The sequence below is a fragment of the Acanthopagrus latus genome, chromosome 6, assembly GCF_904848185.1.
Source record: "Acanthopagrus latus isolate v.2019 chromosome 6, fAcaLat1.1, whole genome shotgun sequence".
NCBI lineage: Eukaryota > Metazoa > Chordata > Actinopteri > Spariformes > Sparidae > Acanthopagrus > Acanthopagrus latus.
The window spans coordinates 31,187,643-31,312,336 of NC_051044.1; the positions used below are offsets into that span (position 1 = coordinate 31,187,643).

At 41.4% G+C, this 124,694-nt stretch overlaps 5 protein-coding genes, 1 non-coding gene and 1 gene segment (V, D, J or C); 5 read left to right on the forward strand and 2 right to left on the reverse strand.

Annotated features, from left to right (window-relative positions):
- Positions 1–16,199: 16,199 nt before the first annotated feature.
- LOC119020412 (transcription factor 15-like) lies at positions 16,200–21,989 on the forward strand. Its single transcript, XM_037099689.1, has 2 exons — positions 16,200–17,006; positions 18,170–21,989. The coding sequence occupies exons 1-2, from the start codon at positions 16,407–16,409 to the stop codon at positions 18,233–18,235; spliced, it is 666 nt and encodes a 221-aa protein (XP_036955584.1). The 5' UTR covers positions 16,200–16,406; the 3' UTR covers positions 18,236–21,989.
- Positions 21,990–29,256: 7,267 nt separating this feature from the next.
- Positions 29,257–50,801, forward strand: LOC119020872 (casein kinase II subunit alpha). The gene is made up of 13 exons (XM_037100583.1): positions 29,257–29,413; positions 35,510–35,835; positions 35,920–36,031; positions 36,148–36,249; positions 38,138–38,188; positions 38,462–38,521; positions 40,332–40,415; positions 43,224–43,334; positions 44,261–44,362; positions 44,738–44,838; positions 45,092–45,240; positions 45,326–45,415; positions 49,275–50,801. The coding sequence occupies exons 2-13, from the start codon at positions 35,735–35,737 to the stop codon at positions 49,391–49,393; spliced, it is 1,182 nt and encodes a 393-aa protein (XP_036956478.1). The 5' UTR covers positions 29,257–29,413; positions 35,510–35,734; the 3' UTR covers positions 49,394–50,801.
- LOC119021997 lies at positions 38,222–38,358 on the forward strand. Its single transcript, XR_005075822.1, has one exon. It is a non-coding gene; the product is annotated as a small nucleolar RNA SNORA57 (small nucleolar RNA).
- A 323-nt stretch (positions 50,802–51,124) lies between the features above and the next one.
- slc2a10 (solute carrier family 2 member 10) lies at positions 51,125–58,852 on the reverse strand. Of its 3 annotated transcripts, XM_037100582.1 has the most exons (7): positions 58,553–58,689; positions 56,941–57,000; positions 56,452–56,524; positions 53,725–54,987; positions 52,479–52,601; positions 51,474–51,609; positions 51,125–51,382 (listed from the first exon to the last, which is right to left on the reverse strand). In XM_037100582.1, exons 3-7 carry the CDS (start codon positions 56,453–56,455, stop codon positions 51,289–51,291), a joined length of 1,620 nt encoding a protein of 539 aa, XP_036956477.1. In that variant the 5' UTR covers positions 56,456–56,524; positions 56,941–57,000; positions 58,553–58,689; the 3' UTR covers positions 51,125–51,288. The 3 variants fall into 3 exon arrangements, with proteins under 3 accessions (XP_036956477.1, XP_036956475.1, XP_036956476.1); XM_037100580.1 differs by lacking the exon at positions 56,941–57,000 and having other exon boundaries at positions 58,641–58,852; XM_037100581.1 differs by lacking the exon at positions 56,941–57,000 and having other exon boundaries at positions 58,553–58,691.
- A 12,355-nt stretch (positions 58,853–71,207) lies between these two features.
- tp53rk (TP53 regulating kinase) lies at positions 71,208–72,575 on the forward strand. The gene is made up of 2 exons (XM_037099611.1): positions 71,208–71,478; positions 71,942–72,575. Exons 1-2 carry the CDS (start codon positions 71,256–71,258, stop codon positions 72,427–72,429), a joined length of 711 nt encoding a protein of 236 aa, XP_036955506.1. The 5' UTR covers positions 71,208–71,255; the 3' UTR covers positions 72,430–72,575.
- Positions 72,576–76,731: 4,156 nt separating this feature from the next.
- On the forward strand, positions 76,732–90,935 carry LOC119020407. The segment is given in 6 exon segments: positions 76,732–76,871; positions 76,998–77,336; positions 78,877–79,209; positions 79,309–79,428; positions 82,195–82,512; positions 89,288–90,935. Coding segments are annotated over 6 exon segments (1,509 nt in total).
- Positions 90,936–94,825: 3,890 nt separating this feature from the next.
- On the reverse strand, positions 94,826–116,853 carry si:ch73-267c23.10 (serine incorporator 3). 2 transcript variants are annotated; one of them, XM_037101703.1, is made up of 10 exons: positions 116,565–116,853; positions 112,264–112,425; positions 107,146–107,339; positions 100,928–101,007; positions 100,671–100,808; positions 100,167–100,336; positions 99,931–100,021; positions 99,316–99,517; positions 98,451–98,678; positions 94,826–95,790 (listed from the first exon to the last, which is right to left on the reverse strand). In XM_037101703.1, exons 1-10 carry the CDS (start codon positions 116,601–116,603, stop codon positions 95,655–95,657), a joined length of 1,440 nt encoding a protein of 479 aa, XP_036957598.1. In that variant the 5' UTR covers positions 116,604–116,853; the 3' UTR covers positions 94,826–95,654. The 2 variants fall into 2 exon arrangements, with proteins under 2 accessions (XP_036957598.1, XP_036957599.1); XM_037101704.1 differs by lacking the exon at positions 116,565–116,853 and having other exon boundaries at positions 112,253–112,377.
- Positions 116,854–124,694: the final 7,841 nt, after the last annotated feature.

The following is a 124,694-nucleotide window of genomic DNA, read 5'->3' on the forward strand; positions in this document are numbered from 1 at the left end:
TACTACTTTTTTTTTAATTTACTTGTGTAACTTGTGTAATTAAAAAGTGTGAACTCAGTGCAGTGCTTCCCCTGACCAGCAGAGGGGGCAACCATTTTAACACTATAGACAATACCGATCTCCCCAGCACCAGTTCTACACACAACAGGAGGATTAATGTGTTAATGAAAACATCATCATTCAAAAAAAGGAAATCCTCAGCAAGGTGTTTCAGCAACACCCATGCTAAAGTGTGCCCACCTCCCACCGTGCCAAGTTTATTTAGTTTATCTATCCGTCATAAATAGATCCTGGCCCTTCACCGCACAATGCTGTGGCCTGACCACAGGATGTGCTCTGGGTCGGGTGTCATGAGAACTGGGCTGCTGGTCCAGACCAGACAGGACTGAACCCTTGGTGGCCCCCAACCACCAACCCCTCTGGGGAAATTCAAGTATGTGTCTAAACAGACTGGTTATGGATATTTATATATGGCCAGCATTCAAAACACAGCCATGTCTGTACATATGTATGTACACACAGACACTGACAAAGACACACACACACAAACACATACACACACACACACACACACACACACACACACACACACACACACACACACACACACACACACACACACACACACACACACACACTCACACACGCACTCACACACACACACACACACACACACACACACACACACACACACACACACACACACATACACATACATTTTCCAATATTTTAACTATATTCAAATATCTTTTCATTCATTCAAGCCAGAAACTCTTAGATACATTGAGATTAATTCAACTTAACTTAATTAATATAACTCTTCATACTCCATCAGCAGCTTCTCAACACAAATTCAAGCCAGCATATAGCTCACAGTTTTACTATACTATATTTGGAATCCTTCATTCTCACCCAACTATTAGGATGCTTCATAGTCTTCAGATGCTACTTCAAATCAATTAAAGCCACCAATTCAGTTTGGCCTTCACTTTTCAACAAACTCTAAAATAGTTTACATTTCAAAGAATTTTGTGGGCATTCAAGAATTTAAAAGCCAGCAAAATATTATATAGCATAATCTCTTCAAAAACCTCAAAATATTACAAATTTTTCATGCATTTTTGTCATTATTTAAAATATTTAAATCCAGTGATTAGGGGTGGTGAAAAAAATCGATTATTGATATATTGCGATTAGAATATCAACGATTATGAGTCAATTATTACATTTCCAAAGATCGATTATTTACATTTTGTTAATTGTCATACAAACCAGAGTCCTCGTCTTTCTGGCTGTCATACCTGATTTAACCGCAGGGCGGAGCTGTTACCTGTCTGTCATAACAAGACAGTGTGTAACAGAGCCGGTAAGCAAGTGTGCTAACCGAGCTGAGGTCATCCCACCAAACCAGCGCGCTCTCCACGAGGATGCTAAGCTTGTGCCCAGCTCAGAGCGAGCTAAGAAAATCACCAAGTGTATATCCTACTTCACTGCGAAGGACATGAGACCATACAGCGTGGTGGAAAACACTGGCTTCCACTACATGGTCCACAGTCTGGAGCCAAGATATGTCATTTCATCCCAGAGCTTTGTCACGCTTAAATCGATTCCAAATCTTTACAAGGAGACAAAGCTTTCCATGCAAGAGTCCCTCAACTCTGCTCACAGGGTAGCAATAATCTGCGATGCCTGGACATCCAGAGCTGCAGTCTCATATGTGACCGTTACAGCTCATTATGTCAGCAGTTAATGGAAGTGAATGTCCTGTGTACTTCAGACGACAGCTATAGATGATTGCCACACAGGCGCAAATATGTGTGAGTTTCTCAAAGAAAATAAATAGAATTTGGACATTTATTAACAAGTGTGGACATATTTTTAACAGTGAAAGACTACATTTAAAGGTCCCATATTATGAATCTTTTTCAACAAGTTAACATATGTCTATGAGTTCAAGAAAACATGTTTTTGAAGTTGTTTGCTGGAAATAGATTTTAGGAAGAGATTCTTGCCTATCTCTATTAGCCTCTGTTTCAGCCCCTTTCACAATGTGCTGTTTCTGTGTCTATGCAAATGAGCTGCTGCTCCTCATTACATATTAATGAGCTGCTGCTCATTTGCCTACGCCCCACTTAAACTGTTACCACAGTAACGGGGAGAGTGTCAGCAACATAGACGTAATATACGTAGACGCCTCATAGACTGACGCTGCCTATTGGAGCTTATGTATCAGCGCGGCCGCCATCTTGGATGGGTCTTCAATGCCCCCCGCATTTATTTCTACTGAGGAAGGTGTATCCACTACTACAATAATAATAACCTCCCAAATTTTTACTGGATTTTTACACAGTTACAAATGGCAGAGATTTAGTTATGATACAGGGTGCTGTCACAAAAGTTATTTAAAAAAAAAAAATAAAATTTTACTTGTGAAAGGTAATCCCCTGCAATTTGGTAACAATACTGCACCGGTTATTGCAACCATAAACTGCACAAAATACAGTAATAGTTGCTCGCTATCCGTTGATTCCAATTGACTCTGGTGCTAGCCTACAGTGAGGAGACCCAACTAAAATGGCAGTGAAGTGGGATTACGTTCTAGCATGCCATGAGGCGTCTATGTATATTATGTCTATGGTCGGCAGTCTCTAACGTAGCACCAGAGCTACCGCTGGGAAAGTAACAGACATGGCGGCAATGAACAGACCTAGCTCCTCAGTAGCTCAGCCACACATATTCAAACCTGAATCGGATCCTGAAGAAGGAGGGGAGGCTCCTGCAGAACCTCAGACTCAGAGAATTCAGCAGGACGCTTCTGAATGGTTAGTCAAAAAATGCCTTTCTATTTGTTTTGGAACTTACCTAGCGGCTATCTCCAGAGGCTACACAATTATATAGTAAGCCTACACTTCAGTTGTAAGTAAACTATATTTTGCTGCTTCTTCACAAAACATGAAGTTGTCTTGCAAGTTTCAAAGTACCAAATTGTCATCCAACGCTCGTTCAAATCTAAAACGTGAATTATATTATTGGTAGCAAATACTGGTTGCACAGCTGTTCAGCTGATAAAAATGTCCCAAGCCTTTTGGTTTTTACAGTGCATACACGCTTGCACACAGCACACACCTCAAACAGCTCCATCAGACAGGTCTCTTACACTATGTACTTTCTTATCTCTTGTGTGGAAGTGGATGTATTATAAAAGCATAAAAAGAGATATAAGAGTTTCAACAATAACCAAACGATTTCATGACAGTAAAATGTAGCAGGACTGCTGAAATACACACCATCCAGTCCAACAGACCAACTGAAAACTGATTATATACATATAGACAAATATATTTCTGTAACTCACGACATGACTGTTGACTCTGTCAAAGCTGTGACCGAGTCTTCAGGGTCATAGGTTGTATCCAGCCCTTGAGAAGCCATGATTGAGCTGCCCTCGAGAGAATCATCCTACTCCTCCTGCTCCAGACGAGGTCTCTTAGTTGCCTTATGATTAGGCTGTGGGGCTATGAAGGGATCAGTGGACGTGCCAAAATCCTTGCAGGACACAGTAGCCTGGACAGCTGTAACAAAAGGATGTTTTATGATAACAGGGCTTTCTTAGGAGTAAAACATGGCAGCACTGTCACAGTACAAATTCAAGCACTAAGTTCTGCAACCACTCATTGTTACACCAATCAAAAGTAATTTTGCAATGAACACTACAAACCTTCACTTTTATAACGAGAAGAGAGAGTCCTAAAGAGATCTGTGTGCCAACACTGCGTCTTTGAGGTGGCTCAGTCTGGCAGCCAACATCCCTTGTAGTGCTAGCAGGTAACTCAAATGGTGTACTGGCCATAAAAAAAGAGAGGCAACATCAACTTTGTCTTACATGTGTAGCCATGCAAACAGCTACTTAAAGCATAAAAAGGATCACTCATAATTAAACTCCAGGAGAAGAAAGTCATCCCACAGACCGATTGGCTTGGAGCTGTGGTGTAGCAGTCAACCATACACTCCTTTTGCCCTGGGCTATGCTAACATGTTCCAGTTTAGAAAACATTTCCAAATGCTTTATTTCACAAAATCCCGAAAACTTTGACCCAGTGGAGGTTGTGTGGATGTACTGCTTGACCGACCGGGTTTCTGGTTTTGCATGTGGAGACTGTGCTGATTGCGAACTAGAGGCTCGTGGTTAGCGTTAGCTTGGACGACTATACAATATTGAATGACTGATGTTAAATGGAAGATCAATAATTGTTAATAATCCAAAATTGAATTGATAATCGTTAATAATCGAATATTGATTTGTAATAGAATCAAGACTTCAATAAGTGGAAATGGAATTGGAATCGGAATCGAATCGGGAAACTGGGCTTATTAACCACTACCAGCAAAGTGCATTTGGCGCCAGCCTATCAACATTCACAATTGCAAGTTCTTGCTGTCACATTGCGGTGAGGGATGTCCTGTCTTGGGTTTTTGTCTTGTGAATTTCATGTTTTATTTTGAAAGGTAACTCTCCTCCTGTTTCAGGTCACTTGCCCTTCCTCTTGTGTCACGGGACTGACATCATCCCTGATCCTTGACTGTTTCCACCTGTGCTCCCTCCCCCATGTGTATAAGTGTATAGTCTTTGTCGTCCCCTGTCTGCGGTGTCAGAGTATTTTGTTCGTCTCGTCGAGTACATCCAGCCCTGTTCACAGCCTTGTTTCTTCGCTCTCGTTAAGTATTGTCAAGTTTTATTTTCTTGAGAAGAGTGATTTTGATTTCATATGTTTTTGGTTAGAGATTTTGTTTCAGTTTGAGGTTTTCATAGCTTTTGTTTTCCCTCCTCCTGGAGCATTTTCTGTTGTAATTTTGTATAATATAGAGAAGTTAATTTTCATAGCCTGAGTGCTTTCCTCTTCGAAGTGTTTTTTGTTTGTTAAATTTTCATAGTTCATATTCACAAGATTAGTGTAGCCTTTTCCTCCTTCGGGAGTGTCTTTCGTTAATTTTTGTGTTTGTCTCTCCTTGTCTTTTCCTCTGGACTTATAGATTTTCATAGCCTGTTAATTTATCATTCTGTCTGAAGAGTTGCTATTCAGAAAATAAAGCCTGTCATTGCTGCTGCCCATCTGCAACTGAGTCCTCTTTTCTGCCCAAATCTGACACTTGCAAGAACTTGACTTCTCTAATTACTCTTACTATACTTAGTAAATTTAGACACTGGGGTATAACAGCCGACCAACATTTGGGTGGAAAGTGAACAAGAATGAGCCTCTCACCCTCAATGAAGACAGGGGCTTCTCCAACTACTTATACCCCCTTAAAAATAGAAGTTACTGGAAGTTGTAATCTTTCTCTTTTTGCAGAGGTTAGCTGCCTCCCCTCACCTCCAGTCCTTGCACTAGTTCAGACATCCTGAATGGGCCTTTCTTTAAGCAGAATTACAAAATTAATATTAACTGCCTCATCCTACTAATGGTAACACAAAAAACAACAGGACCATGGACCATTACTGACATTAGTAGCTGTAATATCATTACTAAATGTAATTTCAGAGTATCATACACTGATTGTTATTGACAAAGGTAATCACATTACTACCTCCTGGTTTCAAGTGACAGCACAAACTGGTTTCAGTGAAAAACATGATGAACCCACTTTACATGACCTGCTCGGCACCAAAAAGCTACCAAAAGCTGTCAGTATCGTGTTTGCAGTTTGTCCTGCTGCCCACAAAAGCTCTAAACACCATTACTGTTATAATTTATCTGAAGCAACACTTAATTAACGGATTAGTCATTGCTGGAAATTTAATCCAGAGCACCAAACAACATCGATATTCATTTAGTCATTTGCAAAGTACACATGCTGAGTGTTCATTATCTTCAGCTTCTTGACTGTGTTTTGTGTTGCTGTAAATTTAACATATAGTTTTTGAACTTCTGTTTAGACAAAACTAATAATATGAATACAACACTTTAGTTTTTTTTTTTTAACTTGGCATGTTAAGGACTAAGCAATACATTAGGCTATAGCAGTACAAATACAGTAGAACATTCTGAAAAGGATATAGCCATAAAAACAAGCAATCATGCTGTACTCTACATGTCTGCAAACATGAAAGTTCTACCACAAACAAAGAAGCAGAGGACGACTGCAGGTCAACACCCCTTGCCAATCAACATGGAGGATATGAGCTCTGTGTCCAGAGCAGGCACAATGACCTCAAGGCCAAAACGGATGAGTCTTTTTATAACCTGATTCATCAGACATCAAGCTATGTCTGTTACATCAAGGTTTTATAGCCAACTTGTAGATTTTTCTGGTGCGATAAACTCTGCTAACCCGTGGAGTGCTTTGCTGGGAGGTCCCAGGTGACTCTGGAGGAAGCCGACAGACGTCGGCTGGAGGACCGTCAAGTCCAGCCCAGTGGACGTTAAAGGCAAGGGTGAACTTCTCCAAAAGAATCATTGCGTGTGAGTCAACTTCCTGCATCACAAGGGGCTGAACTGATGTTCTGCCTGTTTAGCAGGTCCCTTAGGAGATGATGACACACTAGTTCATCAACCCCAGGATCAGAGAACACCTGCTTATTTTAGATATTAGCTACATAAAAAACCCTTGGCTGTTTATTTTAGCTCTGGTGTTACCATTAGTGGCTCTAAGTGTAACACAAGAAAAATTACAGTACATACGTGCAGTTTTCACATTTGGAACACTAACTCTAACAGAGATGTCATCTCTTAATAAAAGACAACTTAGAATCTTCAAATGTGGAATTTGTCAAGTCAAGGCTTCAAAACGAGAGGTGAGACGAAGCCAAAAGTGGCTTGGCGCCATTTGCTGAACTTTCACTGACATACCACCTGCCTGAGCTGCTCAGACTGACAGCTGCTGTGAAAGACTGTTGGTGACTTTTAGAAGGAAATTAGGCAAAAAGTGGGGGAGAAGATGGGAGAAGATGGGCAGATGAGGGCTGAGTGTTATCCTGAGGTCGTACTGAGGGTCAAATGAAAGATAACATTGTTGTCTCTGGGTTACAGTAGCTTTGCTCTACAGGAGCTCTTGAGGAGCACCGACTAATTGACCAGAAGAGACGCCTGGAGGAATTAATGTGTCATTTAGTCATCATTTGGACTAACTGAGGGTCTACATGGCTACAACACATGGCAATGTAGCTCTTTTGTTCTCCTTAAAGTATACTTCAACATTTTTGGAAATCGATTTATTTGCTTCCTTTCAGAGAGTCAGGTGTGAGCACCTATAAGGAGGATTTTGATGGAATTTATATTCTATGTGATTTTACAGTCATGGGTGGCAGGGGATTTTAGGCCAAGTACAGGAAATTTCATTGCAACATTACTGCAATGAAGGCTCAGCCCAAGGACAAAAACTTTATTTCAGATGTCCTGTAGCTCTAAGAGAGATACTGATTGTTTCATGTACACTCAAGTCTAATCTGAACAACTCAAACTATGCTTCTACTCTCTCTGTAGGTCTCTGCTATGCTTCATCCAATGAAGCACTTTCACTCACTTTCTCTCTCTCCCTCTCTCTCTCTCACACACACACACACACACACACACACACACACACACACACACACACACACACACACACACACACAAAGATGAATCATTATGAAGTCTTTTTGCAGCTGGCTGTTTGGAGGAGGGTCTCCTCTCTCCAGTGCAGCTGTTTCCGATGCGTCAAGTTATCTGACCAGTCTTTCCCAGCAGACAGCTCACACTGACAGGCCATACACTCATCGTCTCGTCACTAACATGTAGTTATAGTTAAATATCACCACAGTCTTAACCTAAAAACAAAATGTCAACCAATCTGTGAACTGTTGGGTGACGAGTTCCTGTCTCTTTCAAGTAGAATAAAAACAATTTTGGTTCAATCAATCAATTAATTAACAGACTTTTTAGTCTCTTGGGGGCACAAGTTGCCAAACCCACAGCCCTGAAATATAATGTTAATATGCTGAAACATTAGCACACAAACCTTCACATACACAGAGCAACATTAACATCTGTATTTATTATTGTGTATCTGCCCACTGAATCTAAGTCTAATGTTCCATCTCCACTTAGGTCTTTTTTTGGATTCCATCCGTGCCTGAGAATAGTAATATTTTTGCTCTCTAGCCAGTAGATGTTGACTGTCTTCACCAGCTAGTTGCTAACTTTGTCTATCTGATGTGTAATGCTGAGCCAGGGGCATGCAGGGGTGTTTGTGTTCATGTGGTTAGAAGCATCTGCATTCTTCAACTGAGATAAACATGCACTGAGCTAAGACTCCTGTACATCGTTTCATTTCATTTGCCAAATTATGTGAAACTGAAACCACAATGCAGTGATTATATGTAATTCCTGCTTTTAGGCTTCTTAGGAGATTTTTACACAAATTTTGATGTATTGTAGCTTAATGTCCTGCACTGTATCATAGAATTGCTCTGTCATGATAATATTATTACCATGGGTTAAGTATTGTGATACAGTAGTATGGTATCATGGGTTCTTCTGATTCCCAGTCCTGGTAATCAATGTATCCGTTTAGTTTAGCGACACAAAACAAAACACTGAGAAAGCACATCCTTTCAAAGATTGACTTCTGACTTAAAAGCTAGAGCTGGAATGGGTGATAATTATAGGTGTGTGAGTCACAATAAGTGTCACATTTCACATTACATTACAGTGTAATTCAATGTTTAAAATAAATGATTACTGCGGATTTAAACATAGTCAACAGCATCTGAACAATTCAGTGACATGAGAATAACATCTGTTACCAACCTTGTAACTTGCCTAAAGTAATGCCACTACTATTGCTTCAGACACCTATTGAAAGCTTGTGTTGTACATGTTTAGCATTCCACTTGTTTTAATTGCTGTTTCACAAGTCTTATTTCCCCCGGAATTAACAACATGCCTTTAACTGCAAACAGTGGACTATATTGGTATCAGCTTCAAATCCCACTGAGTCAAACCAAATACAATAGTCAGAAGTTGCCAGTGAGTACCACTGTCACATCCCTGACACACATCCCACCCAAAACACACACTTCATTAGTACTTTAACCACTTCAACAACCATTTAATGGCATTCCTTTAAGTTGATGCAGGGGGTGAGGGGTTGGGGGGTTAAAGTATTTACGGTTCCAAACTGTGAAGTCGTGATGGTGTCGGGGGAGAGAAAGTGCAGCAGGGTTGTGTTGCCGGCTGGCCACGCATGGTAAAACACTATGGTGCCCTGCTTTATGAGTGGAACCAGGTTCTGTATAGGTCACTGTTGTTGGTGCAGCTGAGCTGGGGGCCAGGGGCCGCTGGCGCCCCATTTTGATGTGTTGCGGGGTTGTGTTTGTAAAAACAGGCCCTTTGATGACACCACCAGCAACAGTCAATCTGGAAGCCATTTGCTCGCTCTCTACAGAGAAAGTTCAGGCCTGATCATCCCCAGCATCTGCTGAGTGTTTATTTACCCACAGCACTTAACCCATTAGACACACTGAAACAGGGCAACTGTAGGGCCACCAATCAGACTGGCCCTCTGAGGACAGCAGCCTGTGCTACGTCTCCAGCAAGCCTCATATACTGCTTTGAAAATATGCTTAATATTTTTGTGCTTTTAAAGATCTAACTATGCTTGTGGTTTTAAAATAAATTTCTCAACCTGATCACTTGATAAATGATTTATCTTTAATAAGAAATACATGAAAAGCCTTCAGTCTCGATATTGGCTGCACAAAGTAGTCAACATTCAAATTCACATTAAGAAACACTGTTGTTGGCTTCATGATAATTTGGTACTTGAAAATGAATCACAAAGGTATGGAATTCCTGAGAGGGAATTCCAAAGTGCTGACATGTGGGAGATATCTGCAAGGCCACAAGTCACTAAGCCTTACATCTAATGCCATTTGTCCCAGAAACGTTCCTGTACGTTCAGGCCCATTTCAGGAACCTTAGAACCTTATGGGAATAAAGTGGAACAATGAAAAACACGTATGATGGTGGTGCAGTAGCTTTTCACCTTGTCACAATAATGGTTGACGTATTCAGATCCTACTCAAAACAGTTATTAACTGGTTGAGATCGTCATTGAAAAGACTGGTTAGTTATTCTGTTACCAGTTTGGATTCAACTTTATGAATCAGATAAGCCATAAAATTAAAACTACTTTGATAGTGGAGTTCTGACGATGAACTGAGAGGCAAAGAAAGCGCTCTGTAGTCTGGCGGTATGGCACTAAAACAATGTTTACTTTGTCTCACTATTCTCAGCTTTTGTACACAGAATCAACACAAAGTGAGGTTCCTTGAAGCAGCTTTAAATAAATGTATAGTCCTGCACTCAAACACTTTACTGAGTAGTATAATGTATTGTCAGCTAAATGTACTAATATATATATATATATAAAACACCCATACTTCATACTGTGGGGTTATTTTCACTCATTCATTGTTAAAGTGAAACTCTCGCCAAAAACAAACCAAGGCTTTATTTGCGATTGAAGTCAAACCTTCGTGTCAAAGCATAATTATGATGAAAGAGGCACTTTTAAGATTTACCATAGTTTTGCTTTTGGGCAAGCTAATTTTCAGTGGGGTGCAGGGTCACTTTTACGCTACCCACATGGAGAGAACCTATATGAGGATATTTTGGACATAATATGAAACCTATATGCAGCCTGTCTGCGTATATATGCTGCATATATACAGCATATATGCACATATATGCTATATAAATGCCTCATATATAGCATATATGCTCATATATGCTGCATGTGGGCCACATATAGGCCAAATTCAGGTGCAAATATGTGCATATACAGGGCATACAGGTCTCCTATATCGCTTCTTTATATTAACATGTAAGCCCTATATGTACATACAATCACATGGAAAGAACCTATATGCAGCCTACATGCACACACACACACACACACACACACACACACACACACACACACACACACACACACACACACACACACATATATATATATATATATATATTTGCTTACATATGCCGCATGTAGGCCACATATAGGACAAATTCAGTTGCATATATGCATACAGGGCGTATAGGTCTCCTATATTGCTTCCTTATATCTACATATAAGCCTGATATGTACATACAAGGTATGTCTCCTATATAGCTCATATACCCAGTGGCAGGTACTGTTTGTCATACCTATTTTATAGCTCATATCTCACTTTTGCAACATACATGATGCCTAGCTCATACTTTTATTCTCAAGGTAATAACTCCATATTTGTCCGAAGCCCCTTACAGGAAAAAGGATTTCACATAATAACTTATTAATCGCATGTGAACACATCACATTTGATCCTAAATACATGTTGACATGTGACAATGGCATGTTATGTGGAAACCAGTCATTATTAACTAAGTTACTGCCCACTCTACATCAGTTTGTTGTTACATATTAATTATTGAAAATTGTTGTCATAGAATAATATAAACACTGAATGGCCACTATTCCTTTAAAACTTTTTTTCCTTTTTTGTTTATTCCTAACATTTTTAGAGGCAACTGACATCATGTCACACTAGTCAAGCGTTGCATAATTGATGACGTCACCCTCATGTGCAGAACTAGCAGAAGCAGCTAGGAGCAAAAAAGGCGCCATCATCCTCGGATATCAGATATGCCCTGCTGGAATGGACAGAGGGTGGGGATAGAGGGGTGTATAATAGCTGCTGGGCAAGCTGCCAATTTGCCCGTCCTTTTTATGGCTCGGTCCACAGATTTAGACAGAAAGCGGTAAATTGGGGGTCTGTTTTGGCCCGCCAATATGCTGCCTTGGAATGGGTACACGTATTTCCGCCTCCATTGCTGTCTAAATCCAAGACATCAATGTGCTAGCAACTGTGGGAGGTGGGAGGAGGTGTCGATGACGTGTACTGTTGTGCGACCCACAGCCGGGGAGTTTTAAAACCAGGAAACAGCGGATCACAGCAGTCAGTCCATCACTTCATCCGCGGACATTAATATGAACAACTGGACAGCCGCAGAGATCCAGGAGATGCAGCGTCTCTTCAGTCTCTGTAGCTGTTTGGTTGTGTTAGCTTGTTGTTGTAGCTGCAAGGTACGAACAGTCACTACTTTCAAATTAAACCCCCCCCACTAAGAACCCAGTTCTAAACTCCTGTGGGGTGCAATGTTAAGCTCTTATTTTGAAGACAAATTTGTTGTCACTGCCCAACTTAGTGAATTTCAAAAGACTCTCCAAATGAAGCTATGTGAGATGGAGATGGCTGAGAACACACTTGAAACAAAACATCCTCACATCCCAAAGACTGAGAAAGCTTCAAAGAAAAAGGTAACTGACTGCACCAATTGTTGGTTTTCTTATACAATAGCTTAAATATACTTTTAAAATTCTCTCTCTCTCTCTCTCTCTCTCTCTCTCTCTCTCTCTCTCTCTCTCTCTCTCTCTCTCTCTCTATATATATATATATATATATATATATATATATATACACTCTTTTTTTGGTTCTTAACTTAACATTACCTCCTGCTTATGGATCCATTTTTTTTATCGATTCTCTTATTGATTCCCAAATAGGCTGAAAACCAAGTAGTACATGAGTACAGAAAATAATACAACCAGGTTTATAGGTTTATTAAAATAAATCTCAGGTTTATTAATATAAATCTTAACTATTCACTGCTGAGAATAAACAATACTCAAATGAGTAAGATGAGTCCACAAGTCCAGTGGCTATTGGCTGGGGGCTGAACGAGGTCCTCCTGCTGCACTGCCACTGATGTTATCTGCAGACTGACCACCAGAGCCAGCAGCAGCCTGACTCTGACCGCCTCTGCTATCATCTACATTACATGGATGGAAAATGCAAAATGCACAAGTGAAAGCTGGTGACACAAATTCCGAATCATGGTGCTAAATTAACCTGATGTTTATCATTATCACACGACGTTAGCCAGTTGTTTAATTTTACCTGCTGTGCTAATGCTAGCACTGGTGCTGCTGAGTGCGTCAAACACACGACATTGCTGGAGTATAATGCTGTGTTGTGTGGCCAAATGCTTGGACATATTAGTTGTATTACCACCTTTGGTGCACAGATCCGTCTTACTGGTATTACAGGTGACGATCCCCGAAGCGTCGTCCTTCTTTGTGAAATGCAGCCAGACTTTGGATCGTTTTAGCCGGGACGACATTTCTCCACAGAGCATCGCATGTAGCAGCTCAGCTCACCTCTGCTCTGCAGCAGCTTGTGTGTGTTGACATCATCGCAAATTTACAAGTGGGGTACGTTTGTTTACCGTGGCGGCGCAGCCCGGGAAGAATCGATAGCGGAATCGTGAAGGGTTTTTGTTAGTGATTCCAAAGAATCATTTGACTTAGAACTGGTTCCCAAACGATGCGCATCCCTATGGGTGCGTGGTTAGGTTTGTAAAGGAATTGTATTATTTATGATTCATGTGCTTTGTTGACAGAAAGTATGTACAATAAGGAGTTGTAGTTAATAAAAGTTGGGTTAGAAGTCAAAGTCTCTGTAAGCACTTTGGTTTCCTGATAAAGTGCTATATTATCATTAATATTATTATTATTATTATTATTATTATTATTATTGTTATTATTAAGGGTGTCACAATTTCGATTCTAAATCCAAATTGACCAAAACTAAATCACATTCTCAAACTTCGAATTAAAAAATGGAATCGTCGATGCTGCCACACCCCCATGTCACGTCTGGTCAGCTTACCAAGCGGAAAAAAAACACACAGGTGTTGAAGTGCTGCGAGTCAACCTCCTCTAACTTAGCTACTAGCTAAGCCAGTAGCTAGTAGCCACAGCCAGCCAAATGATAGCATGGTGTTACACCATTCCTGTTCAGCTCCTGGACCGTGGTCTGGAAGCACAGGGGAGATGATTTCCTCCAGGGCTGAAGTTTGTGTTTACCTTCAGGATGAACCACTTTCACATGTTAAGCTGGTCGGGAAATAATACCAGGGAGCTTTGCTGTATGTAGAGGAGCCGTCGCCTTTATTCTCAGCCAAACTGCAGCCTGTACTGTACACTTTATTGCTGTCACTACTACTGCTACTGCTTTCACTTCTCCTTCCTCTGCCATTCATTCACTGTACGCTGCTCCCTCACTCTCGCTCACCCACTCACTCCTTACGCACCTTACACACACACACACACCTCACACTCCGCCATATTCCTGAAAGGGGCTACGCCACTCTTACAACAATGGCAACTGGAGACCCAACAACAGAACTTGAACCCCCTCCTCTTTCACTGAAGTCGCCTGTGTGGAAGTATTTTGGATTTCCAGTGAGTTATGTTGATGACGTTCACGTTGTCGACAAAAAAGCCACAGTTAGCAAGCTCTGCAGAAACTAGATGGCAGGTTATTTTGTTGAAGTTTCCAATTGACTGAAGATGTAAGTTATTGTTACATTATGTTGTTAATAAATGTTTTACATTTGACAATCTAATGTGGTACATTGCAAACAAAATGTCAGATATTACATTGAAAAAAGTCTAATCTAAAAATGGCACAGCAACCTGTGCTTTAAAGAAATAATAGTGTTAATTGAGAATTGAATCGAACCGTGACCTTAGAATCAAAAATTGAATCGAATCGAGGATTTGGAGAATTGTAACACCCCTAATTATTATTATTATTATTATTATTATTATTATTATTATTATTATTATTATTATTATTATTATTATTATTATTATACTGTCCTCTCCTTATTTTTGTCTTCTCTGTAGATGCTACACTGAAAAAGTAGCCAGCAGCCACACGAGGGCAGATTGGCACATCCATTAATGCCACGCTCACCAAGCTTAGAGGAGCAAAGAGAGAAACATATTTTTTTTGTTTTTTGTATTTATTTTGTTATTTTTAATGTATTATTTTTGTTCTCGTTCTTGGTTTATTTGATTGTTTTAATGTGAATAAATGATGTAAAGTTCTACATTTTGGGTTTTTATTTGTTTGTGTAGACTACGTAGCTATGGATTTTAAAATCTTTAATGCATAATTTTTAATAATGTACATGCAATTACATGTAAAGAAACTTGTACATCACATATAGGTACTTATATAGGTGAACATATAGGTGCATATATAGGTACATATACAAGTGAACATATATGTACCTATATGTAGGTGTACATATAGGTACCTATATGTACATATATATGTACATATAATATATAAAACTGGCCAATTTTATGTATGTCGCATATATCCGAAACCTATATTAAAATCTGTATGTTTATATAGGTTCTTTCCGTGTGAGTAGGATCAAAAAATCGCTATTTTTATAACAAACATTTATTCTGCCAGGCAAAGCTATTTACAATATAGTTTCAGCTTTTCAGAATTCGTGTGCCTGACGTTCCTGCACCATTGTTTGTGAAAAACACAACGAGGGACTTCTGTGCTTCTTGGCGATGGAAACGTGTTGGGTGGGGATATTTAAATAAAACGTGGCCTTCTTTGACTGGAAATGGATAGTTTGTATGACGAATCTTTAAGATTCCTGAAACCATAGCTAGTGACGCATTAAACCATTTATTAAGACATTATAAAGGTTTATAAACAAAGTTGCAAAGGCCATCCAGATACTGTTAATAGATAAACTACCAAACCTGTTTGTTAACAGTGGAATAACTGTTAACTCAAGTTTAATTAGCTATAAATTAACCATGTATTAATGATGGTTATTATAAAGTGTTATTGGGAGAAGGACTGTGTCACTGTGTCAAAGGAATAATGTTATGTATGTTTCTATTTGCTGAAGAGATGAGGCAGAAAGAAGCATTTTTCCAACTGCAGGGAAACACAATCCCACTTTGAGATATAAATCAGGGCTTTATAATTCTCAACATTATCTAGTAATAGTTACAAGTAGCTACTATGATCACTTTTTAGAAATTGAGTAAAAGTGTCAAACGAACACACACCCTTTCTTACTGCACAGAGGGGTGTTAGAAGGCTGTAGCTTGTGCTGCTGTTGCACAACAACTTGTTGTGTACAAGAATAAAGTGGCATCATATGAAGAGACTGAGGACCTAAAAGTTAAGCTAATATGAATACTTGAGCCTCTAATGGTCACCAACCAATCATCCCACAGCTGGTGTGTGTCATCATACCACTGAAGAGATGCACCGGCCTGAATGTCTGCCACTGAGCTCCCCGCTCACTGTAGTGACGCTCATGTGTCCACACCTCTCCATACTCCACTGCGACTTTTAGGACCAAAACATTTGGGAGACAGGAGCTTCTGCATGAGATCCAGCCCTCCTTTACAGCCGGGCAGTACTGTAGCTGCTATAAGAGCCCTCCCTGTCATGAAGACCATCACACTGTGGACCATCCTATGAGGAAGCGCCTCAACACATGTTTGACTTCTGCTGGCTAAGGCTTGCTGCGACTTTTACGCACGGCTTGTCTGCATGCAGCGGTTTTGTAGTTGTGGCCTGGGACTGTCTTTTCCCTGTGAAATACTTCCAGCTTGTGATGGCTTTTACTATGCTGAGGCCGATATCGACGCATCCTTTTTCTTACCCCGCTGACCTGACCTTGATGTCGGACGACGAGGAGGGAAACCGCAGCGAGAGCGACGGCAGCACCGACCAGGGCTACGGGTGCTATGGGACTCCGGAAGGGAGTTACCGTCGGGAGTCCGGCGGTGTGGTGCGGCAGCGGAACGCCGCTAACGCCCGGGAGAGATACCGGACCCAGAACGTCAACACGGCCTTCACGGCGCTGCGGACGCTCATCCCCACAGAACCTGTGGACAGAAAACTCTCCAAGATCGAGACGCTGCGCCTGGCGTCCAGCTATATCTCGCACTTAGCCAATGTGCTGGTGGTCGGTGACGGGACAGAGGACGGCCAGCCCTGCCTCAGTGCTGTCTACAAGGAGCTGAAGGGGAGAGGAGAGGGCAGACAGCCCCGGACTATCTGCACATTCTGCCTCAGCAACCAACGGAAAGGGGTAAGAAAACCTTCACAGTAGAAACATATTACAAAAGACCAATTAAACATTTGATTTTAAAACGTATTTTCGTCGCCAAGCATTTGGAAAATGTTATTTTAGATCTCCTGAAAATTACACACAGTCTATTGTTAATTATTATTATTATTATTACTATTTTTTGTTACATTTATTCTGCCAGGCAAAGCTATTTACAATATAGTTTCAGCTTTTCAGAATTCGTGTGCCTGACGTTCCTGCACCATTGTTTGTGAAAAACACAACGAGGGACTTCTGTGCTTCTTGGCGATGGAAACGTGTTGGGTGGGGATATTTAAATAAAACGTGGCCTTCTTTGACTGGAAATGGATAGTTTGTATGACGAATCTTTAAGATTCCTGAAACCATAGCTAGTGACGCATTACAATGTGTGTGCCTTCGTGGACAGATGAGCGAACATAAACGTTGCGAGTTTATAAATGTGGTCAGCATGAAGGAAGCAAGGCGGGACAGTGCACTCAGGTGCCAGTTTAATCATTCTGCCTGCTGATCTTTTTCTTTTCTTTTCTTTTCTTTTCTTTGCTTTCTTTTTTCTTTTCTTTTCTTTTTTTTGAATATGAGTTTTCAGGCAGAGTGCTCATCCTGAACACAGGGGCAGTAACCAGTTAATGTCATACACGCACCTCAAAGCCTAAACTGTTTTATTTCAGCATCTCTGCTTTGTCTGACACCAGAATGAAAAGACACCTTGTATGAATTTTAATGCAAAATAATGATTTACTGCCTTTGTTATTCTATTATTATTATTATTATTATTATTATTATTATTATTATTATTATTATTATTATTATTCTATTTTATTCTACACACTGTGGGGTTAGAATGAACTCCATGCACCCAAGTACAAATGTACATGGTCCATGTTGGAGATCAAAACTCTGTGTTGGGATTTAGCTTATTAATAGATGCTGTATATCCTTCAGTGCATGAAGATATCCTTTAAAGGAAATCTGCTGCTTATCTGCTCTAGACAGTAATTACACTGAACCATTTTATATGCCCTCAGGAAAGTACATCAAAACATCTGAGCTTAGAAAATGTGTTTTGGTGAAAAATATGTCCATAGGCACATAGTGATGATGTCTAAGTTGTCACTGACAGTGATTTCCCTCTTTGTTCACAGGTGAAAGACAGACGGGACTGTGTGAAAATGCATGGAGGCAGTGCGAGACAAATGAGTCGACGATGAAAATATCTAACTTGGTACAGGAGAAGATCTCTTCAGAGCAGACGAGCACCGAACATTTGAATCTAGAGACATCTCATCACCGCAACAGTCTTGTAGGACTGCTCTGACTTTTTGGGAGTTTGGCTCATTGGTCACTTACCCAGTGTGTCTCCAGCAAGATACATTAACTCTCTCCAGTGAAATACACAGTGTCAAGCAGGGTTGTTGTAAAAAAAGAGGAAAGGCGCTCCATGACAAACTTGCCAAGCACGTTAGGAGAAGTGCTAAAACAGACAGGTGGTCAAACTCCACACAATGAATGATCTTTCAGAAGCAGAATACGTCTTTGCCTGCATCTCAGGGACTGATGAGACAAACTCCCACAAAAATATGCATCGTTCATTAAGATGAGTTCTGGAACCTTAGCTCTCAAACGGACTTGCAGCCTGCAAGAAAACAGCTTTGGGAATGACTTGTGAGAGAGGACAGAGCAGCTTGTGTGTAAAAGGACATATCTGTGGGACACTGTCGCATCTGCTTTTTCATTACATGTTTCAGTCGACTTTAAAATGAAATGTATTTTTACATAGACACGGTTCTTTTACTCTCTTGTAACATCAGATGTATTTTGAAGTCGTAAAGGTTGCAGGGCTGTTTCGCTACCTTTAATGGTTTTATAATTTTTTTTCATTAATGCACTGGAAACATTTTTGAGCTGTTCTATTTATCTTTTAACTATTGTGCATTCTTTTTTTGCAAATTGGACATAACTCTTTACTGTGTGTGAAAAAAAGAAAAGTGATCTAAACATATAGTTTACATGGTATTATGTATACACACAAAAATGTATATTCTAAACAACTGAAGTGACTGGGGACTTTTAAAACATTAAGACGTAACAAACAACAGATGTGGATTACACTAGATGAGCTGAATGGAGGCATTTCATGGGTTTTTGGGGTACTTTTTTATGTGTTAAAACAAGTTTCCAGGTACTCTGGTTGTTTAGGAGAATGCAGCAATGCTGTTTTGAAGTGAAGCTCCAAAAATGTTTTGTGGAAATATGAAATATATGAAAGTTCACCTGACTTTCCATCGGCATGGAGGGAGGAGATAATGAATTAATATACATTTTTGGATGAACTTATCCTTTAAAATACTGTATGAACTATGTCTAGGTCACTTATTTTCCACTGTCACATTGAAGTTAAGCACTGGGTCAACCAATTTGTTAACAAACAGAAAAACACCAAATACAAAACAAAAAGCACAGTTTTTGAAACATCCCGTTTTTGAGATGTCAATTTTTGCATCCATCCCAATACAGTGGGTGTCCCCATTACTCTCTGATGAAGTAACAGTCCCTACGAAGAGTGCTGACAGCGTGTTCTGTGGAGTATCCTGAGTTTCTGTATTGGGTAGAAGCAGAAATCTTGGAGTCAGCTATCTAAAAATGTGAACTGACCCTTTAACATTGCAAGCTTAGCTTGCAGGTCAGTGAAGTTGCAAACATGTAGACTATGCAACTGTACCCATTCAAATCAGCATTTTCCTGATTATTTCAAAGGTTATAACCAAATGTTCCACATTCAAAGAGCCCAAAGAAAAATACCTTAACATTACTGGCAACTTCTGCCTGTAACTGCTCAGAGAGTGAAATCTATACGGGGATTTCCTCTGAAGGTTTACCTTCTCCATCTGAATAATAGCAAGGAATCTCAACAGAGGAAGTAATCAATCTCTTCCCTCTCTGAAGTCGTTGTATCCCAGCAGTATGTGGCCACAGAGAGCTCTGTCAGGGTGGTAGGTCCAGAGTTGCCAGTTAGGAAGGCATGAATCAGACTCAACTCTGGGAAAAGGTAAAGGCAAAACAGGAAAGACACAAATTAATGTTGTTGGATCCATTGTGGTGACTGATGATTACTCATGGGGACCATCAGGGAGTTTAGCTCATTACTGGAGCCATGCCAGTAAGATCAACCACAGAGAGGTAGAAGCAGAGTTTAAAGTTTGGTGTAGGGGCTGAAAAATACCTCCTCAAATATACAGTTTTAAGTTCACACATGTGTTTGTTCTCTTGTTAAACAAATCAAACCCATCATCTTGTTTTTTTCTGAATGCAACTGAAACTAGACTAGATAATTATCTGTTTTCATGAATAACACAATAACAGGGCTGATCTTTGGCATGCCGCTGCTCTGGTAGTAAATCTCCCAGGTTGGGATCCACATGTGGTGTTGATCAGTCACAGCTAATATCACCGAGCACCCTGTGACCAGAAAAACACAGCTGCTGATGAATTGATGTTATAGATCACAGAAAGAGAGCAGCCTCAGCTATGTGTGAGAATCAGTGCACACGCAGACAGAGAGACATCCAAGTTTATATTTGGATGTACAAAAGCTACAAGTGCTCAGAGGAAAGGCTTAAAGGATGAATGCCAGCAGATTTAGCTGAACATTCTGCACTGCATTAGCTTGCAACTATCACATGATGTGGCAAAAAAGTAGACAAGATATCCACTATGATGGATTACCTCATTCTAACAAGTCTGAAGATGTAGTTAGAGAAGAAGATTGATACCAGTCTCACATCTATATGTTACATTTGAAGTTACAGCCAGGAGGTGATTAGCTTAGCATGGTGCAAAGACTGGAAGAGGTAAACAGCAAGCCCAGTGCCATCCGAAACTAACATAATCCATCTGCCAACACCTATAAAGGAGTACAAAAACCAGAGTGTAAAACAGACACATTTTTAATTTATGTGGATGTCTATTTATAGGCCCTCTAATACTTCCAGTTTCCAGTCTTTTTGCTAATCCAACTGCTGCTGGCTCTGGTGTTATCTGCGAGTTTCCCTGGGAAGTTACTGGGGAAACGATTACGTGTCAATAGCAATTTCTGAAGAGGACACCAAAGATGCCAGCAAAATGACTGTCATTCTAAATGCATCTAAAGATAACGCTGATTATGCCTACTATTAAACTATGCTGGATAAGGAAAGGTAAATAACATCAGTGTTGTACCTGCATGTTAAAAGCCGTGGCTGCTTCATACCAATACTTTAATCATGTTGACACACGATATAACTGTGAGGTAACAGGCAGAACAAATGCAGTCATAACTGCAAATGTGTTTTGTTCTATTAAGGTAGTATATAAAAAAGTTTAAAAAAATGTCTTTCAGCCCAGCCGCCAAGATAAAATCTTCTCATCTCATCTCATCTCAGATGAGTATTGTTTACATTTTGACAATGTGTCATGCTTTATCATGGTCACAGTACATGCTAATTAACTGACTTTCATGCTGATCGGTGGAGGAGATGGTGGACCTTTTCTGACGAGACACCACATTCCAAACTTGTACACGTGACACCACTGGATATTCTAAGGGGACCATGGGACATTTTCCACCACATTTTGTTAGAAGTCAGGTCATCTGCAGCTGTGATTATGGCCACAAGACGGGTTGTTTTTAATAAGATCTCGGAAGGTCTGCAGCGGTTTGTGGCAACCAAAACAGGTAGCTCTTTTAAACCAACACACCATATTTTCCTCACATGAAGCATTTATTTGTGCTTAAACCTAACCAGAGCAGAAGCACATAGTTTAGAAAAAACAAAAATAGCATCTTTTGTTTTCTTTCGTCTTATGAGTGTGGAGGTGCAGGTTGATTGGCAGTGGACCCAATCAGTGTGAGGCACAAGCAGTCCATAAAGTTGCTTATATAGATATTCATAAATTAATGATAGAGTGGAGAATGGCATGTGACAAGTCCCTGTTCATGTGTATCTTGAGAATACAACCTGTGTACACAACAAGAGCTTCTGTATTTCTGTCATACATATTCCTTCATCATTAAAGCATTTAAAAGTTACTTATATTCACATTGTGAGGTGCAGTCACAGCCAACCATGAGATTTATTACAGTTATTAAATATTTGACAACACAATTATGACTAAACTGAATCCTTTAAATCACAGTTGAAGTGATGTCTGGAGGTACAACCCTCTGGAAGAAAGATATTGAACTCGCACTCTTCTGGGGTGGCACAAATAACTACACACTTGCATAAAGCATCCCAACCCTCCAGTTTCTCTCCAGCTGTCAGTACTAAAGCCTAATCAGAAGCTGCTGTGTGAGCTTATCCTGCAGCTCCAAGGTCCTGGCGGAACCCTGTTCAATGGCTCCCAGAGGCCTCCCCTCAAGCAGGAAGATGTCATAGAGAAACAGGAAGGAAAAGGCCTGAAAGATCGACCCTACCGAGGTCCTCCCTGTGGGGCCCATGGCCCTGGGTCAGTGCCAGCTTTTACATCAGTCCGGACCCAGATGGTCCATCACCTCAGCTGATGCTTATTTTATTTCCTGGGTGGGAAAACATGGCTGAACAAAACTCTGAGCCAGAGTCACTCTATGTTATTGTGATTAAGATTTTGCAGTGAATTCCCTGGACGGGCAGCTCCTGTACAGCATGTAAAAATTAAACACAAGATAAAACATTTTATACAACATGTAGGTAAAGTCGAAGTCAGTGCACGTAGTATAACAAGAAAATATGAGACATTTTACATCTAAATACATTGATAAATGTTGATGTTGATGAAATGTGTAGATTTGAACATTTTGACAAGCAGATTATATCGCGCTGGTTTGTAATATAAGAAAAACCATAGTGAAGGGAGAAACATGTTTACACAAACTCAAGTATCTACACAAAAAACTATAGATTAAGGAGGTGCAAAGAGTCCATAACCAAAAATATAAAAGAAAGTAGTGTTATTGTCAAAGGAAAGCTAACTGAGCGAGAAAAGAGGAAGATTCACTTTCTTTATGTATCATTGGAATCTTGTTATTCATGAGAGGTATAAAGGAAACTAGGAAAGTATGCAACCGCCTCTAACTGATGTGGTTTATTGTAAAAGTGAGTGATATTCCTGTACAGGACAGTATAAAGTTCCATGTGAACATAAATTAATCTGTCAAAGTCTTCAGCAGCACTTTCCCAACCTTCAATCCCATCTGGTAAGCATTAGTGAAGGATACCATGGGGCAAATAGGAAGAGCTAAGACTGCAATGTAGTTCCCCTCCACCACACTTTAGCCCTAAACAGACCCTTATGGTGCTGTAGCTCAACTGTGTGACAGGGCAGACACCTTACACCCTCCCCAATTGCCTCTTGTTCAACCCTGACGGAGAAGATAATCGCTATCGGACATGCACTGAGAACCCTTTCATGGGACAGTGGCCTTGGATAGACCCCTTGTGATTTTTTTGGATTGTTTTCCATCGATGGGTGGAGTGGGAGAGCAGGGAGCAACACAATCCTCTGAAGCAGCCAACCAGGCATAAAGTAGTGTGTGTGTGTGTGTGTGTGTTTGTACTATACTACTACACTATTTCAGCAATATATTATGGTATCGGTTACTTTGGCAACAGGTAACACTATGTCTCCACTAGAGTGCTTCTTATTAACAGAAAGTTGAAGCAGAGCAGCTAGTGGACAACAGCGGGAAAACTAGAAAACTTAACTTAAGTTAAACTTATCACAACTTGTAACATCGAGTGATTTTGAACATGTAATTTTAAGGTAAAATAGTGACATAATGTTGCTTTAAGTTCAACACTGCAATGACTGAGGTGCAACACATTGCTTCTTTCAAAGTGTAAACCTGTTTATCCTGCATGTGCAGACATGTAAAAAATGAATTTGTTTGTTGAAGACCATCAGCTAGTTGTAATGAACCTTTATTACCTGTGCTTGGATGAATGCACCACGTGCTGCCCAGTCCCTTGCTGCTGGATATCAGTGGTGACCAAAGGTGAATATTTTTGTTAGCAATTGTGACACTGTCAGCTGGTAGTGTTTTCAACTGCACGTGTATGCGTTATGGCAAAATGTGGTCTTAGCGACACCTCTTGGAGACAGTACTTGGCAACATGACAGCATCACAGCCATGCAAGATGCAGTCACAAAACTTTATATGTTTATAGTCCAGATCAAAGGACAAGTTTATAGATGGGTGTGGTCTCATGTAATAATGTAGTAATCAGTAATGGCTGGTCATGGGACAGAATATGAACATGGTGAATGCCGATGCTGCTGGTGTGATCCCATCGCAAGACGGTCTGCATGTAGTGCCCGTGAATAGGGCTCAAACTCAACTCAAATTTGACTGAGTGAATTAATTCATCACTAAATGTTTAAATATAGGTCAACTTTCTGTGACATTTTTGATCCTCTGGTGAAATTACAAGTGAGATGCACTCTTATAAGTGAGGCTATAGTCTGACTTTCAAATAAATATTAAAAACCAGAAATATTGATTAATAAAACATCTATTAATCTTGAATGTGAAAGTTATTTCTTGACCTTTGGAAGAGAATCAGTGAGAAAAAAAAGGAAAAAAAAAAAATAGCAGGTGATGTGGAAAGTTACATTTATGTTCCACATCGCCTCCATGAAGGACATTACGTTAAATCTGAACACAGCATTGGAGGTGGAGCTCTGTGGAGCCCAGAACACGACTTCTGCGATGTGCAGCACATTATGTGCACCAGAGGAGGGTATGTGCAAGTATCCTGAAGTTAAATGTAATGCCTTTATAAGACCCTTTCCATACATTTTAAGATCTCTCGCTACACACTTTAACTTACACTTACTATATAGTGATTGAAAGATAGCACAACTAAACAGACTTAGTTTTTGGTAACTCCTTAACAAAACAGCACAATTCAAATGGAGGGGTGGGAGCAAAGCGCAAGAGAATTAACTGACAGACTAACCCAATGCAAGATTTATTAGTGAAAAAAAGAAACCTATGTGGAAGACAGACTCTCAAGCAGATAGCTCAGTTGTGGTGGAAATAAAACAGTCCTTGCCATGGCGAGTCAAACCGAATCTAAGTTGTGGTAAGAAAGGGAAGTCAATGAATATGTACCCAGAGGTGGTCGACCTTGTCTTCGGATGTCCACAAGAACAATATCACACTGACATATCGGTCTAATAGAGCAGATGTCTGTGTGTGTGTGTGTGTGTGTGTGTGTGTGTGTGTGTGTGTGTGTGTGTGTGTGTTTTCCGTAAGGGCGATGGTGTTGACGGACACTCTTGGGACTATTGTTTCCCTCCCAACGTGCAGTGGGAGGAAGTGGTGGAATGACCTGAGACATTAGTACAGACAATATCAGTCCATCAGGGCTGGGCTCTGACTGCTCTATGCTTGGCTCCTGTTCCTGCACTCTGCCTCAGTTTTAGGGCGGCGGTCCTTAATGCAGAGGTTAAAGGTGACTAATCTGAGGCATGATTTCTCTCCCTGTCAAAATAATACTACACTGACTCGGACGGAGGAAAGAGGCAGACTTCCGCAGCAGCCCGACGTCTATCATGACCCCATGAGACTCTGTGTTTTCTCTATTTTATCTTTGCATAGTAAAAAACTTTACTTGTAAGAGAGACCTGTTAACTTTTTAGTACTTACTAATTTCATTCAGCATGTGCTGCATGAGAAATGTATGAACAATTCAGCTAATTCTTCAGAAGGGAAAACGTATTCCCATTTAATTTTTTCCAACAAATAATTAAACTGCTCTGTGAACTTCCCTTCAACCCCTGAGTGTTCTACAGAGCAATCACAGGTAGTCTGTTTTTGGAAGAGATGTTTAGGAGATAACGGTCCACTCAAGCCAGAAAAACACACAAACAAAGCCACATATATCAAATTGTGACATTGCATGGGAAGAACTCTCCCAAGTATAAGGAAGCCTGTGGATCTGCATTTTGTCTGCACAAGACATGAAAAATGATCTTGTAGCTAATAAACACAATTTTTCACTGCTCAGAGGCTCCTGTAACTGGGTAATGGATGGGAGGCATCGTCTGATATATGTCTGAAACCTTTGAATCAGTTTCAACACCCAGAGCAATTGTTTAGAGGATATCCTCAATCAAGGCCCCAAACAGCACAATGAATAGTCTTGCTGACAGACCCCTGCTGCCCCCAACAACCTCCTCGACCTGCCTGCTGTGTGGTGGAGAAGAACGACTGTGCTGGTTCCTGCTCCAAGCACAACACCATGTTTGTTTCTCATTGGATAATGCCAAAAGGAGACTTGGTTGCGATTTTAAACATGTTACTCCTCTGTTCATGTCTAAATGGTTGCTGCCATAAAATTATATAAAACTTTTGCTGTGTTTCAACACATTGTCAGTTTAACCTGTTACTTGACCAGATTAGCCTGTTTATGTATAGGTGACTATATGGCCCTTATTTACAGTGCCAATGCCATCAACTTTCCACTGTGTTTTTTGTGTGTTCCCTGTCCCTATCACCACATACACCTAGTTTTCCTATGAGTAAATTATTGGGGCCACTTTTAATCAAAATTATTAGGACTATAATTAAACATGTAATTCAGAATCAGAATCAGAATCTGAAATCCTTTAATGTCCCCCAGAAGAGGAAATTTGTTTGTCACAGGAGCGACAGGAAATTTCAAAAACAGAAACATATTACAAGAACAGAAACAATAGCAAAAATAAGCAATAAAATTCTAAAGGGAATAAAAAAATAGACATACATATATACACATTTACATGATATAGTGCAGAAAATTAACAGCAGTTTTCCTTGTTTTGTTTTGTATTGTATTGTTTTAAACATAGATTTTTAATACAGATAATAAATATGGAATAAATATGGGTGTTAAGAAAATTGACCAGAAACAGAAGTGACCTTTGTGCAGGCATACTGCACAGTGCAGGGTACAAGGTGAGGACTACTGGGAGCAGTGCTGGTTGTACAGTCTGACAGCAGCAGGAAGGAAGGACCTGTGATACCTCTCCTTCACACACTTAGGGTGTATCAGTCTGTTGCTGAAGGAGCTGCCCAGTGCTGAGATAGTGTCCTGCAGGGGGCGGGACTCCTGCACCAGCAGCAATGACAGCTTGTCCATCATCCTGCTCTCTCCCACCACCTGCACTGAGTCAAGAGGGCATCCCAGGGTGGAGCCGGCCTTCTTGATAAGTTTATCAAGTCTCCTCCTGTCTGCTGCTGAGATGCTGCTGCTCCAGCAGACTTCTCCATAGAAGATGGCTGATGCCACCACAGAGTCATAGAAAGAGGTCAGGAGGTCCCCCTGCACTCCAAAGGACCTGAGCTTCCTCAGCAGAAACAGTCTGCTCTGACCTTTCTCATATGTTGCTGCAGTGTGATCAGTCCAGTCCAGTTTATTGTTCAGGTGAACTCCCAGGTATTTGTAGGATGTCACCATCTCAATGTCTGTTCCCTGGATGTTCACCTGTGTGCAGGGTTGTTTGTGCCTGCGGAAATCCACCACCAGCTCTTTGGTTTTCCTGGCGTTGAGCTGGAGGTAATTCCTCCTCAACTGAATTTTAAAATAAATATCTGTAAAAACCAGAACGCAAATATGGTGATGTAACAATCTGGGGAGGAATCTGAATGGAACTGTGGAAGGAAAGTAAAAATAAAACAGCATTATGTTCCAGAAATACTACTGACATATGCCAAATGAACCCCTGACTGGCAAAGCATGATTGCCTCCTGCCAACATTGTCCCTGTATGTTACAATATTCTGAGCATATTACCTGTTTTAATATTTATCATGTATTAATAGTACAGTGTTGTGAATGACTACATTTCCCACTGGTGCAGTTGCTGACAGAGGAGCAGACAGAAGTACAGCGCATACAGTTTTTAAATGTTGGGCGCCTCCTTTTGGACATAGTAAGGACTCCTGATTTTGATAGGCCTACATTAAATTTGTAATAACACACATTTAATCAATCTTTATAGAGAGCTCTTCTTATGGTTCTTTTACTGGTTTATAAATGTCTTAACGGCCTTGCGCCCTCCTACTTATCTGACCTGCTTTTACCATATCAACACTTGTGGACCCTGAGGTCCTCCGGCACTGGCCTTTTATTCATACCAAAACCAAGAACTAAAGCCCACGGTGAGGCGGCATTTGGCCACTATGGCCCCCACTTGTGGAACAGCCTGCTGGAGCGCCTCAGGTCTGCAGAGACTGTTGATATTTTTAAGGGAAGGTTAAAGACACACCTTTTTAATCAGGCTTTTGACTGATATTTTAAATTCTTATTCCGTTCTTATGGGGTATTTTATGTTGTTGCTTCTATCTTGTTTTTTTAAGATGATTTTAATCCTAAATAATTTTTCTATGTTTTATTTATCATCTGTACTATTTTAGTTTATTTATTATCTTTTATATTTGTATCCTTTTAACTGTTCACTCCATGTACTTATCTTTTGTCTGGGTTTTTATCCTATCTTATGTTTTTAGTTTTTAAGGTTTAACTCCAGTGTTTCCCCAGGGTGACCCTCCACACTGGGAGCTGTGTCTGGGCTGCTGCTGCTGGGGGTGCTGTCCTTGGGTCCCTTTGGCCCGGCCAGCTGTTGTCTGTCAGGGTCGGGGGGCCCGGGCGCTGGTGCCCCCTGTGGCACGGCCTGTGACTCCTCCCAGTGTGGTCGGCCCCAAAGGTGGCGCTTCCTCAATCCTCAGTGCCTTGCCATGTCTCCCTATTACCAGTGGTAAGAGTGCACAGGTGTGTGTAGGTGTGCGTGTGCAGGTATGTAGTATGGTGGGTGGGAGGGAGGGGCTTTTTTATTCTTTATTATGTTTCTGTTTTTCTTGTGTAAAGCACTTTGTGCTGCATGTGCATGTATGAAAAGTGCTCTATAAATAAAGTTGATTTAATTTGATTTCATCTTTCTTTTTGATTCCATGGCAGTTTTTAAGGATTTAAAAGAAATATTCTTCAATAAATAGGCCTACTGACCTGATCATCTAGGGAGAAGTTGCAGGTTTTCCTGTTCACTAAAATTACCGTCACTTACCAGCATTTAGTTGCACAGCTTGCTGCTTGTCTTGGGATATACAGAGAAGTCCAAAAATTACGACTGTCACACATTTCTGTTGTTTCTCTGTGTTTCGGGACACTGGAATTGAAATCAGTGATTTACAGGCTTTATAGTTGTCCCTCCACGGCCTCCGTTGCAGTATTCGGGGACGTAAGTGCCAGTGGTCAGCCATATTGTCTCTGATACAGCAGAAATCCCTCATTGGCGTAGATACACCGGCCACGGAGGGAGGCGAGGACCGTTCGCTTGACGAAACTCAGCTTATTGGGAAGCATTTCGGCCGACGAATTGATCCAGGGGGTAAATATCCACTCTGTTTCACTGCGGTTGATAACGCAGAATTACATTTTCTGTGGAAAGTAACGAGTCCTAACGACAGCCGTGCTAAGGTTAGCAAGCTAGCAACTTGGGCCCGCCTGGAGCCGATAAATTACCAGTACCTTCTGCACACACCGAAACCATTAATTAACTGGAAAGCAATTACTTTATTCATCGGAAAATATAGCTAGGGTTAGGGTTGGTTTAACCAATGCCGGAAACAAGTTTGTTGGCACCCTATCCGTCTTCATTTTTAATGCCAATGTAGGTAACGTTATAACGTTAAGATAACGGATGTCGCATAATTTCGAGTGGATTGCAGTAACGTTATTGCAGCAACGTAAACTTAAACGCTTTCTTTGCACCCAGTATTGATGCAAGATGCGGCGCTTCTGTTCAAGTTGGAACAAATTGAATATTTAGCTGACTGAGCTATACAACAGTATGGAGGTACTGATTCTGTCAGTCCGTAGATGGCCTTTCTTCATCTTGCATGATGATGTTTTAGTGAATTATAAGAAATTAGATATCAATTATTAACGTTAAAGCAAACTGTTGAATAAAATTCGCCCTAAGTGAGAGGCATCTGGGCTATGGCCCAAGTAGTCGATATTATCAGGGTATTAATGTGAGGCTAGAAAGCTAGCTAATGTTATATCCAACGTTAGCGGGCGTTAAATGATGTCAGGTTTAAGATGATCGCTGAATTACGTTGGCTAGCTCAAGACTTGAACTAACATTACCAGTCAGAAAAAGGTTGGTCAGGATGGTGGGTCGTCAGTACTCTTACTATTAAGACCCGCAGTTGAGCAATATTAATAAGTAGATGAACATAAGCAGGTAAAGGGACGTTTGCTACGATGTGAGTCGGCTTTAAACGGTAAATGCTAACCGTACTCAGTCGACTGACAAATCGTCAAAAAATGCGCACGCTGCCTAATATATAATGTTTATATAATTTGATGCAGTAAATCACATATTACTTCAAACAACGAAATAACAGATCTATTCGTTTGAACAACAGAACTGAACGTTTAAACCTTCAAGGTAGTTTAAGATTGTTGCAGGACTGTTGTAACGGACTTCATTGGTTCAGCTTGGTGTTACCATTAACTTAATAAATCTGCAACTGAATGTACTCTGTCTAATTTGTTGCAGCACTAGCACTCAATTTTTTTAGGAATGTGCTTCATATACCAGACAGGACAATGAAGATATACAGTGCCTTGCAAAAGTAGGCGGTAGGCATGTGTATCATCACCAGATGCACAAAAAACATCCACCACACCAAACTGTCACTCCAGCAGGAAGATCGACCTGCGAGGTCCCTATTGTTTCACTTTTTCATCCCAAATCATAACTACGTGAACATACCCTAAACTCACCAAACTTGGAATATACATCACACCTGCCAGAAAAATTCATAATAAATTGTTGTCCTCAATTTCCACCATTAGGTGGCGCTATAATCAAGGAAAGTGCGTTTTGGCTTATAACTCACATATACTTTGTCGCACATTCAAAAACTGTATATACAGTGCCTTGCAAAAGGATTCAGCCCCCCTTGAACCTTTCCACATTTTGTCAAGTATTTTATTGGGATTTTATGTGATAGACCAACACAAAGTGGTGCATTTATGACGTGTAAGGAAATTGATACATGGTTTTAATTTTGTTTTTACAAATCAGAAAAGTGTGATGTGCCAAAAAGTATTCACCCCCCTGAGTCAATCCTTTGTAGAACCACCTTTCGCTGCAATAACAGCAGCAGGTCTCTTTGGGTTAGTCTCTACCAGCGATGCACATATAGAGACTGAAATGTTTGCCCATTCTTCCTCGCGAAATAGCTCAAGCTTAGTCTGATGATATTTTTTCATATCCTAACCATGCTTTAAACTTTTCCACAACTTTACCCCTGACCTGTCTGGTGTGTTCTTTGGGCTTCGTGATGCTGTTTGTTCACTAATGTTCTTTAGCAAACCTCTGAGACCTTCACAGCTGTATTTACACTAAGATTTGATTACACACAGGTGGACTCCATTTACTAATTAGGTGACTTCTGAAGGCAGCTGTTTGTGCTGGATTTTATTTAAGAGTATCAGAATAAAGGGGGCTGAAGACTTTTGCACACCACACTTTTATGTTTTTTATTTGTAAAAAAAAAAAAATTAAAGCCATGTATCATTTTCCTTCCACTTCAAAATTATGCACCACTTTGTGTTGGTCCATCACATAAAATCCCAATAAAATACATTAACATTTGTGGTTAAAACGTGACAAATTGTGGAAAAGTTCAAGGGGGGTGTGTACTTTTGCAAGGCACTATAGTATCAGGGTTTTTCCCAGACAATGGAAAGGTGGCGCAGCGCCGCTATACTGCTAGCTCAGCGCCACTATACTAATTTTCAATGTTAGCTGCTTTGTAGTGGGTGAGGATGACGAGCGAGCGTCTGTCTGTACACCCCCCCCCCCCCCGCGATTTTTTTCCCCGGGACCGTGAGCCAGAAATAGAGGTATAGCGACGTCTTTGCTGGTTTAGTAGTAAAACTCTGCTATTAAGTTCAGTGTTAGATAAGCTCTGATGGTAGTTGTTTAAATGAAGATAAGTTTCACATTTAGGTATGTTTTGCCGAGTCAGTCACAGCCACCGCCAGCGGGCAGATAAACATGCAGGTTTGGGTTATCAGCAAACGGGCACACCACGAGAGAGTGTCCCGTAAAATGATCAGGGCAATGGAGAAACAAATGTGCGCCACAGTGAGAGACATCAGAGATGAGGAGTTGGCCGCGAGTGCTGGTCGGCTGGATCGTTTCCTCCGCCGCAACAACTTCACTTGCAGAAGACGTAAAACTATTGCCCAGAAGGATGCCAGAGAATTAACCGAGAGGCTGGAGAAATTTGACATTTTCATCGCGGATTTTTGAGAGGAAGGAATTAAACGACTGTCCCAAATTGCCGCCTGGTCTGTTAAGTGATTGAAACAAATAAACGCTCCGGCTGTTATTTGGTATTTTACGGTAGTCGAACTATGGCTGTACTCAGGCAGTTGCAGTTGTGTGATTGAGTCTGCTAAAAGAAAAGAGAGCAGCTTGCTGCTGTAGTTTCTTATCTTGAATTGATAAGAATTTTTATCTTGAATTATTTAGGGGTTAGGGTTAGGGCTGAAGCCCCCCCAAATAATATGGTGTTTTTAGTATTTATTTATTTATTTTTACAAAAAAGTGCTGACACATTCAATTTAAAGTGGCCAGAATATGAGTTTAAATAAATAATCATATAACCTGTCATTATTCACTTAAATATGATCATAAATCTGTCAGTTTCCCTTCACTTCATAGTGTAGGGTAGAGAGCCCCTTCAGTGTGTCATTATCCAATCCATTTTCACTTGTTCATATAGAGAACGCCCACATCACTGAAAATCCAGTCCGTTTTCCCTGCGACCTTGCTTGCACTCAGTACCTGCAGCGTGTACCTTGAAGCACACAGAGCGACTAGAGCAGCACGAGGAGAAGAAAATGAATGAAGAAGAATGGATATAAGAACGTTTTTCGAGAAAATAAGTATTTATCACTGCTGGTAGTTACAATTAGTTAGCTCCAGCCCCCAGCTAACAGCAGAAAGTCCCATGGAATTAATGAATCAAGTGCTCCCTGTCTGACAAATAAAAACCTATCTCTGCGCCCTTCTCACCTTTTGTTGTTTCGCGGACTAAAGTGTCATTCCAGCTCTAAAAGAACGCTGCTATTTGGCTAGCTAGTTAGTCAGAACTGCATTTTGAAGGCCCTGGTTGCTTATAGAGTTAAGTATGCACTTTTTTTACCATATACTCTTTCCCTCTGGAGCATCAGCTGTGAGAAACACAGTTTATGATGTGCATCCCTACTTATGTAGGGATGCACATCATAAACAGAAGCTGAGCTCATTCACGTATGATTATCTTCAGTGGATACTAATAATAGATATAGCCGCAAGTGGCAATCTGCGGGTTCTAACCTCTTGCGACCCAAACCAGCCGCCCTGACCCTCATCACAGTTAATAACATCGGCCGCCATTTTCCTCAAAGACCTGTGCAACACATACCCATGATAAGCCCCAGATTTCTCCAAATTGGGTTTTCAGCTACATGCTAATGGAATTTGTGTTATACTTTCACGTAGACTTTATTTGAACGTTAAAAAATAAAATTCTACCAATTGATGTGTATTTCAAAGTTTCAATAAGTATTGTAATGTTTAAGTAATCACAGTTCCATTATCATGATAATTTTGGGAGAAATGTGGAGATAATTATGCAAATAGCGGCTTTTGTGGTGCAAGAGGCTTTTTTGTAGAGGACTATCAGGAGGACGTGTATGAAAAATTTCAAGTTAACTATGAGACTGCAGTCTGCCCCGCAGTCACTACCAGCAGCTCTTCAGAGCGGTTTCATTACGATCACCTTAAATGTTACAGCATTTGCTCACTGGAAAAAAAGGTGCGGCTGATTTGACCAAGCAAACGTGAACCATGCCTGGCTTGACCACAATACAGAACTGGACCTGGTGCTGATTTCCCCGCTGTTTCTGAAAACATGTAGCACAGTCTATGCTACCAACACAGCCTTCACACTCTCCTCTTGTCTCTCCTCTTTCTCCAGTGTCGAATATGCACACCGCCCTCTAACGTATTAGATGCGTAGTATGGTCGGTCAGACTGGGGGCTGAAGAAGGAGAGGGGCCACTGACACTTGGGAGGCCGCTTGGGATTGCGAATTCAGATTGAATTTTGGACTCTCTTTTGCGGGGGGGTGGGCATAAAAACGAAAAAAGCAATGTCCTCTTGTTTCGTTTTCAGTTATGTGACAAAACATGCAGTCTTGAAGAAGAAAATTAAAATGCAATTTGGATGATTTATTGCTCATTTTATTTGAGTCAAAAAATGCAGCTGTATTCTGAAACTAGAAAATCATTTCTGATAATCCATTTTAATCTGAATTATGGTACATATTTTCTTCCATGGTAATCTGACTAAGATGTGCATGTAAACGTACTGACTGTCTCCTTTGCCTTCCTGCCCTAATAATCCAACAGACAGTCGATATTTTTCAGGAGTCAGTGGTGATGTTTAAAACAGTGTGTAAGATGAATGCTCAACTGGAACTGGAGCTCATTTGAGAGAGTTATCTCTAGTACTGTCTCAGCTACTCAGTACTAATTGAGCGCTAACAATTAGTCTATAAATTAATTTGTCAATTGAAAGAAAATGATTCATCATCGATTGTTTCATTTTATAAGTAATAATTTCAAGCATTCTCCAGTTGCAGGCTTTCAAACTAAATAATTTGCTGCTATTCATTGTCAATACAACTGACAAAACTTTGGTTTTGGACTGTTGGTTTGACAAATTAAGCAATTTGAAGATGTCACTTTTGGCTTGGGGAAATTGTGATGAGCATTCTGACAATTTTTTGGCATTTTATAATCAGCATATTAATCACAAATGAAAACAATCAACATGAGACACAGGTGAGGGTTAGAGCACAATTTATGAGCTTTGGGCTCAGCACCCTCCTCTACACAGCAGTCTTGTACTGTACCTGTGAAGACATCTACAATGGCTCTTTGGCTTTGGCTCTGAACCCTGTCATCTTGTTGAGTGTGGATTGGCGACACTGCTTACTCAAACGAAGAACGTTGTCTGTGCTAGCTGTAACATGTTTGGCATTGAGATGGCAGCGGAGTCTGGAAGTGCTCTGGTGAATTCTTTCTTGCACAGTTTGCACACAACTGTGCTTTTATCCAGGTTTCCACCCAGTAGTTTTTTTTAAAACTAAAGATTTCAGCCCATCGAACCCAGCAATGACTTCTCATCGGTTTCCATTCCTCGTGTTGTGTGCTGTGCATCAGTATTATGGTTTTGCGGGGAACTCGTTCAACGAGCAATGTTCTGTGCTGTTTGGAGTGCAAATGAATTGCGAATAAATGTGTTATTTTTTCTGTAATTAATTAATTGTAATTAAAGGGATATATATTTCCAGCAAATACTGAACTCAATTTCTCTAATCTTTTAATTCTTTTTTGCCTAATTCTTTATCAGCTATCCCACCGTGCCCCTGGTGGCCCCTTCCCCCGTCCGCTGGCAAAGCCCCTCCCCCCCGACCCTCCCCCCACCCCACCCCAAACCCCTTGTCCTGTTGTGAGCAGCCCCCCTGGTCCCTTACCTTCCCTTCTCTTCCTCCCTCCCTCCTACCTATCCGCCCTGTACTCCAACCATCCTCCGCTGCAGTAGGATCACCACACATCGTCTGCCAAGCTGTCTGACATGTCAGGACCCGTGCCAAGTCGGGCCCGAGTGTACACAGAGGTCAACACTCATCGGCCCAGGGAGTACTGGGACTATGAGTCTCACGTGGTTGAATGGGGGTAAATATCATGTTGACCCTACACAATACATTCACAGCATGATGCTTTACCACTGTTAAACTTGTGGCTTTTTTTCCTCCACAGAAACCAGGATGACTTTCAGTTGGTGCGGAAGCTAGGGCGTGGCAAGTACAGTGAGGTCTTTGAGGCAATCAACATCACCAATAATGAGAAGGTGGTGGTGAAGATTCTCAAGGTACATCTAAACGTAAAGAGACAGAGGCCTGGTTCAGGTGTAGTGGCTCTGATTGAATCATTTATAATAATGCTTTGATATTATCTGACTAACTGTTCCTCATTCTTTCCCTTTAGCCTGTGAAGAAAAAGAAGATCAAGCGTGAGATAAAAATTTTGGAGAATCTGCGTGGAGGTCCTAATATAATCTCCCTTATCGATATTGTGAAAGACCCTGTGGTAAGTTCAGTATATTGACTTGCAAGAACACTTGTTTGTGTTTTCTTGATGGCATTATTTACATTTGATAAAAAACATTGTCAAATATTACTGTACCAATAGCGCGGTGAGCCCACCAGCTGTGCAAGCTTATCAATTTCACTTGGGCTTGGAAAGTATGTGTCTGTAAGTACTTGGTCAGCTATGGCTTAAAGTTGGATAGATGTAGCTTAGCAGTGATACAGCCTTGTATTCCTGTGTTGTGTCAGGACTCTCTCCAAAGAATGGAATAACTGCTTATAAATGACTGTGATGCAGGACTGCAATCATAATCATTTAAAATCTATGTTGTTTTTAATCCTTGAGGTTCCCTCTTAGACTTTAAAAAAAAAAACCCAGCCCTCTCTTCCGTGTCAAAATCCATTTATACGCTACTGGAGTGTTTCTTCAGTAGTTATTATGACAGTGAGAAAATGAAGGGGCCAAAGAAAGTACAGTTCCTAGCCAACGGTGCTTTTCACACTGCACTTCATGGAGTCATCCTGTTTGTCTTCATAGTTAATGTTAAATGACGTTTGTTTGGACTAATTTAATAAATGACAATTAAATGCACGGATGTGGAAAAAGAGAAAACATATTTTAGGAGTGGGTAAAAAATCAATTCACATAAGAATCACAATTCTTATCTCCCACAAATCCAAATCTACGTCAGAAATGTATTTTCTAAATGATAAGTATTGACATGATGTTGAAGGGAAAAAAGGCAGAACTAAACTGCAAAGATAAATTAAAAAGCTGCAGATTGTTTATCTTCATTTCTAGTTGTTTCATATTGTGTTTCAGCATGTTAAGGACCGCAATTGATGGTTTACCACACTCTAAACCGGAGCAAAGACTGAAATTAGTGCTAAATCCATAATCGACTCTGAATAGAAAGTCAATCTTGGATTGAGCTAGACATCCAAAAATGAAAATCATATCAAATTGAGAGACTGGCAAAAATTCACACCTGTATTAACTAGGGATGTATCTATACCGGCATCGGGTATTGGGCTGATACTGCGCTCATATAGTTGTACTTGCAAAAATGATGATTATAACAATAATTAAAATACTCATGTCAATAATAATAATAACAAAAAATATTAATAATAAATAATTATTAATTGGAGGTTCAAAAAATTCTCAAACATTTGTTGTTGTAGCTTCTCAAATGTGTGTTTTTGCTTTGTAATCTTAATATCTTTGGGAATTGAACATACAAAGGTCGCTGTGGACCCTTAACTGTTGTAGCTAGAGTTGTGAATCTTCACTGGCCTCTTGATTTGATTTGATTACAATTTAGCTATCAATACAGATCAACCCTCGCAGCAATCAGCAATCCTTACCTCTAGTTGTAGTCCTTCAGTTGCCTGCTTCTACCATTGAAATTGAAGATCCTTGGAAGAGCCCTGTTTCAGTGAGAGCCTTTTGCCAGGTATTTCAGCTAGCAACAAATGGTAGATTTGGTAACCAGTTGACATACTAAATGGATGTGTATGCTGACAATTGATAAATCACAGGGCATTCTGAAAGTAAAACATAATTTTTGCTTTTCTCTGTTTACTTACAACTTACAATTGAGATAGAAAATGATGTCCATGAGGACTGGGAATTACCGTAGTGTAATTTGATTTGACACCTGTTTACTGTCCCCATGTTGGCTGGGTTTCCTTGCTTTCTCATGTTCAGGAAATGAATGGACAGTTGTAGTCTTGACCCTGTTGTTGCTCACAGTGTAGCTGTCTGGTTAGTTGGCACAGAGTTTGCATTACTGCTATGGCTTGTTGTCACTGTGTCTGTCAAATATTGTTCTTTGAGACTGCAATATATACACAACCTTAATGTTATGTTTTTTTTTTTTTTGCAGTCCCGGACACCTGCCTTGGTCTTTGAACATGTTAACAACACAGACTTTAAGGTAGGAACTGAACCATTACTGTGTTTATGGAACCCTCCTTTCTTGGCATGCTTGTTGTTTTCCTGTACACGTGCGTGTATGTGATGGAGGAATATTAAAGTCCAGTGCTATGTCTTCGGTACCAGAAAATCAACCATGTTCTGGTTCTATCCTCAATCACTGGCACATTCCCACAGGTCAATGTGAGTGATGTTACTGTTCCATGAATGTGTGCTGTCTGTTTACTGAAAGACACAAACATAAGAAGCCTAATGACTTTGTTGTCGCATACAGCAACTGTACCAGACCCTGACAGACTATGACATCCGGTTCTACATGTATGAGATCCTCAAGGTGAGCCCTGCCTGGTTCAGCCACATCTCTTATCATTATCTGTAACCTCTTGAGTAGGGATGTATACAGAGGACTGGTACTTTTTGGTACTGGCTCCTATTTGGGTCAGTACCAGGGTACCGTTAAGATTCTGGACAAACAGTACTGTTATCTGTACTACTTTTTTTTTGATGATTTTTCTTTTTTTTATCGGTTTGTGATGTGGATGGTTTTTGAACGTCTACCCAACTGTACTGACTACAAACTTAACAACAAAATCTGACTCTACGTCACTGAAACAAAACCAGTACCCCTGCCACGATGCTGCAGTCTTTAGCGTAAGCTGGGCTGCTAACTTTACTTGCTTTGTTGTAGCAATCAAACACGCCGCTCTCTTTTAGCTTCATACTATGCACACGCTCCAAGTGTTTGGTGATGTTGCTTACCCTGAATTTCTACTGGATACTGTCCGCTGTGTTACAGCTCCGATCTGGTTTTGCTCCACCGTCCGCCATCCGGTAACCCCCAATGGTTTTATTTTGAGTCCCCCATGGTGCAGTACGGTAGATAGCTGGCGTTGCGAGGCATAGGAGTTTCCACGATAATCACACAATCGCTCACGTCCGCAGTTATAGGTATGTGTTATAAAACAACAACAGGAAGTGTTCCTGACTGAAGGCTTTTTTTTAGATTTGTGTGCTGGTGTCAACACACAGTGTTTTTAATTTGAAAAGTAACCGGATGTTATGTTATTATCCCGGTGCTGACTTCCTGCCTGCTCGGTGCTAAATTCAGCTGAATTGCTGTGTTGTGCTCCGGCATCTGCCAGATACAGAAGTAATGGTTATCTGTTCTGGAGTATTTGTAATTGCATAGCTTCTGTTCTGTTGAAGCTTTATTATTACCTTGTGGTAATAAAAAGAAGGTTGAATCTTTGAACAGCTTGTAAAGTTTTTATTTTTATTACACAAAATTTCATGTCGGTACCGATAAGGAGTATCGGCATTGGTATCGGTATCGATAAGAGCTGTCCCAAATGATTATTTTTCATGTTGACATAAATCACTGCGACGGTCGGCCCTCTGGACCGAGACGTCAGTGAACTTTCCCCCAGAAAACAGCCTCCATCCCCGCGAGTGACAGAGTCAGGCAGTGACCAGTTTACTGATGGCGATTATGTAGTTATGTAATTTAGCACTAAAAACATAACTCTTACACTTTCCAGGATGTTTAGGGGGCTGGGTTCTTTATCACTATACATTATAAATGGTCCACAGGTTTAGATTTACAGGGGGGGACACCTGGGAAACACACCGACCTCATCATCATGACTTGTACTGTCACGTCTCTTTAGGAGCCGCAGCTCAGCTTTCTGTGTGAATTACATGGTGGTTCGTCTTTACTCCAGCGGTGCTTCGCTCTGTGTGAACGATCAACAGCGGAGAATTGACGAACCACCGCTGTGGTATTAATGCAGCGTCTCTGTGTGAGAGGAACTATTCTCAGCCTCTGGGGGTCCTACCACTTTCTGTTTGGGATGACGCGTCATCCCAGCCTTATATCGATAAAATCCTAACGATATACATCCCTACTCTAGAGTGAACCACTAAGTCCTCAAACATAAGAAAGATATCCTTGTTTTTTGTCATCTGTCTTTTTTCCTAAGTTTTGGGGCACTCATACAGTGCCAAGCCTCTGTTTAGGTCATTAAATATTGTGTGTGTTGTCTAGCAGGCAGTGTCATCTTTTAATCTGTTGCTGTTTTGGAATTCCCGGGAACAAAAAAAAATGGGACCATTAGATAACAAAGTCTGTTTCCTCTTGTCTGTAGGCCCTGGACTACTGCCACAGCATGGGAATCATGCATAGAGATGTGAAGCCACATAATGTGATGATTGATCATGAACACCGCAAGGTGGGTTAATTTTAGCATCTTTTTGATGTCTTAATCTGTAGACAAAAATGCTAGTTTAAATCACATTTTAGGCATTTTAATCTTAAAGTCAATAAAAAATAATTTAGTCAGCTTCAGTCATAAATGTTTTCTCTATTTAAACTCATTTAGTTAGGCTAATAAGCCCCTGCATAATCACCAATGTTTTTCAGACATGGCAGACGGTTTGATCAGGTTGTTGTACTTAGCTGATTACTATTCCTACCTGCTTAAGATCTAAGAAGTCATACACGGCGCACGATGCGTCATCTTAGAAACGACACTTTGACTAGATAGTACGTACAAAATAATTTTCTTTTGCAAGAAAAGTGAAAACCAAGCATGATTACAAGCTGCTTGTCCAAATATATCAATAAATAAACTCTCAAGCCATAAACATTAAAGGTGAAAATATATCTCAGCTCCACATGCTACTACAATATGTTTCACTCAAAAAACAGGGCAGTACATGATATGGAAATTAATTTGTCTGACCCAAACTTTAACATGTCCCCGACAAGTTATAACATTAATTGTAAAGCCCTGCATGTTCCACTCACACGCTTGGAAGCTAGCAACCTGCATTATAAGGCAGTGAACGTTGGCTTCTTTCCAAAGAATTTGCCTCTGTTTACTGCGCTGATTCATTTTTGCAGAATGATAAACAAAGTGTGTCCATAGGTTTCTTCCATTTTGCTGACCAAAGCCATCACGTTGCTGTCACTAACTTCTTGGTTTCAGATAACATCACATGGCACTCTGGGAGTCTGAATATGTAGGTCAATGACTGGGATGCATTGATTTGTATTTTTTTTGACAGACTAGACACACAATTGCCCACTGACTGGCTCATCAACACTCAAGGGCAGCTGTAGATGTGCCATTGTTTTTCAGAATTTTAGTTTTAATTTTAATTAAGAAAATTTATTATTTTTGTCAAGGCAAACCCTGACACGCTAACACAGGGGTGGGCAATTAATTTTAATCAGGGGCCGCATGAGAAACCTGAATTGTGTCAGAGGGCCACCAACTTTCTTTCATTGTAAAATGCTCAAATTAAATATTTTGAATAGCTGGTACTGATAATCAGAAGAATAAAGCACTCTGTAAATATTTATATTAGGTTATGTGAAATTGTGCTGTATTGGTTAAATAAGAAAAACAATTATTGAACCAGTGCAATTTATTTTTAACTTGTTAATCTCCACAAACAATAACTTGTAATGTTTTCCACCTCATGTTACCTCTTCAGTGAGAATAATCCAGTCTGTTCTGGGCTTGAACAAGGGCATTGAAATCTGGCGGAATGTCTGAAGTGGCTATGCGAAGGACAGCTGAGAGGTGGTCATCAGTCATAGAGGATCTGTGTTTGGATTTGTTGAACTTCATAACTGAGAATGTCTGTTCACAATGATAGGTAGATCCAAAGAGGACTAGGATCCTCTGAGCATGCCTCCTCAGGTGTGGAAAGTTCTCCTCTTTGAGGGCGGAGTAAAAGTCCAGCAGTGAGACTGACTTGAAGTGATCTGCCAGAAGTGTGTCAGACTGCAGATCAATGAGTTCCATCTGAACTTCACTTGGTGCATCATCCACACTGCAGTTGAAGGGAGAAGAAACATCGCAGCTCTCATCCAAAGCCAGAGAAAAAAAGTCAAAGTCGGCCGCTCTGTTCTTCAGCTGAAGCTCTAAGTTTCCCGCGATGTCCTCAATCCGCCTCGTTACAGTGCGTCGGGAGAGTGAAACGTTCTCAAACGCGCCCTTTTTCTCTGGGCACATCAGCGCAGCAGAGTCCAATAAACACTCCTTAATAAACTCTCCGTCGGAAAACGCCTTACTTTTTCTGGCGATTTTGTGAGAAATGACATAACTTGTCCTGATGGCTGCATCTCTGGGAGTGTGAAGTTTAGTGAAAAATCCTTGTTGGGTTTGTAGTTTTGCAAGCAATGCATCAGACTCCCTTGCATGCTCTTCACCAGACAGATTTCTGTATTTATCTTCATGCTTGGTCGTGTAGTGGCGATTCAAATTATATTCTTTAAACACAGCAACCTGTGTACCACAGACTAAGCACACTGCTTTACCTTAAATTTCTGTAAAGAAATATTTGGCAGTCCATGTCTTGTTGAAAATACGGCATTCGTTATCAACTTTTCTTTTCTTGGGGTGTGCCGACATCTTGAGGGTAACCTGGCGAACAGCATCGCCTTCACTCACTTACGTGTATACGCGAGTGAAGGTGCCACGTCTACGACGTGCATACGTAGTGATGTAACGCTTTTCAAAATAAAATTTCAAAATAAAAGTTAAAAAAAATTTTTGTTTAATTTATGGTGTGTATGATTGGCCTCACGCGGGCCGGACAGGGACGTACAAAGGGCCGGATGTGGCCCGCGGGCCGTAATTTGCCCAGGTCTGCGCTAACAGGACCATGTCTTGAAAACAAGTACATTTCTCTAGTTTAAAAAAGGGCCTTTAAATTTTCTTGTGATTTTTATGTCTGTCCCTTTGTAAAGGGATACATGTAAACTCAATTTTAGGTGGGAGGCACACCTTCCCTTTTGGTTTTATTAGATGCAACTATTAACCAAGTTTGATCATCATGTTGTTGTTTAGCTTTTTGTTCATTAGTTCAATCTGTACTGCTGCTCTGTTTCCCCATTTTGTGCTTGGATAAGAAATGTATTTCAATAATACATGACAAGTAAATGTCCCTTAACTTTGCTGGGTTGAACACTAATACACACACTTACTGTTTGTTGTTGCTAACTGCTTTATGTTCTTATTGTGTAGCTGCGCCTTATTGACTGGGGTCTGGCTGAGTTCTATCACCCTGGACAAGAATACAATGTCAGAGTTGCCTCCCGCTACTTTAAAGGGCCCGAGCTGCTGGTGGACTATCAGGTACACTTGTGAACTTGAATCTTTCAGGTGGATATAGCATGTTTAAAGTATCTGATGGGTTTAAGTGGAGGTCTCTCTGGGATGCCCTTTGCTTTGCATTGTTCTTTATTACCCGTTGCTATGTTAACAACACCAACTTTAAGGTAGAAACTGAACCATTTCTTTGCTGTGTAAAACTAGTTATGTAAGACTATGTAACCCTCCTTTCTTGGCATGCTCGTTGTGTTCCTGTACACGTGTGTGTGTATGTGATGGAGGAATATTAAAGTCCAGTACTATGTCTTCGGTGTCAGATTGCGCTTTAACACAAATACTTATAAAGAAATACTCTCGCCAAAATGCAACCTAGGCTTTTTTAGTGAATGTACCCAAGTCAAACCTTTGCATAAAAGCATAGTTACGACGAAAGAGGCACTTTTAAGATTTAACGTATTTTTGTTTTCTGGTCAAACTCCATAAAAATAATATAATATAATTCGTAATTATGCTTTTACACAAAGTTTTGACTCGGGTACATTCACAAAAAAGCCTAGGTTGCATTTTGGCGAGAGTTTTGCTTTAATGCCATTAATGTTTTGATGCCAATTAGCTCAGTACGTACATTATGACCCTTGATCCGCTCCGTAGTTTGTGAAATAGTTTTGTTAAATATTTTAATTGATTGACAGCCCAAATGATATTATTACACAGTCTTATTATGACGGTAGATGATGGTAGTCATGGTAAAATGTGCAATATGCAACAGACAGCCCGATGTTGGGGAAATTGTGGATATGTTCAATCGCATGTGTAGTACCTCATCTATTGAGTCCTTAGTATTATCAGAATGACTCTTGCAATTGACAGGTTGTGCATCTCAGGGAAATTAGATTTCTCTGCTTTCATCCTATCTGTGTTACTTCTCAGACTTTGTGTGTGTGTTTCAGATGTATGACTACAGTCTGGATATGTGGAGCCTGGGCTGTATGTTGGCAAGTATGATCTTCAGGAAGGAGCCCTTCTTCCACGGCCATGACAACTATGACCAGGTAAACACAAATCAGGGTTGCTTGATAGGACTGAATTATACCACTGGCCACCGTCAGCCCCTCAACCTTCATGGTTATGTCTTTGGACACATTGTAGCTACTTTACTGTAAAGTAGTTGTCTTCATTGGTAGAGCTACATGAAGGGCAGGCTATAACTAGCTCTTTTTTTCTTCCATGCTTGATGTGGTTAATGTTGTCTTCAAACAGTAGTGACATGTATAGACTGGCACTTCTAGCCACAGATCTTGTGAGAATGATGACAACACAGGATTTCCTGTAACTGACTTGTCTAGTATTAATGAAGGTTTGAGTCTGGAAGAGTTCAAGGCTCTGGGACAGAACTGACCAACTGTTCCTTGTTTGTTGTCCTCTAGTTGGTGAGAATAGCCAAGGTTCTGGGGACTGAAGACCTCTATGACTACATAGACAAGTACAATATTGAGCTGGAACCTCGCTTCAACGACATTCTGGGGAGGTGAGTCACATGATGGTGATGCTGTCTTGGCTGTACAGATGTAGATTGGATGAGAAGGAATGCTTATCGTCAACATCAAACCTCAAAAAGGTCCAAATGAGTTCAAATTCAACAGCTGGAGCTCATCTGCGTTTGATGTGCACATCATGGCACGATGTCTATTGATGTCATTATCACAACTGTCTGTGTCCTCTTACATGAGTCTAAATAGACATCGGAATTCAGTGTGTATTATTTTGTTTTTTGCCTTCAGGCACTCTCGTAAGCGGTGGGAGCGGTTTGTCCACAGTGAGAACCAGCACCTGGTCAGCCCTGAGGCTCTTGACTTCCTTGACAAGCTGCTGCGCTATGACCACCAGGCCCGGCTGACAGCCCGCGAGGCCATGGATCACCCTTACTTCTGTAAGCCCTCAGCCAGTGTTGTTTTATAAGAATCACGATCAGTTATTACAAAATAAGTTATTTCTGTATTTTGTTGTGGCTACAGTCCCCATTGTGAAAGATCAGTCTCGTGCGGCTGGATCAGCTAACCTGCCCAGTGGGAACACAGCTGTTAGCACAGCCAACATGATCACTGGTAAGCACACATGCACCTGACATTAAGATATTCTACTGCCCTGCAATACACATGAAACAGTTATGAACATCAATGTGTGCTGGGGACAAGCAGGAGGCAAAAGTGTGCAAAAAGTCTTTCCTTCAGCACATATGTTAACCAATGTTCAGGTAGAGTGTGACACAGTGCAAAGATCTGCAGCGACCGTTTGCCATCTGTTTTATTTCCTCCACGTGCTACAACTGAATCTAGCAAGAAAACACTGATTATTTTTATTGACCTATTACTAATATCTGATGTAAATAATCTCATCTCGATAAAAGGTTAAATATGCATCCGGTGCTTGTCAACCCCTCTGATCTTCCTGCCCCTCTCTCCACGGCTTTCTACTTGTGTGATGTCTGTCCAAGGTGTCGCACAAAATTTGAGTCTCAAAAATTTGGAAATTACAACAACTTGATCAACTTGAAGTTTTCAAGTGCAACAGTTATACCCCCTACACATTGGAAAGGGAACCCACTAACATCAGGCATTTGCATTCTACGGAGCCCTGGAGGTGACATGGATGTTTTTTTCTCATGAGTGTAACTCACTATCTCGTACGTGCCAGTTACTATCTTGCATGCGCGTCTTGGTATCTCGCGCGTGCAACATATTAATTCATGTGCATTTTGATGTAATTAAACACTGCAGTTGGTTAAATGCAGACTTATTATCATGGATCGAGACCATCTCAGAATTTTAATTGATTAATTAATAGATAAAAGTTAAAAAAGTGTCTTATTGTTATTGTGTAACAGTAAGAGGTACATGTAACAGGTATTTTGATGATCCATGATGAGTGTCCAGGTGTTTTAATAGCTATTATGCTAGCCATGATGATGGAGGAGTTGTCAAGATAATAGTAGTTTTGACAAAAACAAAATCTAGATCGGGGGGGGGGCACTAGAGCGCGCATCGTGGACTAGACGTGTTTAGGTGAAGCTCCACTCTGATAAACCAAGTCTTTCATAAAAACACCTTTTTCTGACCAAAGACAGTGTATGATCAAGCTTGTAAAACTCGCATGGAATGTCGACGAAAGATGCCACCAAAAAAGCAAATTACTAATAAACCCGAAGAAGAAACACGGAATCTAATGAAGGTAACCTGCTAATGGAACTAACAGCTAGCCCCACGCAAGAAAGTGCAGCTATTCTCTCTGCTATAGACGGGATGAGTAACAAAATGGTTGGTATTCAGTTCACTGGAAGCGTGTTTGCAAGCCAGCCAAGCTACACTGACAGAACATGCCTGTCGTCTCTCTGTGGTGGAGGTAGTGGCCAGTGATCATGACAGCAGGTTAGCCACACTCGAGCTACAGGCTAAACACCTAGGGGATGCTAATAAGGCCTTGCAAGTCAAAATTTGTGGACCTCGAGGCACCCTCCAGACGCCAAAACATCAAGATAATAGGCCTGCCTGAAAATGCTGAGTCTAGTTGCCGGTTGAATTTGTGGCCAGCTTTATTGAAAATCTGTTGGGGAAAGAACATTCTCCAAAGCACATAGATGTTGGCCATGCACACAGACTGGGTGGACAGGCTGCTAACGGCGCTAACCGACCCCGTGTCCTAATAGCCAGGATACACAACTACCGTACTACTGTAATTCATGTAACAACAGATCAGGTCAAATTTTGGACAGAAATGTTGTGGTGTGAGGGGACCTATCTTGGAGTTCTTGAAACTGTAGTTAACCCCCCTAAAGAGTATCTATCTTGACATAATTGATGTACTCAAGTGGACATTCAACTCTGACATTATGTTAAGCCTCTTTGTGTGTATCTTGTTTTTACACACCTGTGTCAAATTTCTTATTCTTATTTATTTATTTTTTCATTATTAATATATGTATGTGTTTGTCTGTTGCTTCAATTGTTAAGAAAATTGACAACAAAAATATTTTGGAAAAAAAAGATAATAGTCTGGTTATAATTAATTTATGAAATAACATTGCAGCAGTGACAACTGGCAATCAGGACAAATGATTAACAATATATAGATTCATAGATGCAAAGTGTTCAGGCAAGTGTTCGTGCTCAGGCACGATGCTATGATCTGTGTTGAAGTTAAGGGAGCAGGCTTGTTATTACTCTTCTATCCATCTTTGTCAAGCAGGGCTTGAAACACTGGTCAGCTGATGCCGAGTTTGACAGAGAAACTTTACTGAAACATGTTAAGGGGCGTTCAGACCAAACACGATAGACGCGAATACAATCACTTGAGACACTTGTATTGTGCCGTTTGATCACTTTGGACTATTCGCACTTGTCGCTCTTGACACTCGGGGTAAAAAAAAGATAACGCGCTTGCCCTCTCATTTTTGAACCGGTATTTCTCAACCCACTCTCTTTCTACGTCGATCATGGCTGATATCACCAGTGCGCACTGAAATGCCTGAAAGCCACCCGCCATCATGTCTTGGTTCATGAAGTCCTCCGGAGACACACGGAGCTGGGGGAATTTCACTGTCTCCTCCAGGAGCTCCGTCTGGATGATGACCGGTTCCAGCGGTACCTCAGGCTGACCGGAGCCCAGTTTGAGGACCTGTTAGCTCGGGTCGGTGCCCACACACAGCTACAATTAGCTTCTCCTCCATGTTGGTCTGAATGTAAACAATCGTATGTGAGGGAAGTGACGTCATTGGCTTGAACTCGTCGCTGATTGGATGTCGCGGTGCAATGCTGCCTGAAAAGTCTGATATTTTCAACTTTATTCGTGTCGCTTCAAACGCTTCATTCGCGCCGCGTCTCGCCGCGCTAGACGCTCCATTTGCACCGCCGCTGCCTGAATCGCGTGTTAGTGCGCCATTTACATTGATTTTCAATGTAGAGTTGCCGCTCAGTTTGCATTTATCGAGTTTGGTCTGAACGGGTTAACATTGTCACTGGCTTCTGTGGCCCAAATAACTGAGCCCTGTCAGCGTCTGATTGGTACTGCTACTGTGCAGCTCTCAACAGATGAGAAAGAAATGAGCTGTCTATCTCTGCAGCAACTTCTGTTGTCAGTGCCAGAAAAAACAATGTCTACTTCTGAATGTCAGTGACTAATATGTCATTTTAAATGATTTTTAATGTTTTGTGGATGTAGTTGCATGAAGACTATGATCTGTTGCTTTCTACTATTCCCGTATTTTTTCCTGAGTCTCTTCTCCTAGAAATGGGAAAGGAGACAACTGCCTATTTTTCAGCTGGTTTACCTGGTTTAACAACACACATACACACGTTTTATTGTAAATGTGGTATAAGAGACAAAGATTTTGCAACCATTTGACAAGTTCACACATAATATTTATTCTAAAAACTTATGGAGATCTTGGATTTTTACAACTAAGTCTGTAAGTCAGTCCATAGGTTATTGGCAAAAACTGAATGGCAACCATAGGGATGGGCCATATCATGGTTAACTGTCAATACACCAGAGAGCTCTTACTAATGAAATACGTTATATTGTGGGATATTTGTATTGACATTAGCAAACACTATGATAGACTATTGTTTTATTTCTACCCATACTCCGATCTGCAGTTTCTCCAACACTTGAGTTGTTTTTTCTTTCTGGTTTCTAGCTTTCTAGCTTTTTTTTTTTTTTTTTTTTTTTTTAGTGAAGCCACACAAAATAGTAACAGTGATGCTTTGTTTTTACTGAAAGTGAGATGTGATTGATGTTGTACTTTAAGTTGCATTCAGGGAGTTGACAGCCTATCTGAAATTCTACATTTTATTCTGAATGTATCAAATGTATTGATTTTTAGCGGTCCTAGCACCCACAGACTCTTTGCAGATATCCATTTGTCTGATGTTGGTTTTCTTATTGTCTCTGTGACCTGTCCTGCCTCAGGTATCTCTGCCTTGCCAGCCTCCACTGCCCTGGGTCCTCTCACTGGCTCGCCGGTCTTGTCTGCTGCCACCAACGCCCTGAGCACCCCGGTGCCCACTGCTGCCGGTGCCCCGCAGTGACACCCCACCCAAATACACACTCTCCTGCCCTGAACCCCAATCTCTCCCACCTCTACCACCACCCAGCCTGAGGGGGGAGAGACTAGACAGGTGCCACTCTGGCAGCCCTCATCACATTCAATCAGTGTGACCACGCCTCACAAACCTCCTGGCCGGAGGATGTTGTCTTCTAAGAAAGGAAAGATGTTTTTTTGGTTCCTTTTCCACCTTGAATGAATGTGTTAACCTGACATCTGAAATGAATGTTCTGTGTAAGTTGAAATAATAGGTATTCACTTCATTTTCCTAAAAGCCGTAGTGAATACAAAGGGGTGTGTGTTTGATTCTGAAAGTGAGTGTCATCCATGGCCCCCCACCCCCTGTGAGTTAGTATGGATGGTGAAGGCAGTGGTCAATCAGTACATCAGCAGAAGGCAAAAGAAAGATGTCGGCCATGAAGACCCAAAGGAGCACATCCTGTATAGTTTACTACTGCAGCATCATCTAAGACGAGATCTACTGAGAACATGTGATTTACCTCCCCAGATGAGTCTGAACACCCTCCAGATCACAGCATTTTGGAAGTGTTTGGTGCTGTTCTGTGCTCCAGGTGTATGTGAACACAATGACACTTCAACACTTTCTTTGCCTGAGTAGTTTTATCTTGCCTTTCTTACCAAACCAGATCACCAGTCTTCTTTTGATATCCGACTCCCCGTCATGTTATCTGTTAATTTGTTTTGTAATGAAATGTTCCGGACTGCTGGAAAAGGTTAATCTCCGTCAAGTGGTTCGATCAGCTCTAGTGTTGTACTATGATCTCTTAAGAAGCCAGGTATGGTTAATTCAGGTTCTCAAAGAAATGGTTTCTCAAATGTGCTGCTTTAAATTTCCTTGAATTACTTCAAGTGGCTTTTCTTGAATTACTTCAAGACATAACCAAAGTTTACTCAGTTGGTTGGAAGAGGAGACTGACCAAGCCTAGTTTTGTTTTGTGGGAGTTACTCATGGAGATGCAAGTTGACAGTGTGGGTTCTAGGGAATATGATTACACAATATGCAACACAATAATCATCTGCAGTTGACTTAAGTGCTGTTAGTGTTGGAGGAAAGTACACTTCTGTTGTGTAGTGACATCGGTGAGCTATGTGAGGGAAGTATTGAAGGTGAAATGTTGAATAGCACTTGAAGAGTTTTCCCCAGTGTATTAGTGCCAGAGTGTAAGTTTTAGACCATGCTGTACATATGCATCTTTTTTCTTTTTTTTTCATTTCAAAACCAGAAAATGCAAATAAATCAGAACATGTATACATTGACCGGAAAACGGAGCAGTTTGAGTCCCTACATCACTGTATATATTTTTATGTCCTTATGTAGAAGACTAGTATTTGAAAGTTTGTGTAAATAAACACGTTTTATTTATCAGGTACATCTGACTGATTTATGTCTGTCATGGTCATATAGACCACTCTCCTCACATCCACAAAATGCAAACTTGATTCCCCCAAGTAGTTCATCATTTGATCACATCGAGGATACAGTCTTCTATGTCTCTTCACATGATTTCTGACACCAGATGTATATTGAGAGTTATCAGATGCTGTAATAGCTGTCCACCCTGGCGATGTATCCCATCAAAATATGACACTAAAAGTCTGGAAAAAATGCAGTCTTTGTTGCCAGATCTTTGTGTTTTGCTAGATGATGCTCAAACTCACAGAAGATTTGACACATGACTGCAAGCCTACACTACACATGATCCCACAGAAAACATACTTTATTAACATGTTTCATAAAGACGCCACACATTATGTATTCCAATGTCAGGTGTGACATAATTAAGTGTACTCTGGTCACAGCAAATTCTTCTATGTGTGGTGTGTTCAGTGCCTGTCAGTAAGCCAGTATGAGTTAAGTCACCCTGAGGTGCTCATTTGACAGTATACTCTCTGGTACTGTGGGGATGTGTTTCTCCAGCTCATATCACAGCACTGCTCACTGTGGTAAAACCTGTAAGACAAACCCAGGGACAAGTGCATGAGTGCTTCAGCATGCGTCATCTGACACAATGTGTATTTTATCAAGCAGTTAGAGATCCTACCTGTTCAGACGCAGCTCCTTGTCTATCTCTTCTAGAGTCTTCCCTTTGGTCTCTGGGAGCATGAAGTAGAAGAAGATTCCAGCTGCCATAGCGCTCATCCCGTACAAGAGAAACATGCCTGACAGACCAATCGCATCTGTTGATTGTTAATACAGACAGTTCAGCCTCTTTCACCTGTAACAAGTCAGGTGAAACGTCCACGGCAATGTAACCATGTTTTGAGGAGTCTGGAATAATTCATAACTGATCCAGACTATTAAAAGTAATTTTATGGCCTCAAGTCTGGACTTTTTTTTTTTTTAAAGATCACTCAGAATGCCTGACAGATGCTTAGTCAGTCATATATCTGTGTAGGTGTATAGGCCCCCAAACTCTGAATGAATGTCAAATATCCAGACAAATAAGTGAACTAAAAATGTTTTTCTTAATTCTTCATTAATCTGATCAGGTCAGTGTTCATTCCAGTATATTAAAATAGCCTATCAAATATCTGTGAGGTAAAGTAGCTTCACAATTGTCTTCAGCAAACTTATTATGTGGTGTTTCATGGATCACAGACATAAAATAGGTGGTGCATTTAAATAATAACCCACTCCCACGGGCAAAATGATTGGAATGACTCTCAATGTGGCAGACCCTCCACATGAAAGTGCAAATGGAGTAAACTCTTCACTGGCCTTAGTGGAGCATTTGTGATCTAGAGAGACAAATGTTTTTTTAAGAAGTTGGTGGAGATCAACATTTAATAACGGAGTGGTCGGCTCTGTCAGCTGGATGTGTAATAAGGCACTGTTTGCTAACATGTATCTATATCTACTTAAAAGGTGATAACCCTAACCCTTTTTAAGTTGTTAATCAGACAGATTTCGTAAACACACAAGAACAAGTTGTTGTTAATCAGTGAAGCACAGATGTAATAAACCACTTTGGTGTTCACAAGTAACACTTTCCAGTGTGACCAGTCAAAATGTCCTCTGTGAGACAGGTGTGAGACAGGGAACTCACCAATAACATTCAAGAAAGTGAACGTAACCAGCAGGTTAGCAGCCCAGTTGAAGCAGTTGGTGAAGGCGAATGCTCTTCCTCTGACAGCAGCAGGGAATATTTCACTCAGGAGAAGCCAGGTCACTGATGGAAGACAAAAAACCCCTTTCATTTCTCAGCTCTACTACTCCTCCACATCTTCTAGTGTTGGATGTTATTTTATAAGACAGTAAAGCTACATGTGGCATCTTTGCATGCTATCAGTTCCAAAATGCTTATCATTTACTCTGATAGATGGTTGTATTTTAATTAGAAATGTAGTGATTATTGTTCTGGCAGACTATTGGGGCCAGTCTTCAGCATTGCCATCATGGGTTTCAGTCTTTTGTGTGTCCAATGTTGATAAATTAATTCAGTTAAAATGTGCTACATTGGCTCTGATGCAGCATCCTCTCTCTGTTGTCTGACACACTGATCTATCAGATGGCACCTAGTCTGATTAATATGAATCAGCAAAGTAACTAGTACGTGAAGTAACTACAACAAAATAACTAAAATGACTGCAATGTAGTTGAATGCCTCTGTGCACCAGTCAAGTCCCTGAGCTGTGGCACTGAATAATGGGCAGAATTCTTTCTTTTTTTGAGGGATATATGATATGATGGTGAAGTTGACTTTTTGGATATAAAATGTTGTCGCTTCATCAGTTTTATCCTATTTAACATTTGTGGATTTTTTTTGTCATAGTCATCAATTCAGGTTATTATCAGTAATGACCTAAACTATGTTTTGTGAAGTCATAGTGACCTTTGACTACTCAAATCTGATCAGCTGATCCTTGAGTCCAAGTGGACATTGGCTTCAGATTTGCAGAAAGAGTGAGACAGACATACGGACAACCTGAAAACATACTGCCCCAGGCCACAGCTATCACCAGCGCGGAAGCATTAAAAATGTATTGGACTCAAATTATAAAGTAGCAGAAAATTGATACATTTCAGCAAATTACCCCCAAATTATACTTAGGAGCAGTACTTGAATAAATTAAACTTAGTTTCATTCCATCACTGGTTATTCAAAATACTAACACCAACATTTATATTTTTACTGCAAATGTATATCAGATCGAAAATATCGATAGTCGGTCTCTGGATGAATAATAATCGGTATCAGTCGATCCTTAATTTTAATACTTATTACTGCCGACTTGAATGAACAATTAAGCATACAAATTGTGATATCTAAAATAATGTAAAAATATACAAACTTGGTCCAAATCCAAAGGAGTATGCACTGACAACGGCCATCATACACACAAGGATGGTCCACTTCACAACTGTGCCATGGAGGCTGGGAGAAGATGTCAGAGTGTCCAGAGCGTTCTGTCTGACTTCATCAGGTACCATATTTATACCTTGTGTGCTGCTATTGAGGAGTCCTTGGCTCTCATCAAAATGCGAGTCAAAAATGGAACTATAACCACCACGTAAATGAGGTAGATCTGTTGTGTTAACAGTAAAGTCCTCAGAATCACAAGGCCTCTTAGCATTCATCACAGAGTGTCCACTGAGGAGTCCGATGGTTATCAGACACAGCGCCATGACAGAACATCCACTGATGAGCAGAGGCCTCCTGCCCAGCCTGTCACAGAACACCATGGAGGTCAGAGTCGCAATCACTTTGATAAGTCCCAGGCCCACCGACGCCAGTACTGCTGAGGCATCGCTGTGAAACCCCAGTGAGTGGAAGATGGTGGAGGCGTAGAAGAGAACATTTGGCTGGCCTGTAAACTGCTGAAAGAACACCAGACCGAGGCCAATCACAGTCCGAGTCCTCATGTTGTCTTTACGCTGGAAAAGGTACATGGTGTTGTAATGAACTTTATTGTTTTCTACACTGGGACTAACTTTAGAGTCTGCTTCTTGGCTTTCGCTGGTGCTCATGAGGTCTCTTTCAGTTTGAGAGCAAGAGTCCTTAGAGTTAGATGGAAGAAACCAGATAGTGACGAACTGAATCAAAGTTGGTACCACAGCTAATCCGAACATCCACATCCACCCTCTTTTACAATCAGACAGGATGTAGTTCATAGCATAAGCTGCGAGAATGCCCACCGTGATCCCAGCCTCATACAGTGATACAAGGAAGCCCCTGCGGTTGGGGGTAACCATCTCGGACACAAAGATGCAGCAGGACATGGAGGATATACACATGGCAAAGCCCACTATAATTCTGCCCAGCACCAATGCAGAGAAAGAGCTGGTGAGCAGGACCAGGCTGCCGGACAGGATCAGGACGTTGCTGAGGAGGATGGAGTTCCTGCGGCCCTGATGGTCGATCAGACAGCCACCCACGATGGATGCTAGCAGTGCTCCTATCAACAAAGAGCTGACCAGCGCCTCCTGCTGGATACACGAGAGTCTGAACTCTGACTTGAGCTGCAGCAAAGCACCTGAGATGATGCCCAGCTCATAACCAAAGATCAGGCCGCCCAGACTGGACACCACACTGGCCAACAGGAGGGTGGAGCTACCTAGGAAGTGAAGCATTCAGATTGTTTACCTTTGAGAAAAGCAGTCTCACAAAAGACATACATTTAAACACTGACATAATCTTTATGGAGAATTTGAGTTTTTCTTGGTAACTGCATGGGGTTTTAATCAGAAGCTTTGGTTCAATATGCTGCGGTGAGACGATATCTGGACTACAGCCTTGACAGAGCTGGCTGATGATGCAGTATCACTGGCCACTAGATGTCAAATACATCTGTAGCTTCATAAATACTTACTCAAAGAAACAAATACAAAGTCAATCTTTTTTATCTTCAATCATCATGGTCTCAGTTGAAAATGTGTACTTGTTAATACAGCTTGTTAACAGAAGACAGATGGTTTGAAAGAGGAGTGAAAGAGCCAATACAAACAGTCTTTGAACAGAGGAGGTGGCTTAAGACATCACTTATCAGCCACCTACAATGCTAGCCACAGGCTGATAGAGGCAACCAGAGTAAGAATGGGAATGGAAATTTCTTTTTACTGATTTTACTGCATTTTCACACATTGACATTAAAAATGATTAAAATGTTTTAAACAGAGAAAAGTTGTAGTTACAATGATCATAAGTATTTCTGTAATTTCGTAGAAAAGAATCTGATGATGGTGGTTGGAGATGTAAACAGTTGGGTATGCTACCACTGTGCTGTAGCCAGGTTTTCTCCAGGCTATTGTCTGAATGTAACCAACTCTCTCACAGATCAGACTGATGAGGATTTCAGTTTTCCATATCTGACTGATGAGATCAGAACGACAGATGTAGCCAGCATGAGGTCCTATTGCAATTCTAAAGGAAGAGCCTTTAATTGAGACACTATGTGGGGTACACACAGGAAATCAACTCTTTACTCAGGTATAGATGTTTGAATTACAATGCACAAAAATGTCAGCATTTCAATATTGTTGATCATCCTTTACAAATAAATAAAGTGTATACAGTCTTAGTTTACAGTGTCTATCGCATTGTAATTAGTTTATAAATACATATTAATCACTGCAACAGCTCTGCAGCTCATCACAGTAACCTGGGAGTCTTTCATGTTCAGTATCTGTTGACTGAAATGCAAATGGTCAGACAATAAATCCAAATGAAAGCTGCAGAATCTCAGTGCTGATAAAAGATGAGCCTGTCTTTAGTCATGTGTGGAAAAATGAAGCTTAGCAGGGTGGTTCACTGACTTCACCACAGTCCATCTGTAAAACCTGCTATATTTAAATCCTCTTTTCGCAAATGGTTGATTTGAATAGCTCACAATTTACTCACAATGTATTTACTAAAAATACAACACTATCAGCAGCTGTAACACTGAATTGTGGGTGTCTGCACTGACTTTAAACAGCTCACACTGTTACTTAAGATAAAATTCCAAATAAGCACTTTGCAGGGTAATGTTCTTTAAATGACTGGTTTACAAAGTAAAATCACTCAATTACAAATAACTTACCCATTGATTTGTCCTGTTACATGCACATTTCAGTCAGGTTTTGGAGTCTGGATTCATTCTCTGAGGACCCCCTCTGTGAAATAGAAGCAGACCGTAAAATAATCTCCAGTTCCTGTCGTGTTATCTTGCTCCGGCACCCACTGACAGGTTTGTGTCCAGCTCATGGAAAAGACAAGGGAGCCCACAAGAGCCTGCTGCAGCCCCGTCACCCTGACAACCATCCTGTTGATTGCCATGATTTCATTAGGGAGTCCACTCGAGATGGGCTCAACAATACATGCTGTTTAGCAATCAGTTAGCTTGTTTAGTCTTACCAAACCAAATATCCCATCTCCTCATGATGACAGTGGGGAACTAAATGTGTGCCTCTGAGACACCAACAGGAAGAATCTACTGCCATCAGTGTATTTTCTATCCTGCATATTATTATTATTATTATTATTATTATTATTATTTTCATTATTGTTATTATTATATTTATGATCTCACTTGTGTAAGGTCACAGTCTGGGATCCAGATGTTGTCACCACTGATCACTGGATTGACTCACTGTCATGAAAACAAATAAATATGAGTAATGATGTGTGGTGTTGTTCAAGATCCCTGCCACGCACATGTATGTAGGCATACATAAAAATCCTAAAAGTTGTGTCTGATATGGTTACACAGAATCTTAACCCATCTTTAAGAATTCCATGATGTATAAACATTAACTGCTGGACACACAATGTCTCCTGCTTCACTGGAAAGTCCATTCTCAGTTTGAAAGCACTGATTTTGAATGAGCACAGAAAAAAAATGTACACTTGAGCACTCAAATTACACTCAAACATTTAAATGTGGGAACAAGAAGAAAAAGCTATTTTTGACTGGGGGGGACTTTGTTATTTAAATCGACAGTGATTACAGTGAAGCGTGACGCACATTAAAGAATGACATTACAGTCACATTCCTTTGGTGAGAAGGCTCCAACTAATGATTGTTTTCATTATAGATTCATCTGTTGGTTATTTTCCTGATTTATAAATGAATTCATAAAATGTCAGAAAAAAGTGAAACACATACGTAAGTTCCCTGAGCCCACGGTGATGCCATCAAATTGCTTGCAACTAAGCTCAAAGAAATTCAGTTTATAGTGATATAAAACACTGCAAACAAATGGAACCAGATGTGTTCTGTTTTTGAATGTTTAGTTGTCCAAACTATTTTGATAAGTGATTAATCAGTTTAGTCATCTTCTAAGAAAAAACTGTCTTCAGTGGGTGTGTTTTCTCTTTCTTCACAGTGCTGAATATCTTTGGGATGTCGATGTCATGGTTTAGGGTTACAGTTTGGTTATTTCCTCATTCCTGTAGAGAGACTTTCCTCACGTGTCCTGTTTTGTGTTACACTTCCTGTCCTTATCTTTTCTTTACGACTGCACAACTGTGTTTTATATAAGTAGCCCACTTTATTCATCCTGCTCTTTTATCAATGTGTCTTCGTTTTCATGTGTGTTCCTCTGTCCTGTTTTGCTCCTGTGTGTTACCTGTGCTGCTGTTTGCTCGTGTCTTCCTCGTCTGTAGTGGTTTCTTTAGTTTTTGCTCTCTTGGATTCTTCATCCTTTTGTTTTTAGTATATATGTCACACTTAACATGGACATTTTATTATTACTGATGTAATACAAATTTAGCAGGATTATATACAGCTGGCTGCTTTAATACAGCAGTGCGTTATCATTTGAATGAATGAATGATGATGCTTAATAGACACAATATCGAATAATTGTTGTCAGAAAAATGATATACGACAAAAAAAAGCATATGCCCTCAGAACTGTTAGTATGGTTCAGTATCAAATGGCATACAATGGAAATCCTCAAAATGGCAAAACTGAAAATGGCACAGTGCTTTAGCAGATACATTTAGTTACATTCCATCTCGCTATTTGTTTTCCTCGACTCTTTGCCTGACTGGTAGCCATGTCTTTCCAGTCTGCAGCTGTAACTCAGCTGCTGTTGACCACAGACCCGTTATTCATCGCCCCAGTCCGTCTGTCCGTCCACAAATGTCCGCCGTTGTTAAATGGGACGGTCGGTATGCTCCCTCGCTCTGTCTCTTACCTTATAATGAGCTCTGGAGACACTTTTAATCCACTGTGAACTTGTATATCTTCGGCTTTGAGTCCTCCGAGGACAGAAAAGGACTTACCGTCAGCAGCAGAGTATCACACTGAGATGCTCCTGGGAACGTTGTGGCTCTTCAGGAAGTTGAAGCTACGTGGCAGCAGTGTCGGATTGCAGGAGGAGAAACTTGTTGACGAGTTGACGCCAGAGGTCGACAAGTATCCAACTCTCCCAGGAAGAGAAGTCCCACAGAGACCCGCCACAGCAGGCTGACCGGAGAGCGGCCCGCCACAGCAGGCTGACCGGTGACCGGCCCGCCACAGCAGGCTGACCGGGGACCGGCCCGCCACAGCAGGCTGACCGGAGAGCGGCCCGCCACAGCAGGCTGACCGGAGAGCGGCCCGCCACAGCAGGCTGACCGGTGACCGGCCCGCCACAGCAGGCTGACCGGGGACCGGCCCGCCACAGCAGGCTGACCGGTGACCGGCCCGCCACAGCAGGCTGACCGGGGACCGGCCCGCCACAGCAGGCTGACCGGAGAGCGGCCCGCCACCTCGTGTGCCTTTTAGACTGGACACCCGATAAGGTGTCACTGTTGTTCTGACCATTATCTGGGTAAGTAGCATGTGTATCTTTTGAGCAGTTTCAGAGTAACAGGACTACATTAAAAGTTAGAGTGCAACAGCAGTACTACTACTATTAGCAGTCACACTAACAGTCATAGTAATAGTAAAAATTCTCCCTCAGTATATCCCCCCTGTTCCTCCTTGATGATAACCAAGTAAATAAGTGGTCGTAACAGGTAGTTTTTCCAAATAAATATAAGAACATGGTCAAAGAAACCACAATCAGTTCTCTTAAATCTGACTAAACTATGTTTTATATAAAGACCATTAATGGTATACTTAATGCATTTCATGCCAACATTCATTATTGTTTTAGTTTATTTTATTCTTATTTAAACATTTGTGTGTTCTAAGGGGCTGCAACATCATATGTAACTTCAGTACACAACCCTGTGTTGTAAAATGACTCAATTAGGGTCAAAACACGCACAGAGGCAGGTCTCATTCACATCCACCACAATAAATTAGTATTATATGTTGCTCTGCATCACTCACATACCAAATGGATACTGTCTTAAAACAGTTTTAAAACTAAACATCATTCTTATACACAGAATGAGTCAATTTAAGGAATTGGTATTTTAGATAAATATATGCATGCAGAAATTTAGGGATGCTTCAACATAGAAGTAACCAGTGGGCAGTCAGGCGGCTGTGGCTCGGGGTTAGGGCCAGCATTTTTACAAACCATGACATCGATATTAGCTTGTTGGCTAGCATAATATAATGTCTGGTTGTTTATGGTGAACTATGCTCCATGCTAATGCTAAAGTTTAGTGAACTGGTTAGACGACATAGCAGTGACATTTGGGCCAGATTTGGCATGAAGCTGGCACAGCTGGCACTGGCATAAGGCATATGAACCGAACATGGCCCAGGTGTGGCAAAGGTGGCACTGTCTTGGCTCTGGCAGACAAGACATGGGTTCAGTCTAGTATTCGGCCCATATATCAAATTAGAACCCTAGGGCCACATAAAGTGAGGCTGAACTCATCCCACCCTCAATATGAAGTTTTAGATATTTTTGAGTGAGTCGTTGTTCAACATTCCAGAATTGATAAAATAAAAATTAAAAATTAAAAAAATTCTGCCATTGACTGCTGCCCATGCACTCCAGTGTGGCATCCAACAGAGACGTGATGAGTGAAATACATCAATTTATGTTTCCGATAAGGTGTTTTTGAGACAGTGCGTTGGCAGTTGGCATACAAAGACAATTTCTCTCTAGAGTCTGGCCTGAATGTTATCAAGGGTGCTAACGTTTAGCTATTACGTACGAACGCTAACGTCTAGCTATAGCTAACAATTAGTGTTAGCCTAAAATGCAGCTCAGGAAAGGATGGACTGCACTGTCTTGCTGTCATGGGCGTGAATTTGACCTTGAAAAATGTGTACGAACCCTGTGCATGATCTTAGATTAACACTGATTTATTTCAATGTGAAAACTTTCATAATGTTGCTGTAGTGTGTTGCATTGCCTCTGTTTCAATGAAGTATTTATATAAATAATTTTCAAGCAAGTTGTGTTTACACAGTACTATGTAGTTTTTAATCATTTGAGGTCTGCACAGCCATGTACGGAGAGGAAAAAAGCAGACTAGCCACATTAAAGTAGAGAAGATGCCCATGTAGGTGTAGAAATAAAAAAAATAATGTTTTGACTGAGAAAAAATGTGTCATGTTATTACTGCCCTTTGAGACAAACTGTTTGTAAAAATGGCCTATACAAATAACATTGCTTTGCCTTGCCTTACATTAGATAACTCAGTGATTTGGACTATTCTTTGTCTGTTTCAGGTTGAAGCACAATCAAATTATGGAAAAAGCTTGGATGTACACTGATAGGTACAATGCCAGTAGAAAGGCATTAAAAAGCGTCAGTGAATTGACTGAAAATGAGCAGAATATAGAGGGGGTGGGGGATGCCAATTCTGAGTAGAGTGTCTGTGTTGATGATTCAGAGGAATCTGATATGCAAATCAGTGATGAAGAAAATGATCAGGGTCTTCACATTGCGGATCTAGAAGTGCATGCAGAGGTTTTAGTTTCTGATGAGGATTTGCCTGGTCTTGGAGATCAGTCTCAGAATGGTTGTGATCTGCAGAGCTCACTGGCAGACTGGGCAGTTTCATTTGGCATTTCTCTGACAGCTCTATCAGTTCTGAACATCCTAAAATCTACCGTCCCTCCCTGCCCAAAGATGGACAAACGTCGCTGAAAACAAGCAAGCATACAATTAACAGTGTAGCAGGTGGCATGTTCCATTATTGTGGAATTTTGAATTCCATTGAGAAAATTCTAGGTAAAGTGTAGTCTACTGTGCCAGACAGACATGCCTTTAAACTGCAGTTGAAGTTGCAGTTGATTGGACTGTTTTGTGGTGCCAAATTCATTGGCTGAGTATCTTCATGATTTGGTACAGGAGTTGAAAACATTGAAAAGTGGGTTTCCGTACAAGCAGAAAACCTTCTTTGTTAATGTTGTGTCTGTTGTGTGTGATTCCCCAGCCAGAGCCTTTATAAGAGGTGTGAAGTCACACAATGCATACCATGGTTGCGACAAGTGCCACCAAAAGGCTGTTGAATCGAATGACATTTCCATTGTCAATGCGAGGCGCAAAACTGATGACACTTTTAGACAAGCAGAGGATGAAGAACACCACGTCCATCACTCACCTCTTGCAAATGTAGGCATTGATATGGTTGCTTGCTTCTCATATGTTTATATGCATCAAGTTTGTCTGGGTGTAATGAAGTGCCTGTTAGGTTTGTGGATCAGCACCACTGGCCCCCTGCACTGTCGTATTTCATCTAGTCTTGCTTCCATGGTTTAAGATAAACTTCTTTCACTGAGAAGTTACATCCCCAGTGAGTTTGCTCAAAGGCCACGGACACTGGCTGAACGATGTAGGTGGAAAGCCACAGAATTCCAACAGTTCTTCTGGTCCAGTTGTGCTAAGGGGTGTGCTAAAGCCTCAGATCTATGATAACTTCATGCTTTTGTCTGTAGGTGTGTACATTCTGGTAAGTCTAAAGTATTGTTTGGAGATGAATGTCCTTGCTAATGCTCGTTTGGTTTCATTTTTTGAACATTTTGTCCAGTTTTATGGTGAAGAGTTTTGGGTCTATAATATTCATGGTCTGGTACATCTCAGTGAAGATATCAAAATCCATGGAAATTTAGATCTTATATCAGCATTTCCATATGAAAACTTCCTCGGAAAATTAAAGAGATTGGTTCTGGGGCCATGCAGTCCTCTGACTCAGGTAATGCGTAGATCATCAGAGATGGAAAATAGCGACTACAGTCCTGATGTTAAACAAACTCAAACAGCAATAATATAAATAGTGCATATGATGATTTCTTAAAAATATTTAAAATACTATATGGTAAAAACTGTCCTGTAGAAAAAATTAATAGGAAACTAAAATATGCTGATTATCCTTGGATCACAAAGGGTTTGCAGAATGCCTGCAAAAGAAAAATACACTATACAGAGAATGTATGAGACAGAGAACCAAGGAGGCAGAAAATGAATATAAAACGTTTGAGAACAAGTTAACTAATATTATAAGAATAGCTAAGAAAGAATACTATAACAAACTATTAGATAATAACAAGAATAAAATTAAAGGTATATGGAACATACTGAACACTGTATTAGAAAATAGCTCTAAACAGTATTTAAGGAGATGATTTTTACATGGTACAGAAATGAGGAGGGTGTTTAATTATCACTGGGTGTATATTGTTTATTATTTATGTATCTTTGTGTTATCTTCAGTATGTGTGTGTATGCCATATGTATGTATGTATGTATATGTATATGTGTGTGTAGGTTTGTGTGTGTGTATGTTTATATATGTATATATTGTACTCCGTGTCATCTTCAGTGTGTGTGTATATTATAAATTATAATATTATAAAGAATAATATAATATTTGTCATGTCGTGTCATTGTCCATAACCACTTATCCCTTTCCATGGGGTTGCGGGGTGTTGCTGCTGGAGCCAATCCCAGCCTTGTCTCAGGGCGAGGGCAGGGTGCTCCCTGGACAAGTCGCCAGCTCATCGCAGGGCCCTCACTGATGAGCAATGTGGGGTTCAGTAGATAGCTAGCTAGCTAGCTAGCTAGCTATGTGGATTTGTGTGGATTAAAAGATTTGGGATCCAAATCAAGCTGAAGAGAATTTTTTCTCCAGCTGCTCTCCACTCTAGTGATGATGTCACGCACTCTAGCTGACGCAATACACACCCATTATAAATTCAGAAGACGGGCTAAAAATCCTTAAAACTAAAACTGTGATTATTTCAAAACCGTGCAAGATTCTTAACAACTGAAGTGGCCCGCTCTGATGATTTATTAATTGTTTTATTGCATTGGGGTTGTGCATCGACATTTCCATGTTCTGGTGCAGTTGTTTATAGCATGAGAGTTTACGTTCACCATCATTGGGCATCAAAAGTGTGTGTTCTTTCCGTGCGTTAAAAGTCGCCTGTTGCAAACCCCAAGTCTTATAGGGGCATCATAATGCTTCTATGTCCACATTCACTTATTGTAAATATTAAAAATTGCCACATGCTTTAGTAGACAAGATAACGGTGTTTAGTCTTACCAAAAGGTCAAAAACTCCTCAACATCCTTCAGGCTAACATCTGCTGAGCATAATCTGTGGGGTGAGTAATATGCTGCAGAACCAGGAACTATTAGTCTTTCTGGCGACTTGATACATCCAGAGGTGTTGACATCTGTCAAGGACCCATTCATGCACACCTGTGTCATGGTGAAGCATCTCTCACCATATACCCTAAAATAAAATTGCATTTTCAGTAGAACTAATAATGCTGTGTGACGTACAAGTAGGGTTGCCAACATTGTCACTACGAAATATGGGACAAAAGGTGGCCTGCAGCAGCAATGCAAGTTCTGTGTGAATATACTGTGTAATGTTTTAAGGCATTTGTTGTTATTGTGATAGCAGTTTTGCAGAGGAATAGCAGAGACTCAGAACGTGCATCCTCTGTGTACACAAACTGTGATGGGGAATAAATGCTTCACATTCTTATTCACTCAAACTATCTAAAGTTGGAAAACGAAACATTTAAACAAAAATAGAGGGGATGAATACCATTTGTAGTTTCATCACTACCTTCATAAAAGTCAAGTAACTTGCACCGCACTCCATCAGACACAGAAAAATATCTCACGCACACTGAAAACATTTTTCTATTTCCCTTGTTTGAGGCATCGGAGGCAACCGAGGAAAACACAGGCTCACCTTCAGTAGGGGATAGATCATTCAGGATATCCTGCACAGTCTTTGGTCCCGAAACATTCATTGTGATCATCTCAGCTTTTGTTCTTATCAAGTGCATCTTCTTCACAACTTTTCAGTCATGAAACAGTGTTCCGTTTAGCTTAACAAGACAGTCGGCGCCGTCATCATTATGCTTTTACATGAAAGTTTGACTCGGGTAAGGTCAAACTTAGGTTGCATTTTGAGTTTCACTTCAAGCAATTTTAAAGCTTTTAACTGCACTGTGACTTTTATTTTCTAGTCTTGTATCTTTTAACTGATATATGATTTTTCTAGTTGTTTTAATGTTTTGTTTCTTGATGTATTGTTACTTGTTATAAACGTTTTTATGTGCAATTTTTAATGTCTTTTAATGTTTTTTGTATGATCCTGTCACTTTGAGTTGCCTTGTGTCTGAATTGTGCTATACAAATAAACTTGCCTTGCCACCCATCCATCCATCCATCCATTTTTTTACACTTATCATGGGCCGGGTCATGGGGGCAGCTGCCTGAGCAGGGACAATCAGACTTCCCTCACCCCGCACACTTCCCCTAGCTCCTCCAGGAGGATCCCAAGGTGTTACCAGGCCAGCCGAGTGACATAGTCACCCCAGGGTGTCCTGGGTCTTCCTCGGGGTCTCCTCCCAGTGGGGCATGCCAGGAACACCTCCCAAAGAAGGCGTCCAGGGGGCATCCGATAAAGATGCCCGAGCCACCTCAGCTGGCTCCTCGATGTGGAGGAGCAGCGGCTCTACTTCGAGCTCCTCCAGGTGACAGAGCTCCTCAACCTATCTCTAAGGGAGCGCCCCACCACCCTGTGGAGGAAACTCATTTTGGACGCTTGTATTCTTGTATCCAGAATCTTATTCTTTCGGTCATGTCCCAAAGTTGATGACCATAGGTGAGGGTAGGAACGTAGATTGACCGGTAAATCGAGAGCCTTTCAGCTCAGCTCTCTCTTCACCATGACAGACCGATACAACGACCGCATTACTGCGGCCGCTGCACCGATCCGCCTGTCAATCTCACGCTCCATCCTTCCCTCACTCATGAACAAGACCCCAAGATACTTGAACTCCTCCACTGGAGCCAAGAACTCTCCCCCAACACGGAGGGAGCAAGCCATCTTTTTCCGGTTGAGAACCATGGCCTCAGACTTGGAGGTGCTGATTTTCATCCCAGCTGCTTCACACTCGGCTGCAAACTGCCCCAGAACATGCTGGAGGTCCCAGCTCCACGGAGCCAACAAGACAACATTGTCCGCAAAAAGCAGAGATGAAATCCAGCGGCTCCCGAACCAGACCCCCTCCGGTCCCTGACTGCACCTAGAAATTCTGTCCATAAAAATAATGAACAGAACCGGTGACAAAGGGCAGCCCTGCTGGAGTTCAACATGCACCGTGAACAGGTCTGACTTACTGCCGGCAATGCGAACCAGGCTCCTGCTCCGGTCGTACAGGGACCATAGAGCCCTTAGCAGAGGGCCTCTGACCCCGTACTCCCAGAGCACCTCCCACAGAATGCCGCGAGGGACACAGTCGAATGCCTTCTCCAAGTCCACAAAACACATGTGGACTGGTTGGGCAAACTCCCATGAACCCTCGAGCACCCTGTGGAGGGTATAGAGCTGGTCAAGTGTGCCTCTCCAGTACCCCGGAGTAGACTTTCCCAGGGAGGCTGAGGAGTGTGATCCCCGATAGTTGGAACACACCCACCGGTCCCCCTTTTTGAATAGAGGGACCACCACCCCGGTCTGCCAGTCCAGAGGCACTGTCCCTGACTGCCACGCGGTGCTGCAGAGACGTGTCAGCCAAGACAGCCCCACAACACTCAATGTGTTGACTCAATGTTCCCAGTCTCCCTAGGGATCTGGTCAAAGCTCTCCCAGAGGTGGGAGTTGAAGACCTCCGCCAGACATTTCCAACAGACCCTCACAAAACGTTTGGGTCTGCCAAGTCTGTCCAGCCTGACACGACCACAAAGTCGATCATTGACCTCCGGCCTAGGGTGTCCTGGTGCCACATGCACTGATGGACACCCTTATGCTTGAACATGGTGCAAGTCCAGTAACAAAACACCACTCGGATTCAGATCGGGGAGGCCGTTCCTCCCAATCACACCCCTCCAGGTAACACTGTCGCTGCCTACATGAGCATTGAAGTCCCCCAGCAGAACGACAGAGTCCCCAGTTGGAGCACTCTCCAGTACCCCTCCCAGGGCCTCCAAGAAGGTCGGGTACTCTGCACTGCTGTTCGGCCTGTAAGCTGAAACAACAGTGAGAGACCTATCCCCGGCCCAAAGGCGCAGGGAAACGACCCACTCGTTCACTGGGGAAAACTCCAACACATGGCGGCTGAGCTGGGGAGCTATAAGCAAGCCCACACCAGCTCGCCGCCTCTCACAGTGGGCAACTCCAGAGTGGAAGAGAGTCCAGCCTCTCTCAAGGAGTTGGGTTCCAGAGCCCAGGCTGTGCGTGGAGGTGAGCCTGACTATCTCTTGCCAGTACCACTCAACCTCCCGCACTAGCTCAGGCTCTTTCCCCCCCAGCGAAGTGACATTCCATGTCCCCATGGCCAGAGTCACCGTCCAGGGATTGGGTTGTCGGGGCCCACGACCGCCACCCAAATCACATGGCACCGGCCCCTTCTGAACCCTACTGGTCCCAAGGGCTAAGACCCAGCCACCAGGCGCTCGCCTGCGAGCCCCAACCCCAGGCCTGGCTCCAGGGTGGGGCCCCGGTAACGCCATTCCGTGTGAAGTGAACATCCTTGTTTTTATACTCGTCATCTGGGGCAGTGGAACTGCTCTTAGTCTGACCTGTCACCTAGGACCTGTTTGCCTTGGGAGACCCTACCAGGGGCATTAAGTCCAAGACAACATAGCTCCTAGGATCATTCAGGTACTCAAACCCCTCCAGCACGATAAGGTGGTGGTCCAGAGGAGGAGAACTTGCCTTGCCTTGCATTGTGAAAGTTGGCTGCTCAGTCGAACACCCACAGCTGAACACCATGCGAAAAGTGCCCCTCCTTCGATGACGTACACTATGGTCAGGAATATACCCAACCTTTCCATTTCCACAGTCCAGCTGTTGCTGGGGCACTTCTTCGGCATAGCCTTTCTGGATGACATTGGTGATGAAGCTGTTGTATGCCTTGTGAAACAGTTCATCTTTCCAGAACTTCCTTTTTAAACCAAGCAATCTTTGCTTGACCATACACAGGTTGTTGGGAAGAGTGAGCTGGTCGTTCCTAACAGGCATTTTCAGGCTGTAATGTCCATCCTGAAGCTGTGCAGATTTGTCCATACTCTCCAAGAACAGACAGCCAACACATATCCCTTTCCCCTTAGAAACAATATTTTGCCTTGATGTTTCTCCTCTTTCAACTGCGGCATTCTTACAAAAAGTGACCCTGAGAGCAGTACTCACATTTGAATAGAGTTCTAGATAGAATCATGCCTTTTTGGAATAGAGCATGAACTTCTGCTATTCTTAGTAGTGTCAGTGACTGTAACGGTAGAAGCAAAGCTGTTACTTCTGACTCTGCTGAACTTTGGTGGAGATGTACTTGTTAATATCTTTTAATACAGCTGAACCAAGTGGCATGTCCTGGCTCTTCCCAAAGAGTGAGTCTGAAAGTACTTTGATTTAATGCTCAATGAATGTGACAAGATCTTCAAACACAGTTCAAGTTTCAGTTTTCGAGCCTTCTTAGTGTTTTAAAAATAGCGATTTTAATGCTATCGTAAAAGTGCCTGTAGCACTCCCATTGAAAATGGGTTTGACCCAAAAATGAAAATAAGGTTTAGTCCCCTTTGTTATATTGTTGTATAAATTTGTGTGTCATCTGCATAATTATGGTAACATATCTTGTTGTTTTTCATTATCTGAGCTAGAGGAAGCATGTAAATGTTGAATAGAATAGAATGGAGCCCTGGGGTACTCCGCTTGTCATTTTCAGCCGCTCAGATGTGTAATTACCAATAGAAACAAAGTAGTCTCTCATTTAGATATTAAAGAGTAGTCTCTCATTTAGATTTAAATCAATTTAGTGCTGTACCAGAGAGTCAAACCCAGTTTTCCTGTTGTTCCAGTGGTATATTTTGGTCTACTGTTTGAAACGCAGAACAGTAATACTAAGACTGAAATTTTTCCACAGTGTTTTAATGAATGTCATTGAGGACCTTGACGAGAGCAGTCTCAGTGCTGTGCTGTGGTCGAAATCCTGGTTGGAAAACATCAAAGCAGTCATTTATTATTAAGAAATTGTTCAGCTGTTGAAAAACAGCTTTTACTCAAAATCATAAGGTTAGATATGGGGCTATAATTATTCAATACTTATGTGATTTTTATTCTTCAGGAGTGGTTTAATGACTGCAGTCTTCATGGCTTGGGGGAAGACACCTGAGAAAAGAGACATGTTGAAAATCTGTAGCAGATCTGGAGTCATGCAGTCTGAAACTTATTTGAAGAACCCTGCTGATAAAATATCGTGGCAGCAAGAGTAAGATTTCAAATGCTTTATAATGTCTTGCAGGTTTTTGTCATTGATTTGATCAGATTGTGTCAACACACCTCCTGTACTTGGTACAGTGGCACTGACTGCCTGTCTAATTATCAGAAATTTGGAAGTGAAGAAGGATGCAAATTCTTTACAAGCCATGGTAGATAGATGTTCAGAGGCTACTGGCACAGGAGGGCCTTGACGTCTCTAGTTTGTTGCTTCCTCACAATATTCAGAGGAAGAAAGAGGAAGAAAAACATTAAGACGATATAGGTACAGTCACGTCAATGTGATCATTCAAAGGGAAATTAATAGTTAACCCCGAGATTCCACCAGACACGTGTTCACTGTGTTACGGCTTCGATGTGGTTTTGCTCCGCCATCCGCCGTACAGTAACCCCCACCAGCTGCGTTTTGAGTCTGTTACAGGTTATAGGTATTTGTCGTAAATACAACAACAGGAAGTGTTTCTGACTGAAGGATTAGCAGCTTGTGTTTGTCTCTTTTTTGAGATTTGTGTGCTGTTGTCAGTGCAGAGTGTTTTATTTTGAAAAGTAACCAGCCTTTGCCGCTCGAAGAGACCTGCAAGGCCACATCAACCATTGTGAAATGGGATGGTCTACCCTTCGGACCATTTCCTGACAAATGAATTGACACCACAAATGAATTAAAAAAAGAGATAGGTGATGTAATGCATGCCTCTATTCTGCAAAATGGGATGATTTCTATCATATGCAAGTCTGCAAACAACAAGACAAGGTGCTCGAGATAAAAAATGTGATGGATAAGGGAGTGGACGTGTTCAAGCCATGGATAAGGTCAAAGGTTAAAGGAGTTGTGTATAATGTGTCATTGGAAGCGCCCGAGCAAGAGTTGTCATCTTGTCTAAAGGGGGGCAATGTTGTAGCTGCAAAGCTCATGGGAGGGGGTGAGAATGGAAGAGGGACCACACCTCTCCTTCTTACCTTTATAGATGATGTGGTTCCTAAGAGAATCATGTTGGGATACATTAGTTACCCATTTAGGGAGTATGAAAGACCTCCTGTGAGATGCTTTGAGTGCCAGAGACATGGCCATGTGGCAGCTGTGTGTAGAGGAAAATAAAGATGTAGACGATGCAAGGATCATGATGGCAAAGAGTGTAAGGAACCTGTTAAATGCTGTAACTGTGGGGATGATCAGCCAACTTCCTACAGGGGATGTCAAAACTATGTCAAAGCAGTATTGTTGATAGAATAAAGAAGGAAACCAAACTATAACCAACTATAAAAATGTTACATGCCAGTTGGGTAAGGTAAAGAACACAAAAATGAAGTTTTGGATGGATAGATGATGCACCAGCATGAGACTTGTGAGTCCAATAAAATTTGGTGGTAGATATGAAAATACTTCAAATAGGAAATAAATAAAAGTGCAGATCTGGTGAGTGAGGCAAAGGATCCAAAAACAGAAGTGAGATATGCAGATGGACATCAAATAACACAGGTGTATACTAATTTGTTGTTGTTGGAAAGAACAAATCTGAAAAGGTTCTAGTTTGTAGTGATATAGTCTTTGCTCTACACAGTCTCGGGTTTACTTCTGAAAAATAAAGAAATGATGTCATACAAGAATAAGGAGACAAGTGCTGAGGTCATAATCATCTGTCAATTACAGGTAATGAAAGAGCAGACAAATTAGACAAACACGCAGTGGAAAAAGGAAACAAAAATGCTCATATTAGTCAAAAATAAGAAAACTATAAAGACTGGCAGCAGCCAGAGATCAGGAGATAAGACATACATATTCCATTTAAAGCAGAGTTGGTGTTGTGAGATGTGTGGGAGGAGGTAGAAAAGAGGAAACTTATGACCAGATGAAGAATAGGACACAGAAATCTGAATAATACACTTCACATTATAGGGAAGCATCCAACTGGTTTTGGTGATTACTGTCAGCTACCAGAAACTGTACAATGTGTTCTTGTCAGTAACAGGATATATATAGTCAAGAGGAAGGATACGGTGGAAGGAAATTAAAAGATGAGGGTTAAATGGAGAAGGTGTAAAGAACATACTGGAGTGTGGTAGAAGAAGACCAGGTAGGAGATGCTTGGTCAGCTTCCTAACGAGAGCAGGACTCATGAGAAAAATCTGAGACATGGAACATTGTAGGAGTTGGATTACGCCAGAGGGTGGCAGTAGTGCAACATGTAGGGTGCAGGCTGCCGGTAAAACCCAAAGAAGAGGAAGAAGCCGCAGGACAGCCAACAGTAGAGGACGACGGAAGTAAACATGGCTCAGGAGAAGAGCATGGCGGCACCAGACCTCCTCAGAAGAGCGAAATTATTGAAACAAGGAGCAGAAGCCCGGGTTTACCGGGCAGACTTTTTAGGAAAACCGACTATTGTGAAAGAAAGATTCCCGAAACGCTATCGACACCCGGTGCTGGACGAGAAACTGACACACCGCAGGACGGTGCAGGAGGTCCGCTCGTTACTGCGCTGCCGGAGAGCAGGCAAGTGTAGCAGCCGCAGACACTCTGCTCTGCTGCCTCTCCTCAGGCTGACAGCCACGTAGCTTAATGTAGCCCCCGCTAAACATGGCAAGGAGACATATTCAAAATGTCTCGTTTTGGTCTAACTTCTGAATGAAACCCAAATATAAATGATGTACAATGACATATCTGGAACCAGTCCCAGGATCCAAACACTGGCACTGTTTCCTCCTGTTTCACTCATGTCTTTTGAACATATATTTTAAATATGTATGTCTTCATTAGGAACCACTAATCTTCAGACTGAGAGTCAGTCAGGGGGCACAAATCTTTTAGAGAGGTTTCGTGAGGTCTGTCGACAGGATGAAGGACAGTGTCATATTAACTGTTGAATAACACTTAAAGCTTTAATGAGCTACTTTTAGGTCTTTGGTGCCTAACATGCAGTGGATTCAGTCTCACCTTCATTTCCTCGTCTCCTCAGGCATATCTACCCCTGTGGTGTATTTTGTAGACTACACCTCCCACTGTATCTTCCTGGAGGAAATCATCAGCTCCGTTACTGTCCGTGACCACATTGCTTCCATTCAGCAGTCTGATGCCAGTAAGGATTCAGAGCTGGAGCAGCTGGCTGAGAGGGTGGGCCGGATCCTGGCAAAAATGCATGATGAGGATGTTGTCCATGGAGACCTGACCACCTCCAATATGCTACTGAGACACATCACAGAGAACGGGGAGTACGACCTGGTCCTCATTGACTTCGGCTTGAGTTACATCTCCGCACTGCCTGAAGATAAGGGGGTGGACTTGTATGTGCTGGAGAAGGCATTCCTCAGTACCCACCCCGATACAGAGGCGCTGTTTGAAAAGCTGCTGAAGTGCTACGCAGTGTCATCCAAGAAGTCACCAGCAGTCATTAAAAAGCTTGATGAAGTTCGTTTGAGAGGGAGGAAGAGGTCGATGGTGGGATGATGATTCATGCTGTGTACAGGGACAAGCCTCTCTGGAAATGATGTTTTTAAAACATGTTATAACTCCAAAGTTGTTGTGCAGAAAGACTGTTGTGTGTAGAGTAAAAACATCATCAGATGAAAATAAAAATGTTAAGAAAAACAGGACGACGTTTATTCTTATGTTAAAAAAAGAAAATTGTTATGACATTGACAAACCTTGAACTGTTTGCTTTGACATCTATAAATGTCACCTACAAACTCACACTATCTGCTTTTTAAGGAAAACACACATCTGCTTCCTCACATCCATTATTAGTAGCCCCTGAGGACGTACCACCAGACTACAGAGCAGCTTCATTCCTCAGGTTGTTAGACTCCTCAAAGATCTAATCACAAATAGCCAGTCTTCTTGCTGATGGTCTCGTTTTCTTATGTTGGTCATATATAGACATCAGTATTTCATTGAGACTGAGCCTCCTTGGCCTCCACCTGCAGCTCCCCTAATCATTGACGCCATCTTGAATACTCTGGTCTTGTCTCCACTTGCTGCCAGATTGCTTCCACTCTTTGTTGTCGTGTATATGGCAATGCTGCTGTTTTCATTTGTGACTTTTTGCTCCTGTATAACTTTGCTTACCCTTGTGACAAATTGTTTGTATCTCCTGTGTCTCAATTCATGGTCTGCGTCCTTCGAAGGAGCTGGCCTTTGCAGTCTTTGCAGGTGAGTCCCTCGGAGAGACCTTCAAGGGCCGCGTCAACTGTTGTTAAATGGGACAGTCTAGCCTTCGGTGCATTTCCTGGTTGGGTCACCAGATGTTCCCGCCCCTTACGTCACGACTTTTACTGTCCAGGCCCGCGAAAGTGACGATCTATGCCACGCCATGTTGCCATTTTCCTTTCTTCTTTTTTGGTTGCGCAAAGAATCCTGGGATATGGGAGGCCGCAAAGGATAGTAGCGGTGCATCCCCCAAAAAGAGGTAAAAGAAGGCTGCATTTGGAGGAGCCTTCGAATTGGGACAGCCTTCACGTGGCGTGATAACATAATTGGCCTTCAAATGCTGCCTACGAAGGATGCAGCCCCTGAATTGAGACATGCAACTCTGCTACCCAGCCTCCTGCACCTCTGCTGCCTTGCATCAGTTATTTTCATGATTACGTGACCATCTTCTCTTCTGGCTGCCTGTCTGCCAATAAGCTTTGCTTTTATGAATCACTGAAATCATTTTGTCTCCTTTCCCTGGCTACATTTGAGTCCAACTCTGTGGCCCCTGAGTGTGACAGCAGTGTAGATAAATGAATACATCTTGCCTGAGCTTCATAGCCTTCACACAGAACATACGCTTCTATGTTTGTCAGAGTTATGTTACCATGAAATGGCAATACATAAAGTGCACACTTTTTCAACGTATTGGTACTCTGGGATAATGCATAATTTACAAAACTAAAAGCATACATCATATTTAATATGATTTCTGCTTGTTGTATATCGCTGCTAGTTTGGCCGAACCAACATTTAAACCTTTCAGTCCTGCTACATCTATTTTTTTTTCTTGAAAGGAAAAGAAAAGAGAAAAAAAAACATTTACATCTCTATATTATATGTCAACATTTACAGCAGCACCTGCTTAATGTGCCTCAAAAAGTCATTTGAAGTAGGAAGAGTAAACACACAGAGGAGGAAAAAAACAGACGTAACATTTTAGTGCTAATCCTCCAGATAGTTATTTATTTAAGCGTCTTAAGTTTAATACAGGCTTTCCTCCCTCCCCAAGTACAATTGTTTGGTAGCTTGTCCCATTTGTTGAAATGTTTTGGAGAAATAAGTATTGGTATGTTTTGGAATAAAAATATGAATCTTGGCAAAATGTTCATTTTAATAGTTTCTAATCTTGTTATAGTTAATGGTATCATTAACGATCTGTCTAAATCCTGTTTAAGGTTATTTTATGGGGATGTAACAGTACACACAAGTCCCGGTTTGGTACGTAACTCGGTATGGGTGTCACGCTTTGGTACAATGGGGAAAAAAAACCATGTAAAAGACAAGCTTTTTTTCATTTATTTTGAACAGACACCAATTGACTGCAGAATAATAATAATAAAAAAAACAACATCTCCTGTTGGTCAATAACGAACAAGGTAATGGAAATGATTAGTGTTGACGACCAACCATATTCCATAGTGGAGGACCGAGGATTTTGGCAGTTGATAGAACATATTGAACCCCACTACAGCCTTCTAAGACGGCGCTACTTTTCTCTCGTTTCCCTCCCTGCTTTGCACAAAGTCGTGGCCACGCATATCCACAAATTGTTGGTGAGTATGTTGAGTCTGCTCAGTGGATTGATGACAACTTTGAAATGAAAAGAGCTGTTTTGCATGCACAAGAGTTTGCAATATCACATACTGGGGCTGCCATTTGACTGCACGTTTGCTCAGTGGAAAATTTAAAAAGACGATGTGCATGTCGTGCTTTGTGACATTGCACAGAATTTTTTTTAAACTCTCCCAGACGTATTCGCCGTATGACTGTGTGCATAATACAAATACCATTACACCCCTATTATTTTCTGAATGTCCAAAGTTATATTCTAGTAATTTTTAAAAAATCTTTGGGAATCATAACTCCTAGATATTTTATTTTATTTTGTTCACATTTGAATTTATATTTCAGTTAGTCATTGCCCCCGATTTTTATTTACAGTTTAGATCTCAGTTTAGTTTAGATCTCAACAGAGTACCATTTACTCTGATTACTGCCTTCTGTGTTTTGTACATCATCTGCAGCCAACTAATAAATGTTTCATCAAATTTGAATTTTCTGAATACTTCAAAAATAAAAGGCCACAGCACCCTGTAGAAAACCTTTTTAGCATCTAATGTCAACATAAGTAGTTGTTGTTTTGTCATTTGCGAGTATGCCATTATATTTATTGTTCTTCTTATGTTGTCACTCAGATGTCTATTAGGTACAAAATCTGGTCAGGTTTATAACATAGGGCATGACTTTTTTTAAAATCTATTTGCTAAAATTGATGTGAACAGTTTTTGGTCAGCATTCAGTAACGAGATTGGTCAGTATGCAGAGGAATCTGTTGGATCTTTGCCTACTTTTTGAATTACAGTGGTGATTGCAGAATTCCAGGTGGCAGCATATTTATTTTATTTAGAGCCCAGCTGAGTACTGTACATAGCAGTTGTATCAGTTCTTGTTGAAATTCCTCATGAAATTCATTTGTAAATCCATCACTACCTGCCCATTTCTCATTTTTAGTTTTTCTTGTTATTGTATTTCCTTCTCTGTTATTGGTTGTATCAGTTGTGTGTTTTGATCTTCTGTTACTCCAGCTAATTCTATGTTTTCTATGAATTTCTGAATTCTTCCAGGATTTATATCTTGAGGCTCTGGAGTATACAGTTGTTGATAGTTTTTAAGAAATGCATTTGCAATTTCTGTACTTTTAATTACAAATTCTGCATTCCTGACCTTTATTTTGAGTACCCTTGCTTTTGTACTTTGTTTTTTCAGCAGCAATGCTAATAATTTCTGTGATTTTGGTCCACTATCATAGTATGTTTGTTTCGCAAAAATGTTTGCTTTTTTCAACATTTGATCGAGTCTTTTCTTAATTTGCCCTATTTCGGTTTCTTTCTTGCTGTATTTTTGTGGTAAAATCTTGGTCAAAGTAAAGGTTGTCTCTTTCAAGTTCAGTTTGGTTATGTTTGGTTATGTTGGTTGTTTACATTCCATGTGATAATATTAGGTGTTTACCTACAGGTGATTAAGATGAGGTTGTGACTTTAAGTTAGATTTTGTGATGAAAACGATGCACTGATACTCTTCTTCCCACTGCTTGTGAGGACTTTGACTCTGTCGCCAGTATTCAGCAAGTTGTCAGACAGTGTGTGTTCATGACTGGGGGGAGCAGGCTTTGGAGAGAGGCCTGAGTGAAGTGGGCGGGGTTTCCTGGCTGGAGACTTAAAATCTAGCCTGGGCTTGACAGTTTTTCAAACTTACCTTCCCATTGTAAATGGAAGGCTGTTGATTCTGCATGAGATGAATGAGATACTCAACAACTGCAATCAATGAAGATGATTGATCTGGGTGAGAATAGTGCATATACAGATTATTGAATCATGACTATAGAGGAGTCCCAGTAGATTATTGTTGAGTCATGTATTTCTGCATGCAGCAATATTCAACCACAGGTCAAAGTCCAGGAGATGGTGTATGGGAATAGCGCAGCATGGTAATCTGAGGTAATGAGCAGCCAGGTGAATGTTTAGCAGCCAAGCCTCTTCTCTACATGTTCAACGCCACGTGATTTTCAGTCTGTTTGAACTCTGCCAAAGTGGTGCGATTGCTTTCACTTCAACACTGTGACATCTGAGTCCAAATGGAGCACCTACAGTTTGCCAAAATGATGATTAAAGTCACAGTTATTGCTCTACACTGTAAAGGTAAAGGTCAAGTCTTATTTTGTATAGTTTTAGTATCCACATTAAAGGAAAGCCCTTTTGCATTGTATATTTGCTTGATTTTTGCAAACTTGTCTTCAGTCCAGGTAATCCCTTCTGTGTTTTCAGGTTCCTTAGCTGACGCTACAAGGAAGCAGAGTGTGTTGGTGGGCACAGACGTGACTCTCAGCTGCCTGTTTGATAAACTGTCCAAACAGGTGGAGTGGAGTACTCTGACTGTGGAGTGGAACATGGCAGATAAACGTGCAGAGAAGAAGGTTGTGTACACGCTCGTCGATGGTACAGCGCATGTGAACAGAGATGGCTCTGTGGTGGATAAATCACGACTTCTGGAGAGCGATGCATCTCTGCAGCTTCATAATGTGACTGTGAGAGATGAGGGGCTGTACACCTGCCGAATCATCACACCTGTGGTCTACACAGAGACGACTTCACTGGAAGTGCTGGGTATTCTACTCTGATCTGTGTCACACTCAATATAATATAATAATAACTCAACATGTACTCCACTATCACAGGTTTCATATGAAATCTTATTAAGAAAGATCAAACAACTTTTCCAGTGTATAATATAATCCCTTTCCTCACACTACTCCTTCTTACAAGACTGTCCATTATATATATATATATATATATATATATATATATATATATATATATATATATATATATATATATATATATATATATATATACTGTATATATGATGTCAAAGATGTCGTCTATAATTTCTTTTAATTATCTCTCTTTTCACTGACTGTAATGTCAGTCTGACACTTATTGATCTGGTTTTCCATTGGTTTGTGGAAAATTCACTAGATAAAGTTTATAATGTTTTGCTTTGTTGCATAGACAGTGCGATCTTGTTACAGATGCCAGGACACAATAATCTTACTTTCTTAGCTAAGTGCACATATATTATTTCGCAATGTCAAACTTCTCTGAACTATTTTCTGACACGATGGATGGATGGATAGATACATTTCCTGAGCCCAATGACAAGCAGGCTCATTAGGTATCCGACAGACAGAAAACTGCAATGTAACACAGTACAAATGTCTACTGATAACATAAAACCACTGAATATAACATTTGCTACTTTTAAAAAAATCATAAACTAGTGGAGATCTGAATTTTTGAAAATGACAGATTCTTGTTGATTGATTTGACAAGTTTCAGCATGATTCTTTTGCAAGAAAATACAATAATTGACTAGGAAAAGTTAAGGATTTGAGTGAGTTGGCATGGAATGACCTGTACACTTTTTATTAATGCATAGCAGCATAAAGACACTGACCTGCTCACCCCTAAAACAAAGACTGGGTCATTTTTGGAAATATGCTTATTTGTCTTCTTGCTGAGAGTTAGATGAGAAGACTGAGCACTCACAAGACTGTATGTTATACACGGAGCTACAGTTATCATTTATTATAAGCTAGTTGGCTTACCCTTGCACATGGACTGGTAAAGCAGCTAGCCTAGCTTGTCCATAGGTGAAAAATCCACCTGTCAAACCTTCTGAATTTTCCAGAGTCTCCCTGTTTCCAGTCTTTAAGCTAAATTAAGTTAATCTCATGTTTGCCATTCAGATATGAGTGTGACACTGATTCAGAACTGCATGAGCATACTTACCAGAATGCTGAACTATCCATTTTCATCAGCAACTGGAACAGCACAACAAGCTACAATTATCATTGTGTATACAGTTGTTATAGTCAATGTGTTGTGCAGTCACTTTCTTATTTACACATGGTGTTGTGTTTTTGAATGCAAATCCAATAATAATTGGAAATATGAAATATCTGACTCATTAGCTGATAATAATTACAGTATGCCGACCAAAGTTAGCCAGTCAGAGTTTTATCGCACTTAGAGCAGTACAGCAGTAGTGTGTGATGTGTGTTAGTGCCTGAATACATTTTGTAGAATTCAGGGTGTATCACTGTCCATAAAACATTTAATATTTTGTTTTCGGCTCATCTCCCAGCTCGGCCTTCAGTGACGCTCCCAGAGAAGGCAGCTGTGACAGAGGGGGAGGAGAAGACGATACAGTGTGACATCACAGCTTTCTATCCAGAAAAACTGGCCATTACATGGTACATCCAAAATGGCTCCCGAACTGTCCACGCTGGTGTGAGCCACCTCTCCCGTGTCTGCACTGAAATGGCTATTCATAATCCAGATGGAACCTACAGTATTCGCAGTGGCATCACGCTGCACTCCTCCGCAGTAAAGGGTGGAGATATACACCTCATCTGCCAAGTGGAGCACCAGACCTACAGTCGGACATACAACAGATCTGTTACACTAACTGTTCAGGGTGGGACATCATTTCTTCTTTCTTTTATTCTATAAACTCTGATCATTATGATATATTTATCATATGTTATAAGGATCTCTCAAATCCTTTTCCCTTCAGCTCCATCACGACCCCCTTACAGTGCTGTCACACTGATAGCTGTCACCAGTGTCATCAGCTTGTTGCTGGTCTCCTCTCTTATTGGTGGCACTTTGCTTCTCTACAGGTATTTCTGTAAAGGTATGTTTTAATATGAGCAAAGTGCATTTTATTTTATTCAAACACAGGATATACAGCTATTGTTTTGTTCATGAACAAAACCAAGCTATCATTTCTAAGATTAATGAAAATTGCAACAGCTCAGTGTTAACTGCAACTGATTAGCAGAAAAGGGCCATCAAATATTAGGACCATATTGTGGAACTTTACTGAAGGGACAGACAGCATTCTTTCAAGATATTACTGCAGTGCTGGCACTGAGTAACTTGGTGCCCTAGGCAAGATCTTAGCCAGCGCCCTCCTGCATCACAGTCAATTTCACAATCAGTTTTCATACACTCACACAGAAACTGCATGTATGTATTCAAGATTTTATCTCTTCTAAGTCAAAAATATCACACCAAATAAAAACTGAGGAAAGAAACAAGTGATAAAAATACAATATAAATAAGGCATTGTGCAAACATGTTATCTCTCAGCCTCAGAGTGCCATCTCTTCCTTATCTATTGTCAGCCACTTTGCAAAATGACCTGCAACTCCTTCCATGTTCCATGTGGGTATTGTGCTGCTGGCTGTCCTCATGAACCTTCAGCAAGTGGCTTGCATGTTTCCAGTCCTTTAGTCCTTCCTTACTAAGTCTGTATTCTTTTGGAGAAAACATTTAGCAGCAGAAGCAGTGCAAGCTATCATTTCTGTTTGAGTACATCAGCCAGCTTCTTTTGATTTTTTCAGCATTGATTAAGACTCTGTTACAAAAGTCATGTTGACACTCTCCCATCTTTGTTTTGGGGAAATGTGTAACTGCTTTTTTATTTGAACTGGTTCTCTGTGAACTAACTCTCATCTTACATAGCCACTCTGCTGTGCTGAGGTAGAGGGACAGCAGCACCTGATGCTGTGTCAGTCTGCTGTGCTGAGGTAGAGGGACAGCAGCACAATATCCACTTTTCATTTATTGGTGTGTGGGAGGGGCGGAATACCGTGTGCGCTTTGTTTTTCTACGCACTCTGTTCCATCATTCCCTCTTTTCATGTTTTGGAGTGCTGACATGAGACTAGCTGTTCTTATGTCCCTTCAGGACAAATTAATCTGTGTTCATTTGGTAATGCCTCACTGCATGTTTAGTAAGTAGCTGTTTTTATCTGAAATAGGTAAGTTTCGTTTTGATCGAAAGTAAAGAGAGCTGCATGCACAACGCTCTCATCTAGCGTCTTTAACACTGGAGCCACCCATTTATTGCATCTCGCACAAGCGCAGAACGTACAGACTACTGTGGAGCTGGCAGCACGTCGAAGTGTGTGTTCAGTGTAACTTTTCTGCCGAACAGGTCAGACAAGAGGCAACAGAGTGGTCAGATAAAGGCAGTTGGCTGTGGGTTTGAGTCTGGGTGGTGTGTGGGGCCTTTTTATGTAACTCAGTTTTGACTCAAGAGAAAACACTGTCATCTCAAGAGAGAACACCTGGTGTCACTTTCATAATTGTGCAACAAGATGAATTCTTATCTCTCTCAACAGCTCTACCAAGCGTCTCTGAAATAAGTCAACCCAGCATCATATACGCTCAGGTGCCATTCAACCTCACATGCACCATCCGAGGAGCAAGACAGAGGGAGCTCGAGGTTAAATGGTTTAGATTAGGAGGCGGTGCAGTCTCAATGGTCCAGTCAGAATCCGTTTCTCTGTTGGTCAATGAGGATGTGAGTGAAAAGGCCTCTCTCCAATCGGATGGCAGACACCACACATCTGTCCTGACATTGTGCATGACTGTCACTGAAGACCTGAGCAAATACCAGTGTGAGGTGCGGTGCAGGGGCAGGACCATCAGCAGAGAGACTACAGTCCAGGTCACAGGTGGGCAACTGTGGCTCTAAGAGCATCATATTCATGTCACTATTCACTATTCATACTCACATATTCATTTAAGCCTAACCATGTTTTTTGTTTCCTAAACCTAACCGATAAGTGAACAGTATAACAATATGTTCCAAATGAGCTACAAACCTCTGTCTGCTGACTGAGAGTCCTGTACACAAGCCACTCAGCCGTGCAATATACCACAAGGCCATTTTAGGTACACTGAAACAAAACATGATTCCTCCCCACTTAACAGCTACAAACTTTACCATCAGTATGATGCAATCCAAAAGGGACAGGTTGCATACTACTGAGGAAGGACGAGTTAACAACTCAAGCTGATTTATAATAAGAGGTCTGTTGATATTATCTGGGGCCAAAAGCACAATTGACACCTTCAATTGAAGGATATGGGGTCTGTTCTAAATATCTGAAAATCATTGAAGTCATTTGCGCTGGTATTTGCTCAGGTAACATTGCTATTTAGACCCAGCTGTGGTTATGTGTGATCCTTTGAAGTGGAAAATGGAGGTCAGTTTAATTGAGAAGTCACACTGACTGATAACATTTGACTGATAACTTAATCATTTATAATTAGATTTTATTTCAGTTTTTCTCTTCGGAGGTGGTGCCCCTAAAACATCTGCAAAATCACTGAGATTCCAATACACTTGGTTAGGTTTAGGAAATGGTTTGGGTTACAAAAGACCCTTTCACATCATTTAACTCATGTTACAAAGGATAACTTCTCCCGTGTGTATATTTTGCTGATCTTGTTTCCATGTCACAAATCCATGATATCCTCCTGTCAGACTTGATCTGAAATTATATTTTCAGCAGATGGGACCTATGAAAGAATATTTTGTTATTGTTCTCCTGTGAATGAATCTCACATGATTTAACAGGACTTCTCTCTCACCTCAATACCTCCAGTGGAGCCATCATTTCTCCAGATCACCAGCATCCCTCAGATCCCCAAGGTGGAGAGACTGCTGGTTCTCTGCTGTCGAGTGGAGAACTTCTACCCTCCAGATGTGCACCTGGAGTGGTCCAGGAATGACGGAGAGGAGATTGGCGCTGTCACACACTTTGGACCTTTCTCTGACCATAATCGCCTCTACAGCAAGTGGAGTAAGGTCCAACTTGTCATGGAGAAAGAGGACGAGAGAGCTGTCTACACCTGCCGTGTTTACCACTCCAGCTTCTCTGCTCCAGGCTACAAAGATGTCCTGTACCACATTAATACACAAGGTAGCAGCACCAAGTTTTATTTTAGTGCCATTAAATGATCATTTAGAGTAAATCTCTGACTGCAATCACATTTTAAACTTATTGATATATTTTTTTCTAAAATGTCTTTACTTTCTTTATGAAAAAAGCTAATTGCTGTGAGACAGTCATGACTTGTTAGTGGGACAGCTGAATTTGCATGATCATTTGATCTTGCAGATCCATCTGACCAGGTTTCAAGCTCTGCATTTGTGGCCAAACCGCAGTGGTTTAACCAATCAGTGTCCTTTGAGGGACTCCTGGAAGCTTCAGGTGTGGTTTAGATTTAACTAACCAGAAGGATAATGTTGAAAGCCTCGAGCAATACACTAACAACAGCTGAGTTTGGTCTACGTTTACTGACAGCATTCTATCAACAACATCACAACATATCACACTTTGTCAGGGATAAAACTGTGGAATCCTGGATTTTAATTTTCCCCAAGGTTTCATTCCATTTCTGACATGATAGAAAACAGTAATTAAAAATTCGAATGAATGATTTCCTGTATGGGCAGCGCCATGTGAAGACGTAGTTTTGCTGGGCTCCTCACGGGACTACCAAGTTCATATTATTTCTCTTTTTAAACCAATTTCTATGACCCTATGCGCGTCTATAAACGAGTCGGATCGACAAGTTTCACAACTTTGGAGAGGAAAATGCCAAAAATTCGCTAAGGAAATAAGTTGGAGTCAGATGCTAACGCTAATGCTAGCGCTAGCGCAGCAGATGATGCAAACGACGATAACCAACAGGCAGTGCTGCTGGCCATCGAATCTTTAAAACAAGATTTGATGGCGAAAATGGAAAAAAAAGGCTACAGCCCAGTCGGCAGAACTCTGGAACCAGATTGGCCAGTTTCGGACTGAACTACGATGTGCGGTGGAACAAGTGGAAAAACGAATGGAGGCGGCCGAGAGCCAATAGTCTGAGCTGGAGGATGAGGTTAGCGGTCACTCGGCCTCGTCTGCCGCTATGGAAGCGGATGTCAGTGTTATGAAAAAAGAACTGGCCACACTGAGAGACCGCTGCGAGGATTTGGAGGCGAGATCATGGCATTGCAATATACGCATAACAGGAGTGGAGAAACGCCGTGAACATGGGAAACATCCGTATCAGTTTGTGGTTAACCTGCTTAAAGAACTCTGAATCTTGAGAAGCCTCCAACCATAGACTGGGCGCACCACACCCTCCGCTGTCAGCCGGCGAAAGACAGCCTCCCACCACGGCCATTTGTGGTGAAGTGCCATTACTTTTCCAAAAAAGAGTTGCTTCTGAAGAAAGCCATGGAGACGAAGTCAGTGACTACTGCAGACGGCAACCATATCCGGATCCTGCCGGATTTCACCCAGGCGTGAGTAAACAGCGGCAACATTTGTGGGAAGGGGAATGTTCTACCTGCTCTAATAGCCTATGCACACAGCACAGGTCTTATTACAGGCTATAATATCTTTAACGAAAACTTTACTCAGTAGGCCTATAGTGCGGGAAAATCAGCTTTATTTGTGATTAAAATATGACGATGAGGGCTGTCGGGGTTCAGGCTTTGAGATGGACAGATGATGGCCCAGTCGGCAAATTTTAGTATGGTGATTTTTTTTTTATTGCTCCCCCTAAAGTGAGCTGAGCTCCCTTTAAATACCCCCTTGGCCCCTCCTCCAGGCAAACCAATTAACCCAGCACAGGGGTTTCAAAACATAAACTGGGAAACAGAATACCAAAACACAAAAACCCCATTAACTCTACTATTGTGGCACTAACAACCCTGCATATGGCTGTGCCATTGTTCACACAGAACACATCAATTCACAATACTTTCAACAGAAACAATGATATTAGTATAGTCTGTGGTCACCTGACCCATTGAAGCGCACCACCCAGCGCAATTTATGACAGGATCCGGAACTGCCTCGGTTCAGCCCGTGAACCCGAGACAGACCTCCACCGCAACAGCAGGTGAGGGTGTGTGTATGTGTATGTGTGTGTGTTGGGAAGGCGCCGAGTGTGCACCCTCGACGACCTATGGCGGGGTGAACAGAGTTCAGGGAAACGGGCAAAAGTTTGTGTAGCTGCTGGACCACAAGATGCAGCCTGCGGGGAATCAGTTAGGATGGAGCTTGGATCCGCCGGAACAATGACAGCGCCGCGTGCACTCACCGGCACTCTATGAGAGAGAGAGTGCACCGGTCAGGGAATGACGGGGCGTTTAAAGGCATTCCGTCACAAGGACCCAACGATGGGCCTTTCTTTCTTTCTCAAACTATGTTGAAATTGCATCTTTAAACAGCCCAATTTTCAAAATTTCCCCAGACTCCCGATAAAAAAAGAGCAGTGATGCCAGTATATGACCACTTTTTTCAGTAACAAGTAATCTAACAACAAGTCATGTTTTCAGCACGAGGACACTCAGGTGTCACACCACACAGTGACACAAACACAAACAACAATGGAGGGAGGAGAGAGATGGCATTTTCTAGCTGGAAATACAGTCAATATTCCAGTCAGCTAAAGATGAGAATATTAAAGGTCCCATATTATGCTGTTTTTCATCAATTTCACACAGTTGTCAGAGGTCCATCAGCTCTGACTCTCTATGCATTGCCCCAAAACCATCTGTGGTCCTGAATTTCAGCTGTCTAAAAGTCGCTCTACAGAGCTTTATTCAGAGCAGTCTGTTTCTGTGCCTGCACCTCTAAATGCTAATGAGCTCCGTCTGTCAATGCCTACTTGGAGATCCATGCCTGCTACATCACTCTCAGGGAGGGGACGCCCCTTGCTAATATTTACGGTGGATGTACATATGTATCGCTATGGCTCACAGAGATTTTTTCATTCAACCGAACCAGTTTGACCCAGAATGGGACCCAGAAGGAGAGGCTCCTGAAGAAGTACAGACTCTGTGGCTGCAGCAAGATGTTTCAGAATAGTTAGTGTGTCTGTATAATGTTAGTTTGGTCATGTGTCATGTGTCAGTGTCGAGGCAAAGCCAGCTTTGTACTGACCCTCGTTACTGAAGCAGTCTGATGTGAAGCGATTAGCAAACACACACAAGCTAACACGAACCGTAGCCGGCACGTTGTCTTAAAATATGGAACGCAACCACTGTCTCTTCTGTTGTTCTGTAGCTGGGACAGAATATTGGCACTTATGTTGATTTTTACAACCAGCAACAGAGCTATTTGCGTGTCCAGCTCTGAGCGACGACATTGTGAAACACTGCTGTCTCACTGCTGGACACACCGAACTTCACCTCAGGGATGAACGCCCCCCTCTTGGATTCTCCTATCACCATGCAGAGGAGGTCGGCTTATGATAATGACTCCTTTTGTTATGTAATGAAAGGAGCAGAATCTGAACAGCCTGTAGGAGCGCTGTTTTACCAGTGGGTGTGATGCAGAGACCATACAGGAATCTTTTTTTTCCCTCATTCTGGGAGTTGGCAGGCTCAGGGAGGACCAGCTTATATATGTAGAGACAAGAAAAAACATGTTTTTTATGATATGGGACCTTTGGGTTTGTTGTATATTCTGTGCTGGCGACAAAGTTCGATCTAAACTAAGTTTCGAAGGAGTTTAAAGGAGTGATCAGAAATCAGATTACTTTTTCATGGTAACTGAGGCAACCCATTGACTGCACTATTTGGGGTCGTCCCCCTGGAGACACAAATAACAAGGCACCAGGCCGAGGCTATAGCATTCTCCACCCTACTGGCTAGACATCTGATACTCCTTAGTTGGAAGAGGGTCATGGCCCCCTCTCATAGGTGTTGGGTGGAGGTGGTGATACACTGCCTGAGGCACTACCCATAGATATCATAAAGTCTGGCAACTCTTCCTATCCTATTTTTAGGATGAACTCCCTAACCTTAATATAGTCTAACCAAAGTAGCCATACAAAATTAGTGTTTACAGCTACTAATGTATGTAACACTGTTACTGTTAGGGATGTGTATTGATAAGGATTTAGTGATTCCAATGCTTTATTGATTCCTGCTTATCTATCCGTTCTTTTATGGATTCTCTTGTTGATTCCGAAATAGGCTGAAAACCAAATAGTACATGAGTACAGAAAAGAATACAACCTGGTTTATTAAAATAAAGGTGGTGCTAAATTAACCTCATGTTTATCATTATCACACAACGTTAGCCAGTTGTTTAATGATGACATTTCTCCACAGAGCATCACATGAAGCATCTCAGCTCACCTGTGCTCTGCAGCAGTTTGTGTGTGTGATGTCATCACAAATGTACGTGTGGGGTACATTTGTTTACAGTGGCGGCGCAGCCCGGGAAGAATCGATAGCGGAATCGTAAAGGGTTTTTGTTAGTGATTCCAAAGAATCGTTTGACTCAGAACCGGTTCCCAAACGAAACCCGTTAACGATGGCCATCCCTAGTTACTGTGATGATAACTGACGATTAAAGATTGAATCTGTGTCTATAATAACCAGTCTGCAAATCAAGAGAAGAAACTACAACTGGCAGTGTGCCTGCTTTCTTTTCTGTTAGCAGTGAAGTGATACACTCCATGACAGAACATTATAAAATATGATATTCTATACAACAACATCTAATGGTAAAAAAAAAAGTAAAGTTGCAGTGGGCTACTATTATCACTATGCACCATATACGTTGTTATTATTGTTATTTTTATTATTATTATTGTTATTATTGTTATTACTGTTTTCTGCATATTCTTGACTTGAATGGGAGCAGCTCCAACGCAAGCAACTTCCTGTCAGGAACCAGTGAAGTATTTCTGATTCTGATTCATATATTATGGTAGACAGATGTCACATTTACATGTCAGGATTTGGTTATTATAGACACAGATTCAATATTTAACTGTTATGTATCATCATCACAGTAACAGCATTTACATACACTGGCAGCTGTAAACACTTATTATAACATTATAGAATACGTACGTGGGTTTGGTGCCGACCTGTACACTGAACATAGAAGACGTAGTTAACGTTTATAATCAGAGAATGTTACGTAAGTTTTTTTGTTCGTTCCTATCTGTTCCTCAAATATATTTGTACATGTGTGAATGTGTAAATGAGAGGCATTAAGTTATAGCACTTTGTAGAAGGGCGCTTTGTGAAGTTCACTCCATTGACTCAGATTAGTTCCCGTGGCAGAGCTGCCTCCTCCAATACAGCGGTGATGTCGACATACGGTCCAGCGCTCAATGAGGCATCTATGTATGTCTATGTCTATGGGGAAAAATAATACCGGAGTTCCGGTGAAAAAGGGAAGTTAGAATGCTCATTGGCCGCTGCTGATTGGTCTGATGGCGTGATGTCACTATCTGTGATGTAGCCCTAAACTTCGCTGAATGGCTGAGAGAAGTCCCATGGTTCTGCGACCTCACTAGGTTGCATAACAATAGGCGCATTCAAGTTGAACTCCTTCTGACTGACTGCATCAGTGAGATGTGCTGGCGACTTCAGGGGCGGAGCTACAAACGCTGCCATGAAGTCGGACACTCTCTCTTCCTGTAGACGTGACGAGACTTGGCTGAGCTTGCGGTGTTTGCCTTCCTCGTCTGGGAAGAAGTGGAGGAAACTGAAATTCCATTAATGTTTGACGAAAATCAACAATGACTGCGATCAGTTTTCTTACCTGATATGGGAACTTTGCTGGCCTTTTTCTCATATTAATCTCCTTCGGAAATTCAATCTGAGATGTTCAACCAGACAGAATGTGACAGCTTTGTCACAATAACAGCTTCATGTTTTTTAATTGCTTCACTTCAAATGGTCACACAGCAGCATATCAAGAGTAGATGAATAGCCTGAATGTTGTCTTACTGTAAATGCTCATGCTCTGTTTTCCTTGTAATGTCACTATTAAATACATTTAAACTTTGTCTATCTGATACATTATAGTAAGTCTCGCCCAATAACAATACAATACAATTACAACAGTTGTTCATTATTATGATGACAACTGTGCTCATGTGCATGATTATATCACAGCTGAGGGGAATTTGCTGATGACATTTGACACATAAGCATAACTATAGACACATAAGATGAAGTATTTTCTTACAGCAACATTGTTCACAATGAATGAAATACATTTCACTGAATGAATGAAATCCAATAATCAGAACAGATGACTGAGTCAGATGTCTTGTCCCGCTGCATCAACTCATCACACGCAGAATATCTCAGGATAATTCTTTGTATTATTAATGTGAAGGAAACAGAAAGGGTTAATAATAGTAGATAGTACAGATAACACTGGACACAGCAGTTAACCACTTCTCCATCATCACCACAAGTCAGCTGACAGAACTGAGCAGTTTATTGACGACATCTTTCAGGGTTGTTGAGTTACATGAAGGATTTTATAGTTTTATTCATGTTGACCACCCCATAGGTGCGACCACACGGCAAGTAGCAGCCGTGTGGTCGCACCTATGCGGTGGTCAACATGAATAAATCTGAAAGTATTTGATATTTGAGTAGAAAAAGATACAGTCTTGAAATGTTTCAGCCTGATCAAAACATGTTAGATGATTTCACTGCAGGGTTGAAAAAGGTTGAAATCATAAACCTCTGCAACATGTTTTATGAAGAGATCAGTGCAAACACATTCCCTTTGAGTTTTCAGAGCTGGCAATTACATGGAAATGTTCATCAAAATTATGTCAAAATGAATGAATGAATGACATGCTAAAATGCTGAATATACTGTAAGAACCTTTAACAAGTTGAATGATACAGCTCCAATGTGTGTTTGAACAGGAACTCCTCCTAATGTGAGGTTCATTGACTGTGAACCGCCGTGTCCTCTGCTGAATGACGAGTGTACACTGCAACTGTGCATCAGAGACTTCTGTCCTGAGGACGTGTCAGTGACTTGGACTAAAGATGGTGAGACAGTTTGCTCTGGCGTCTTCAACACTCCACCGAGCCTGAACATCAACGGCCTCTACTCCATGCTTAGTTTTCTCAAACTCCCTCCCAATGAGGATGACCAGGCCTCAAAGTTCACATGCCGAGTGGTGCACAGCGCTCAGAGGGAGCCTGAGGAAAGGCTCTTCATTCTGCCCAACCTGCACCTGAAAGATAGCTGTTGACTCACTTCCCCATTGTCATCAGTGATCAGACTGATACTGGTTGTGTCATCAGCAACCTGGAGATGTGGGAGTGTGGTGGACAGGTGAAAGTTACCCCAAACGCATACTATGGGGAGCTTCATGATTTAGTGTAAAAGAAAATTTGCAATAGTTTATAGACAGCATTTTAAAAAAAGCTGGGAGAATAAAATGTAAAAATGATGTTGTCTCCCTCTGACCAAAAACATCACGACACTTACAAAGACATAAAAGGCTTTATGCCTCTTTTCTTTTCACATTTACACTTCTACTTAAAAAAATCTGACTACTTTGTGAAATAGTGTCATCCATTTATTTCTGTATGAAAGCAAGAAGAAATATGTTGATGAAGGTTCTCGGTCATTCAGGTCATGGTAATTCTAAATTATCTCTGCAGTTTGTCTCCACTCTACCTGCATTGTGGCTGATGTAAGCGCCAGGTTTTGAAAAGGAGAAGACTATGTGGAATAAAAAAGCTGTTATTTCTGACAATGCAGCCACTGAGTGACATAACTGGAGGCAGCAGATTACATGAGGCCCCACAAAACTACTTTCTCACATGTACAGTAGACCCCCTAGACCTGTGAACACACATCACCTGGTTCTAGCAGCAGCCACCACCAGGCCCCAGCAGTGGAAGCTACCTGGACTCAGCTGCTCAGACACCATCAAGCAGCAGCAGCCACCACCATGTCTGCAGCAGCAGAAGATACCTGGTCCCATGATCAGCTGCCAGCAGGCCTCAGCAGCAGGAGCTACCTGGCCTAGCAGCAGCTCAACCACCAGGCCTTAGCAGCAGCCCATCTATCTATCCATCCAACCATCCATCCATCCACCAGACTAGGCCCAGGCCTCCTTCAGTGACAACATGCCACCTAAGCAGAAGCCAGAAGTGAAGTCTGAGGAGGAGTGTATTAGCTCGCACAGGTGAATGATCTAATGCATCAACAGAGAGGGATGTTTTTAGCACTCTTGCAACAACAGCAAGGCAGGAAGTCAAGCACAGAAACAACAATGTTACATCCGGTTACTTTCAACATAAAATACTCCGTGTTGACACCAGCACACAAATCTCAAAAAAGAGACAAACACAATCTCTTCTACTAATCCTTCTGTCGGGAACACTTCCTGACACATACCTATAACTGCGGTCGTGAGTGATTATGTGATTATCACGAAAACTCTTCAACCTCGTGACACCAGCTGTCTACCGTACTGCGCCATGGCGGACTCAAAATGCAACCGGTGGCGGACAGCGGACCAAAACCGGATGGAAGCCGTAACGTATCTGTAGTTTTCACAGTAAAAAATCTAACTTTTTCCTACTCTGATTTTAGGTTTTTGTGATTTTAGGTCCATTGTATTAATACAGTATGTCAAAATGAAAAAATAACTGTACAGTCACACATGTGAGGTTGTGCTGAAAATAATGACACCAAACAAGGCAAGATGAATAGATTTTAACGTGAAATATAATGGTATGATCAAAAGTAGTCAAAAACAGCCAATTATATCCCTGACGTTCCACCTTCAAACACAACCTCATTTGGCCATCCATGAAAACACTACTTACCCTCCCACTTTTCTATAGGAATACATGCTTCCTACGGGTAATGCACTAGTAATAATAATTAATAATATTTTAATATTCTAATGGTTTCTGTAGCTCAAAATTTGTAGGAGGTGAAAAGTGTTGAAAAATGTACAGAAGCAGGAATAATGATAATAATAAATTCCATTAGAACAATACTGCCTTAAGCATCCTTATTAATAATGTTGTGAATGGCTCCTGCATTCACAACCAATAAATTCCAGAAGAACAATGCCTTCAGCATTCACACTACTAAAGAATTATGCGAAACGGAAAAAATATTTTAATATTTCATATTTAAAAGCATCAATCTGATGCATTTTGAGAGAAAAATCTGAATTACAAGACAGTATGAATGTATAAAAAAGTATCTATCTATACATGGTCACATTATACTATAAGAAATGAGAATGACAACTTCTCTCACGACATGCACAACAGCACAACTTTAATAGCGCAATCTGCCGCAGAATGAACAAAGGAAGCCCTTAAAAAGTGTTTTGACAAGATGAATATGGGTTTTGAAGAAGTTGCTGTCTCTCTGCTTGGAAGAAAGGTGCTGGCTACAGTGTGTTGATGCTATGACCTGCACCTTCCTCCTCTGCACTTCTGTTTCAGTGTGCCTGCAGTGCATGGCTGCCCTTGTTTGCATAGTTAATAGCAGTTTTTATACTGGGCAGCAAGCTGCCAATTTGGCCGTCCTTTTTGCGGCTAGGTCTGCAAATTTAGTACCCTTGGAGAGTACGCTTTTTGCCACCTCCATTGCTAACGTTATCAAAATCCAAGCCGTTGATGTGCCGGCCACTGCGTGAGGTGGGCGGAAATGTCGATGGTGTTTACTGTTGTGCAACCCACAACCAGGGAGTTTTAAAACCAGGAAACAGCTGATCACAGCAGTCAGTCCATCACGTCATCCCCAAACATCAAGATGGGCATCTGAACAGCCGAGATCCAGGAGATGCAGCGTCTCCTTGGTCTCTGTAGCTGTCCTCGTTGTCCGCTTGCTGTTGTAGCGGCATCTACGAATGGTTGCTAATTTCAAATTAAAAGCCCCCCACTAAGAAACCAGTTTTAAACTCCAGTGGGGTGCAATGTAAAGCTCTTATTTTGAAGACAATTTCTTTGTCTTTGTGACAGAGAATGCAAGATGCTTACTGATTTTCCTGAACACACCTGCTAAATGAAAATGAGTTGGAGAGATTTTAGAAAAGTTTTTATCGAATTCAAAGCTCCCCTCAGACATGCACATGTTCGCTGTTCATTCTCTGGTATACCTCCATGTCCCATCCATACCCCCCCGCCCCCACCCCAAATAAAATAAGATTCTCATCGGATCAACACAATTCACGCAGGTCACCTATTTTGGTTTCAAAACAGAGAGTTTCACCAAAAGGTGAGTGATTTTCATGCCTGCAACTGAGAGACCACAGCCTCCATAATGTCAGGATGGAACTTGACAGTTGATTAATGATAACAAAAGCTCAGTTACAAAATCTGCCTTTATTCTTTACAGCATTTTCACAGCTTCAGTGTACACGCATTGGAAATAATATTTGATCATTTTCAGAATACATCTCATATTAGCAGTGCCTAAGCTCATTCTTTGACATGCATATCACAATACATTTCCTTTTCTGTTGAAGGTAATGTTTTTTAAATTGTGCTTTAATATATTATTCCTGATGGGATAATTACAGTGTTTTTCACTGTTTTGTGGTAGGTTATTTCTACGCAAATTTGACATATTTTTAATAAATAACTGTTTGTACAATCTGAATGAGGAAACTGACAATGTCTTATCTGTTTTGATGAGAACTAGTTATTTGAAAGAGTTTCACACATTAAATCTGTTGTGAAAACTGAGACAAAGCAAACAAAAAAATCATAAATCAGACTTAGAAATGAAACAGAAACTGCTGAAGCCCTACAGAGAACTTTCAACGTGCTTATCACATGCTATAGTAAATCACTTTGGCTTACAAGGCATTTGGTCAGTGTATCATATAAACCTGGTCTGGTTTATATTCTTCTGTATGACCATTCAATTAACACTGACATTAATTACAAAACACATCTTATTTTTTTTATTAAAAAGATGACATTCTTAACAAGAAAATTAATCGTAAATATGAAAACTATTCCATACTAGTGAGGAGTGATGAAATGATGCAGAAAATACAATCATCACCAATGTAGTAAACTCCATACAAATAATCAGGTTGTATTTCTGTGTTCTGTGCTGTTTTGTCATTTAAAGACTTATTTCAAAATCTGAGACAGTCACAGCTCAAAGACACCATTACACTGAACATCTTGGTCCATAAATATTTGGCAGAAACTGACTTTGAGTCATATTGCAGGAATGTCTCATGTTTATCAGCAATAGTTAACTACACGTACATCACACTACTGTCAATATACTGAAGTATCTGACAGACATAAGGCATTGGGAGGCATAGCAGCAAACTCTAAGTGTTACTCTTACTGTACGTTGTTCAAAAAAACACTTCATTAGGGGGCCAAGCCCAAGGGGACGAGGGAGCATATGCAAGCAAATAAAGAAAAGATTTAAAGATTTTTATTTTTCTCCAGCTAAAAGTGGTGCTGCAGGCTAAATTGTGCAAGGGAGGGCGGTGCAATTTGGAGGGTTGGTCCAGACATAACTACATATATCTGCCTGCAGGGGGCGCTGTAACATAGGCCAATGTGTTTTTGCCTATAACTCCCACACCGTATGTTGCACATTCAAAAACCTTGTATCCCTAGATTCCCTGAATGGAGCTGAATCACTTTGCAATTGGCCACGCCCACTTCCCTGGGCTTGTGTGAAACTTGGCACGTACACTCTTCAGCTGGACCTGATCTAAAGTGCAAAAAATGCACAAATTATTAACAAACACATTTCTGTAGCTAGCTATAAAAACACTAAACACCAAATTTGAGATCCTTGGTTGCCATGACACTGCGAAGGGATGAGCCGAATTTGGCGAATTTTTGGCCACTAGAGGGCGCTAAAAATATGGGAAGTTCATATCTCTTGAACGGCTACACCGATTTTTACGAAATTTGGTCGGTATGATGTAGGGCCAATCCTGAGGCCATATCTTGAAGGTGGTCATGACTGGGCAATGTGGGCGTGGCTTATCACAAGATAAACAACATTTTGCACATTTCGTTTGCTAAATCGCCACATATGCAAAACCTACTCTTTCCAGCTCGTCCTACAATTTAAGTGCCATTTGCCTGAAACTTTGCACATAGAATCTCCGGATGTGTCTGATGAAAAGTTGTCAAAAGAATTTTGGCACTCCAAAAAATCTGCTAGTTATAACCAAACAATCTTTTTTGCTAGATAAACAACACATATTGTTTCATATTTTGGTCAAACTAAATGCTTTCAACATTAAACTTACGTCAACTGTTCCTCAAGTCAACCAGAGGCTCTGTGCCAAATTTGGTGCAAATTGGCCCATAGGTGGCACTATAATGGATGTAAATGCGTTTTTGCCTTTAACTTCCACATTTTAAAGAACACATTCATAGATATCATATTCATGTATTTCCCCAATAGAGCTAGGTTTTCTGACATAGGCCCCGCCCACTTCTGCTGCACTTTTCCTTTGTTAAGTCACCACACACTAACCAACATAAATGCATTTTTCCTTGTCACTCTTATTTTTTGTTGCAATAATAGAAATGTAATGAAACAGTACTGATGTGGGGTCACTCCTGAGGCAATTTAAGTAACGATTGGTCAAAGTGGGCATGATTTAGGACAACAAATCCAAATTGCCACACATTCAGCCTTTTGTGCTTCCAGTGCACTTCCCATTACAGCCAATACCACGGCTCAGACGTTGGTCTGTGTCCTCACTTTTGCCCCGAGCACATCATCCTTTGGGGCAAACTTCCGTGGGCTCTGCAGTGCGCAGGGTCCGAGTCGCATGGGGGGGCTTGGCCCCTTGTTCATAACTGCTTGCAGTTCTAGTTAATACTTAAATTCTTAGAACATTAATATTTTTAAGCAATGTAAAAAATTTAAAAAAAATGTTCTGTTGTCCGAATATCTACATTGAGATTGTTTAGAGCACATACAAATTAAAATGTATGTGACTAAATGTATGTGTAAATGTATGTAAATTCACATACATTTACACAAACAACAAATAAAATGTTTTTGTGCGTCGATATAAAATATGTTGTTATCCTTGGATACCCAATTAATGAGCAGCTTCTACTGACTGGTACAAAATCACTACAGTAAATACTTGAAGCAGCTGTTATGGCTGAACCGAACCCCATTTTAATTTCATTAAAACCAGTTACGGAAACGTGTGAATTCTAAGTACATTCTGACAGTAGGCAATGTGGTTAATGTAAAAATAAATGGTGCATGAAGTGGAATCAGAGATGGAGTTCCTGATCAGCTGAAGTCTCGGTTGGTGAGGATCATAGGGGCCACCAGGGTCCAGATGTACATGGCCAAACACACCCAGCTGGAGGTAATCTTTACCCACACTGCAGGCCATTTGCTGGTTATAGTGTAGTCTGCATCCGGGCTATCAGGAACAGAACACAAAAAAAGTCCTGCAGTCATAAACATTTGTCTACTAAACGTCAATGTCAATGTCAACTTCTTGTTTCAATGTGAAACAAACATTTTTGAGACAACAATATGTAACTGTTTGACCTTATCTACCAGCTCCAAAATCAGGTTGCTGGTACAGTGTAGGAGAGGTGGTATTTAGACTCTGAATTAGTCATTTATCAAACCAGTCAATGTTGTCTCCCATTCCCTTTGGGACCCAGGTGTGAACAGCTTAACAGTGGCCATAGTAAGCAAGCCTCAGTTTCAACTGTGAAGAGAAGACTACAAGCTGAAGGTTTGACAGATCGAGTTACAGCAAGAAAGTCACTGCTAAGACGTCAGAATAAGAAAAAGAGGCTTGCCTGGACCCTGAAACACAACCAATGGACTACTGAAGAATGGAGGAAGGTGTAACGTACTGATGAATTGAAATTTGAGATCCCTAACCCTAACCCTAACCCTATCACACAGGATTTTGTATACTGTAGAGTAGTCAAACATGGAGGAGGAAGCGTGATGGACTGCACCTCAGCACTCTCCATTACCCCACTCACTGTGTCTGACCACCACGTTGTCACTTTCTCTCTCCCCTTAAAATTCACCATGTCCCTCATCCCCAGATCTCACAGGGTCACCACCCGTCACAATCTGTAATCCCTCTCACCCTCTGCTCTCTCCTCTACAGTTCTATCCTCACTACCATCTACAGGCCAATTTCTCTATTGTCTACAGACAAAGCCTCCTCTGCTCTGCTATCCTCCCTTTCCTCCTCTTTAGACACTCTTTGTCCAATCATCTCTTGACTGGCACAATCCTCTGCCCCCCTCCCTGGCTGTCTGAATCTCTGTGAGCCAGTGTGACAAGCAGCAGAGGGAAATGGAGAAAATCACATCAACCTGATGACCTTGCCCACTACCACCACCTCCTCTCTGACTTCACCTCAACAGTATCAGCAGCCACATCTGCCTTCTACCTGTCAACTCGTCTGCCTCCAACCCCAGGAAATTATTCTCCTTATTCTCTTCCTTCCTTACCACCCCCCCCCCCCCGACTCCTGATGACTTTGCAACTTACTTTACCAAGGAAGTGAAAGACATCAGGTCGTCATTTACTCCTATGTCCATTCTGAAAGCACCTTCCACAACTCTCACCTCCGTTGGCCTCACCTGCTTCAGCCCTCTCTCCTCTGAAGATGTTCACACACTAGTGATGTCCAACCATGTCACCAACTGTTCCCTTGACCCGATTCCCTCCACTCTTCTCCAAGACATCTCTAACGACATCCTGCCATTCCTCACCTCTCTGATCAACTCCTCCCTCACTTAAGCCATTATTCTAGCTCCTTTCAAGACAGCTGCAGTAAAGCCACTCCTAAAGAAACCCACCCTAGACTCAGCTGACATCCGAAATTACAGACCTATAATTTGATTTCTCTCTAAAACCCTGGAACATGCAGTCTACAACCAACTGTCACGGTGACGCTTGTTGCCGCCAGAGCCTCGTCCAATTCCTCAGTCCGCATTCTTCTCAACTTATCCTCCACGTTTGACACAGTCAACCGCCAAATCCTCCTCTCCACTCTAGCTGAACTTGGCATTGCTGACTCAGCTCTAACCTGGTTCACATCATACCTAACAAATCGCACATTTCAGGTCACATGGAACGGCTCCCTGTCCAAACCATGCTTTCTGGAAACTGGTGTCCCTCAAGGCCCAGTATTAGGACTGCTTCTGTTTTCACTATACACTAGATCACTAGGCTCTGCAATCACATCACATGGATTCTCTTACCACTGCTATGCAGATGAACAACTTTTCCTGTCTTTTCCCCCATCCTCCTCCAACAGCCAGGGTGCGCATCTGTTGCGGCCCGCATCCGATTCGATGATGGTGCTGGCCTTCAAGGCCGTCAATGTAACTGCACCTGTCTACCTCCAAACACTGGTCAGACTACATGCCCCAGCAAGAGCACTTCGCTCATCTACATAATTTGGCCGACTGGTATCCCCATCGCTGAGTGCAAGCAAAGCAAGTGACGGTTCTCTGTATTGGCACCTCAGCAGTGGAACAAACTCCCGACCAATGTCAGGACAGCGATTCCGCTGTCTTTTTTGTTCAGACTCCACTTTTTTGTTCAGACTCCACTTTGATCCCACATAGCAGAACTTTCTGAAGAATATTTGATTTCCATTGTATAAAGAATGCCACAAGCGTGTTCAGCTGCCAAAGGTGGCTACTTTGATGAGTCAAAAGTTTAGAATACATTTTGGTTTATAAATTGATTAAATGATTTCTTTACTAACTTAAATTGTTTATTTGTTCTATGCTTTAATTTCAGAGTACAACAAGACAATAGCTGCATACATTTCAATTAAAACCTGGAAAAATTGTGGTGCTCTAAAACCTCTGTAGTTTTGTGTGTCACATTATGTAACGAGGTGCACAAGAAATTACGAACATTCCATACAGCTAAGTAAATTTAGATATTCGTCACTTTAATCTTTTACATTTTAGGAAATTACCTCAGTGTTTAATAAGGTCACTCTGCCTGAACACAACATATCAATCTGCATTTAGTGTTGTGCCTGTTGTTAGAGGCAGAGACCGGTCTATTTTCTGTCACAGTACTGACCTGTACCAGTTGGTGAGGGTCATCATTATGTAGAGAGAGGCCAGGAATAGCATGAAGTGAAAGAAGGAGTAGCTGTACTGGACCATGTCCTGCTCATTGTCCTGCACTCGCCTGGGTCCTTTTGACTCCTCTGACAGGTTGGTGCTGCTGCCGCTCTCAGCCAGGATGGCTGAGTCTTTGGAAGCCATGGTCAGCTTGTTCACCTGGCAGTTGTTGGATGAACGAATGCTGCAGGCAAACAGATACAAAATGTTACTGTATATCCAGAACAAGATATTAGAAAACAAACAAAACAGAAAAGACAGCTACATATCTCACACTGACAGGTAGATGGTAACCTGAAATCTATCCAGTAAACTGAACTTTTCAATGGAACAACACGTTTCTTAGCAGTTTGCCAAGTCAAGTAGTAGATGTTTTTCAAATTCTGTCCAAGCACTGTTAAATACTTTTTGTGGAATAAATGAACCTTGGTGTGAGACTGAACTTATTTCTAACTCAGTTGACATTTCTAAATGGTCACATTAGACTCTGATAAATGAGTGTCTGATACATAACTTTGTTTATTACAGTGAAGGGGGCTTGCATGTGATGTGCCAGTTCTGAGCTGAGCTGTGAAATGCAGGTCCTGTGACATTTTTCCCACAGAAAGCTCATACTAATGAATTATCTCAGTTTAACAACTGGGTTCATTGTGCAAAAGAAGTGTATAATCATCACACGTCCTTTGCTCTTTGGAAATGTGTGTGAGTCACAGTGACTGAGCAACAGTTGACACAAAGTTTGTGAATGGAGACTGACCATGAGATGGTTTGTTAGTAGTGATCATTTCGTTTCATATCTTACCCAGCAGCAGTGACCCTACCTTGAATAGAGGATGCACAGGACAAATATAGCGAGCCCTACGATGCTCTGGGCATCCCACCACTGCAGGTAGGGGGATGTCAGGACAGGTTCCTCTGTGCCGATGATCACTACAGCTGTCTGGTTCTCTATCTCCAGAGGGGCCAGAGTGGGGGATGTGATCTGCTGGAAGATACTCAGTAGGCTGGGATTACATGCTCGGTCTGAGGGGAGGAGAGAACCCAAAGCACAATGTTTGAATGTACAGCTCAGTCTGTGAGTATAAAGGCTAAAAGAGACTGAACGTAATAGGAAATGTAAGACCCACAAGCACTATACATGAGGTTCACGAATGTATTGTGAAAATTACACTTAAACCAAACCCAATCAATAGTAACACTTTGTTTGTGGATATGTTACACATTTGATGGGGCACAGCATAACTAACAAAAACTGTGACTCTGACTTCTATAACATGACAAGGAAGCTTTTGTTTAAATGAACAACAATGTATAGAAACAATGACAAAGACTGAAGTATTGTTTCTTGTCTGGGGTGAATAGCTGACTAATTTCTGCAATTCACGACTACATCAATGTAATTACAACATTTTTTAAGCAACAGAAAACATTCTCACCAGGCTCATTGCTCATGGCAGACCAAGTCAGAAACATGGTGTACAAGGTGATGATGGAGGACTGTAGAAGACCTGAACGTGGCTGAGACTCCTGGGGACATACACACATAAAGAAGTCAGAAATCTACAGAATCACAACATCTCTTTGATAACAAGATAAAAACATTCACAGATGAAGACTGTAAGACTGAGTGGTCCTTAAGTTAAGATTGTTTACATGACTTTCAATTGTGTACCTGCACTTTATGCCACACAGACACAAGAGAGGCCACCAAGCAGAACAACATGTTGAAGCTTATGAAGAACTTGTTGATAAAGCATCCATCGGGCTTGGTGTAAAAGACGAAGAAGAGCACGACAGCAATAAATGAAAGGATGTAGTTGAGGACTGTAACCCCAAGCAAAGCTGAAAACAGAAGGTGGAGAAGGCAAAAATATGAGAAAAGAATATCCTAAAACATTCATATTGAACATCAACATACAGAGCTCTTTCCTTTTGTCTACACTTCTTGAAAGATTTTATCAGCTGTGAGCAGCGTTTATGTATTTCTTTGTTTATGGCACTGTGGAAGAGTAGAATAGAATTCATCCACAGCATAGTCAAAAAAATCAACCAATTTTAGTCTGCCTGTTGGCATTTTTAAGTGTATTTCATTTTGTAACATTAAAGTGTGAAGACAGTTCACACTTAAAACACGGTTAGAAGTTGCATGTAGCATGACACAGCTTGACTTGCTGACCTGCATACCAGCCCTTGGGGTTGCCAGTTTCCATCTTTTCCACCCAGGACTCATTCCAAGAATGGGCAAAGTCCACCAGCAGCACCAGCTGGATCAGAATGAAAAAGAAAGCTCCACCGGAGCCCACGATAAACCACACTGCAACAACAGAGATGCTGATCTATCACTCTCATTTATCTGTCATCCATTTTCACAGCTCTGTATAAGTTGAATGTCATGATATGAGGTCCCAAAAGTTTAACATATAAAGTTCTTACTGTAAGTAAAGGGCCCATCTGGGATGTAAAAGGCACCAACTGTCACTGCCACCAAGGCTGCAAACTTAAATAACCAAAATCTGCAAACAAATGATTCATGACTGATTATACAGTAGAATGTACGTAAACATGCATGTAATACATTACAGAGTAAACAAATATACAAACCAAAAAAACCCACATATTTTGACAGTAATACTTCAGCATCCCAACCCCATCAACCCAGACAACAGCATGTACAATAATACTGGAAATAAATGCAAACAAATAACATGTCCAGCCAGTGCTCTGGGACAAAAACAAAAGCACTTCAATGCAGGACGACAGACTAAAGAAAATTACAGCTTGAGTTTACACATCATAGGCTATGGGCTACACTGCCAAAAGGAGAATGGATCATATTGCACAGAGGAGTAAATAAGGGAGGGAATCGTGACTGAGGGGATATGAATGTGTTCATTATTTTTTTTCTGTTGCTCATTGCTCATGTGAGAAACTCAAGGACATCAGCTTATGTGGCAGGCTTTTATTAGGGGCCAAGCCCGAGAGGCTGGGGAAACGCATATGCAAGCAGACCAGCGGTGCTAGGAACACTATTATAATTGTAAAGATTATTTTTCTCCAGTTAAAAGTGGTGCTGCAGGCTAAATTGTGCAAGGGAGGGCGGTGCAATTTGGATGGTTGGTCCAGACACCTGCACGTACCTCAAACACAAAAAACTACATATATCCGCCTGCAGGGGGCGCTGTAACCCAGGCCAACTCATTTTTTGCCCACACCGTATGTTGCACATTCAATGGTCATGCCCACTTCTGCCTAGAAAGTTTTTTTTCGCAAAATCGCAAATACTGGAAAAACTACTTTTTCAAACTCCCCATGGGATTTTGTCCAATCTGCATGAAACTTGGAACATACACTCTTCAAATGATTTTAAGTTATCAAAAGAATTTTGCTCGGTCAAAACATGCCCAAATTATTAACGAACACATTTCTGTAGCTAGCTATAAAAATGTAAACTGTATGTTATCTCGGTCAAACTAAATGCTATTAACAACAAATTTGAGATCCCTGGTTGCCATGACACTGGGAAGGGATGAGCCGCATTTGGCGAATTTTGGCCATTAGGGGGCGTCTGTTTAGGTTCAAATATGTTTCCAGTTTGTGTTGTGAGTGTGTAATATCATTCCAATAAGTTATGTATTTTTCTTTTTCTTTAGTTATATATTTGGTTAGGTCTAACCTTCAGAGTGATAGTGTAACTGCTCTGAGGCTGACTGGGGTTTGTGATGTCAGAAGGTGAAAGGTCAGCCAGCCTCAGGACCAGTTGGCTGAGGGACTCCTTTCTATGTTCAACTCCTGGTAGGTAAGGGCTTTATAATGGTAAGAGGCAGGGTCGCTCGTTTTAATATGGCTCCAGAACTTAATAGATCTTTTTTTCCCCCAACTCAGCCCTGCATGCAGAGTTTGGGGTTTTTCTTTGTACATGGAGGATACTTTTGCAGAACTCTGTGTGCAAGGTTTCAATTGGATTTTTGTCACACTTTGCCTAATCATGTTGTACCAAGGAGCCCCATACCTCACTGCCATACAATGCAATTGGTTCTATAACTGATTTAAATATTTTGAGCCATGTCCTAATTAGGATTTGGATTTGAATTGAATGCTTGACGGCATAGAAAGCCCTTTTTGCCTTCTCTTTGAGTTCCTTCACGGCAGAGCAGAGGGTTCCTGTGGAACTTATTTGTAAACCCAGGTAAGTATATGTATTTGTTTGCTCTATGTGTGTCCCACCTATTTTAAATGTTGGTTAGTTTCTCTACAACCTTAATCTTTTTTGGAAGGTGATAATTTTGGTTTTCTTCATGTTGACTGTCAGGGCCCAGTTCTGACAGTACTGATGAGAAGGTCCAGGTTCTCCTTTTTTCAACCATAGAACCTCCGTATCCCTATGCAGTTGCGCTAATGCGCAGGGATACGGCAGTTCGACGGTCTGTTAAGTTATGTTTTTATGGAAAGTAAACCTCTGGTCCAGCAGCTGGGCCTAGCACTGTATTTCGCCGCTCGCAGATCACCTGTTGCCCAGTTGCACTAAAGTGTAGGGATACGGAGGTTCTACGGTTGAGAAAATGTAGTGCCAAAAGAAAAGGCAGTCTGACAGCGATGTAAAGCGGTGCGAATTTTCCCTTTACAATGTACACTTGAACTGTTATCGATTTTTTAAGGTGAGCCTTGTTTTAGGTGGTTTATTTCTCTTTTTCTCTGGACCCTGTTCACTGCAGTACAAAGCTGAGTGTCTGGGCTGGAGCGGCGCTCTACTTCTCCAAACTGAGGCCGCAATGATCGTGATTACGGTAGGGAACAGACCGACTATAGATATGTACTTTATATGACCCCAGAAGAGACTGGATGTCTTCACTGACCATTGCGTCCTGGTACTGTTCCAGGCTGTTTCGTGCCCATTTGTATCCGTTCTTTATTTTGTACAGTTTACATGGCTGAGAACATGTGTTACCCGTGTCTGCTCTTTTCAGATACAAAGTGATCTGAGAGTGATCTGATAGAGGTGTTTGTTCTTTCACCGTGAAGGCTCTCAAAGAGGTTTGGTCTAAATCTGTTACAGCATAATCAACAGTGCTGCTGCCGAGGTTTGATTAATATGTATACTGTCCAAAGGAGTCCCCTCGCAGCCTTCCATTGACAATGTACACACCCAGCTCTCTGCAAAGCTGTAAGACTCCTGTTTGTGTTTGTCATAATTATTCCTGTTGGGAAGGATAGGGAAGGGGTTAGTTTCAGTGATGTAGCTGTCACCCTCAGTACTAGTAAACTCTCGCTCCTCACCAGTTCTAGCATTTAAATCTCCAGTGATCAGCACAGATCCCTGGGCCTGGAAATGACTCATCTCTTCTTCTATGGTGGAGAAAATCTCCTCTATGAAAAATGGAGATTCTATTGGGGGAATATAATTTGCACAAAAAAATGTTTTCTCAGTGGATATTATATTGTTTTTCATCTTTAACCAAATGTAATATTTCCCTTTTTTTTATTATTTCTGTTTGCTAGTTCTGACTTATACCATATCAACATTCCCCCTGAGTCTCTACCCTGGGTGACTCCATTTAGTTTTGTTGATGGGATTATAAACTCTCTATAGTTAGGGGGACAACCAGTGGGGGCATCTCCTTTGCACCAAGTCTCCTGTAAAATAACAATATCTACATTGTTAACCCTGTCTAAGAAGTCAGGGTTTCTACCAAATAAATAAGAGTTTAAACCCTGAATATTCCAAACAGATAAGCTAAATGATTTCATTGTAATTGTAACAGATTGTCATTTTTAAAAAGAGAAGAAACAACTTATCGTTCTGAACATAAAATTAATTCACAATGTGATGACTACACAGACCATAAATTTTCATATCATAAAGTGTTTCACATGTGTATACACATTGTTTAGTTTAGTCTATAGACCTTTTATTAAAGAACCACTACCTGCTCATTACCACTGACCACGACTGTGGCCCATAAGATTAGAGCGTACTGTACTCAGCATGTCCTGGATGGCTCTCAGTTCACTGTGGACGGGGCCTGCTGCTCCTCTGACCACCTCATCATAGGACGGTCTGTCTGACTGGGTCTGTTCCTGCTGCTGTTGTGGAGGAGGTGGTGGTGCAAAAGGTCTGGGAGGTGGCGTGGTCCTGGGTCTGGGGTTGATTTGTGCAGACTTGATATGGCTGCTGCTCTCCTAAAGTCTGTGTTGACGGTGTATGTAATGCTGCCTGGGCCTGGGTTGGTAGGCTCTCCTCATCGTGCTGAGGGCCAACCCTGAGAGGTGCCTCTCTGTTGTTGGAGTGTTAGGGGTTCCTGAGTTGCTCCCTCTGCTGAGTGTTCCTCTTTGGTTCAGTGTCACATCTTTCAGTGACTATCCATGGCAGCCTTTGTGTTTGGACACCAAAGTTTTGCCACTTTCTGCCTGGGGAAAAGCCTCTGCTCATCGATAATTCTTCCATTTGAGTCGATCAGTAGCACAACATCTGCTTTTGCAGTGGAACTTTCTGATCTAATGGGACCATCAGAGTGTGTGGTGTGGTTGCTGAACTCTGGCTGCTCTGGTTGAGAGAGGGGATCATCCTGCTGGGTGTTCTGGGAGGGGTGCACTGCTGTGTGTTGGTCAGTCCTCAGTGGCTCAGACTCAGTTTGGGAGTTCATCTGTTCCTTCAGACCATCTAGTGCTCGGTCCCTCTCTTTGAGTTCCTCTGTCAGAGCAACAATCTCTCTCTCTCTCTCTCTATTGTCTTTTGGCATATAAATATCTAGTTTGAAAAGATTTATTTCTTTACATAAGCAAAATGCTTCTTGTTAATGAGGATCATCTCTCTCTCCCTCTCACCGCTGTCTGCAGTGCTGCGCATCACTACCTGCGTGAATGTGTTACATCCAAATGAGTCGGAAGCAGCAGCAGCCCGTTCCTAGACATGGTCTTAGATGAAGAAAATGAATTTTGGGCTGTTTTGGGTTCATATGTGTTTCAGAATGAATCTCAGATTTAATATATAGGCCCTCGACAACATTCAAATGATAACCTGTAGTTTAGAAATTAGTTTAGTAACCTAAACGTTTTAACACCTGTTATTTAACAGAGCTGAACAGAGTTTATTGACAGAGGAGACAGAGTGTGGTTGACCGAGGAAGATAGTTAGCTTGAAAAAAAAAAAAAATTTCAGTGAGGAAAACATCGCCTGACTTATAAGTTTAAATTCCCACTGGCAATAAAAATCTGAAGAAATCTGGATTTATTGCTCATTTGTAAACACAATGCTTATCAGTCTATATGCAAGAATCTAAATGTTTATTAATTAAATTCTATTCAAATTCACTTTATTGGCATGAATGCCGCAACAACAATATTGCTAAAGCAGCAAGAACCACAAAAAGAGTACCCAGCATTATAACGGCCAAGATGGCCATTTTGACGGTTTTCAAATATATATATGTGCAATAACTTTGTTGAATGAAAAAATGCAATACTGCTGTTAGATGACTTTTCCTGAAAGTGTCTGTATTTTAATTTAAAATAGTTTTTATATAAATTCCACAAAACACAAAGAAAATATGATATGATTTACCTATTTTGGCCATAAGTCATATTGACTGCACATCATTGCTTGTGTCTAACTTTGTTAGCGGCCTCCAGCTGTGCTTCTTTATGAATTTACTTGTAAGTTAATTATTATATAGTTGTATTATATCGCCTGGTTGGCACCATGGGCAAACGAAAACGGGAGTTCATCCCTCCATGAAACAGCGGAGCGGAGCTGTTCAACACGAAGGTGCTGAAGTGATGTGACTCTGACTGTGTACCAGGGAAAGCCGAGGAAGAATATTTGCATCCTGAACACCGTGCACACAGGTGTGGACACCTTTAGTGGGGTGAAGGCAAAGCCAGAGTCTGCGATGTACTACAACGACACCAAGTACGGCGAGGACGTTCCGGACCAGACGGCGAGGGCGTACTCCGTCAAAGGCGGAAAGATGTCCAGTGGCAGTCTTCTATAACATCCTTGACCTGGCTGGGATCAATGCCCGCATCTTACTCAAGGAGTGCACCAGCAGCAGGAGAGCTCGGAGGAAAGTCCTGCACCGACTGGCAGAGGACTGAGGGCAGAATACATGGAGGGGAAAGGGGCCGCGGCAGTCGGCACAAGGTTGGCAGCAGTGGAAGCAACCACCGCAGCAGCAGTAAAGCAGCAGACACGGAGGCAGTGCCGGTCCGAAAGAGCTGCAAACTGAACAAAATGTTGGACACTTGACATGCCACAAGCCCGTGTGTGGTAACTGTGCAGTAACACTAGAGCTGCGGTTCCATCTCCACAGTTAGCTTCGGCTTCGTCAGCACTGCACCTGCTGCCAGTGACCGCAATTCCTCCTAACGCACTCACTGATTTGTGTGTGTGTGTGTGGGGGGGGGGCTCATTTTGTCTTAAGTCCTGATTACTAGAACCATGACTACAAACATTTGTTGGTTATTTGTTTGCAACTGTAAAAATGTATTTAATGTGTGTCAACATGGTTGCCTTATATTCTACTGCAAACTAAATCTACTTGTAAATAAGACAACATGAACTTTAACCTAAACAGTGAAAACAACACCCACCCTCCACTGCAGTATGTTGATAATGAAGTGTGTGTGTGTGCTGCTGCTGTTGCTGCAGTGCTTACCCATTGTGAATGGCAGCACGAGGGTCTCTGCTGGTCTTGATATTAATCATCAAAATGGAGCAACCCAGGAACCACATACTCATGCCAAAGCAGATGCGGTACACTGCCTTGTATCCCACAAACATTTCACAGTTGACATCAGCCTGCAGGCCGGGGATAGAGAAGCCAGCTCCGTCTTCACAGAAGCCTGGGATCTACAGCAAATCACAGGCCGTCACTTTTTAATTCTACAAAGCATCTTTGTACAGGATCACATGACCAGTTACTTCTACATTCAGATTCAGAGTAATAATAAGAAATAAAATCAAAATAAAAGTATTACTACTGTATTACTAAAGATTTAGATAAGACAGCTTGATTTACATATATCAATGTGTAAATTAAAATGTAAGATTGGTCTATATATCATCCGATTTTGAAACTTTCAGATACTGACATCAGCATCAGCTGAAAAAGTGTATCTAATGCTGTCCCTGTGGGACATTTATCTGCATTGACTGTTGAGTGAGAACATTAAGCAGGCAGCTCCAACTGAATTCAACCTGTGTATTGGCTAGGGTTACACTAGCTGCTGTAGCTGTGTTATCTCAGTGACATTCATCATACAAATGCACTAATCAAACATGGTGTACATTGTAAATACATCATCCCTATACCATCTATACAGTGTATACAGTCTCTGTGTTTGCTGTGATGACATTTAATGTCCATGACAACCGCTGTCTTAATGTAGATATTTTTAACACACAGGGAGCTTTATAATTAAACTGTGAGACATTTAATGATGAATTTAATGTTGTAGAACAAAACACATACATCCTCAGCCTGTGGTAACCACAGACCTTATTTCAGACATTTAACTGAAAACCAATTAAAATTAAAGCTGCAAGCAGCGATGAACGAGCCCTTGCAGTCCATGCACGTTGGGGCATGCTGCTGTCAATGCATGCTGCCGTCGATGCACGCTGCCGTCGGGGCTTGTCCACGCAACACCTTCCGCTGAGGAAGTTTTTTCTTTTATAGTTTGGCAGGCTGCTCCTGCTGGTATCAAACAATGTATTCTGAAGTCACAAGAACTCCCTGCTATCTACATAAAGCACAAATAGTGAGAGGACTACCACTGTGTGACTCTACTGATTGTTAAAGAGAAGTTTGTATCCATTAGCAAGGCTGAATTGTCAAGCATTTCCATAAAAAGCTGAATTTTTCAAAAGCTGAAAAGGCAGAAAAGGTGAAAATTAATAGGCTGAATAGGCTAAAATTGAAAAAAAAAAATTGAACATTCAAAAAATTGAACATTTTGATAGCTAAACAGTTTCTCCAGCTGAACATAAAGCTGAATGTATAAAGAAGGTGAAAAGGCAGAAAGATGAATATTTGAAAAAGCTGAAAAGGCCGAAAAGATGAAAAGTAAGAGGGCTGAAATAGCTTACAATGGTGAACAGTTTCAGTGGCTGCACATATGCTGGAGCTGTAGCATAGCCAAAGTTGAAAATGTCCCCATAAGAATGAATGGGGAAAAGCCAACCAAAACTCCTGCAATTTTTGAAAAAACTGTAATGGTTACTGGTAATATATTTATGTATTGAGTAACAGGAGACATTGCTGAACTCAGTGATGTCTTTTTTATATATGTAGAGTGAAAAATGAGGGCACCAGAGCGAGAGACAAAACAGGTACCGTCTGCTCGCTGCCAGAAGTGTAGGCTCAGAATTAACATTGCGGCTTATGGGGGAGATGCTGGAGTGCTTGTCGCTCTGGGGCTTCTACAGGCAAAACTCTAAGTCGTACATCTGAAAGAAGACCATCAACTGAAAGCCAACAAGATTTCCTACATTTCTATGTATATATTGTCTATGTGAAATAAAAGATATGGGGTCCAAATCAAGCTGAAGAGAAATTTATTCTAGCTGCTCTCCGCTCTAGCGCTTATGTCAAGCACCCTAGCTCACGCAACACACACCCATAATAAAATCAGAAGACAAGCTAAAAATCCTTAAAACTAAAACTGTGATGATTTCAAAACCGTAAAATCTTTTAAAAAGCTGAATACATGCCCAATAGTTAGAGGTCTTTTGACCCGTTAAAAGTTGGAATGGTGTGTCTAGCTCAAAGTATCAGGGACAAGAAGAGGTTGAAAATCGATGAGTTTTGAAGAGGATTTGAAGATTTTCCAACATACTTCCATTCACACTAATTAGACTGCGTCCGGAGCGCCACCTACTGGCTGATTTGCACCAAATTTTGGTAATTGGACTGTATTTGGTGAAGATATGAAAGACTGTTTGAACACAATGTGCAGGAATTTGTTGTTTTATATTTTGGGTGTTTTTTGGACTATCAAAATTCTTCTGCTAACTTTTTGTCATGAGGGTCCACAGATGCTTCTTGCAAAGTTTGGTGCAAATCAGTCAAATCACGTAGGAGGAGTTCGGAAAAGTACGTTTTTCATTTGTAGCAATTTTGCGAATGGAAAGTTACCGCAAAAGTGGGCATGGCCTACAACATATAATTCAGCTGAATTCAGGGAACAAGTAAATATAAATATTGATATTGAACTACTGTGCATTTCTCTCAGACCCTTTTACCTCCCGAGGGACTTTGGCAACATTGTCATGTGCTCAGCGTACCCCCCAGTAATAATGCAGCCTGAGCTGCAGCTTGTATTGCAGACTGTGTCTACAATCAACTGCAATGCAGTCCGGGAGCCCCTGTCTTTATTCTTGGAGATCTTAACCACTGTAAACTGGAACTGTCCCTTCCTGGATTTAAACTATATGGTAAGTGTGGCACTCCAGACAATAGAGTGCTGGACAAATGTTATGGGAATATTAGAAATGCATACAGTGCCAGACCAAAGCCCCCTCTGTCAAACTCAGACCATAATACAGTCCATCTGATACCCACCTATAAGTTTTTAAGAGCAGTAAACCATTAACCAAGACAGTGACTGTATGGTCCAAAGACATTATAGAGACACTGAAGGGCTTGTTTCTCTGTACAGACTGGGACATTTTTTATGGTTTGGGTATTGATAAAGCCACTGACACTATTACAGAGTATATTAAATTCTGTATGGATTGTGTAGCTACCAAGAACATTATTACAATCTACCCTATCAATAAGCGGGACATCACTAGAGAGGTGAAGAGTCAAAGGGAGCAATGGGCAACGCATGCTAAAGTGCCCTCCTAGGAGCCAAAACGTGTGCTAAAGTGCCCTCTTGGGATCCAAAAAAGCATGCCAAAGTGCCCTCTTGGTTGGCAAAACACACTGAACCGCCCCCTTGGCTGGTTAAAACATGATAAAGTGCCCTCTTGGGAGCCAAAACGAGCGTTAAAGTGCCTTCTTTTCGCCCCTGCCCTTCAAAAAGTCTGCGCATGCCACTGATGACAACACATAGAAAGTGCCTCATAACATGTGATGAGCTGAGTAAAGCAAACAACGTCAGTGATTTCTTTCTCAGGTTTGATACACAGGATTGTTCTTAAAATCCAGTGACTTTTCAGCCATGTATGCAAAAATAAATCTTCAGGCCCTGATGGCATATCGGCTTTTCTCCTACAGACCTTTGAAGCAGAGCTAACCCCAGCGTGGTGCCCTGTGTTTCTGACGTCTGCAGATTCTCATCTGGTTCCTGCCCTCTGGAAAAAAATCTACCATTATTCCCATTCCAAAGAAACCCTGTCCCACAGAAAACAATGATTACAGACGGGTGGATTTAACTTCTGTTGTCATTAAATGCTTTGAAAAATACATGATATCTATGTTGAAATCTGAAATCAATTCTGAACTAGATCCACTCCAGTTTGCTTAAAGGCAGGGGAGGAGTACAGACAATGCAATTAATAGCATCACCCACCTGACTCTTAAGCATCTGGAGGATCCCAAGGCTTATGCATGCCTTTTGTTCATTGATTTTAGTTCTGCTTTCAATACATTAGCCTCATCTGCTCTTACAGAAAATGACACAGATGAATGTTAATCCTTTCATTATTAGGTGGTTTTATTCTTTTTTAACAGATAGAACCTAGAATGTGAGGATTAATTCACTCACTCACTTTCGGAATCCAGATGCATCAGTACAGGTGCACCTCAGGGCAGGGCAAGCTCACTGGACCTGTTCATCCTTTACACAAACGACCACACCAAGAGTCTCCCGGGCAACCTGTTTTTTAAACTTTCTGATGACACTGCCATTCTGAGCCTGCTTTACCAGAACTCAGACCCATCACTGTACTTCACGGAGGCTAATAAATTTGTTCAGTGGTGTGACGAGAACTACCTTATCATTAACATAAAAAAAACTGAGGAGATGGTTTTTGACCCTCGGTAGGTCCATACACAGGGAGAAGATCCAACAGGTCACATCTTATAGGTATCTGGGTATCCACCTGGATAACCTCTTCAGCTGGAGAGATCATGTAGACTGTGTGTTCTCATTTACAGCAAAGGCTGTATTTTTTACGCAGACTGAATGTGTTTGGTGTCAGCCAGAACATCATGTTTTTATTTTATCAGGCAGTGATGCAGAGTATCATCAGGTATGGGATGACGGCGTGGTTCGGCAATCCCTCCACACAGTCAAAATCTAAACTGCAGCGCCTGGTACAGACTGCTATGAAGGTGAGGGGGAGGACTAACAAGCTCTCCCTTCAGTCCATCTATGAGCAGTCTGTACTCAGGCAGGCGCAGAGACTATGGTCGGACCCGTCCCACATCTTTCAAAGGGATTACGAGCTCTTGCCTTCTGGCAGAAGTTACAGAATCCCAAAATGCAAATTGAACCGTTTTAAATACTCTTTCGTACCCACCTCTATCAAAATTTTAAATAGATCTGTATGCTGAGGCCTCGGAAGTGTGCAATAACTTGGTGCTCTGTTCGTTTGGTTTTTTTATTTGTTTTTGGATGTGTCATGAGTGTGTATGTAGCCTACGCCCGTACGCCTTTAGCTGTTATATGTATTTTTATGTGTATTCATTGTTTATAATGGCAGCTTCTACTATGCACATGCACTTTGATTCCATGACAAATTTCCCCTTGGGGACAATAAAGTATATTCTATTCTATATTTGACACAGAAATGGTGTTAATGTTTTTCCTTACTTCACTCATACCCTTTTTAGCTGTTGATCAACACCTGGTGACAGCATGATGCAGGCGACGATGGTCCACAGCAGTAAGATGAAGGCATAGATGATCCTGGTGACTGTGGAGTTCCTGGTGCTTGGACAGCAACTGCACATCAGACAAGTTGCGCTGCTGCACAGGCATGGTGCCTGGGAACAAACAAAGTCACACTTCACCACATCAGTCTGTTAAAGGAGGAACATCTTTGCTGAGACTCTATGAAAGGGAGCACTGAGGCTGTTCTGAGGACTCCTGGTGGACCATGAAACTGTGCCTTTCTCTAAGTTGTCATCCATTTGTGAACACAAATGTACTTTCAATAACAATAATAATTAAAGCTGCAAGATGCGATGAACGGGCCCTTGCAGTCCATGTGCGGGGTGTGCTGCGTAGATGTATTCAGGGCAAGACCCCCGGGGCGCCGTATGGGGGGGAAGTTAGGCCAATTCCAAGCGCTCCTGACTGACAGGGGTGCCAAAAAACAGGTTAAATAAATAAATAAATGAATAAAACGAAATTATTAAACCATCATCATTGAGTATATTTCAAATATAATGATAAAATTACTGATCTCTTTGTTTTTCCTTATTTTTGGCAGTAAAAGGTAAATATCCACTGACTACCCCCCTGTATCTGCATGAAATGGTTGGTCCTGCCTTAGCGCACTATATTATATAAATATATATATAAATATATATATATGTACACACTGCACTTCTTGAGGAAAGAAAGGAGGATGGATTTTGGTGAGTAATACATTTATTTACACATTTTAATGAATTTTTTTGTCATTTAATTAGGTTAATATTGATGTTTCTGCTAGAAATGATGTATGTACAGCAGCTGTGGCTACAGCGAAAAGAAACTTATCGAATTGTCCTAATTGGGTTTCTTGCTTTAGTAATGGCATTCATTCTTGCGACATATCTGTGATGCAACTCCCTGTTATACTGCATTTCTGTGTAATATTTATGGTTTCTATAGCTGTGGAGTCATAATGATGGCATTAAGAGTTGGATTAATTCATGTAGGGTACCAGTGAAGGCCTAGGTGTGAAATGCACGGCCCGCCACTGGTTTTGAGATGCTGAGATAAATGTGTTGGTCCGCTGCCTTGCAACAGCCTTTAAACAAACTTTGCCGTGGACCATGGTTTGTTCGAGGTCTGACACTACAAAACCAAATTACTAACAAGACAGTGCCTTTTTAGCAGAGCTCTTAGCTTACTGCATGTTGTGTTTGTTTCTCAGTGGAAAGTGCATGCGGGGGAGGGCGGAGCCCACTATGAACTACAGGAGCCTGTGGGGAGCAGCGGCAGAGCAAGTTAAAGAGAAAATCAATTTTATTTTTTTTCAAATCGTCCACAAACTCAAATTAATTGATTTTGCCGATTTATCGCCCAGCCCTACATATATTCCAAACATTGATCTACAGCATAACCACATACATTGTGTTTGAAAAGAGGTGTTTTTTTATGACATAGACATCTGTCCATCCACTGGGCTTGTGATAGAGCTGCTAAGCTACAGAAAACTTCACCCACACTGTATTTGACTAAAAATACCCTGAATGAGATCAGGCATCAGATTTGCAGAAGATGGTGTTAGTTGGATCAATTCACTATTGTCAGAGGTTATTTAATGGGATTGACCACAAAAAATGCTTCAAAAGCTGTCTGGGGTGTATTTCCTTTCCCTCCTCACCCATGTTGTCCTGTTGTTAAAGCTTAGTGCTGGGCGGTATGACCAATGGTTTCACGGTATATGGTGGTAATTTTTTTTTCATGCATAATCAGGTGTTCACAGCATTTTCTACTAGTTGAGGGAGTAATTACCAGCCCCTTTAGATAGTAAAGGGGGCACATATGCTGCAAAGTAAAGGCTGCACTCTGCCGCACTGTCTATCTAAAAGGGAGGTTTAATATTCCTTCTTTCCCAAAAAGCCTCCACTGGGGTAGGCATAAACATGTGATGTGACATGAAGCAGGAAGTTGGGTGTGAACAGTGACGTACAACATATGCATTGGAAGAAATGTGGCAACACTTGATAGATTTACTTAATTATAGACCCATTGCCCATATTCTCACCTCCTCAGTCAAACACATGCCGATGTTAAACCTCCGCTATTAAAGGAAGCGTGCAGCGGACCGCCTCATGTTAGCTGCCTCAAGCAACAGGAAGGGAAGCAGGTCGAATTTGTCCTCAAAAGAGCTTTACACTGCACCCCATTGGCGTTTAGAACTGGGTTCCTAGCGGGGGGCTTTTAATTTGAAAGTAGCGACCGTTAGTAGCTTGCTGCTACAACAAGCTGACAGCTACAGAGACCGAGGAGACGTGAGTCTCTCCCACATCTCAGCAGCTTTCCAGTTGCTCATCTTGACATCTGCGGATGAAGTCAAGAATTGCAATGTCTATTCGAGCCATCTTCACCTTAAACACCAGAGGACAACAGTTTACCCTCACCACGCCTCACAGTTGCACCATGCCTGTTTAGAAGCGCATTGAAAAGGGTCTGGGCTGAAACAGTGTTACAGGGCGTCGCGTAATGTTACGTAAGCTGCTTGCACATCATTGTGTTGTCTGTCTCTACAATGTGCTAAATATAATGTTCTGTATATTGTCCAAAACTGACACAAGCAGAAAGTATAGAATTTCCTTTTAAATTGCGAATTGATTCTGATCAACCACAGAAGAACACATATTGTAAAACTGAGGGTACATCTGAGACAGATAATATTTTCCTTTATAAAGGACTAGCAAATGCAAGAAGGTTTCACTTCAATAAAAAACAGGCTCTGCCCACTGACCTGCTTCAGTAGTCTGTGTATGTGCTTTAGTCTGTCTCTTAACTGAGCAGGTCAAGAGATAAGGAAGACGGAAGATTGTAAACAAGTTAATACCCCTGCCAGCCAGACAAGGTCGACTTAATACAACCACAGACTGAGCCATGGTGACGTGTGCCAGAAAACATGCAGGCAGTACATGACCAGCCATGTCACACTCTTTCCTGACCTGAACCAAAATAAATTCTGGAAATGTGTTTGTTAGTGTAAAATCAACAGAAGAATGTCGACATTTGTTCGAGCACCACAGAGCTTTGACAGTCCTCTATGGCAAAGAACAGACAAGAGAAAGATAGAGCTGAAATTATTTTTAAATTCCTTCATAATCTATTAATTGCTTAATGTATTCTTCACTTTAAAATTTCAAGTAGGCCTAAAGTCACAGCTTTGAAATGCTATGTTTGTTCCTTTTCTCTATTTCAAATTTGCCGCAAATTGTCTACCCGGAGTATGTGATTATTTGACAGCTTGTGATGTATATTTGCTTGTCTTTGACATTTAAATTTAAAATAAAGTTGTTGGATTCATAGAATAAGAATTTGTGCTGCCTGGCACCTGAAGCTATCAATCCTTATACACGACCTTCCAGAGTTAGGCCTACATGTCCTAATCCTTATCATTACTCTGGAACAGATCCTCTCCAGACTTCATACTAAACTGTTACTAAACTGTTATGTTCTTTCACCAATCGCATGCTGTTATCGTCGTCTGCATTCATATGTTGACATGATTATAGTCCTGAATAAGGCGCCTGTTGTGGTCTTACAACCAGACAACCAAGCAAAGATAATCCAATTAAACCCGTGTAAGCAGAATACCTACTGTGTTATCATTACCGTGTTGTGTTGTGCTTCAAGTTCAAGTTTCCTCAAGTTAAACATGTTTTTTAAAATAGATAGTTAGCAAGATAGCAAGCTACAGGCTACTGTTACCCGACTGCAGCACCGCACTGATGGTCACTAAGAATGACGTTACGGTTCACGGTAAGTTACCTATGAAATGTCTCAGTAACGTTAATCCAGAATTCGGTAAAGGAATCTTCTTTAATAATATGTCAACCATTACGACGGTTCGGATGATATGTTTAACCACGGTGCTGGTCAGAAGTAAAGCTTTACTAAACCACTGGAATATATCCCTGATGAAATATAACTGAACACAGCGCTGCTAAGTGAATACTCCCACCTGCTGCTCAGCGAATAAGTATCCAGTAACACGCAGTCGCGAGCTCAGGTGCTAACTTCTGTTCTGTTTCATCTTAGCGGGTATTAAAACAACATATATTTGAATGGAGTTTGGCGTCGCGTGCTCTCGCTATGTAGCCTAATTGTGGAGTAACCTGTGGCTTTTTACTCTTGGTGACGTCATCGTATCTTACATTTCAAATGGATTGAGACCAGTAAGGTAGTTAACAGCACAGTTTATATTTGCATTATCAGAACTCACCCAGCTTGCGGTGGAAAAGGCCCCCAGAACAGCTCCCATGGCTGTTGAGTTTGTGGACAGGAGCGGGCAGTATGTGGGCTGAACGCGTCTTCTTCGTCCCGTTAGTTCTCCTCTGACCCTCCAGGATGGATTTCACACAAACCAGGCAAATAGACTGTGAGGCAGCTGCACAGGACAGCTCCTGTCTAACTTTAATCGTCAATATGGTATCTCGGCGGCCGGCTTGTGGAATACAGTTATGATTTCCGCTCTGTGCGTCTGTGAGCTCCAGCTCGGTGACGTCATTACCACGTTGAGCCGCTGTGAACCGTCATGTACACAGTGTCATGTGAACTCTTTGTTCACCAATTTATAAACTTCATCACTGTACCCCTCTTGTTCGCTTTTTATTCTATTTAACATTACATAGTTATAGTAAATATTGTAGTTAAAATACAGGAAGATTTAATGTTCTATGTAGGCTTCTCTGTGGTAATACAGTAGTAGACAACGATTATCATTTATCAACCCTTTCCCATTTTTTCTTCACACACCAAAGCATTAACAGAACTACAAGAAGACCAAGGAGTCCTGACTGACTGTCTTTCCTCCATGCTGGGTTGAATGCATGCTATCACTGAGGTCAGTGGGGAAAACCCAAACTTACAAGATATTGTAAAATTCATGAATATTTCATCATGTGTTTAAGAAATATATTATTAATAGTATATAAGTATTTTCAGACTTTCAGATTCGACTGTATGTGTTCAGTTATTATTCTGCTATATTTAATACATGGTAAATTAATAAATAATCATAGTGCAGTAGGAGTACGGTATTTTCCTCTTAAAAGTAGCGGAGAGGAGGTAAGAAGCAGGGTATAACAGCAAACTCAAGTAAAGTTTATACTGAGAGTGAATAAGCACTAGACATCAATCACACTACTCCGTTCACCTTCTGTGCACAGTAACTTCTACAAATGAAAGCTGAGCATCTTAATTTTAACCATGGATTCACTGTGTCATTTCACTGTGCTGAAATACAGAGCAAATAATATCTGTCCCAGACAGACTTGGTACTCTAAAACTCCAAAACATGCAGGCACATTGATATCTCTATAGTGACCACAGATCCACATGTTATTATCTAAGAAGAGTACTCAAATACAACCCCTGAGATTACTACCTGCACTCAGGTACACTTACTAACACTGCTGTCTGATAATTTAGAATAATTGCATTTTAATTTGTGAGGATATCCACCAGTGTGTTTAGTAATCTTATTTAACCACTCGGTGGAGACAAATATCCATCATTGTTTCTGCCAGTTCGACTACCTGTATTCTTGCAAGTGCAAACTTGATCTTTAACATCAGGGCGTGTAGTTGTAGCCTGTAAAATAATGAGCAGTGAATTGAAATTTTAGACATTTTCAGGGGTGAAAATCCCATTTCATAGTTGGGGGAAGTGCCATAGGCAGAAATCCCGGGGGGAACAGGGGTTGATATAAGTTACAACTACACACATCCCATTTACAAAAAGCCCAGGTCCAGGCTGTGTGCAACATTTATCCTGCATTGTTCAAAAGCCTACTCAAGTGGGAGTGCTGTTAAGATAAGTTAAAAGCTACAGATAGTGGAGAGGAGAGGAGAGCAGTAATAATTATTTTTGTCATTCTAAAAGACTGTGTGGATATAAATGTCAGAATCAGGTATTACTGAAATTTTAGATTTATTTCCAGGAAGGTTTTATCCAGTTATCCAGAGTTAATTGTCTTGAAATATTTTCAGTTAGCTAGTAGATACTAAAGCGTCAAATTGCGGTAAAAGATGCTGTATAAAAGACAGGCTACAACTTTTATTCCTTGTCTCCCCCTGGAATTATTCTCTAAAATGTAACTGTTTATTGTCGCCCCCAACTATGAAATGGAATTTCACTCCCTTTTTCACCCCAAGTTATCTGCCTGCAGCAGAAACAGATCCAGACCTTTTGGAAGAATAAACACCCAGAGTCACATCAGATTCTGCTCTGCTCTGTTTACCGACCGGAGGAGAGTTCAGAGATTACTTTTCAACTTTTGGGATTAAAAAGTGGATATTGTATTCACTCCTGTTTATCAACTAGATGGCAGCAGTGGTCCACAGAGCTGACCTTCATTGTCAGTGTTTAGGTTTCATAATGTTGACTAATTGCTGACTGGAGCTGGAGGGGAAATGTGCTTTACTTCATAACGATACAGAGAGGAGAGGAGAAAAAGATGACAGGGAACCAGTCTCTACTTAGATCTGAGTTTGATCAGGCTGAACTGAATCAAACCCACAGACACACACATATGCCTATTGCTTGTTACTTGATAGTTAATGCTCAGCAATGTAACCTGGCTGTTTTGGGTAGGCAAACACTGGTGAGAGTAAAACAGATAAACATAAATGGTCCAACAGTCAACTTTGCTTCGCTGGCGGTGAACGCACCATTAAATCACCCCTGCTGATGAAACTCTATCTGATGGGACTCATGCAGAAATGTTCACAGAACTCGTTCTCTGACTTCCCTCCTCACTCTTCTTCTCTCCTGGAAGTTACAGTGACAGGTGACCCAATGAAACACGCCGTTACCTTGACTTAACCTGTGGATTACTCTGGTTTGAACATTGTTGGAAACATTTAAGATAATTTAAGTAGATAACAAAAAATGTATATGGTCTACAATGCTCTAGTCATTTTCAGACATTTTAATATAGAATTACTACATATCTATGAGTTTCACAAAGAGAAGGAAATCAAGCCAAAGAAAGGTAGTACATCTCAAAGGTTTTTCTTTGAAAGGCAATGAAATAGAGGAGGTATAAATGGCCTACAACATTCTTACTCAACTTGGCTGTATTAAGTCAGCCAGAATAAAACAGCTCCTCTGAGCGGCATACTGCAGGTAAAAACCAGCGGGGCAGAGGCTAGAGGGTTTCCTGCAGGAATGTGGAGATAGGCCTGAGAGTTTTCATTCTTCTCCAGTAACTATTTACTTTGCAGTCCAACGCCTGTGACATCAGATCCTTGAGAATATAAATGAATGGAGATAGGTCGCTTTAATAAATATATTAGGGGAGGAGGAGAAGAAGGGAGAGAGACTGGACAAAAGAGCGCACAGATGACAGAGATGATGAAGTGGACACCCAGCTGGTTTGTGTTTTGCTGTTGTGTATCATCACAGGTGAGACTTGCCAGAATGATAGATATTGATGTCCTCTCTGTAAAACGACAGGTCATATCGTTAGCCTCAAAAGTAATCCCTTTACTCTTCTCAGTTCTCTGCAGTGGTGTGTGTGAACACACATTTTTCTCCACTGATGATGATGATCATCATGATGGTTGGGTTAGGGATATCCCCGTTGTTCATCAAAAGAGATTATGATTGTTGGAAACAGCATACCTAGGAAAAGGACTCTTACTCATCATACCATGAGGAGGAATCACAGGGGTAACACCTTAAGAGTCACGACAGATTTCCTCTGAATGGCTCTGCTAAAAACGGTGCAGATTCATATAAACACGTAGACATGGGCTATACCCCACTATATACTATACTGTACAGTACTACCATACTATACTATACCATACTATACCATACTATACTATACTTTAGCAATATTAATTAACAATATTAATTATTTTTAACAGGTTTGATACCCCAGCTCCCACAGCCAGTGACTGCCCACTTCACACCCCCATCACGTCCATTATCACCTCGGACTACAGGGCACCCCCACCCGCCACACCCACGGACAGTTCAACACTCCCCCACACCCCTACCATAGACAGTTCAACCCCCGCTCCCCACCACCACGGACAGTTCAACCCCCTCTCTACCCCCACGGACATTTCAACCCCCCTCCTCACCGCTACGGACATTTCAATCCCCCTCCCCTTCACCATCACCAAGGAGCAGGTGAGCAAAGAGCTGAGGAGACTGTGCCCAAGGAAAGCAGCGGGCCCGGACAAAGTGTGTCCAAGGATGCTCAAGGCCTGCTCTGCTGAACTGGGGGAGCCGCTTCAGCAACTGTTCAACCATAGCCTGAGGTTGGGGAGGGTCCTCGTGCTCTGGAAGACTTCATGTCTCATCCCGGTTCCTAAGATTAAACACCCCAAGGAGCCAGGTGACTTCAGACCAGTAGCACTAACATCCCACATCATGAAGACCTTCGAACAGCTGCTGCTCCATCTCCTCAGACCCCAGGTCCACCACGCACAGGATCCACTGCAGTTTGGATACCAGGAGAAGTTGGGGGTGGAGGATGCCATCCTCTATCTGCTTCACAGGGCACACTCTCATCTGGACAAGGAGAGCGGTGCTGTGAGAATCATGTTCGTTGATTTTTCCAGCGCCTTCAACACCATCCAGCCCCTCCTGCTGAGAGACAAGCTGACAGGGATGAATGTGGATTCACACCTGGTGAGATGGATTACAGACTACCTCACAGAGAGGCCGCAGTACGTCAGACGGAAAGACTGCATGTCAGACACTGTGGTTAGCAGCACCGGAGCACCACAGGGGACTGTGCTCTCTCCCGTCCTCTTCACCTTGTACACATCTGACTTCCAGTACAACTCGGAGCTCTGCCACATGCAGAAATACTCAGATGACACTGCAATAGTGGGCTGTATCAAGGATGGACAGGAGGGGGAGTACAGGAGCCTGATTGAGGGCTTTGTGGAGTGGTGCAGGTCCAACCGCCTACAGCTGAACACCTCCAAGACCAAGGAGATGGTTGTGGACTTCAGGAGGAAGAAACCACAGCTCCAACAAGTCCATCACAGGTCCATCCAGGGGGTCGATGTGGAGGTAGTCAGGACCTACAAATATCTGGGGCTGCAGCTGGATGACAGGTTGGACTGGACAGCAAACATGGACGCTGTACACAGGAAAGGACAGAGCTGTCTGTGCTTCCTGAGAAGGCTGGGGTCCTTCAACATATGCAAAAAACTGCTGCAGATGTTTTACCAGTCTGTGGTGGCCAGCGTCCTCTTCTACGCTGTGGTTTGCTGGGGAGGAAGCAGCAAGAAGAGGGACGCTGCCCGACTGGACAGACTGGTGAGGAGAGCTGGCTCAGTGGTGGGTGGAGAGCTGGCTCAGTGGTGGGTGGAGAGCTGGACTCTCTGGTGGGCACAGAGCTGGCTCAGTGGTGGGCACAGAGCTGGACTCTCTGGTGACTGTGGCAGAGAGAAGGACCCTGGACAAACTGCTGTCCATACTGGACAACACCCACCACCCTCTGCACAACACCTTCAGCAGGCAGAGGAGTGTGTTCAGTGGCAGACTGCTGTCTCAATCCTGCTCCACCAACAGACACTAACTCTTTCGTCCCCCTGGCCATCAGACTGTACAACAGCTTGCAGTGATGTCAGGAAGCACAATAGACAATGGACAAATGCACTCATCTTTTATAGCCCAATTTAATTTAATTGTACACTGTCCCCTGTCCCCTTAATACTCTTTACCTCTACCGTCACTTTATATTTTTAATATCACTTTATATTTTTATACAGTTGTTCAAAACATTTTTATAACATTTCTTATTCCATATTTTTATTTCTACTGTTTTTTTGATATTGCATGTATGTTCAATGTATGTTCAATGTTTGTTATTGCTACTGGATGCTTGAATTTCCTCCGGGATCAATAAAGTATCTATCTATCTATCTATCTATCTATCTATCTATCTATCTATCTATCTATCTATCTATCTATCTATCTATCTATCTATCTATCTATCTATCTATCTATCTATCTATCTATCTATCTATTACCCGAGAGGGTGTGCTTTAACATCATTTGAGCACGACAGTGATGTGGTCGCCGCAGCACTGAATGAAATGAAATGACTTGTTGTATAATATACAGTACAGATATGGTAGGCTTTAATCTACTGATGAGCATACAAAAGGTGTGCATGTTTTTGTGTTAACCTTTATTCATACTGATTACCATTTAAATATTTATTAAGTTTTTGTTGAATCAACAAGAAGAGCTATTTATCTAAGTTTTTCAACACTTCTGTCCCGTACTTAATTGTTCATGTCTGAATCAGTGCAAAACAGTGTGTTAGGTATTTTGTGGGAGTGTAGAAATATGCACTAAATTGGAGAAAACAGGATGAGAACTGTGTGAGGTTTGCTGGAAGGTATCTGAAGGTCAGTTATGGAATTACTACATAATATAGAAGAAAGCCAACTGACTTAAAGGATATTCATTTTGGATAAATAAAGTGTGTGCTTTGCTTTTAAGATCAATATTTTAACGTTATCAAATGGTACAGAGAATTATGTTGTGTATAAGTTATCCATGTGAAAGAGATCTTTATGTGCCCAGCTGAGATTTTACTGTGGAAAGTGAACAATGTGTTAGTCTGGAAAAGGAAATTAGATCTGCTCACTGTGCCATCCCCACATTGTAGAAAATAAGCTTCATTATGTTTTCTGTTGTTTTTCAATGTTTTTAATTTTACTGCAAACCACAAAACTGTAAATTAAGATGACAAAAACCTGATTTTTTCCTCAAGCCTTGTTGATGCACAGTGGCTGAGCTGGCTGTTGAAATATGAAATACTTGAAATAGCCAGGGGCATTAGAGATGAGGAAAACATCACTTTCATCAGTCCAATTATAAATCACTTTCATTCAATCACAAATTATTTAGACTTTAGGCATTTCTTTTCTTGCTTGTGTTATTTTATGTACAATTATTTGAAATTTTGCACATAAACATTAATTATTTGAAATTACTGTGCTTTTAGTTTTGTGTATGAGAGATGTTTTCTTGCAGTATTCAGACTTGATATACAATAAAGTGATATCTTGTCGATATGAGCCAGATGTTGTCATTAAATGGAAATATTTAAGGGCAAATCATTTTTAAAAAACAAGATACAGTAAGTCAAATGAGAATAATATAGGATTAGGTTTCTGATTGAAAATATGTCCAAATGTACTTCTCATCAAAGACCAGAGCATCCTTCTGGATAATATTATGATAACAGAAATGTTTACATTAAAAGCTTCCCCCCCCCCCCCATTAAAAGATTTTAAAAAAAGCTCAGACAGACAGCTGAGAGAAGGAAGCCCCCACAGATGATGCCTGTCTGTTTCAATTCATTTAGATCTTAACCTTTATCAATGTCAAAGGAAATTTGACTGAAAGTCCCACCCAGTGGTGTTACATAGGGCTATCCCTTGGAAACATAGTGGGGCCTGACTCAAATGTGTTGTCATTTACAACTAGAGGTAGGCTTTCTGACGAACAAAACAATCAAAGTGAGAAATGACAAGCAGCTGCATGTCATCATATTAGTATCAAAAAATCCTTTCAGCTCAATTCCAGCTGAGTATGAGTAAACATTTTCATACATTGTAGCCAATTTTCTTGCAATAAATGCACTCAACGAATAATTACCTCTGGCCTGATATAACACTGGCAATGTGACATCTTAATAAGTCAGCAGCAACATGTCTTCAAATAATAGGTGTTATTCTAGATCATCTACAACTATTTCTTCAGCAGAAAGTGGTTCCAGTGAAATTTGCTCACAGTGATGAATGCTGATTACCTTAAAATGACATGATTTAGTGTCAAATCCACTCCAGCACTAAACCTGTAATACCAGAGGAACCACATATCAGCTACTGAGTGACAGCTCTCACTGTAGGTGATGTGCCAGCTGTGCACTGGGCCATGTCAGTGCCCACCCACCATGCCACGCTGCCCTGTTCCTCTAATGTTAGACTGTGGCTGCTGCCAGGTGTGTGCTAGGCAGGAGGGCGAGGCCTGCACCCCCCAGCTGCCCTGTGACACCCAGCAAGGGCTGCAGTGTGACTACAGCACCAGTTTCCCTGGGGGCCCAGGACAGCATGTCAGTGCAGACAGAGTGCACACAAGCTGAAACAAAATTGTTTGGATTAGAACTTGAAATACATGTAGTTCTTTTAATAATGCTAATCTCCTACTTAGTAGGATCAATTTTTCTGACACATAAATCTTTTCAAAACCCCAAAATGACATTTTACAACACCAGTCGCTGAGAATGAAGAACCACCTTTAAATCCAAAGACTGCTCTGTCTATTTAGACATCTATGTGCCGACTTTGCTATATAACTTTCTACA

Bases quoted from the DNA above. Each gene is read 5' to 3' on its own strand.
- si:ch73-267c23.10 (XM_037101703.1), bottom strand. From the start codon at position 116,603: ATGGGAGCTGTTCTGGGGGCCTTTTCCACCGCAAGCTGG. The intron at 100,809-100,927 runs GTAAGAACTTTA...CTGTTGTTGCAG, and splicing joins AGATGGGCCCTTTACTTACA to TGTGGTTTATCGTGGGCTCC. The intron at 99,518-99,930 runs GTGAGAATGTTT...TCCTCCCCTCAG, and splicing joins TGCCATGAGCAATGAGCCTG to ACCGAGCATGTAATCCCAGC.
- LOC119020412 (XM_037099689.1), top strand. From the start codon at position 16,407: ATGTTTGACTTCTGCTGGCTAAGGCTTGCTGCGACTTTTACGCACGGC. The intron at 17,007-18,169 runs GTAAGAAAACCT...CTTTGTTCACAG, and splicing joins TCAGCAACCAACGGAAAGGG to GTGAAAGACAGACGGGACTG.
- LOC119020872 (XM_037100583.1), top strand. From the start codon at position 35,735: ATGTCAGGACCCGTGCCAAGTCGGGCCCGAGTGTACACAGAGGTCAAC. The intron at 40,416-43,223 runs GTGGGTTAATTT...CTTATTGTGTAG, and splicing joins TTGATCATGAACACCGCAAG to CTGCGCCTTATTGACTGGGG. The intron at 45,241-45,325 runs GTAAGCCCTCAG...TTGTGGCTACAG, and splicing joins CATGGATCACCCTTACTTCT to TCCCCATTGTGAAAGATCAG.
- slc2a10 (XM_037100580.1), bottom strand. The intron at 51,610-52,478 runs GTGAGTTCCCTG...AACAATCAACAG, and splicing joins CACTTTCTTGAATGTTATTG to ATGCGATTGGTCTGTCAGGC. The intron at 51,383-51,473 runs GTAGGATCTCTA...TTTGTCTTACAG, and splicing joins AAGGAGCTGCGTCTGAACAG to GTTTTACCACAGTGAGCAGT.
- tp53rk (XM_037099611.1), top strand. From the start codon at position 71,256: ATGGCTCAGGAGAAGAGCATGGCGGCACCAGACCTCCTCAGAAGAGCG. The intron at 71,479-71,941 runs GCAAGTGTAGCA...TCGTCTCCTCAG, and splicing joins ACTGCGCTGCCGGAGAGCAG to GCATATCTACCCCTGTGGTG.